Source organism: Botryllus schlosseri, chromosome 3, assembly GCF_051294905.1.
Source record: "Botryllus schlosseri isolate E-star chromosome 3, Bs_hap1, whole genome shotgun sequence".
NCBI lineage: Eukaryota > Metazoa > Chordata > Ascidiacea > Stolidobranchia > Styelidae > Botryllus > Botryllus schlosseri.
This window is the reverse complement of record NC_137238.1, coordinates 16,402,391-16,522,693: the sequence shown is the minus strand read 5'-3', so window position 1 is coordinate 16,522,693 and position 120,303 is coordinate 16,402,391. Positions and strand designations below refer to the sequence as shown.

General features: G+C 39.4%; 2 protein-coding genes and 1 long non-coding RNA gene across 5 annotated transcripts; 2 read left to right on the top strand and 1 right to left on the bottom strand.

The window, feature by feature from the left end:
• The first annotated feature begins 20,394 nt into the window (after positions 1 to 20,394).
• Positions 20,395 to 56,865, top strand: LOC145434944 (cyclin-dependent kinase 2-like). The gene is made up of 4 exons (XM_080312171.1): positions 20,395 to 20,507; positions 21,960 to 21,998; positions 52,862 to 53,701; positions 56,556 to 56,865. Exons 1-4 carry the CDS (start codon positions 20,411 to 20,413, stop codon positions 56,714 to 56,716), a joined length of 1,137 nt encoding a protein of 378 aa, XP_080168297.1. The 5' UTR covers positions 20,395 to 20,410; the 3' UTR covers positions 56,717 to 56,865.
• Positions 56,866 to 66,170: 9,305 nt separating this feature from the next.
• LOC145434968 (uncharacterized) lies at positions 66,171 to 78,689 on the bottom strand. Its single transcript, XR_013913651.1, has 3 exons — positions 72,278 to 78,689; positions 69,617 to 69,791; positions 66,171 to 66,530 (listed from the first exon to the last, which is right to left on the bottom strand). It is a non-coding gene; the product is annotated as an uncharacterized LOC145434968 (long non-coding RNA).
• A 249-nt stretch (positions 78,690 to 78,938) lies between these two features.
• On the top strand, positions 78,939 to 119,829 carry LOC145434954 (uncharacterized). Of its 3 annotated transcripts, none has more exons than XM_080312188.1 (4): positions 78,939 to 79,194; positions 80,687 to 80,728; positions 82,519 to 82,644; positions 117,552 to 119,829. In XM_080312188.1, exons 1-4 carry the CDS (start codon positions 79,077 to 79,079, stop codon positions 117,593 to 117,595), a joined length of 330 nt encoding a protein of 109 aa, XP_080168314.1. In that variant the 5' UTR covers positions 78,939 to 79,076; the 3' UTR covers positions 117,596 to 119,829. The 3 variants fall into 3 exon arrangements, with proteins under 3 accessions (XP_080168314.1, XP_080168313.1, XP_080168311.1); XM_080312185.1 differs by lacking the exon at positions 117,552 to 119,829 and adding an exon at positions 88,142 to 88,491 and having other exon boundaries at positions 78,940 to 79,194; XM_080312187.1 differs by lacking the exons at positions 80,687 to 80,728; positions 117,552 to 119,829 and adding an exon at positions 88,142 to 88,491.
• The last annotated feature ends 474 nt before the right edge of the window (positions 119,830 to 120,303 follow it).

Below are 120,303 nucleotides of genomic sequence, written 5' to 3'. Positions count from 1 at the left end.
CCACATTTTCTCACATTCCATTTTGAGTTCTGCGTATTTGGAGTATTTTTCTGATTCTTTTTGCAGTAGGTTGTGATCAGCTGGGACAGCCAGTTCAATGAATAAGCATTCTCTTTTCTTTTTTAGTTTGACGATTATATCCGGGTGGTTGCTCCTGATTTCGCGGTCAGTTATAACTGGTACATCCCACAGAATTTTTACTTGTTCGTTTTCTGTCACTGGTGCTGGGCTGTAATCATACCAATTTTTTGTCGAAGTGGTGATGTTAAAATGTTTGCATAATTCAAGATGAATGTAGTGACCAATCCTATTGTGTCTCCATGCGGTGTATTCGGTAGCTGCAAGTGCACCACAGCCGGACATGAGATGTGCTACAGTTTCATTTTGGTTGTGGCACATTCTGCATTTGCCGTCCGTGTTTTGCTTCAGAATTCTTTTGCGATAGTATTTTGTAGGAAGCGATTGGTCTTGTGCTGCGAAAATGAATCCTTCGCTTGCCGGTTCCAGGCCAGAGCTGGATAGCCAGGTCCATGAAAGCACGTCTACATGGGGCTGTGAAGTTAACTTCTTGTGCTGTCCATGAAGAGGCATCGATTCCCATATCGTTTCTCTCATTTTGAGCATTGCATTTTTGTACTTAACTCGTGCTGCTTTTGCTATTGTTGTGCGTTTGGCAACAGTGTTTTCAGCAGTGTACAGGTTAGCTGTTTCCATGTTGACTTCTCTGACGTACTTGTCGTGACGATAGCTCAGAGATTTTGTTTTGCGCTGTTTGTCTTCCTGTGCAATGAGTATGCAGTAAATGTTTTCGCTGTTGTTGATGTACTGTGACAAGCCGATGATTTCTGTTTTGAAAGTTTGTTCAATTTCTTGTAGTCCTCGACCACCTTTTTTTCTTGGGATGTACGGTCTTTGTGTATCAGATTTTGGGTGATGCATGTGGTGCATTGTCATCAATTTTCTCGTCTTTGTATCCAATCTTTTAATTTCATCTTTGCGCCAGTTCACCACACCAAAGCTATATCTCAAGACTGGCACTGCAAGACTGTTTATGGCATTGATTTTGCTTTTGGAATTGAGTTCAGTTTTGAGAATTGACTTGAGCCTGCTAATGTATTCCTTTTTCAGACTTGATTTCATTGCAGCATGTTTAATGTTGTCGCTTTCACAGATCCCTAGATATTTATAGTGATCTTCGGCATTCAATTCTGTTATGGTTTCACCCAGTTTGAAGCTCATGTCGCCAGTGCTGGTGACTCTTCGACGTCGTATGGTAAGTTTTGAGCATTTATCCAAGCCAAATTTCATTTTTATATCTTCCGAAAACTGATGAACAATTTTCATTTGGTTATTCAGGTCTGCATCGGATTTCGCGTACAGTTTCAGATCATCCATGAACAAAAGGTGATGAATCTTTTGACCTTCAGAGTTTGCTGCTTTTTTCATCACGTATCCTGTTTCATTTTTTCTCAGCAACTCACTGAGTGGAGCTAAACTGAGGCAGAATAGAAGTGGTGAGAATGAGTCGCCTTGAAAGATACCATTCCGTATCTGAATTGTACAGGTTTCTGTTTCGCCTTGGTCATGTTTGATCAACAGTTTGGTATGCCAATTTTTCATTGAATCTTCAATAAATCTGATGATGATCGGATTCATTTTGTACATACGCATTGTTTTCAGTATCCATGTGTGAGGGACTGAATCGAAAGCTTTTTTGTAGTCTATCCATGCCATGCTGAGGTTAGTGTGTCTCCTCTTGCAGTTTTCAAGAATGGTTTTGTCAAGGAGCAGGTGGTCCTTACAGCCAAGGGCACCTTCCTTGCATCCTTTCTGCTCAGGCGGAAGAAGGTTTTCTAGGTGTTTGTAGCTTCGTTTTGCCAGGATTTTGGTCAGTGTTTTGTACATGGTTGTCAGGCACGTTATCGGCCTGTAGTTCTTGAGGTCCCTGGTGTTTTCATTTTTTGGAATAAGATAGGTGATCCCTTGTGTGAACCAGGCTGGGATCTCGTGCGAGTTGGTTGAGGATAAAAGCTCATTGTAGATTATTATTATTATATTCTTTATTCACAGTAAAACTGGTAGATAAACACATAATCCGGGGAGCAACCTGCCCCCAAAGGAAAATGGCGAGATTGGAGTAATTTTTTAAAATTTCAGTAATACATTCAAATTGTTATTCCTATGCAATACACGGAGAAGTCAGATTACAGAATTGCAGCAGATGAAGAATTGGCAAGGGTTACAGAGCAGAGGTAGAGATGATTGAAGATGAAGAATCGAAATTACAGAAATTATGCTGTGATTCACAAGTGTAATTTTAGTCCAGTGGTGCATTCAAGGCCTTCCGAAGAATGTGCACAGTGCCCAATAATGTGATTTTCTGGATCATGTCGAATCGAACGTTACCCGGAATTTGTTGGATATGCCTCATGAGTTTTTTGCTCACGACCCCTGTAGCACCAATGACTATCGGTACAATGTTTATTTTGCATCGCCACATTTTCTCACATTCCATTTTGAGGTCTGCGTATTTGGAGTATTTTTCTGATTCTTTTTGCAGTAGGTTGTGATCAGCTGGGACAGCCAGTTCAATGAATAAGCATTCTCTTTTCTTTTTTAGTTTGACGATTATATCCGGGCGGTTGCTCCTGATTTCGCGGTCAGTTATAACTGGTACATCCCACAGAATTTTTACTTGTTCGTTTTCTGTCACTGGTGCTGGGCTGTAATCATACCAATTTTTTGTCGCAGTGTTGATGTTAAAATGTTTGCATAATTCAAGATGAATGTAGTGACCAATCCTATTGTGTCTCCATGTGTATTCGGTAGCTGCAAGTGCACCACAGCCGGACATGAGATGTGCTACAGTTTCATTTTGGTTGTGGCACATTCTGCATTTGCCGTCCGTGTTTTGCTTCAGAATTCTTTTGCGATAGTATTTTGTAGGAACCGATTGGTCTTGTGCTGCGAAAACGTATCCTTCGCTTGCCGGTTTCAGGCCAGAGCTGGATAGCCAGGTCCATGAAAGCTCGTCTACATGGGGCTGTGAAGTTAACTTCTTGTGCTGTCCATGAAGAGGCATCGATTCCCATATCGTTTCTCTCATTTTGAGCATTGCATTTTTGTACTGGACTCGTGCTGCTTTTGCTATTGTTGTGGGTTTGGCAACAGTGTTTTCAGCAGTGTACAGGTTAGCTGTTTCTGTTATGTTCTTGATCTTGTTTGAACAATAACTCAATGCGACGAGGTTGCAATAAGAAATCAGTATATTGTACAGCAGAATAACTTTAGGCAGCGACACGATCCAGAGTTCAGTTAAATGGCATCATCATCTAATTCTAGCTGAAAATAAGCATCGGCAAGATCAATTTTCGTAAAAATGCAACCACCCTGTAACTTGTGAAGAATTTCATCTAAAGAGGGCAGGGGATGTTGATCTATCTGAATTTGTTGATTCAATGCTTTGAAGTCACCACAAATGCGTACTGATCCATTTGATTTAGTGACGGCAACAATTGGTGCTGCCCAATCACTGTAATTGATTGGTTCGAGGATACCTTGATTGACTAATCTATCCAATTCGGTTTGAACAGCGATTTGCCTTGCGAACGGCAAAGGGCGTGGCTTGTTGAATACGGGCTTGGCATTAGGTTTCAAGTGAATTGTCACCTTTGTCTTGGTGCATCGTCCTAATACATTAGAGAAAACGGAGGGAAATGTGGCCTGAAAAGATACCAATTTGTCGTTCGAATCAGAAATGTCAATAGTATTACATGATTGCGATTTGACCATCTGCGAGGAAATTGCATCCAAAGCAGACGTTCCCTTAGCGGTCATGGAGAAAGCATCGCTCCAATCGAGACCAAAAATGTTTTGCCCACGGTGTTCGTCGAGAACTACCAATTTTAAGCCAACTCGAACTTCAGAACCCACCTGCACAGTTACAGTGCAAATACCTTTCACTTTCAGTGGCTTGTCGCCATACGCTACGAAAGAGCAATGGTATGCTGAGAGTTTCGGAGAGCCCAAAGTTTTGTACCCAGTCAAACCCACCATGGCGGAGGGTGCACCAGTGTCCCACTGTGTCGGCAACGGAATGCCGTTGATGCTGGAGTTGATCCAGAGCTGGTTTCCTACGCGTCGATATAGTTGATCGATGTCGAAGGAGAGGAGTGGCACTGAGCAGAAATTGACGGATGTGACCTGTTGCGTGATACTAGGTTTGGTAGACATGCACACAGGTTTGATATGACCTTTACGACCACATTTCTGACATACTGCATGTCGATATTGACAGTCTTTTCTCTGATGATCGATGAAACAGCGGCTGCAGGATTTCAGTCTTTCCAGGAAGTTGCCTTGGTTGGATTTGGAAGGTGTTTTTCCCTTCTGATAACTTCCCGTCATTTTGTTGACGACGGAAGTGTCTTTACCGCTACTCTCGCCTTGGATAACCCTATCAGTTTCCAGCGTTCTCACGTATATTGCGACTACTTTGAGAACGTCGTCAAGGGATGGATTGGTTTGTGTTAGACAATGCCGTCTCACATCCGCGTGCGGCGTTTCTTTAATGATGAGATCGCGCATTAGCTCATCAACGTAGCTTTGATCACAGCCATCTCTTGAGCATGTGAAGTTGCAATCCTTGGAGATTTCGCGTAGAGTTGCGATCCAATCGGCGTACGATTGTCCCGGCTGCATTTTGCAATTGTAAAATTCGTACCTGGCAGCTTGCACATGAATTGAATCCTTGAAGTGTGCAGACAACTTCTCAGTCAACGCGTCGACGGATTGCGCACTGACATCAGCGGCACCAAACAAATTACGTAGGAGTGAGTACGTTTCAGGTCCGACCCATGAGAGTAGACACGCTCTTTTCTTCTCCATGTTGGAAATGCCGTAAATTGCAAGGTGATGGTTGAATCGTTGCAGATATTGGTCCCACTTCTCCTTTGATTTTATGAACGAATCAAACTTCGGAGCGGTAGCTTCAGATGTTGACGTACCGGGACTCAACCTCTGCGCTAATTGCGCCATTTCTTCTTTATGCTGTGCGCGTTGTTGGTCCAGATCTTCTCTGTGCCGAGCATTTTGCTGCTCCAGCTGATCTTTTTGATTTGCCATTGTTTCATGTAGACTCGCCATCATTGCCTGCTGCTTCTCGAGCAGCTTCAATATACCTGAATCCATGCTTAATATTCGTCGCAGAAATAACTTTGAATCCGACTTCTGACACCAATTGTTATGTTCTTGATCTTGTTTGAACAATAACTCAATGCGACGAGGTTGCAATAAGAAATCAGTATATTGTACAGCAGAATAACTTTAGGCAGCGACACGATCCAGAGTTCAGTTAAATGAAAGACGACGAGACAACAGAACACAGGGCATAAATACAAGCATGACACACGAGGAAATAATGATTGGCTGAAATTACTAATCCTATAGAAAGAAAGAGTTCTACGACACCGAACGTAAATGCACGAACATAACAGTTTCCATGTTGACTTCTCTGACGTACTTGTCGTGACGATAGCTCAGAGATTTTGTTTTGCGCTGTTTGTCTTCCTGTGCAATGAGTATGCAGTAAATGTTTTCGCTGTTGTTGATGTACTGTGACAAGCCGATGATTTCTGTTTTGAAAGTTTGTTCAATTTCTTGTAGTCCTCGACCACCTTTTTTTCTGGGGATGTACAGTCTTTGTGTATCAGATTTTGGGTGATGCATGTGGTGCATTGTTATCAATTTTCTCGTCTTTGTATCCAATTTTTTAATTTCATCTTTGCGCCAGTTCACCACACCAAAGCTATATCTCAAGACAGGCACTGCAAGACTGTTTATGGCATTGATTTTGTTTTTGGAATTGAGTTCGGTTTTGAGAATTGACTTGAGCCTGCTAATGTATTCCTTTTTCAGACTTGATTTCATTGCAGCATTTTTAATGTTGTCGCTTTCACAGATCCCTAGATATTTATCGTGATCTTCGGCATTCAATTCTGTTATGGTTTCACCCAGTTTGAAGCTCATGTCGCCAGTGCTGGTGACTCTTCCACGTCGTATGGTAAGTTTTGAGCATATTATTATTAATACACATTTTACAGTGGCGCGTATCGCCTGTTTGAGGCCTTGTGCGCCACGACCGTACATTTCTTAAAGTTGGCGTTGGCAATGAGGACGACTTTTCACTTCCACGCGCACTCCCGAGCGAGATAGTGTAATGGTTATGCGTCCGGCTTCTCGAGCGGTAGGTCGTGGGTTCGATCCCCGGCCGAGTCATACCAAAGACTCAAAAATTGGTATCCGCAGCTATCCTGCTAGGCGCTCAGCAATCACGGATAGCATGGAGGAGAAAAAAAACGGGGGCGCAGACTAGATGACCTTATGGGGCCGTATCGCAACTCCGTCGTCAAAGCATCTCGATGGTGCAGGTGCAGACGATAAAGAATATCATCTCTCCCACTCTTCATTCTCTCTCGGTTTCGTGCGTCCTCTTTCAGGTCTCTGCTGCCGACTTTCGAGCGCGGCTCACTCTTCTTCTGGGCTTTTTCAAGACGCTGCTTTAACAGCGAGGTCGGCGATGAGGAGCCCAGATAAACCTCCGGCACATAGAAACATGGCAGAGCCGAGACTCGAACCAGCAACCATTGGTGTCGTGACTGCAGTGTTTAACCAACTGCGCCACTCGCTTTCCCCTGCTTTATAGTTAAAAGGTATTGGAGTCGCCCAACCGTAGCAGACTGAACTAAAAGAAAAACTTCTTTCGTGACACGCAAACCTAAATTGTCATATCCCCACGTGCGCATCATTTCTATTTCCTCACGCCAATTCAGTGCGGCTACGGATAATGGATATATTTAGACCAGTGGTTCCCAAACGGTGGGAATTCCCCACTGGTGGGGAATTCAATGGTTTCTGGTGGGGAATAGACGCATTTGTTCAAAATTATATACAGGACAGTCTACATATTCACGGAGACACATGCGCATTGCGCAATTACCGTTACCAGTTAACCGCTCTGGAATGTATGTATCGATAATTATATTGCGTGTTGCTAACAAAACCTCATTTTTGACCCTGGACGGCCAATGCTGGCGTCACAAACGCATCCAGCACGACTAGTTTGTCGTGAAATAACGCTTTCGCGAAATTTTGAGCGTTACTGGTATCGGTTCACAATACGTTTTATGTTGCAGTTATAGGCGATTGTCTTGCGTACTGGTGTGGTTGTGTGTCTTGTGTAGTCAAACCAGCAGCTAGCTGCTCAGTGATGACAAAAGTGCTGGGTAGTGGGGAACAACACCGTAACTGCCGCACCCAAATCCCCCAATTGGGGGGACCGAGCTCGAACGGGCCAAAAATTATCTCGTGAATTAACATAAATTACAGTATATTTTAAAAACTTTATGACACTTTTTCAAAAAAAATTCGCCGAAAATTATTGCCGAATATCTGATTATTGGGTTCCCTTGCCCTACGAAAATTCGTAGAATTTATAGAAATGGAGACTTCGGCGTCGGCGATTACTGTGACGCCATGTAACATGTAACTCCGAGAAGTGTGCCAGAACGATCAGCGGCGAGAAGACCTTGGCCGAGAAGGAATGCCCTTTTGGTGACCCAAAACTTCGATATATATACATTAGGGTTGTCCAAAATTTGGAAAATCTTTCAAACACACCGTGATTGTGTCTCATTCTATAGATTATTGATAAAAAACAACAATGAGCCTGAAAGAAGCTAACAGAAAAGCCGTTAAGATTTCACTCAAAGCGTTTGAAAGTAGCTGCCCGAGAATAGGCGTTCCACCGACCATATAATGGCGAGAAGACTAGTAATCACATAACAACGGCTCTTGATTGGCTATTCGGCTATGCTTCAATGATCACGATAGCAGCAGCTTGCTGGTTAGGTGTTCAAAGAGTCTGCTACCGGCGGGGATTCTGAAAGCGCATCGATGGTAGGTTGACAGATGATGATTTAAGAATAATTCGGGACATGTTGAGGTACGAACAAAGAACAAACAACAGCTGCTTCACAAAAACTTTTACAGCATGACTGGTCTATTGTGAAGGAAACGGCTGTAGCCTACATGCCGTGTTTTAATATAGGGAAAGCAAAGTCGCTTATGCAAGTGGTGAGTGAACGAGTTCCCCGTTTCAGACGGGATCCATCATCAGTGAATACAAATATAAAGCTTGACTATGACACCACCTTTTGTGATCTTATTGGACCTAAGCTGTAGTATATAGTTGTAGTTTCGAATGCTCTTGGGATCAACTGAATCAGCGCGTTATGCTTGTCAGTTATACTTACAGCAAATTGAATTCACTTGTAAGTGTTGTCAAAGTCCTTTATCATAACGCAGAAAATAGGTGTAAGGTAAGCAAAGACTGTGCTGGATACCCTATGCAGCATAGTATGGGCTTTTCTTTACACCACTTTGCTGCGGAATCAATAGGGGCTTTGACATACCGTATCAAGCATAGCCTGGGCGTACATTTACACCTCTTTCCTGCGTTATCATTAAGGACATTGACAGCACTGCCAGGTGATTCCAATTTGCTGTAAGCATCTGATAAGTGCCGAGCATAACACGCTGATTCAGTCGATCCCTAGAGCATTCAAAACGTCAACTATATAGGCTACTACAGCTTGAGCTCAATAAGATTACACAAAGTATAATGTCATTGTTAAGCTTTATATTTGTATTCACTGATGATGGATCCCTTCTGAAACGGGGAATTCGTTCACCAATTGCATAAGCGCATTTGCTTTCCCTCTATGAAAACACGGCATGTAGGCTACAGCCGTTTCCTTCACAATAAAGCAGTCATGCTGTAAAAGGTTTTTTTAAACAGCTGTTGTTTTTTCATCATGTATTTCGTACCTCAACAAGTCCCGAATTAATCCTACATTATCATCTGCCAACCTACCAACTATGCGCTTTCAGAATCCCAGCCGGTAGCACACTCCGTGAATACTTAATCAGTAAGCTGTTACTGTTGTCATCATTGAAGCATAGCCGAATAGCCAATCAGGAGCCGTGGTTATGTGATTACTAGTCTCCTCGCCGTTCTATGGTCGGTGGCACGCTCATTCTTGGGCAACTACTTTCAATCGCTTAGAGTGATATCTTATCGGCTTTCCTGTGACCTTTTTTCAGGCTCATTGTTGTTTTCTGTCAATAATCTACAGAATGAGACACAATCACAGAGTATTTTTGAGATTTTCCAAATTTTGGACAACCCTAATATACATATATGTTTAATTGGCTATATGGCTGGCGGCGAATGTTCCTGTTTTGGCGATCTGAACCCCTGAGGACAAATGCCATCCCGCAGGGAAAATTATTTGCCAGTAAAGCAATACGAATTTGAAATCGTGTGTGACTTCGGGTCCACCCGAAGATGTTCAATTCTTAGTTAGGGTTCATACCGTTTCCGACACACCTCACACAGCTCTACCGGTAAATCTGAATACGTGAGCAGAGAGGGATAAAAAATTGATAGCATAATATAAGCGATTCCCGATTATATTGGCCGATTCAAACACGAATTGTAAAAAATGTTCGCGCTTGGCGCGTTTAGTCGAAATAAGGCGACGCACTAAACAGTAGACCCAATGGAGCTGATAAGTTACGGGGAAAAAGCGTACAGGCTCAGAGCGGGTTCTGGGGGCCCAAGACCAACGTTTTTTTGGCGGGGATGATAAAGTGCTGTTACGGTCCTGGTGGGAAATGAAGGCTTGGAATAAATCTGAAGTGGGGAATGAAGACAAAAAGGTTGGGAACCACTGATTTAGACAGAAAGTTTCGGCCAGGGTCGTTAGGTGCGATAAATCGTCAGCTACAAAGTTGAGCAATGGTTATATTTTGACGTATCACACAATTGACGTCACAGTAAAAATATAATTGTTCTGTCATAAGGTCTTCTCATCTCTCTCGTTATATTGTCTTCGAATATGTGTTTAAAGATAGATTTTAATAAGAAAAATATATGTAATCGTAAGCAATCGTAATCGTAATCGACTACTTCCAGATTATGCTGTAATCGTAATCGCAATCGATCAGATTCATGAAGTAATCACCGCATGTCTGGTTATTGTGTGGCCGGAACGATTTTTGACACATCTACTTCGTACGTACTCCGTGCTGAAAGCTGAAATATGCCTCTTCATCGCTACTCTATTTACTATTTCTTGTTGATTTGGCACCGTGCATGCCTATTTTAAAAAATTTCTGTGTTGGTCTGCTTCCGATGACTTGTGATTTTCAAGTTCAGCTATAGTGTTAAAATGTGCCCTAGTCAACAAAATGGAAAGCGATCGCCCAACGTATTCTGCGCATTCGTTGTCAAAATTGTGGAGTATTGGCGTTGGTGTGCTAGTATGCGCATCAATCACTCGGTACTATGCATCTCTCCAGGGTAACTCTTTATTGTTAATGGCCGTAGCCTTACATAAATAAGTACCAAGTTTAAATGGTACACCAAATATCGCTACACTATAATATAATGCAGAAACATACAAATATTCAATCATTTACTAACTAAATAAAGGGCTCAATGCAACCAATTTAAGCCAAACAAATTACTGCACTAAACACGTCTTGCTAAGAACTTGAGGCCGAAGGAGATAAACCACTGAGCTATATAAACACTGGAGTGCGCTACTCGCGATATTTACGTTGTCACTAGAAACAGATGCATTGTGGGGAATAGGCTGGACGATTTAGTACAGGAGCTTATGAAAAAACGTCCAGTTTTAACATATATTTGATTCGTATTGGGTTTGTAGTATTTTATACGAATGGAGATTTGAATGAATAATCATCGTAACATTCAGGATTTGTTTCAGCCCAATATCTCGTGTTTATATCTGTGTTATCTGTGTATTTCGACATGTCGAAGATATAAGTGGTTTTGATTGTTCGTGGTAAAATAAGGTTGTCTATGTGTCATAGTATGTATTTTTTGTGGTTATATTCCTGATGTAGATTGCTTTACTCGTTGTATCCAGCATATTTTACGTGTACAGAAATACCCAAGCTGTCGAAAGATGTATAATGCCAGTTCAGTTATCTTTCAGATATGTATCTATAGGAAGTAAAAGCATCTACGATTGCCAGCTTGAAGTTATTATCAGAGCGTGCCTCAGAATTACCTATCCTGGATTCAAAATCTTCATACTGCAATGGAGCTGATGTGAATGCTGTAACTGCCAGCTACGTTGTGGCTGTGAATATTGCTGATGGAGAAAATTCAGCATCATGGGACATATCAAAAGGCACTGCTGAAATCAATTGAATGCCATTGTGGTTATTCTACGTATTTATTGTTTCAGCGTATTTAAATAAATCCACAAAAGAGAAAGTAAAGATATGTCTGCTATGTGTAGCGATGGGGTAGTGACTTCTGTAGAAGTGACTGAATGAGTTCATTGAATGAGAGAAACAAGAAATGCATGGGTCCTTATTCAGATGTAGCTAGAATTGCCCAATTCACAGTGAAATTGAGGCTATGTTGGTTACAGCAATCTGTGCACTGTGGGAGTTCATAATAAATATTAATTTTATTGAATCAATACGGCACAAGATACAATCTAAATGGCGTACATGTATTTGATCATAATTACACCTATAGCTACCCATATACGTGCGTAGCCTACATGAAGCTTGGCTCGTTTTGCACTTTCATGAAACCAGAAATTAGATTAGATTCAAAATCAACTGGACATGGGAACATTACAACACAGTTTTTCTGCCCACGATACTTGCCTACCCTACTAGATGAAGCACTCGAACCTGGCTTTAGTTCAACCATTTCTGTGGTCACACGCAATAACGCGCTGTACTGCCTCGTCACACGAAATACCGCGCTGTACTGTCTCGTACCAAAATGCTGAACTTTCGTTTTCAGAAACACCAGCTTCAGTTATGAGAAACAAATTTTTGAATTTTTCTAAACAAATTTTTAAATTTTTCTATTAAAATAGCAACATAAAAAAATAGAAACAAATAAATTAATTAACTGTGATCGACTTTACGTCGCCTTCGGCGTAATTAACGGTGATCTGAAAGTCAAATGTGGGATAAGTTAGGGCTTAATATCTGCGAACGAGGTATAATAAACGAACCGATTCTGATCTTAGTTCCAATTTAATGGAATTTCTTCTCTTCTTACGCAGCACGGGCACAGTAACATTGAAGGCCACCCCACATTTCATCTATCATTATGGAGCATATTACAGGATTTGCTGATGCCTCTACTTTTCCTCTGATAGCAGAAAAGGCAATACTAGTAAAGCCAGGCTCAGCGGGAAGTTTTCCATACCAGCGTCTTATCACACTTGGATGGGGAAGAGCAAGTTGAAAGTTCTGACGCACAAAATTGTATGCCTTAGTGGAATAATACTGAAGCGTTATTGCAAATGATTGCAGTTCCTTGGAGTATTTGACTCCTCTTCCACCAGCTTGTAGCTTCATACGTTGCAAGAGCTCACTTGGTAGACCACTGAATTTTTGTGACATTACCTCTACACACGAATCGCTTATCAAATTGTTCTTTTCAAGAGATGCAATGACCTCATCCAGAGTTTTCACTTTTTTTGCAGACGGTATGTTCTCATTCTGGCTGCAACCAACCTCTTTTTTAAATTTCTGCCACCCTACGGCGTTGCTGTTGAACGACTTTTCGAGGAGACGTGTGCGCACAGTAGCTGTGGTCGTGAAGAACTACTTCAGGTTCAGTGGTTTGTGCTTCATAATGCCGTTTCTTATCTGGAACTGCAGAAGGTCTCACTCGTCGGTTATTCGAAGCCTGAAATTTGTGAATTTTATGTTAACTAGGGCTAAAATAAAGGTATAGTAATTGGAACTCAAACTTCATAAATATATAGTCACTGTCTAGTGTCTACCGCACCTTTGGCCTCATATATTTTGGAAAATTCCGAAATCTTTTCGGCACCGCATTCGTCCTTGAACGAATTTCTCCCGCCAACACGGTAAATATCACTTTCTGAAAAATGATCAGAGCAGATGACCGACGATCTTGCTGGCTCCCAGTCTTTTCTTCTAATACATTCTATCCATCTGTCTTTCAGGGAATCATCGGTAGGAAAGCTGCGTTGTAGAGAACATTGTATCAGTTCACAAGTAATTCTATTATACGAAGCACACCAAATTGACCATTCTTTGTTATGAACGATGATAAAAGTAGCAGGAACATATGTGAAATTATCTTGTTTGATTTAAATATATCTGTTACTTTCTACCCCAGAAGGATAAACTATTAGGTAACCTTTTAAATCTAAAGCCAATAATAAACCTAAAAAAAACATCTTACGAGACAAATCGAACGTCTCGCACACACAAAGCTATAATGAGCTCGACCAGGGAATTAGCAATTTGCACTTCAGTGTGAGCATCTGGCACCAGAAATATAGAATTATTACTCAACTATATGCTGGACAAAACCGTGTGACCCTCAATTATACCTCTCCTTCTAGTCCTACCTCCAACCTTCACGACAATTTTAAGCAAGGATTGAGTACTAAGCTAGTTATTGGCTGAACTGCCCATTCAGAATACAAACAGTGACCTGGCTGGTCATGCTATTACAGGTATACTGATGAACTGACATGGTGCTGGGACTGCTGATATAGTCTGCTCTGATCATACCAACATCCATATACTTGTGACAAAATGTTCTGGTATAATTACACTTTAACATGGCCTATTCATTAATGCTGTGGCTTATTTGGACATTGATTGACTGTGATGGTCAGGAGATATTAAAAATAGAAACTGATGCTTCTTAGATAGTCTTGCTGCCCTGCATATTCTGCCATTCACTCACCGGTGAAATGTTCTTGGATGCCGACGTTTTACCAAAGACTCTTCATCGCTACTACCATCGCTATTACTTCTCATATATGACTGCGTGGATATCTTTTTCTGCCTTTTACTGCACCCATAGGCGCAACAAACACTACCACCAAAACGAGATGTCTTCGACATGTCGAAATACACAGATAACACAGATATAAACACGAGATATTGGGCTGAAACAACTCCTGAATGTTACGATGATTATTCATTCAAAGCTTCATTCGTATAAAATACTACAAACCCAATACGAATCAAATATATTTTAAAACTGGACGATTTTCCATAAGCGCCTGTATTAAGTCGTCCAGCCTATTCCCCACAATGCAACTGTAACATGGTGACAACGCAAATTTGCTTAGCCGGAGATGGCAGTAGTTCGGGGCTTGAGATAAACAGACAAGTAAGAGCACAGAAAATCACTCAAGCATGACACCCATTGTTACGTTTGCGCGTGGCTAACAAAATGATGCTTCAAAAGATACAATTTTCGCACTTCAGCTGCAGACTCATTAACACTTTTGTTACCGTCCATTAACCCTCTCTCTACTGCAGCTTACAACCGCTATTAGCCCAATCGCTACCTGAATCATTGTTGCTTTCTGGCAGACATACTGACCCTTATGTTGTAAGACAGCGGTTCTCAACCGGGGGTCCGCGAACCCCTGGGGGTCCGCGAAGCATTTCTAGGGGGTCCGCGAAGCCTCAAAATAGTTGATAGCCTAATTTTCCTTTTTTTAATTCGGAAAATCACAAGGCAGTTTCGCTTCATTACTAGTTAAACTCCAGAGCTCACATCAACAGAATGGCAGTCTCAGTTGAAATATCCTACGGTGCAGACTCATTTTATTCACTAAATTGTGAATAGCCTACTGATACAAACATTTTGCTATTTAGAGATGTTTTGTTGGGGATTGTGGAAAAAAAGTTGAATGAGTAAGGTCAATCTTCGAATCTTCAATCTTCGAAATGTTTACAAAAATCCATTTACATAACCATTTGTTTCATAATAACTTCAAGATAAGCTGCTATAGTGGTTCTTAACCTGGGGATAATTGTCCCCAAACGGGTAATTTACCAATTATCGGGGGGTAATTCAAATTGACGTTTTTGTATACTTATAACGCTGCACTGAAGTATTTTCAAACGTAAATATGAATGTATGCTAACATATATTTTTGCGCGTTTGTATATATTTCGTTTCACTTAACACGCCGTGCCTGCTGTGATATCATAGTAAGCATTATTGATTACGAATAACAGGGCCGAATGTAGTTAAGTATAGTGCTAGAAGTTATATTTATTTTGCAGTAATGCGGATCATGTAGTTGCGCATGCTGACATATTGAAAGACAACAAGAGGCGTCTAAGTTTAGCTTTACACCTATAATGCCGTAACAATATCGTAGAAATGTAGTTGTTAGTATTGAAAAGTGTAGTGGTGGTCTAGTCTAGTCAGTAAAATTAAGTCTGAAATCATCAAAATGCTTTCGAAGAAACGAGGGGAAGATTTTGGAACCTTTTGGTTTCGCCTACAAAATGAATAACCAATTTATGTCATAATGGCATTTACCTTTCTGATTGAATTTCCTTCAATTTATTGCTGCGAAGTAGGATTTTCTGCAATGGTATCTATCAAAGCGAAATAAGTTTGCGATTGACAATTGCATGAGAGATACTGTTTATTATCCTCCCCTCTGTCTAGATTTGACCACTGGATAACCCGAAAACAAAATCAGCCTTTCCATTGACTTGATATTTTATCAGTTATTTCAGTGTACATTATGACGTCATCTTTGTGCTGTTTTACAATTAATTGAGTGCAAGCTGTAATTTGCTATTTTTTTAAAGGGGTAATTGCGTCCCGGCATTTTCTTCTTGGGGGTAACGATATGAAAAAAGGTTAAGAACCACTGAGTTGATCGATAGGACCAGGCTTGACGTTCTATGTTCATTATAATTGAATTTTGGTGCCACATTTGTTGCGATCATACCCAAATGTGTCGTCGAAAGCGTTACGCGTTATTACTACATTCGCCACCACCTATATTTGTGGAAATGGATTTACGGCACTCGTTCATATCAAAGCGAAGGCGCGCATTTTCAAGACTAGTCGACCACGTATTGTAAGAAATGCAGTTAAAGAATTCGCTTCGAAATAATAGAAGGAAACCCAATATGGCTACATGAATATTAGATGAACTTATTTTCAAGAAAATTCATTTTGTTGCTGTTTATCGCTAAGCCTACAGTTATCATTCGCACAAGACAGATGACGATTGCGCGATAATTGAGCTAAATTTGAACTAGAACTTCGTGGGGGTCCGCGGGGTCCGTGACGGTCCGAAAGGGGTCCGCGAAGACAAAAAGGTTGAGAACCACTGTTGTAAGACATCACAATTTGACATGTTTTCATTATCGTGTTGGTTATAATAAAATCCACCACGGGTATACGTACAAAATACCGGTCAAATACAGACGGACAGTCATTTAAAATGCATATAACGACATATTGATTTCAGTCGAGATAAAGAGAGATCTTCTTTCCGGGTCAAGTTTGATACAACTATTCCTGTTCTTGAATTGAAATACAGACAAAATCTCGTTTATCAAACAAGTCTGTGCCTTGGCGGGAAGAATAGCATCAAGCAACACGGAGCTACTATCAGCAGCCTACTCACTGTGTGGTACGCTAACTTCATTCAGAGCCCAATTGTGAATGAATTCTCCGAAGTTTAGGCGTAGTTTCTGATATCTGGGTGATTCCATATTCGTACTGTCAGCCAGATATCTTTAGCAGTGATGATTGGCTGATAATGGACATTGTCGATGCTAAGGCTGATAAAAATCGAGTACCTGAGTGATAGGATTCTGAATCACGCATTACGCGTCGAGTCGAGTACACTCATTATGACGTCGTCATAACATAATGTACTATGTCAAAGTCCAAATATGCACCTTTTATGCCACCACAAAGAACATAATGCTTGTTATCCGTCACAAGATGCATTGGTAATTTTTCGACCATACAGATTTCATTACACTTCTTGACAATGTTGTGGGATGATCATGACTTCAAAATGTGTTATTTCCAGCAACGTTCGTAGCTTTGTACTATATCACGTACGTTGCGACAAGGCCAATCAAGGTTTCAAGGCTTCCTCATTGGAAAATAGTATCAAAACAACAATTTTCGTTAGTAAATTACCTTTCAGTTGCGAGAACCGTATCATTTCAGTACTCGAAAAAAATCGTATTTTTTACTACTCGACTCGAATCATTAAAATTAATACTCGACTTGAATCATTATGCCCAGCCCTAGTAACTGCAGGTTTAACCAATGCTTAAAGGACGATATTTTTGAACCGCTGCTTTCGCCAACGCTGCATTCTTTTCAATTCACCATCATAATTAAATACTGATGTTTGGGCATATCGCAATCACTTCATGGCTTCAGTCTCCTTCGTAAAATTAAGGCTAAATAAAGCAACAAAATAACAATAACAATAACAATATATATTTTGGCTGAACAGTTAAAATGCCAAACGTTGTAACGAACATCCATGATTGTAAATTCAGCCACAGATATTGCAGACAGAGAAAATAGATGGTTTGAGCATATCCCATGTTTCGTTAATATCCATACATTAATGAATGCACTGACAAATGAAGTAAAATCCATAACCACAACACGTCAAGATTCGGTAACGGGTACCGACACTCTTCTGCAGTTTAGCATTAAAATATCAACGAACCGGTAGTAGCCTACGCATTACGTTCAAAGCACTAATAACGTGACAAGTATCACGCTGTTCACTGCCGCCAGTCTGACATTTCAGGCCACTGCAAAGTCAAAGTGAGTATTTACATCAAGTCCTATTTTGCAAGCCTAACGCAAACAAGCAATTAACGTGACTGAGCTGCTATTCGAAACACCATTTGACTATCAATACATATCTAAGCACGCATGTGCAAAATTTCAATAATAGCCCGAAATATCTCTTGCTCAACTTATTCCAACGAAAAACTTAACGCTATAATCTCGGAATTACAATTCGCCGGCACGGACGGAATATAATTCAAAATTTAAGTGTGCATTAGGGTTGTCCAAAATTTGGAAAATCTTAAAAATACTCTGTGATTGTGTCTCATTCTATAGATTATTGATAAAAACGACAATGAGCCTGAAAGAAGCTTACAGGAAAGATTTCGGACAAAGCGTTTGAAAGTACCTGCTCAAGAATGGGCGTGCCGCCGACCATAGAGCGGCGAGAAGACTAGTAATCACATAAACACGGCTCTTCATTGGCTAATCGACTATGCTTCAATGATCACGACAGAAGCAGCTTGCTGCAATCCTAGTGATCAATCAATGACCTCACAAGAGCTTCAATGAATATTGAGAGTTGAAAATATGTGTTGTCTCAAGACCGGTCGCCAAAATAACCTAAATTTTGAAAGTATTCCGCGCAGCAAAATATTGCCGAACCGTGGACATAATCGTCTCGGCTTCATCCGGCGGCGTCAGTCGATATCCCGAATATACAGCTTTTTCATCATTGCGAATACAGTATCAAATCACTGAAAATTATGCGCATGTTCATTCATTTAAAAATAACAAAATCGCACCAAACACGTGGAAAGCCTAAATTTGCAACAATCTCTTCATCTCAGTAATTTACGACATGATTTTAAACACGGTCAAATCTACCCGGCCAACCACTACTGGAAGTTTTGGTATGCGGATTAATTTCAGCTATCAAATCGCGACTCAATAGCATTCATGTTTATTATTTACAAGAAGTAGGACTACCGAATTCAGGATTTGTCAACTGCAGATACATATTAAATTATAACCCGCGATTCCACCTCTCAAACAGAATTTTTGGTAATTTCTGGTAATGTCGCGACCAGATGCGTGTCTACTGAGATTCCAGCATCCGCACTGAATTTGAAGTAGAGCATGAGAAATATGTGATCAATGTAACGGTTAAAAGAATTTCGATCCTTTATTTGCACTTCTGCAGATCATGGCTATCGTTCAAAGCAGTTATCTGACTATTGACATAAGATATACGACTTGTCAGCGACAAAAATATACATGCAGTGTTTGTAAACTATAGGCTTTCCGAAGTACAGAACTTCAATATTCCTGCAATATTTGTAAACTCGTCGTATTAATTGTTTGCATTGCTTTGTATTGCAATGTCAATGATTTACTTAATAGTTATTCACTAAAATTCTACCATGCATTATGCCAGTGGTTCTCAACCTTTTTGGCTTCGCGGACCCCTTTTTAAGCGTGACGGACCTTCGCGGACCCCGTCAAGTTTTAGTTCAAATTTGGCTCAATTATGTTGCGATCGTCATCGGTCTTCTGCAAATATGAACTGTAGGCTTGTGATAAACGGCAACAAAATGACTTTTCTTGAAAATAACATCACACTATTTGTGTGCAAACTGGGTAGACTTTTATTTTTTCAAAGCCAATTTTGCAGCTGTATTTTCTAAAGTACTCGGTCCTGAAAGTCCGCGTCTTCGATTTGATATTAACTAGTGCCGAAAATCCATTTCCACAAAGATAGATCGAGGCCAATGTAGTATTAACGCGTGACGCTTCCGACGACACTTTTTGTGTGTTCGCAACATTCATGGCACCATAATAAAGAACCGTATTTTAAATTAACATAGATCGTCCAGCCTAGTCATTTTATCCATAGCATCTCATCTTACCAATAATATTCTTTCTACATAGCTCGCATCCCATGCAGCTATGCCAACGTTCGAAAAGATGTCAAGCAAACGTCAGAATAATCAGTGTGCGAAAACAATAATACTCATCCCACAATATTTGAACTTTATCGGCGTTTGTCGACTTGCTCTATCATATGATCATCTGGTATTTACTTGGTTCTGCACTGTGAAGCGAGAAAGCAATGAATGCTGCGATGCAATACATTTTATGCCACCATTCTTCGGTATATATGCTACCAAGGAAAGAGTTACAATTCCGTCGACTGACTCGGGATTTAAGGGCCAGCTAAATGACAAATACGTTCCATCAAATATCCGTACCTTTCATAGCAATTGCGCCAAGCAGAAAGGCAGAAATGAGGTGGTCGTAGTATCACGATTTTACATAGTTTGCAGCTTGTAGATTTGACCTTCTTCGCTGTAGTTATCTATTCCTGGCTAGGAATTAAATATGAGAGGCCATTGAAATATATTCGATGTATCCAACGTTGAAATAAATTAATATATTGCTAGATAGATGGATGATAGGAATGGTCCTAACGTTCTTTGTGTGTTCGTCCAGTTTCGCCGAAGTTTCATGGATCCGTATCCGCAAATCAACCTTAAAAGGTTACTCTGGTAGCCTAATGGGAACATTTTTATGAGGTAGCAGAGTTTTGCAGTAATGCAGTTATTAGTTCATCGACGCAAATTTCGTACGTATTTCATTTCTCTCACTTGATACAATTTTTACAAATTATTTTGTTTATTGCTGCTAATGTTCACTCGCCTTTAAATGATATTATTCTTTAGAATGCTTTTGGCATTAGTAGTAGGTGCGGCCTTCGGTGGTGCTGCTGTTGTAACGGGTGTGCTCGGAGCTTTTTTAGGAAGTAAGTAGACTCGAGTCACAAACGTTGTTCCAAGATCACTTGTACCGTCAATTTATAAATGAATGGAATATTATTTATTCAAATTATGTGAACACTTCATAAAACAAGAAGGTTCCACCACAATGCTTTTTGTCGGTGCGCACATATCTGCCAGGGAAGTGGTTCTCAACTTTATTGTCTTTGCAAACCCCCGTTGCGGACCCCCACAAATTTTAGTTAAATTTTGGCTGAATGATCGTGCAATCGTCACCATTACGGTGCAAATAAAAATTAACCGTGGACTACTGATAAACTGCAACAACGTCACTTTACTTCAGAATAACATACTATATGCATAAATTTGGTAGGCTATGATGATTTCAAAGCGAGCTCTGCAGATGCATTTCCTGAAAAACGTGGTCGTGACCAAAAAATCAATTTGATATTAAAAAGAGTGCCTAAAATCCATTTCCAAGAAGACGGGTGGTGGCGAATGCAATGTTACCGCGTGACGCATCCTACTGCACCGTTGGGTATGATCGAAACATAAATGGCAACAAAACACATTTATTGATGAACAGTGTACATATCAAGCCACGACTAGTCCTTTTAATATCCAGATCACCTTGAAGTTATTCTAAAATAGGGGTTATGTATATCACAGGAGAAATGTGATTCCCATGCTAGGTTTCAGTCCCATTAAATAGACGGATTGGAAACTATAATTCGAAAATTTATATTTCAGACGACTGTTGACTGATTAGCGGAGCCTGGCAACTTCAATCCAATATCTTTAACAAACATTTCGAAGTTACAGCCTGATTGACCATACTATCTCTAACTTTCTATTTTCCTTCAAACATAAACAAAACAACATCTGTTGACATCGATATGTATGTATCTGCAGGCAATAGAAAATTTGACAATTAAAACGAAATCATACAGTGGAATGTTTCATCGCAGGCGGCCATTCTTTTGATGATAGTCGTGAAGTTACAACAGTTATGAAGAAAAACTTGCACGTGATATCCGAATTAGAAAAAAAATACATGATATTAGGTTTTCTATGAGTTTGAAAATTCAGAGGTTTCGCGGACCCCCTAAAATACTTCGAGGACCACCGGTTGAGAACCACTGTGTTAGGGTAGGGCATGTTTCAATGATCAAAATATTCATCAGGACTAACGAAACTGACTCATTGATTGAAATGAATATTTTTGACGTAGAGTAATGACCGTGCGTTAAAAAACCTTAATCAGTAATTTATGATTGACATTTCGCGATAATTTGATGAAATTCTGAATGAAGTAATATATCCAACCAATCGCTATTGCAATTACGACAAATCATGACGATATAGGCCTAGTTTTACTTCTATACACCTCATCTTTCGCTAGATGTTGCCATGGACTTAAGGTGGGATTTCCTTGAATGAATTTTAATCATTATCATAATTTTCTGCATTTCTTTCAGAGATTTTAGGGGAAAGGGACACAACGCATGAAAATGGAAGTGAGCTGGCTTATTTTTTTTTATAAATAAGTTTGAATCGAGAAATCCAGGGATGCAAAACCATAAATTAATTTCAACCGAAGAATCGTAGCTCATTGTGTGAATTCAATGAAACATCTATAGCTTGTGGTGCGGGTTGGTATTCCACAACATGATAATAGAGAGGTCGATTATCGGAACGATGTCAGTAATGTTACGAAATTAGTTCACTGCATGGAATTCCTTCTAGGATGTAGTAAATATAGCTAATTGGAAGATCTCAAATCACAACTACAAAAAGCAATCGGTCCAAAGACAGGTATCTGCAGATGGAAAACTTGGAGCAACCATGAGAATTAACGTTCACTTCCTGTCAAGTCATCTACATATATTTCCTGAGCATCATGGTGATTAGAGTTACGAGCAGTAGGAAAGGTTCTACCACCAAGATATCAAAATAATAAAAGAAAGATATTAGAGTAGATGAGATGAACATACAATGAAAAACCATTGATGGAACCTTTCGAAAGACTGCAATAAATTCAATATAAGCGAGAATTGTACAAGAGAGAGACAATGTAGTTTTAAGATAGATTACATTGTGGAACACGATTTTTGTTGACTTTGATCAGACATTTGTTTTTGAATATATTTTGGGCACAGAATTAAAAAAATACCTTCCGTTTTTCTTTATCACGTCAAGTTTTCGGGTAAGGCACCCACCACATTGTCCATAGAAGTAGGCCTACCAGTTTTGAAATTTTGTGTGTGTGGTATAAAACGTTGCAAGAACCACCACTAAATGAAAGTAACTCTGCAGTCTATAAATAAACATTTCTACTGTTCTATTTGGTTGATTTCGAATTATATTGCATCTGCAAGACAACTAAAGTGCAAGTTTCAGGGTGCACATTTATCTAATAACTCTTAATTCTGTGGATTGTCTCGCTTGATACTCGAGAAATAGTCAGCTAACATATGTGAGCTCTAATCTACTCTGATATCTTTCCTCCTTCACCTTCAGATATTGGGAACACTTTCTCCTTGTTCATCGATGACTATGCCACTTCACAATCAATCCCGTGACTATATATCCAAATGATTACCACGTATTTAATCGAAGTCTGTAATTAGCTCAATGGTAAGCTTATCTTCGATTAGTTGCCTAATTTATGGACCAACAAATATAAAAGCCATGATTTGTGCTATTGGCAGTTCAGAAACGGTCAAAGTGGGGCTAAGAAATGACAGTTTCTTTCAGTTGACAATCCTTTAACGAATACTTTCGAAAGACCAGACTTATGCAGAGGCTGTGATAATTATCTATCTCTCAACAAGTGGCTCATGTAAGATATTGCTATCATTAGATTCAAGGTGAAATGTTGGGGCCAATCAGTTCCTCATCACCTACTGCTATTTAGGATGCCTGCTCTCCCACACACACATATAGCACTAATAGCATGTCACAAGTCACATGTGTATCATTGTTGCTTGACCACATAAAAACACATTATGTCGAAGTCGACACATATGATTCAATCGTGCTTTTGATATTGAAACAATTCAATGTTTCTCTATTAGAAGTTGCCATTTCAGAGAATGTCACACGTCCGGATCCTTTTTGACCATTCAACGGATACTTGCCGTTAACTTTGGTTGTAACCGAGCCATTTTTCATCTAGTGCATATAGCAAAAATATGAGAATTTAGTCAAATTAGCTCCATGGATAATCTCCATAGCCAGAGGGAATTTGAAAAAAACGAAAGTCATATTCGCAATCGATGCCCCTCAGAACCCCCAAAATCACTCTTACTTTGTCTGCCTAAAAATATTTGTTGACCAGTGTAATCAATATTAAATAATAGTCTATAGTCCGAAATGGATGCACTAGTGTATGCGGTAATGCGAGGAGAATTAAATATACTGGATAAGCAAGATCGAATATATATGACAAGAATATGTATATGTGCCTCGCCAAGGCGTCAATCCTATTTATTGCCTAGTACTTATCTTCAGCATGAATTGAGTCAAGACTTGGGTTACCATATTATTGTGATTCAAATTCTGGACACTATATTCTATAGCGACTATTATCGGGGATTAAAACAGGGTTTGGAGTCATTGTCTGTCAACATGACGTCACACTATCAAAGTTTTGCCTATCGACTGTATACAGGAGTGAAACATATGACCTGAATTGAGCAATTTCTAATGGGAGCTCTACTGATTGCTGTAGTGTATTCGAATCTGTTCTGTAGCAGATTTCTTCACGGGCCCTATGGAATCGTCTTGCAATTTGAACAGCAGAATTGTGAACATGTCAGGGAAATTCCAGACGTATGGCAACCCCAGCCTGCACCAAAGTACAATGGTGACCCGCATACTAAGCAAATACCCTGAAAACACATAAAAATCGAATGTACACGTGCAAGTCAAATATACTGGACCTGATGTGTGGAACAGTATCCGGCCGGCCATCCGACAGTCGACGATCATGTTCACATTCAAGTCAAAATACAAGCAATTACTACTAAAAGATTACTAGTCCATCCTCATGATTACCGGACCACGACTGACCTATCGATCTCGCCGCCCATGACATGCCACCCCATTTTTGTCGCTTGCATTTTTCTACACTATCTTCTTTACTTTTCATTCAGTGTGCATGCCTCCTCTTTACATCGCCTAGGCCATATTCCATATAGACTACCCCAAGCCGCTTCGACATTTTCCTGTCTTTTCATTGTATCGCATTTTGTGGTGTATTGAACTGATAAAATTGCTAATGAACTAATGATGATGATGATGAAGAAGTCGCACTGGTGTAGTGGCTTAGGTCCACTCTTACCCTTGAACGACTCATAACGAGGGCGTTTTTTTTATTCCTAAAAAGACGAAAATTTTGATCCATAAATCAAAATTATTACTTTGCTTGACCAATACAAACTGAATTTTGACCAAATTTCGACCTAACGTATGCAAATTAGTTGTTTACCCACATAATGGTGGATTTGTATCACTCATTTTCATTTCTGGTTGGAACTGAGTGTACAAACGAAGGAGTTTGGCTTAAAAAAAACGTTTTTGTCTTAGAAACAGGCAACTTTTTACACGAAAAAAAACCTATTTTAACGAAATCTGGCCCTATGAAGACTTCCAATGGTTACAATAAGTAATATGGTAGAAATAATTTAAAAAAAATGTAGTACAACGAGAGGTACTTTCCTACATTCTTGAGTAGAAAGTGCATGCCCTTACTAAGAAGCTGGCCAAGGACGTTCAACAGCAGCAGTTGTTGGCTGATAACACTCAAGTAGTGTGTACACTGCTGGTGACACACCGTGTTGCTTCATTCTAACAATGTTGTCTACATCACAATTTTTCATCATGCGCTCCTTATAAGAATGATGCAATGCCCAAGAGGTCTTTCTGTAGTTAGGATATTGCGGTACGTTGACCATAACACCATGTCTATGCCTATTTGTTTTATATGACCGTTTATGATTCACAATGAGCAGACAATTAGCCGTTTACAATGGTATAGGCCGGTGGTCGGGAACCTATGGCTCGCGAGCCATATATGGCTCTTTCGGGTATAAGATAATGGCTCTTTGCCAAATATTTATTTTTGTTCGGAATTGATCAATATTGCAGCGATTTGTTGGTAAATTTTCATCAGGGACAGAATAATTATTCTCGTGGCAGTATAAACATGTCTTCGGGAGTCAAAGACAATGCCTTCTTCAGGTTTAGGGGCTTGGACCCCCTCTTTTCAAAATCATCAAATTTAAGTTACTGTGACGTGGGTAGCCATTATCACTCGCGAATTCTATGTGTATCCAACTCGAAATCTTATATTGTGCGATACGTTGATTATTCGAAGGGCATATATAGCAGACATGGCGACGCCTATTTCCAAGCGCAGTTTTCAAATACGCATTGACTTCCTGAACTACGGCACGAAATGAACGGTTGTGGATGTGACAATAGGCCATTTGCAGGAATTCGATCACGTGACTAGATACGCATAGCAACCACAAATTGTTTAGCAAGCTACTTTCCCGCGCACCTGCTTCAGTGCTAAATATCGCATACTGTAGCCTACTGTTGATTTCTGGTTGTAAACGTTTCAAACATTTGTTGTGGAAGTCATCAGAGATTCACCTATGCTAGACGTCAGTCCTGTACAAAGCATTTCGAATGGCATCGTCAGAATTACGCAGAAATCCCTCGGTAACGTAGTCGTATTACGGTACTCAACTCTGATCATATGTACTTGAATTCTGGCATTTGAAGTAGAGCGATTGGTTTATATTCTGGTAAGAGTATTTGTTAGTTTAAGTAGTACTAGGCCTATTTGTCTGTTGTGGAGCCTAATTTTGCATGGAAGATATGACTGAAGCAGCTGAGACCCTTAAGGATCAGGATATACTGTGGGCTCTGCTGTCGTGCTGACATAAAACAATGTCGCTGAACACATCGGAAGTATCTTTTGGGAAAACCTGACATCAAGACCAAACAAAGCAGTGCACTTCATTGTTGCCTTAAAAAGGCTGATTTTATTAGCACTACTCGATTGACTACGTGATATTTAATGCAGCACTGCATAGCCTACTATAGTTGTATTGTATAGTGGTAGTTGGTAATCATTGCAGTATTTTGATGATTGTTATCGTTTGCAATATATATATAGGATACCGCTATTTTTAAGCCTGAAGAGATAATGACTGCCAGTACGTTGATGTGTTAGAAATTCATGCAACATGCTACGTACAATATATATATTAAACATGAAAACATCCTATGCTATTGTATGGCTTCTCAGTAAAAAATTCAAAATATTTAGACCTCTATACCTATATTACAAGTTATTTATCATTCTGTCACGCTACCAAGCGCCACTACCCGAAGAAAAATGATCATCAGCTCCAACCGATGATGCAACAAACTGTCTGGATTACTTGATTGATTCCCTCGATTGGATTACTTTACCGTTTGGAACATTGCAAATATCATGAGTTCCAAGACATGGTTTACCACATGTATACGAATTAATGATCTGATGGATTATCCAGTGTTGGGATCAAGTCACTACCTTCGAGTCACGAGTCATTTCGAGTCATTGCAGATTTTGACTCGAGTCAAGTCAAGTCAATCGATTTTCGAAGGTGACTCGAGTCAAATCAAGTCACTCGATTTTTGGAGGTGACTCGAGTCAAGTCGAGTCAAGTCAAGTCAAGTCACGAGTCAAGTCACAATTCAAGTCAAGTGGCCTTTTCGAAGTATTCTGCTAGATGTCTAAAACACAGATTAAGAGGTCATTGATTACGAACCGATGAACGAATATAGAGTTAAATATTCACGCAAGAACTCGCTGTATGGCTCACAAACACGTAGAAATGCTACAGTTACCAGCCGAAATAAAAAATAGAGAAACGAATTAATAAGATGCACTACATTACCCATTTACAAATTGATATGAAACAATTCGAGCCTGCGCCAATGGTCGAGGACTATATAAACTATATTCGAATTCAATTTCAATAAAACAAGAGGTTTGGTACAGATAACAAAAGTATACATTTTGCCACTAAATTACTCTTATACTATACTAGTTTGCGACAGCGTAAGCTGTATGCTCCGATCATTTCGTTTGCGGTCTATTTATTTGTGAGAGAACAATGGAGATTGAGTAAAACGCACGATCATTGAATGATTGGTCGCTTTCACGGGTTACACCAGCGTTTTGCGAACAATCCGACCATATGCAAGATAGAGTGATTTTATCGACATCGTTTGCTTGATGACTTGAAATTGACTCGTGAATTTTGCTTCGAGTCACGAGTCAATCCGCATTTCTGATACGCCGAGTCTAGTCAAGTCAAGTCAAGTCATTTTAGCAAAGTGACTCGAGTCAAGTCAAGTCATACGAAAAAGGTGACTAGAGTCTGACTCGAGTCAAGTCATGACTCGAGTCATCCCAACACTGGGATTATCTCAAGAGAGCCGAACATGGGCAACTAAGAAATCGATGATGCCCTCGTAAAAAATTCAGCCTGGAGCCAATTATGATCACCACATAAAATTTGGTCATGCGGTAAAAAGCAGTGTGGTTTCATGCCGACAGATATGTCAGCAGCTGATCTGACCACTGACTAACTGTCCTGAACTTTTTTCCCGATGCTGATGTTTGCTTTGAAAGTAATATTTCATTTGCGCACAGCAAGATAAGCACTCTTCCGTAGATGCTATGAATCTGTCTAGACAAGTGGCTATGGAGGCAGAGGAAAAGACATGGACATAAAGTGTCGGCAGTTATTGAACTTGATAAGGTTGACATGCATTCTTCAACTATTTTTTATGCTCTGGGTATCGAATGCAAAACAAAAATTAATAAATTGCACTTCTTTCCAAGTATATTTGTAAATTCAATGAATCAAAGAATATCATTTGTTCAGAATATTACGAAGTCAATGCAAAAGAAACAATGTTCGTCGTCTTTAGAGGATATTTCTGAGTTGGTTGAACCAATATACAGATGGGGTCAGCAGCGAAGTACTATTTTATCTGAGCACTCGCGTCATTATGAGTTAAGGCTACTCACACTTCTACTTGACACTTTTTAGGCAGTATCTTTTTGTCAAACTGGAGATCTTGTCAACTAGAAAGTAGCTTCGGCGCATGATTGCCTCCTCTTCAAGCGTGATGAGGTTGTCATAAAACCTGGGCATAATAGCCCCAGTACCACGGTAACTAAATCAATTTATGAAAATTGCACCTATTTGTAGTGCCATTATTCTTTTGCGTTGATCAAGAAGATGCACCGTGCAATGTTAACAGTTGTCACCTGGCATAAATTTCTAAAACTAAGGAACCCTCAACCTAATCTACTTTATGTAACGACTTTCTTGACTACTTTTCAGAAATTTATTTCTACTTCCACTCGAAGTACTTGTAACCTGTCTTGGAAGTAATTAGTTCTACTTGTACTGGAGTATAAATTACGGAGTTTTCTACTTCTACTCGGTTCCCAACAATGACTACGTTGACCACCTCTGGGTGTAGGATGACCGATCTTGTCACTGCGGTTCAGCTGCTCTAAGATTGATTTGATAGTTACTTCTCTTAGTTCCCTAAATAGCGCACATGTGACATCAACTATTTGTCAAAATCGAATGTGATTTTCCAAATCCACTTCCATCGCGTTGCGAAGTAGTGCTAATAAAATCAGCATTGTAAAAGGCAACAATCAAGTGCACTGCTTTGTTTAGTCTTGCTGTCAGGTTCTCCCAAAATATACTTCCGATGTGTTCAGCGACATTGTTTTATGTCAGCACGACAGCAGAGCAGACAGTATCCTGATCATTGCGGGTCCCAGCTGCTTCAGTCATATCTTCCATCCCATATCAGGCACCACAACAGACATATAGTAGCCTACTACTTGAACTAACAAATACTCTTACCAGAATATGAACCAATCGCTCTAATTACATATGATCAGAGTTGAGTACCGTACCGTAATACGACTACGTTACCGAGGGATTTCTGCGTAATTCTGACGATGTCATTCGAAATGCTTTGTACAGGACTGACGTCTAGCATAGGTGAATCTCTGATGACTTCCACAACAAATTTCTGAATCGTTTACAACCAGAAATCAACAGTACAGTATGCGATATTTAGCAATGAAGCAGGTGCGCGAGAAAGTAGCTTGCTAATCAATTTGTGGTTGCTATGCGTATCTAGTCACGTGATCGAAGTCCTGCAAATGGCCTATTACAAACTCGAATTACAAACAACATAATAGCTATCCACGTTTTTGATTGGTAAGTATAGCCCTGTGTCACCAGCGTATGGGAGAGGTATGCGACGGATGCGGCCGCATCCCCAAATGTTTGGAATTTTTTGCAAATTGATTATTTTAGTTTCACTATAACTTCAAAAGAATACTCTAATCTGCTTCCTTACTATATTACATTAGCATTCACAGAAAATTGTACAATATAAGTGGAGTAGGTATATATTTATAGTAACAGGTATATTTTTTCAAGGCAATACATTCATTGCAGTATATGTTATTAATTCGAGGACTCTTCATCTGCCCTTTATCGAGTTATACGCCAACGGCACCATGACAAGCGTATGAGCCGAGCATCAAAATTTCCATTATGACCATATCCGCTATGTAATTGATGGACATTGGGCAATCTTCCCCCAGATTAGCTTGGAACTCGCATAGTTGGCTTTCCCAGATCTTCAGAAATGGTTTCCACATATTTATGATCTTGGTTTCTGCATATTATGACCGTATCACTATCCGCTATGTCATCGATCGAGATTGGCCAATCTTCTGTCAAATTAGCCTGGAACGCGCATAGTTGGCCCTTCCTCTCTTTAGAAATGTTTTCCACATATTCATGATCCTGGTTTCTGCATAACGGATATTATGACCGTATCACTGTCCGATATGTCATCGGTGGACATTCGCCAATCTTCTGTCAAATAAGCCTGGAACATGCATGGTTGCATGTTGCATGCATGCCTTTCCTCTCTTTAGAATTGTTTTCTACATCTTTATGATTCTGGTTTCAGCATATTATGACCGTATCACTGTCCGCTATGTCACCGAACCGATGGACATTCGGCAAAGGCAATCCTCTATCAGATTAGCCCGGAACTCGAATGGATAGCGTTCCCCTCTTCAGATATCTTTTCCACTTAGGATGGCGTTTCCCTCTTCAGACATCTTTTCCACTTAGATCCTAGTTTCAGCATATTATGACCGTATCAAAGTCCGCTATGTCATCGATGGACCATCTGCACCAAATTCTCCATCTTCTTATGGCCGTAAAGTCAATATTTTCCGCTTCTTCTTCTATGGCATACCGTAAGATATTCATATTTCTAATTCATACAAACTGTTATGAGATAATAATGATTGACACCAATGATTGACACCAGACTTGCAATCTCGAATAGAATCAATTCTAGATTTGGTCAGCCCCACGTAGTAATAGAAAACGTTTCCGGTACCGTACGGTACGTGTACCTGCATTTTTCTTTGAAACAATCACTGTACCTACATTTTCTTGCAAAGCAATAAGTTTAAAAACGTAAAGGAAGTTTACTTCATGGATTTCCTAAGTATGCAGCTTTTAGGTTGCTAAAGTTCTTATTGCTCATCAAAGATTTTTGGTCATCGCCAAAAATAACACGACAACCTGAACGTAGTAGACTCGTCAGTTGTGGTCACTGGGTTGGAACAAAACATTTGAGGTCATAGGTGAACCAACATATTCAGTCTATCAATCCGGATATGAGATGAACACGACTGACAGAGATAATGGTCGCATAAAACAAGGGATAATTTCTGCATATAATAAAAATGATATCATATCGTTAAATCATATATTGGAAAAAGCAATCTAATATCACAGGCATTATTATTGCAGCTATGGTTCATCGCACACTAATCCAGCAGAATATATGTTTGGTTTGTTGGCTCCTGCCACTTTAGTCACGCCGAATTATTGCAATGAAAAATGTCATTGTGTTTTGTGTAAGCTGAGGGTGTGTTGGTTGAGGGAGAATAAGATGTGTCGCGCTGTCGGGAATTTGTTGGATTCGAAATTTACACAGAAATCAGGTGAGCTGTATATTTCTTTTGATTGGATTTTGCATGAAATTATGTTGGCTTTGATGATAAGCAGTATCCAAACTAGTTCTTGTAGTTTTCGTCTATCAGGTATACAGTTATTGTCTACCATGTAAGTTGCTCGTTAACTTGAGAAATAGCAAAAAATAGTGTAACTACTAAAAAGTCAGTAAAGTTTTTGAATTTTACCCAGGTAATCCAATGGATAAGCATCAAAAGAGAAAGTTTTCGGACATCAACCGGCATGCAAAAACTGCCGCCAATCCCTATCTGCATGCTGCATCCTACAAATGAGAGAATATAAAGTCTGCTAACTGTTCAATTGAATTTAGTGCTGAAGATCAGCTTGAACGAAGAATGTTAACATTTACACCCATTTGTCGGCCAATTAGAATGGAACATTAATAGCCGTCAGTACTGATGTACCAATTGACAGTGCACAAGCCCATGGAAACTCCTGCTCACGATATAACTACTGTTGCAGCGATTGTTGTGCAAGTGTCTCTTTCTTCAGTCAGTGCCAGAAACATGTGTGATAGCAAATCTTGAAACAATTACTATCAAATATTGATCCGGCAATGAGCAATGATTTCAAAACATCTGCTGGCGACAACATTGAGCCTCATCGACACATTTTACAATGCTACAATCCAAAGAAATAGCCCATGGCAATGAGAAACAAGAGATTTCAATCCAACTCCTCAAAACGAAATCTCAAGTCTTCAAAACTCATCTCTGGTTAACTTGTAACAAAAATGACAAGACTATGAAATGCTGTCTATGCCTGAAATTCAACAAATCAAATGATGGATTCAAGTATTCACAATGGAGAATGCCTCATAAATTTGTTAATCATGCAAAGTGCAAGACTCGATCATCTAGCGATGGAAAAATTCTGACCGCAGTTCAGAAAGTGCACTTTTGAAGTTGAAAAGACTAAAAAAGATATCTCAGATAGACTATGGGTCAGGCACGACTTACCAATATGGCGTTATTTTACCTATCGTCAATATTGAGCACATCATTGATGTAGACCTATTTGGTATGCATCATGGCAGAGACAAATACTTTTATTGAATTGGTGATACTGACTGCTCATAAATATCCGAGCCTTGAAATAATTTCGGATTTCGCTTCAGTGATGGGTTATCTTTGCTTTGACTGTTTTGCAGTTTGTCCTAAATATGGGTAAAGTTCTTCCTAGTGCGTCATTTACACTATTAGGTGCTTTATAACTACTTTTGTCGCTCACCGTCTATTTGGGCAAAAAAATTTCGCATCCCCAAAAGTTTTTCCTCCCATACACCTATGCCCTGTGTAGTACCGGCGATAAAATGTAGGCGTGTGGCGCAACGTTCTGTTACCGCCGAATACTTTGAGAATTGAGTTATCGGTAAGTATTTAGATTTTTGCAATCAGTGTGACAGTCACATTCGATTAATATCAGCTATAATAAATTATATGCTACTTACGATGAATTGCGTTATCAATGGTGAGACTTGGCCCGTCTGTGCCTTACCTCTCGTTTCGAGCTTTATTTTCGAACAAAAAATAGCAGTTTTACAGAGAAAATATCGCGCGTACGAGGAATCCCGTTAGTAAGGGCATTTTATGAAATATTTCACAAATCTGTGAACTATATTGTTACCAAACAATTTCTTCACCAATATGTCTGTCAAGGTCTCTTATAACACGTGTTAAAATGTTGAAGTTCAACTCTTGTGGGAAACCCAGAAAAAAAGTTGTTCAATTTGACAAATTTGAAAAAATAAAATAAAATAAAAAAATTGAAAAAAATATTTTTATCGGCTATAAGTAACTAAGGATGGATTTAATAATGGTTTTTCATGTTTCTCAATTGATTGTTAAAATTTACATTTTACTACCGGCTGTTTTGTGGAAATATATGTAAAAGTAATGACACTGATGGCATAGTTATCTAGTCATAAATACACCGTTCAGTAATTCAATACCGAACGATTCAACAAATTATGTATACTGTAATACTGGGTAACACACACATAGGCTTAAAACCAGTTCAGTAATTCCTTAAATACAGTTATAAGCCATGCAGCAAGGTCTAAAACGTTATTTTCTGTATCATTCCGTTCTGTAAGATGGACGCAAATGTACCAAAGTTAAAATGCGGCTATGAATCCAACACGGCCTTGTGTGTGTTCATTGTCAACTGTTACTGAATGGTTCGTCGCTGTTTCACCATAATTTCTGATCCTTGGCATATGGATCAGCTTGGATCAGACGCTCATCTATCCAGGTAACACACTATGAGCAGCGGTTTGGGTTAATAAAGCCAACGATCCTGAGTTTCAACATTCCAACTGGAATGGTTGGATGAAGACAATCAATGGCAATGATGCAAAACAGCTCGCACAGATCGAGTTCCTTCCAGTTATTGAAGGAGACACTAATGACCCAAAACCTTCTTCGCCCGTCTTAAAGAGTGCACACAGCGCGTTGGGGTAGCTGTAGTGACCGTCAATCTTCCGATTCGACTGAAGGCTATATATATAATGAAGCAGACAAATTCACCAGTCATTCCAAGGTTGAGTAGTTTTCACCATTGACCATTCACCATTTCATTCATTGAAATCTTATCTTGGACCAATTGGTGACAACATGGAATATTCTGGGCTACTAGATGTGATCCATTTGATCTATGCTGGAAGCACAACAACCATCCACATCATGGCTGGAGGATGTTTTGACAAGGCAATCCCTCCTCACCTCCTCGTCGATGCAGCTATCTATCAACATTCCGTGGAAATTGCCTTAACTGAGGATAAGCGTGGTGACATGAAGTCTTTCATGGAAAAGGTGACTGGCGGGGAAATGGGAGCCAGACACTGTGATCCAGTATTGCGAGTATTTGAGCGAAGGTTTGAAGAAACGTTCAATCGATTCGCAAAAGAGGAAGAACACCTGCACTCTGGGTGGAGTACCAATACATGTTAAATATGCCCAATGTCTTTATCAGAACCGAGTGACTCTCAGACCACAATGGGAATCTGTTCTGCATTGTTACCAAGATGCCTCACACCTGCAGGCTATAATCATCGGTTCTCAAACTTTTTTCGGCGCGCCCCTTGATAAAAAATTTCGCCCCCTCTTATCGTCATGTCGAAAAGTATTAAAAAGAGCAACCAATGTTTGCAACCCCAATGCATTGTTTGGTGGCACAAGAGGTATTATGGCTGTTGGGACACTTCTCAAATAGCCTATGTAGTTGCAGTTGAATAATTTATTAAACATAACCATGTCCAATGATAACATGTAGCACATAAATATTTTAGCGATTTTGGTGCCTAACCCCTTCTATTACACCACTTGATCTTGGCTCGAACGGACCTGACCACAACCTAAATCAAAAACCAATGGCAGCTACATGCATTTACCAGTTACACTTCATTCAGGGACATCTTCTGATTAGTGCAAGCACTCAAAATCTAGCATCAGTGTGTGGATGGTATGGAGGAATTATGACATTTCAAATCGAAAAGCCTAATTAGGATTATTTCCATTGTTGAAACTAAAGGTTTTGTGCTGAAACTAAAGGTTTCAGCACAAATTAAACTCATCCCGAGTTCAAGAAAATCATTTCTCTCAGGCGGCCTCGCGCCTCCCCTCAGATGCTTCCGCGACCCCCACCCCAGTTTGAGAACCACTGCATTAGAACGTTGCCGCCCACGGGAACCACGTTGGTGAACCCGCAGAGGAAGAATGAGCAACAGCTTTTCGGGCCACAGATGTTGGGTGCCCCCTCTCATTCATCTGTCAGATGTCAACCGGCGAATGGAGGATGACGTCAGTAGACGTGTACCCGTTCACAGAGAGCTCACCAAGACACAGATGAAGCGAAATGCAGGGGCCATTGAACCTGACCTAAAATGGCTCGAAGAAATGAAGCCATTCGTCAACGATGGATAAAAGGGGTTGCTCATGTATTTCTCAACTGGATTCACAAGTATACGGTCGATGACGTAGTCGAAATACTGAGGGAGCAGCTGAATTTAGGATGGCCATTGGCCATGGAGATCAGCCTGGATGGAAAGTCAGTGACGCTAACCATGGTTGTCATGTCAAAGGTGAAAGCAGGGTTTCAATGACTCGAGTCACGATTTTTTATGACTCGACTTGACTCGAGTCATTTTATAAAAATACTGATCTGTGCATTGACTCGACTTTTCGAGTCATTGCGCATGACTCGAACCAAGTCATATGACTCGAGACTCAGACGGCCAAGACCGACATTTCATGGTAATTTCGAAGAATAGTAAAGTAACCAAACTATTGGGATTTCGTCTGATAGTACTTGTACTTGAAAATGCGACTAGAAACTGCTGAAAGTGAGGAAACTAGTGTATTAGAAATGCGAACCATTCGATATCACCAAGCAGAAAGGGACTTTAACATGGCTTTAACTGGAAACTGAGCAGTATCAACACCAATGACTCGGACTTGAGTCATAATACCATGACTCGGACTCAACCCTCTGGTCGCTGACTTGGACTCGGACTTATGACTCGGTGGTGAATTGAAAGTGAATCGACTTGATTCGAGTCAAAACTATAAAATTGAGATTGGCTTGTGACTCGGAGCCTTATGAGTTGGTTACAACAACCCTGGGTAAAAGCCCTGTCATCGCAAAGAAAATGTCCTAAGGTTTACGAGTTAAAATATTCACATTGACTCATTGAAGTTGTTCAACCGACTGATCATTTTCACCCAGCGGGATATGGATGTTGCGACAAGCTTACAGTATAAGTTCACTCCTTTCCTGCTGTCCCCGTTCAGCAACAAAAATCAGAAGATGAACAAGGCTACCAAGGCAAAATGTTCGAGTACAACCTTGTAGGCCTTAACTGAACCACTTGATTTGACTAATCAACCATGCCGGACCCTCATAATTGATGGTGGATGGCTTCTGTACATGGTGAAGTGGGGTTAACGTCAGACATGACAGGGATTTGCCAACAATTACCCAAGCTACGTGCAGTATCTGGGCCGTTGCTTTCAGAATGTCCTTGTGGTCTTTGATGGTTACAGCAGTTCACCAAAACATACAACATGTTCTCTAGGAAAACAGCGACAGGAGTGATAAAACCAGAGACACTACCTCTAACAGAGGGTGCAGCTTCATAAAGTTCACTCAGCGAGTACCTGCAGACCCGGGATTTGATTCTTTTACAGAACTTGTCTCCGAACCCCAGCGATTACGGATGGACAATAGGCGTGCATAGATATGAGCCTGATGAGCTATTGCAGTTCAGAAGCTATAGTTGTCATAAAGATTGCAACAACCGAATATACAGCTGCAAGAAGAATGAGGTCACGTGCATTTCAGCCTGTGGGGTATGTAAAGACCCTATAATGCAATAATTGCATTTACGATGATGTTGAGTCCAAAGAAGGCATAGGCAATGCCTGTTGAAATGTCTGATATCGTGCATGTGAAATAGGCTACCCCTTCAGTGAACATAGCTATGCGAAATAAAGGCGATTTTGTGCATGAATATAAAAGTGGGTGTGGTGTTTTTCACAAAGCAGAGCCTGTAGTGAATTATAAGTGTTAACAATTAATTGAGAATCATGGAAAACCATTATTAAACACGTCCTAAGTTACTTATGGGCGATAAAGAATTTTTTATTTTATTTATTTATTTATTTTTTAATTCGTCAAATTCACAAAGCAGAGCCTGTAGTGAATTATAAGTGTTAACAATCAATTGAGAATCATGGAAAACAATTATTAAACACGTCCTAAGTTGCTTATGGGCGATATAGGTTTTTAAATTTTTTTTTAATTTTTTTTTAATTCGTCAAATTTAACAGCTTTTTTGGGGGGTTTCCCACAAGAGTTGAACTTCAACATTTTACCACTTGTTATTGCACACCTTAACAAACATATTGGCGAAGAAATTGTTTGGTAACAATATAGTTCACAGATTTTCATAAGTTTCCCTTACCACGTGTAGTGAGTTCGAATTAGTACTATCATGACGTCACGGCTTTTCAATTGTGACGTAACAGTTGATTGGAATGTATGGCTCTTTGGGAGTTGAGATGGAAAAATAGGGCCAATATGGCTCTTCGGATAAAAAAGGTTCCCGACCACTGGTATAGGCCGATAAAGTAGACTACAAGCTCTCAAATACCAAATGATAAGTTCACCGACAGTGCAAATCTACGATACAAATGAAATGCAGACGTCCATGACTTTATGAACAATTTTGACCTAACGCTACAATTTTGACAACATTTTGACAAATTTTGACATGTAAAAAGAGAACGCCCTACTCATAACAATAAAAGCGTCATGGTATTAAACTGATTAAAGAACATACAGTGGACTGGAGATGAACTGTTTAGGTCTTAGTAGTCATCACCACCATCACAGAAGTACAGTAACAGTCGTCTGCAGACAATATGAGACAACGGTATAAGAGTCCTATAGGCTATTCATGGCTTATTTGGGAAATATCACCACTTACACGACCCACAAGTTGAAAACCATTGTTCTACAGCAGGCCAAGGAAGGATAACTACGCTAACGGCTAACCCCATACAGGTTTCCCGATCATGTGCAACCGGTTATTTGCATAACATTATTGAAGTTACTAGTGATAGACCAGCAATCGGAAATACTGCTTCATTTGATTTGGTAAAGTACAATTTGTCGATTATTATAGTCCGTAAGTATGTTTCATCCATATACTGCCTCAACCTGGTCTTTACATAGGAGAATCTCACGACTCACTATACAGTCTGTGCGCAACATTTTCTACATCTCACCAAAGCCAATTCTAGCAAATATCGTTTTTTCATCATAATGCATAGTTATTTTGGGTAATATTCATTCATCTTAAAAATATTTTTCGCGCCTCTGAAGATATCATGTCGTCAAGAGATGACATTTAAATAAGAATATTCGTACCTCCAAGAACACAAAAGGCGATATCAATAGACATCCAGGCGATGTTTCGACCAATATGAGACACCGCAAAGTGTGCTGCCTAAGATCGGCCTTGACAACTGTATTAGCCAAAAACTTTTAGTTTGGTCTGATCATAGTGTCCTATATGGTGTGGACACCAGAGTTGGATCAATTACATTAATTCATTTCAATTACAATTACAATTACAATTACTACCTTGCATGTTTCAATTACATTACAATTACAATTACTCAAAGCTAAAAATATAAAATTACAATTACAATTAAAATTCCTGGTAAACATGTAATTATTTGCAATTACAATTACTCTTAAGCATGTAATTGATTCGGTAGAGAGGTGCTCTTTGACAATCGTAGCGCCGTAATTAGCAACAATCGCAAGCTATTCATGTTTCCTTCATGATACGTAGAAGGTAAAATACCCTTGATTTAAAAAACTCAAACGTATTCGAACTTTTCCTAATCATAAGTACTGAAAAATACGAACACAGAAAAAGTTTTTAAGCGACTATTAACAACGAAAAGTTTTAGCGACTGGCAACGTCAAACAGCGAATAGGGTACGAGGCAGTCATAGGAATGTTATCAAACGAATACTTAGACCAGAGTGAGGCTAATGAATTGTAATTGGTAAGGCGTCAGCGATAATGATTATCCCGATAGGTGATAAGTGTGTAAAATTGAGATAAATGCAAATGACAAAAAGCTACGAATTACAAAATTTCGGTTCGCCTTTATACATTTTCACTTGCTCGAAAACCGTTAGATTGCATTTGATAAACATTAGGTGCGGAAAGTTTCTGGCCCCAGTAAGTTTGGTCAAGATTGCAGGTAAGATTGGGATTACATCTCTACAAATGCGTGATCAAGTTTAATGAAGCCTTGGTTGAAAACTGGAAATTCTTTTTGCAATTGTTGCTGCAAGCCTCAGTACTCGTCAGATATTAAAAATAAAACTCTGACCGTGGTGTAGGAAATGGATCAGCACAGGTTTCAAATGAGTCTATTTGCTGTTCATTCAATTTTGAAATATTAAGATTTAGTTTAGCCCAGTGGTTCTCAGACTTTTCTAGACACGCCCCCCTTTATAACAGTGAAATATTTCGTGCCATCCTTATCGACATATCCAGGACTGTAATCGCCGCTCCCAAAACCCCCTAACTGTGGGGAGAGGGCGAGCTCACGAAGGGGGCCCCAAAATTATTTCGTGAATTAGCATAAATTATAGAGTATTTTTGAAAGTTTATGCAACTTTAAAAAAAAATGCGCCAGGGGCAATTTTAAGTTGCCAAATATCTTGATTATTGGGTACTCTCCCCCCAAAAACAATACGCAAGATATATAGAAATGGACAAATCAGCGTTGGCCATTACCGCGTCACGACAAACCAAGACTTATAAAGTTTTAGGCCATGCAACATGCGACTCAAAGAAATGTGTCAGAACGATCGGCAGCGAGAAAACATTAGCCGAAAATGACTGCTGACCGAAAACTTCGTTATATAGACAAGATAGGCTCACTGAACAGTACATCTAGTTTCGTGGCAAAAGCGAACAACGTGATAGAGGGTCGGTTAATCATCCTATGGGATCCCAAGGGGCCCGACGAAGTGCTGTTCCGTTCTTATCAACGGGTATACGTCCGAAGATGTTCAATTATTATTGAGGGGTCCTGTCTTTTGAAACACCTCACTCAGCTCCACCGGTAAATCTGATTACGGGAGCAGAGAGAGGGTAAAAATAGATAGCAATATATATGTAATTCCTGATCACATTTACCGATTTAATTAATAATTATAGAGATTTTTTCACGCTTTGCGCGTTTAGGCAAGAATAGCTAACTCACTAAACGGACACTCAATGTAAATGATGAGTATCGGTAAAGAGTGTAGAGTCGGAGTTGGGTCTGGGTGGCGGAGCCCCCCAGAAGATCGCTTTATCACCCCATGGAGGCACAAGACTAACGTTTTGGGGGGCTGACGAAGTGCTGCTACGGCCCTGGTCATATCACACACTGAAACCAGAATGTCAGCAATCCTAACAGATAGTTTGATGGTATGGAAGGTTATGAGTGTTGATGAGAGAATTCTCCAATATGAGATTTGGAATATACACAGATCAATAACTATGAGATGAAGGTAAATTGCGCTAAGCACGGAAAAATGATTCAGTTTACCGGAGCTTCGCGCCGCCCGTCAGATGCTTTCACGCCTCCCAATCAGACATGGGGTGATTACTTCATGAATGTAATCGATTGCGATTACGATTACTTCTGAATGACGCGATTACGATTACGATTACAACTAGATCAGGAAGTAGTCGATTACGATTACGATTACATTGGAAAAGTCATCACAATTACTCACGATTACATTTATTTTGCATCTTAGAAGTTATATTGGAAGACAATATATGGATTGCGCTGAAAAGACCTAATGAGAGGATAAACTCCCTTCATTTGCTTGTTACGTCATAATGTACCCATTGCCCACTTTAATAGAGGTCGATTTATTGCACCCAAAGATTTGCAGTCTTGCCAGGTCCGTATCTGCCACACGCCAAATTTCCCACTAGGGTGGGGAGCGAGATCGAAGGGACTCAAAACTATTTCGTAAACCAACATAAATAATGGAGTATTTTCGAGAGATTTAATTAACTTGAAAATTCTCACTAGATAGCTTGATTTTGAAATGCATATGTCTCCCCCTCAATAAAAAAACATACTATAATTTGAAGAAAGGTTGCATTTAACAAGGTCGCGGCCCGCGAACTGATATGTGATTTTGGAAGAACGTCATATAAGTAAAGCATTTTGTAATACTGAAATTGACTTCAGTTTAAAATATTGTTGTTGTTCCAAAATAAGCTACTAGCTGAAACGGCTTCGGTTATGGCAACATCATTCGATCGAGGGAGAATCAGCTGATATTAATATACATATTGCCTTGACGTGCAATTGCTCCGACACTGCCAAGACCGAGAAACTCAAAAAACGGCCTAATGCTTCCCCACAAGATCAAGCTTTATGATGAGTCAGCCAGTAACATGTATCGTTAGCCCCAATATCGATTCTTTATATTGTCAGGTATCGTGTCATAATATTTCTTTGTGCCATTTGTACTTCCTTGTAAAAATATTACTTATGCCCATCGCTCATGTCAAAGAACACATCGTTGTACTGACGTAAAGTTTTTAAAACGTGGTTCCCGAACTGTGTGGCCTATATGGTCACGATATCGCATTCTTGCGGCTCGCGGCCTCTATGAAATTTGAAAAGTGGCCCGCGACCCGTTTTCAGTTGGCCACCCCTGCTTTAAACAGTGTTTTAAACAAAGTTTTTTTTTTTTAATGTGTTTTTTGGGTTGTAAAATTATGCCATAATTGTGTCAACACATTCCAAAAAACATTTTCTATGATCATATGGACAATTACCACCCGATTTAGCTGACGTACATCTATATGGGATGGTTGGAACGCTCAAAATAGTCGGTTAAACAGTTATAGTACAGATATTTCTTCAAAGGCGCTATACTTAGCCTATATTGTAAATTGTCAATGTCAATCCACAATGACGTCACAATTGAATATTCATGACGTTATGGCTCAAAAGAAACACATTAAGTAACATGTTTTTACACAAGGGCCTTGTTTCGAACGTGTTTGTTTTAAATTGATTGATTGCAACCGTAATTTATAGTAATAGGCATTTAGGTGCCAGTCAATACCGTGCCACGACAAACCATAAGACATATGCAGTTTCGACCAACACACGACTTCACGAAGTGTGCTACTAAAGAAAGACCGTGGCCGTAACTTAGGGTAGTCCATTGTCAATAGCTGCACTGGGTGGGCATGGCTAATAGTCCGGTCCTTCCAACCTGAGCCCACAATGCAAATGCCACCCGGGCACCCACAGAGCATTAAAGACATGACAATTTGTGTGTGCGTCTCACGAAAGTTTTTCCTCAAGTCTGGTACGTTCGAGCCACTACAATATAGTTTGATTATATAACAGACCGGAGGCAACGAACTAACAACGTACACCAAAGTATTTATAACAAGATACCAGACGTTTTAATTATGAATTATGTGCCCCCAGCCCTACAGGTAAATCTGACAATCGGGTGCTTAGAGAGAATTACAATTTAATAGTATTACAATGCAATTACCAATATTATTGACGAAATTCAGTCTTCAACTTAAAAATGCCACCTCGACTGGGGGACGAATTTGTGTTTTGGTCCTGATTCTATAGCTACAACTCACGCTAACGTGGTATATAAGCCCATTTCCATGGCGGCACGTCCCAATGTTGAGTAAAGAATTGTGAAATAACGATTGGCGCCCGTTCCAAGTAGAATCATATAAGAATAAGATGAAATGAACATAAAATTCTGCCTTCAACTTAATAGAGATAATTTACTGCAAGTTGCCGTTACGAGAAACGGCAGGAACGGCTCGGTTATGATATATATCACCAGCTGTTGATTTTTACTGCTTCGTTGTGGAAACCGTAATGTTTTATTTGACGTGTACAAAATTTCAAATCTTTGTGCGGTGTACGTGCGTACTACATAGGCCTACTGCTCGCCAAGTAGCAACGGTCAAACTGCGTTTAACTAAGCATAACCAAACATCAATACCTAAGTTACTATCCTAAACTAGGCAGAGTGGGGATTAATTATCCTGCTGCGAGGTATAGTAGCGTGTGAAACGTGTTGATAACCTAGAATAGCCTACAGCACGGCAGGTGTTCTTACAATCACACTAATGTACGTACATCGAATATCTATCAAAATTAATTGTGGATACTTCTTACGCAATGACTAGCAAATCTAATAGGCTACTTCTGACGTAATAATGAGCAATGGCATTTGGAAATCAGCTATCACGAACCTGGTATAATATCTCTTCCTTGTTCACGAATGTTCGGCTTATGTCATAGTCCTTGTACAAATAAAAAGTACTGGAATCGTTCTTTCACAAAGAAATCGATTAGATATGGGAAGTAGTCGACTACGATTACGATTACTTCGGATTTTCTCGAATGTAATCGATTGCGATTACGATTACTTGAAAATGCTGTAATCGTCGTAATCGATTACGACTACTAATCGCAATGACCCCATGTCTGCTCCCAATGGTGGCGCGCGCCCCAGTTTGAGAACCACTGGTTTAGCCTATATTGTCATTCAATGTGTTTTCTGTTTCCACTGAAGTATGGGAAACAGTTTAGCATTGCTGAATTATCTAGTTAACGAGGCACGCATAGAACGCCCATCTAAATAGGCAAATTATTTTATGCCATGATTGTCAGGTTTCAACAACGATGCAATTGAAATTGTAATTGGGCAAAATTGTTATCAAATTATAATACAATTACAATTACACAAAATAGAAATGCTTCAATTACAATTACAATTACATGAAAAAATTTAATTAATTACATTCAGCTCAATTACAAATTACTATTGATCCAACTCTGGTGGACACAAGCAAATCTCACGGCTCAGTGAAATTGGTCTACGTCACACTTTCCATTTGGTCAAAGGCAACTTTATGGCCACTTTTGACCGGCTTGCCGAGCGCTAAATTCGAATAAACGACTATCAATGGAAAGCTGTTTCTGTACTGATTACGAAAATACAAATTTTATTCTGTTCATGGTCCTGGAACCCACTAAAGCCAGCCTCAAATTTTGCATTGTGATAAAGTTTTGACATTGTGACGCAACAATTCTGTCTGGCAAAACGAGAGTGAAGCTAAGAAGAAAGGGCCAGGCGGTGTTGTTACGTCAAATCTTCTTATAGATATAAATCAATATCAGGTTGTGCATTAATGAAGTTCTTAAATGCAGCTCTGATCGTTTATTCAAAATAGCTTGAAGTCATCTTCAGTAAAGTCCTCTTGTACGACTTGGATGGGGACAGATTCGCAATAGGCAGCTGGCACTAAGCATGCAGTCATAATGTGAGCATACCAACAATCTTGATATCTCTCTCCTATTTATTTGATTTATAAGATAAACCTTCCACCTCGTTCCTCACTCATAGTTCCCGGCTTTCGGAGAAACGATCATAATGAACTTTTATGCTCATGCTTATCCTTGATCCATCCAAGAACGTTCGTAAACATTAAAGCAGAGTCAATGTTTAGGAAGTGCTATGACTTCTTTTTTTTTTGTTTCAACCTTACATCTCATTCGTGTAAAATATCAATGATCATGGTGGCTCTTCGGCTCGCACAAAACTACGGGGAATACAAATCTCATCACTTAGACAAGGGGTTGGCAATGTTTCGTATGCAGCGTGTCAAAATGTCAAAAACTGTCAAAATATTCACAACCGGAGTTTCAAACATTCTTAATTTTGTCGAGTCATCCAACCAGTGCCAAAGACTCTATTTTATTTTGATTTTCGAAATAATTTGGGGTCGGCAACGAGCTTTTTACATTTCAAAAACTTATGTCTCACTTTTTGCAAAAACATGGTTATGATATGTCGTGTGTATCAAATCATATGGAGTGCCATGAAAAATCATCTGGCATGCCACAAACGGCACGCGTGTCGGGGGTTGCCGACCCCTTATTTAGACTTTACCTTAAGTATTCGCGAAGTTTCAGCCAAATGCTGGCGGACCGTTTGCGGTACCCGGCGTTTATCTTGATCTCCTCCAAACAACATACCAAACTACTCCTTGTAAATGAACTTGGTGACATTTCACATCGATAACATGAATCGCTTCATGCTGAGCGTGTTTTCGTAACATATGTAGCAAAACAAATATAGGTCATTACCACACATTCTCTGTCTAGTTCAGTGGTTCTCAACCTTTTTGTCTTCGCGGACCCCTTTCGGACCGTCACGGACCCCGCGGACCCCCACGAAGTTCTAGTTCAAATTTAGCTCAATTATCGCGCAATCGTCATCTGTCTTGTGCAAATGATAACTGTAGGCTTAGCGATAAACAGCAACAAAATGAATTTTCTTGAAAATAAGTTCATCTAATATTCATGTAGCCATATTGAGTTGCCTTCTATTATTTCGAAGCGAATTCTTTAACTGCATTTCTTACATTACGTGGTCGACTAGTCTTGAAAATGCGCGCCTTCGCTTTGATATGAACGAGTGCCGTAAATCCATTTCCACAAATATAGGTGGTGGCGAATGTAGTAATAACGCGTAACGCTTTCGACGACACATTTGGGTATGATCGCAACAAATGTGGCACCAAAATTCAATTATAATGAACATAGAACGTCAAGCCTGGTCCTGTCGATCAACTCAGTGGTTCTTAACCTTTTTTCATATCGTTACCCCCAAGAAGAAAATGACGGGACGCAATTACCCCTTTAAAAAAATAGCAAATTACAGCTTGCACTCAATTAATTGTAAAACAGCACAAAGATGACGTCATAATGTACACTGAAATAACTGATAAAATATCAAGTCAATGGAAAGGCTGATTTTGTTTTCGGGTTATCCGGTGGTCAAATCTAGACAGAGGGGAGGATAATAAACAGTATCTCTCATGCAATTGTCAATCGCAAACTTATTTCGCTTTGATAGATACCATTGCAGAAAATCCTACTTCGCAGCAATAAATTGAAGGAAATTCAATCAGAAAGGTAAATGCCATTATGACATAAATTGGTTATTCATTTTGTAGGCGAAACCAAAAGGTTCCAAAATCTTCCCCTCGTTTCTTCGAAAGCATTTTGATGATTTCAGACTTAATTTTACTGACTAGACTAGACCACCACTACACTTTTCAATACTAACAACTACATTTCTACGATATTGTTACGGCATAATAGGTGTAAAGCTAAACTTGGACGCCTCTTGTTGTCTTTCAATATGTCAGCATGCGCAACTACATGATCCGCATTACTGCAAAATAAATATAACTTCTAGCACTATACTTAACTACATTCGGCCCTGTTATTCGTAATCAATAATGCTTACTATGATATCACAGCAGGCACGGCGTGTTAAGTGAAACGAAATATATACAAACGCGCAAAAATATATGTTAGCATACATTCATATTTACGTTTGAAAATACTTCAGTGCAGCGTTATAAGTAAACAAAAACGTCAATTTGAATTACCCCCCGATAATTGGTAAATTACCCCTTTGGGGACAATTATCCCCAGGTTAAGAACCACTATAGCAGCTTATCTTGAAGTTATTATGAAACAAATGGTTATGTAAATGGATTTTTGTAAACATTTCGAAGATTGAAGATTCGAAGATTGACCTTACTCATCCAACTTTTTTTCCACAATCCCCAACAAAACATCTCTAAATAGCAAAATGTTTGTATCAGTAGGCTATTCACAATTTAGTGAATAAAATGAGTCTGCACCGTAGGATATTTCAACTGAGACTGCCATTCTGTTGATGTGAGCTCTGGAGTTTTACTAGTAATGAAGCGACACTGACTTGTGATTTTCCGAATTAAAAAAAGGAAAATTAGGTTATCAACTATTTTGAGGCTTCGCGGACCCCCGGTTGAGAACCGCTGGTCTAGTTACATCACTCAATGCAATGCAACCTGCAACCTAAATAATATTCCCTTTCGTGGAAACATATTTGTAACTCTATATCTACTTGATATGAAGCTCGACGGATATTTTGGGTTTGACTTAAATTTTCCTAAAATTGAAAGTTAAAACTCCGTGAAAACAGCCCGAGAATTCCCCAGTTTCTCTTTCTAGTTGGAGGGTTACACTACTTCTACTTGACAAACTGAAAATAGCGAGAAGTAAGTAAGTAGATCACAAAATAGAAGTAGAAGTAGCGAAGATTATATCTACTTGAGTAAGTACCAGAAGTAGAGGAAAACTACTTGAGGAAAACTTGAGGAAAACTACTTCTACTTCGAAAAAGTAGAAGTACTTCGTTACTGACCACCTCTGGAAACAACGAAGAATTCAATCTCTTGTCATATCCAACCATTTTCAGTCATAGTAAACCAGTTTATGACTCATATTTCGGCATAAACCTGAACTTGAACTTGACCATGTTCTTGAAAATCACCGACGCGTGACCACAATTAACAAACCCCCTCAGAAAACTCCCTAGAACAAGGTTTGATGTTCAAAACGACGAAAAGGTGCATGGAATACCGTACAACTTGACTTCTGATGTTCTGGCAGAATTTTCGACAAAATTTCCGACTCGGAAAATATCTGGAAATTTCAGGTGATAACCAATTTTTTCGGGTTTTCGTATTTTTTTTTTCGTTTTGAACTAAAATTTTTGAGTAAGGTATCAAATGAATCAGAAAATCTCAGCTTTCCGAAAGACCAAGTACCCGATGCCTACGGCGTGTCAACACCAGACATGGGGTGATTACTTCACGAATGTAATCGATTGCGATTACGATTACTTGTGAATCCCGCGATTACGATTACGATTACGATTACAGCAAAATCTGAAAGTAGTCGATTACGATTACGATTACATTTCAAAAGTAATCACGATTACTCACGATTACATTTGTTTTGCTTCTTAGAACTAATCTCAGAAGAGATATTGGAATACAATATAAGGCTTGCGATGAAAAGGTCTAATGAGATATCAACTTTCCTAATAAATCATACGTTATTTTCTTGTTACGTCATAATGCACCCATTGCCCAACTCTATACAGGACTATTCGTCGCACCCAACGATTTGCATTCTTGCCAGGTCCGTAACTTCCACACCCCAAACTCCCCAATAGGACCAGGAGCGAGCTCTAAGGGGACTCAAAAGTATTTCGTAAATCAACATAAATTATTATAGAGTACTTGAAAATTTTCGTCGAGCTTCGGGATTCAATGTCTCTAAATAGCTTGATTTGGAAATGCATAGCTCTCCCCCTCAAGAAAAAAAGCATGCATAATTTATAGGAATAGGCATTTCGTGGGCGGTCATTACCCCGCCACGATACACCAAAAGACGTATGCAATTTTGGCCAACATTCAACTCCACAAAGTGTGCTACCAAAGAATGACCTTGGTCAAAACTTTGGGTATGTGTCCATTGTCAGTATAGCCGCGCTCTGTGGGCGTGACGAATAGTCCGGTCCATCTAATCTGAGCCCCAACAATCCAAATGCCACCCGGCGCACTCACAGAGGAATGAAGACTGAATACATGACAATTTGTGTGTGCGTCTCACGAAAGATTTTCTTTTAGTCTGCTACGTTTGGGCGACTACAGTATCCTTTGATCATATAAAACACGGGAGGTCACGAATTAACAATATACAGTAAAGTAATTATAACAACATACCAGATGCTATAATTATGAATTACGTGCCCCCAGCTCTACCGTTAAATCTGAATGAATAGCAATATAATGCAATTATTAATATTATTGACGAAATTCAGTCATCAACTTGAAAACTGACCACCCTATGGGGCCCCAATACCCAGGGTTGTATTGACTCGAGTCATGACTGGACTCGAGTCGCAATTCTTTGATGACTAGACTTGACCTGAGTCATTTTTTCAAATGCGTAAATTGACTCGACTCGAGTCAATTTTTGTATTGAATCGACTTGTACTCGAGTCATTTTGCACGACTCGAACCAAGTCATATGACTTGAGACTAGAACGGCCAAGACAGACATTCCATGTAACTTCGAAGAATAGTAAAATTACCACATTATTTATATTTCGTCTATCAGTCCTGATACTTCGAAATAGGGCCGTAAACTGTGAAAACTGATGAAAATTACGATATTATGAATACGAGCCATTCTATATCACTCGAGCAGAGTTGAAAAATGTGGGTTGAAACTAGTCTGTGAACATAACGACTTGCACTCGTACTCGAGCCAAACACTATGACTCGGACTCGACCTTATACTAGCTGACTTGGACTCAGACTTGACTCGAGGGTGAATTGAAAATGACTCGACTTTACTCGAGTCAAAACTATAAAAGTGAGATTGACTTGTGACTGGGAACATTGTGACTTGGTTAGAACCCTACCAATACCAACGTTTGGAGTGGGGGACGAATTGCTGTTTTGGTCCTGATTGTACCTACAACCCACGCTAGCATGGTGTATAAGCGGATGGCTATGGCGACAGGTCTAAATGTCGAGTGAAGAATTGTGAAATAACGATTGGCGCCCGTTTCAAGTAGAGTCATATGAGAATAAAATAAAGTGAACTTAAAATTCTATACCTTTCATTTAATACATATACTGCAAGCTACGGCAAAGAACGGCTCGGTTATGATATATATCAGCAGCTGTTGAGTAATGTTTTATTTGACGAGTACAAAATTTCAAATCTTTGTGCGGTATACGTACAATGCATACGTATACTACATATAGATAGGCCTACTGCTCGCCAAGCAGCAACGGTCAAACTGCGTTTAACTGAGCATAACCAAACATCAATACATAAGTTACTATTTGAAACTAGGTAGAGTGGTGATTATTATCTTGCTGCGGAGGTAGTGGCGTCTGGAGTGTATTGATAACCTGATATACAGTATGGCTTACACTGTTCTAACAATCACACAACAATATACATCGAATATATATTTATTACGTGTGGATACTTCATACTTCGATACTACGCAAGGACGAGCAAAGCTAATACTTCTGACGTAATAATGAGCAGTGGCGTTCGAAAATTAACCGTTTGCGCTATCAATAACCTGTTATAATATCTCTTCCTTGTTCACGAATGTTCGGTTATGTCATATTCATTGTTCAAATAAAAAGTAATCGTTTTTTCACAGAGAAATCGATTAGATATGTGAAGTAGTCGATTACGATTACGATTACTTTGGATTTTTTTCGAATGTAATCGATTGCGATTACGATTACTTGAAAATGCTGTAATCGTCGTAATCGATTACGATTACTAATCGCGATTACCCCATGTCTGGTCAACACGGAGAAATCGGTCACAGAGACATGCCATATCAGATATGATACACCCCTTCAAAAGGGGTAAATGATAATTTTAAGGATAAAACTAACGATTGCGTCATCACTGCACTACAACGCACATGTTAGTACAACATGGGAGCTGATATGAACTAATCTACGCCCATATGAGCCTCCTCAAGCGCGAGTCAACCTATAATACCCCAAAACATACTAGTTTTTATGGCATATGTAGAAAGAGGAAAATTCTCAATAAATAGAGCCAATTCGGCAAAAGTAATGCCATTTTTGGAGTCAGAGCCCCTGATATACCCCTACCGCCTAGATCGATCTTACATATGATGAATTTTGAAGAAGATATTTTTGCTGGAAGAGCAATCGCATCGCGGAGAAATAATGCCAAATCTGTAGCGCGGCAATAACAGCGATATGGTTGTTTTGTTTCGAAGTGCTGTGTGTCGATGCTTTCTATCAGTTCTATATGATTGCTTTGGTTCAATAGCGATGGGGTGCAAACATTAGTAACTTTCCCTAACTTGTAAGATTAGGAGTTAGAACTTGATTTGCTGAATGGATTAAAACCCGAAGAATCACAATTCAATCTCCGTCTGCCCCGGTAACCTATTGACAACGTTCATTTTGTTTGCTATAAACACGTCAGATTGTGAAGTCGATTGGCTTGATCGGAAATTGTCACCAACTACCAATGATTGAAGGCGATGAAGCACCGTCAGATTGTTCCATGTTGTCAGCCAGATCTACGGCTACACCCCCGAACGGCGATGTTGCTATAACACGCTGACTGCCAGGAAAACTCACGGTATCTTTATCTCTCCATAAGCTCTTTACCAAATTTTCATTTTTGTGTCTAATTTATCGATATTGCAGCAACTTCCTGTTGAATTTTCAGCACGACCAGAATAATTGCTCTCGTGGCACTATAAATAAACATACATTTGAGAGGTCAATACAGTAGCGTAATCAGGGTTATGGGCCCGGACAAAATTTTAAAGGCCTCATATTTAAGTTGCTGTCGCCATGGCGACCAATATCTCTCCCGAATTCGATGCACCCGCCGCGAAATCTTGGATCGCATGATACGTTGATTCATTAAAGAGAGTAGCAGATACCGCTACACCTGTATCACAATGCAGTTTTCCTTGTCTACGGCGAGAAATGTACTACCGTGGAAGTGACATTACCGTTTTCAAATTGAAATTGGTAGCGACGCCATAGCTATCCACATTCTTGATTGGTAAGGCGAATGTAGGCGTCTATCGCAACGTTATGTTTTTGCCGAATACTTTGAGAATTGAGAAGTCGAATCGGAATCAGTGCGACAATTATATTCGATTATTATCAGTTATTATAACTTCTAGGATATTTACGATAATTGCGCTATCACAGGAAAGGCTTGGGCCGGCCGAGTCTCGCCTGTATACCCTACCTCTCTTTTCACGCTTTATTTTCGAACAATAAATATGCAAGTTGCGTGATTTTGGTAGTAGAAATGTTTAAAATCTGCCTCACTTGCTTACGCTGACCCCACGTCTCTGACTTATCAAACATTACAGTGTGTATGAAGCTTGCCCTCACCAAATAACTTGCAAAAGGTCTGCAACTCAAGTTTCGAACGCTCAAATAAGGCAACCAGCATGACTAGTAGAGTTTTTACATACGGTGCACACGATGAATCCCATCCCATATAGTTATTTCGAAGTTGCGCTACGATGACGTCCCGAATTTTCTATTGTGACGTAACAGTTATTGGACATGTGTGGCTCTTTGGAAATTAGAACGGAAAATATAGGGCCAATATGGCTCTTCGGACGAAATGAGTTCCCGACCTCTGATATAGACGCTGAACTGTTATAATTTGGATTCTTGATTTCAGGAAATCCTAGAACAAATGCCGGCTGGTATGTTAGTAGGAGAAGGTTCATTGCCAATTGACGCACCGCCGAATAATCAGTGGGTCTCCGCTACACGATTGCTCTTCCAGGAGACATCGCCCTTCCTCGTTAGTCTTTATAGTCACGGAGGCAGTGGTAATATACATGACAACGAGCAGAATAATTTTACTAGTTATTCTCAGTGCCGCAGTAACATTGGATTTATACCGATTTTATTTATCAAATAACGCTGTCAGGAAAAGCCAGCTCAAATATTCCTCGGATTACCTTTGGTGGGATGGAGAATAAATTTTTAGCCAAGCACAGTAAGCGGTACCATTTGATTCTGTATACACCAGTAAATTGAACTATTGTCTCATGTAATCTTAACCACAGTAATGGAATCGAATCACTTAAACTTATTTTCCTGTAAATTATGCATTCGAATGTCTAAAATTTGTTTCGCAGATGTTACATGGTTAAAGAAGAAAAAGTACATGTTGTATCTACAACAGGACAAGGCTTTGAATGAGCAATTAACTGTTCGAGAAGGACGAGAAATTCTGGCGGATGGCGAATATCGGAAAGTTGCTGTAAAAATCATCAGGAAATCCGCTCGAACACAACAGGAGCTTGCAATTTTAAAGAATTTGGATCATGGAAACATCGTAAAATTTATTGATTTTGACGAGATTGAGACACACGGATTGGGCCCGCATCTGTACATTGTTATGGAGCTGTGTGAATGCAATATGTCGGAGTTCATGGAGAAGCACCGGAACATATACATGTCAATCAAAACGTTCAATCTCGTATCTACTCAACTACTCGATGGACTTGAGTACATACATAAAAATAATTTAATTCACAGAGATATAAAACCGGATAACATTCTCGTAATTGAAGACAAAATATTCAAATATTGTGATTTCGGAATAACCAAAGAGATCTTCAGCGGATCAAAGGCGGTTACTCAGACGAGAGGTGGAGTAGGATCCGATGGATACCGCGCACCAGAAACGTATCACGGTGGTAGAATAAGTCAAGCAGCTGATATTTTTTCCTTGGCCATCGTCCTGGCCCAACTCACCAGCAAAGGCAAACATCCTTATAGTACCGATCCTCACTTTTGGAAATTCAATATCATGCGCGGTGAGAACCTCGACCTTTCAAATGTCGGTATTGGAATTCCTGAGAAAAAAGAGGAGCTGATTGATTTACTTACTCAGATGCTATCACCGGATCCTGGAGATCGACTATCAGTTGGGGAAATAAGAAATCATACATTTTTCCTCAATGAGACCCGTGGTAAGTAATGCTGATATCGATACGCCAGGTAGTAAGAAACAAGTTGTCAGCGGTATTTATATCAGTCGTTCTCACACTGGGGTGCGCGGTCGTTTTGGGGTCAACGAGACACTTTTTAAGGACCGAGAGTCACCTTTCAAAAAATTACGACGATCTAGAAATTTCTGGAATATTTTGGAATATAAATTTGGAATTTGGAATATATATTTTGGAATATATAAATATATTTCAGGATGTTATCGTAGCACTGTCGAAAACGCAACTAAACATAATCAAGCTGGTCGCAAAAATCAGCTACATCCGTTGCATCGGCACTATTGAACGTCTTGTTTACTGTTGATGTTGTGACGGACCAAGAGTCATTTAACAATTGATAAGGGACCGTTTCACGATATTTTTTAAAGTCCGATCTATATGGTTATAGCTATGATTGCATGTTTTATTTTAATAAGCAATTCACTTCTTTAGTCGAATAGAGCAGTGCTCTTCAACCTCTGCCGTCGTAGTACACCCTTTTAACGTTTACGAGAAACTCGTACACCCCTGACCAGACCACATAACACGCTGATTTCGTAGTAAGATTAATACTAGGGTATTCAACCATATTGCTATTCACGGTCGTATTTTGATTGAATATATAGTGATGCCGACTCTAATTTTTGCATGGGGTGGTCATAGGAAACGGGGGAGGGTTTGAATAAACATCGAGGGGTTCCTAATTCAAATTTACCAAGTTATCATCACTTTAAAACGGTTAATTAAAGCGTCAATGCCTATAATATGGATAGGACAAGCTTCGTCGTGTTGACGAATTTACGCATATATGTACGCTTAATCTTGCCAGCGAGTCCAGCGGTTAATTAATGATTTCGCGTTCTCGCTCCAATATCAACTGTTCACTATTCACCAACACTCGCGCGAACAATTGAATACGCAACCTCGGCGACGACGGACTATTTCACCATAGTGTCCCATGGCGCCCCGTTTCTGACATCGCGACAATTGTTTGCTCATTATAACGACGTTTGAGCTGCATCGCTGCATTTCCCGATAAAAGTTGGCAAAGCATTGTTAAATTAATGAATGGTCGCATTTTTTGCAGGAATGACTTTCAATTCACAAGCATACATTAATACACTGCCATATTTCGCGCTAGTCTAAAGAGACTATTACGAAACTATCTCAAGAATTATTTTGCAAACGAATATGGGCGCAAATACAATTTAATTAAGAGTTAAGTTCGCTCGTCTGGTCGAGAGAGGAGATGGTGTTCCTCAGTGCACGCATGTCTAAATCGCAGTAGTAAACGAGGTCGGTTCGATTGGCCGATTACGAGGGCAATTTTTTTTAATGTCAAGAAAAATCGAAATAGGTCAAAATTGTAGTGTTATGTCAAAAATGCCTAAATTGTAAACAAAGTCAACATTTTTTTACAACCCGCATTTCGTTTGTATCGTGGATTTTGCACTCTCGGAGGACTTATCATTTGATATTTTAAAGTTTATAACCTACTTTATAGGCTTATCGTTGTAGACGGCCCAGTCTGGTCATTTGGAATCCTAAACTTTCAAATAAAACGAATGGGTTGACATTGTGTTATGCTCAACGTACCGAAAAATCGCAACCGAAGCAACACTGCGTGGGCATTGCATGGTTCTTATATCAAGAAGCGCATCATGAAAAATTATGATGTAGACATCATTGTCAGAATTAAGCAACACGGTGTGTCACCAACTTCAGTGTTGGGAACCAACAACTATACTACTGTTGTTTCTCCATTCTTGGCAAGCTACTTAGGACAGACACTTTTTACCCGAGAATATAGGAAAGTATCTTTCGTTGTACTACAACATATTTTATTTATTTCTATCATATTACGTTATATAACTACTGGAATTCTTCATAGGGCCAGATTTCGTGGAGAAATTTGTCAGTTTTTGAGTCGAACTACTTCGTAAGGACAGACAGTTCGAACCAGAAATGAAAACAAGTAGTACAATTCTAACATTATGCGGGAAAGCACCTCATTTGCATACGTTAGATCAAAATTTGATCAAAGTTAAGTTTTTTAAAGTAAAAAATGTCTAAATCCTGATTTTTCAGGTCAAAATCTTCCGTGATTTATGTCAAAAAATTGCCCTACTGATTATTATTCACGGATTACAATTTCTGGGCGTTTCAAGCACCAGTTCGTCGTCGTCGACGAAGCTGCGTATTCAATTATTCGCGCGCGTATTGCTCAATAGGAAATAGTTGGCATTTACGCGATATCACGGACTCACTAATTGACAGCGCTGATATAGTCTTTTTGGGAAGATGTCGTATCGAACTGCCCAGACGATAGAAATATTCAAAAAATCGTAGTCGCAGACGGCGGGCGTTTAAACATTTGGTATAGGGTGACCGCCACCCCATAAATGTGTCATTCCGTAACCAGGCGCCTATTATTTTTCTCTGTGGGCCAATTGAGAAGCAGAATATACGTTGGCGGGCCGAGTCAAAAGATTTAGCTGTGTTCTCCAGCGCATTAATTTTATTTCTACACTGAAAGCAGTGAATTACACTGTTAATAAATGCTTAGTGGATGTGTTGACATTAGGGAATGAGAAAGCGACGGTTAATTACCAAAAATAATATTTATTTTCCGTGTTTTATCGAATCTAGCGCTTGGCAAGTCGGTCAAAAATGGCCGTTAAGTTGCCTGACCAAACAGAAAGTGTGACGTAGACCTATTTTACTGAGCCGTGAGATTTGCTTGTGTCCACACCATATAGGACACTATGATATAACCCACATGGTTAATGTTATCTATATACTTGACGTTTGTGACTAACATACATCAATTTACTTTCAGTTGTTTACGGAGAATGCATCATTTGCTACGAAAACTCAGCGACCACAGCTTTCATTCCTTGCGGTCATGTGCATGTTTGTCCCAATTGTGCTACACGTGTCGACGAATGTCCTACATGTCGCGTAAAGATCACACGCCCGATGAGAGTGTATCCGATCTGAGGGATAAATCATCTTCAGTCAGTGTCGCGTTCTCGATATAATCTCGTTCATTAATTATTAACTCCATGTCATTGTACTCATACATCGATGATTCATGTTAATATATACAGATAAGACTCTTTCATTAAATAAATCCTACTTGGGCTCTGTTTGTGTAGGATAAATATTTTTGAGTCACTCGTCTACCACCATCTAATGTCCTAGGCCATGTTATTCGGTTGGCGTTAGTGGAGATCGTGCGAACGTCCTGATCGCGTTTTCTGCACTTTCGCTCCGCGTTTTCTGCGCTTTTGCCTCGCGTTTTCTGCGCTATCGCCCCGCGTTTTCTGCGCTATCGCTCGGCTCACATCCAATCAGATAATCTTAGATAATCTACCAGTGAGGTAATAATAACATTGGGCAACAATTTTGAACGAAAAATTTGTTGATTTTGATTTTGCACTTGATTTGGGCTAATTTTGTCGTGCTGATTCCAGAAATGCCGTTGGCTTTCTTCCGTCACGTCAAGTTTTTGCTCTACGCCATTTGCCCCAAATATGCAAATTTTCACGAATTTAGCCATATTACTTTTCAATACCTTATAAAAATCGACACTTTTACGACATAACAAGTTATATAGCCAAGGGCTCAATTGAATTTAAGTGCTATCGTGACTGCGGTTACGTAGGAAGAACTTCGAAGCGTTCGCAGGAACGCATAAATCAGCATGTCCCTAGATTTATCAGAGTACATTCATCACGCTCAGTGAAAAGCTCTCCCTTGACTCACCCGCTTAAGCTTAACGCTGAGCTTTCATACGCCATAAATTTTGCCATTGGCAAACATATGTCTGTTAATGCCTTCTGTGCGTAAAATAATCGCGACGACAGACTTTGCATAATCGGGAAGGGCCGCTCACACTTTCATCTGTGTGCCTTGGAGTCGACCTTCATCAAAATAAATCAGCCAATGCTTTGTCAACAAAAGGAGTTCGTGTACGATCTTAAAATAGTACATTGAACATTCTCTTATGATCTCATTACATGTTGGTGACGTCATATTTCGAGATACTATTTTTGATGTGCAATGTTCTTTCCAATTCTCTACTAGGGATGAGCAAAATCGAGGGCGAGTGCCTGAATAATTCGATTATGAATCACGAGTGGAGTATTCGGGTACCAATCATTTTGACGTCATAGCAGAAAGTATTATGATTATATAACTTCTATGCCACCAAAAATTATAATGCCAGTTATCCATGACATTAAAGATAGTTTGTTATTTTTGGACCATACCGATTTTATTGCACTATGTGACAATGTTGTTGAATGATCAAGACTTCGTAAATGTGGTATTTCTTGTAAGAGTCTTAGCTTTTACTGTGTTTTGTATGCTGCGATGCTGCCAATCAAGGTTACAAGGCTACCAAAGTGGAAAATGCCATCGTGACTGTAATTTTCGTTGATAAATTAACACTTAGTGGCGAAGATCATAAAATTTCAGTGCTGGTAAATATCGTCTTTTACTACTCGACTCGAATCATTCAAATCTATACTCGATTCAGATTCGTTTGTTTGTTTTTTGGATTATTCATGGTGTTTGTCGACTGCTATGGTCATTTACACCAGGCCGATATTTTTCATAATTTTCCGTAACTGCCGACTTATAGCACAGCCCACCTCTAGGCTTTTGTAAGACACCGCTGACGCGAGTAGTTAGTATGATCGCTCTGGAGGTGCCTGGGGCTCTTATGGGTGCGGTCGCACGCGGCTGGGAAACTCGTGGTGGCACGGTAACCCTTTTGACCCCCCTCTCGGTCGCACGCGGCTATTGCGTCTTATTGCCCCTCTCGCACGGTAACCCTTTTCAGTATAGGGATCGCTCGCACGCGGTTTCGAAATCCCGTGTTCGCACGACCACCCTTTTTGACCTCCTCTCGGTCGCATGCAGCTATTGTGTCTTGTGGTCGCACGGTAACCCTTTTCAGTATAAGGGTCGCTCACACGCGGTTTCGTTGTTGATATGTCGAACTTCGTATGGTGTTGAATACGTATCAAGTAGACTGATCACGTGATTGGTCCTTAGGTAATGACCCGCGCGCGTGTCTTAGTATTAGGTGGTATAGGGTTAGGATGAATTAGGTTAAGGAGCGCGCGGGAATGTTTTTTATGCTTATACAACTCAAAGAATACCCATCGGCCTGCTTACTACATATTAAATATTCTCTCCACTATTGTGTATACAAGAATATACTTCTCTTAGTAAGCAATTTCTCGTGAATTCCCAAGCCCATGGACGTGTGTTAACTTCTGTATTAGGTGATAATATAATTTTAATGTCTGATAATGTTACTTGTCAAGGTGCTACAAACGTAAGCTCAAACTACTTTAAAAAATTTAAAGTCATACCAAATTTTATCTAAAACTGAAACTGTCAAGTAGCGATAAAGTTTTCTAAAACCTAGTCAGTTTTTACGAGTAGGGGGAACATAGCGAAGTACTTGTACATTTTGGAGTACTCAAGTATAGGTTTGGCCTGCTTGCGCTATCTTAATGAAGTGATTAACTATTTACACTGCATCTACTTCTATTTCAGGGTTTTTAGGTTTTGACCAAACTATACCTTCAATACTTACTTTTTAACTCACTCGGAAATCATTACTTCTTGTACTTAAGCAGGACTTTACTGCTACAATGTACTTTTTTCAGTGGACCAGTGGTCTTGGTGAGCGGTGTCAGTTTCATCTATATCCTACGAAAAGCTACTTGAGTACTTTATGGGTTCGTATCATCGCAAATAATATATTCTAAACATGTTAAGATAGCGAGGAGTTGTAATTATAGGTGAAAAGCGACAAATCTTATCTAAAACTGAAACTGTAAAGTACTGATAAAGTCGTCTAGAGTATTTTTTATGTTTATTCAGCTCAACGAATATCTTCATATTGGCCTGCTTACTACATTTTAAATATTTTCTACGCTAGAAAAATCGCTGTAACATGATAAGTATATTATAATTAATCTTATCAGCGCGGCATAGTACATTCGAGTAAATTCATTCAAGTAGCTTATGTTTATGAAATTATTTGGTTTCCGAATTCCATCTAAAACTGAAATTGACGAGTATCGGTAAAAGCAGTCTTAAACCGTAGTCACTTATTACGTGGAGTGAGTCGATAGCGAAGTACTCGTGCATTTTGTAGTACTCAAGTATAGGTTTTATCTGCTTGCACTATACTTAATCAAGTGATTAACTATTTACACTGCATACTTCTATTTCAGAGTATTCGGTTTTCACTTAAACTATACCTGCAATACTTACTTTTTAACTCACTCGGAAATCATCACGTCTTGTACTTTACTAGAAATTTACTGCTACTAAATGTTGAAATGTACTGTTTTCAGCGGTCTTGATTAGTGGTACTAGTTTCATCTATATCCTACGACGCATTTTCGCGCTGCAGAATCACTTATCGCAATAAAAATAACAAAAATACTTCGCGAATTAGCGAACTCTCACTGCGCTATATTTGAGTTTAACGAAGTAACCTTTAAAGTGAGCCTACATCTTGGATGTTATCCAAAACCACATACAATTTCGCTTCGAACGAGGTATCCTTTAAAATAAGGTAGAAGTAGTCATTTCCGAGTAAGTAAAACGTTAGTACTTTAGGTCTATTACTGTTTAATACTCTAGCTATCATGAAGTTGAGGTACTCCAATATCATAAGGACTTGAGAGTATGTGGTGCATGTAGGCAAAAAACCTACCTGGGTATTCTCAAGAAATACGAGTACTTCTATACTTAACAACTCTGAAAGTTAGCGCAGTTTGTGGCATTTGTATGCAATCGAAATTTGCGTGATTCTCACTTACCTTATGTTAATAGTTTTCCTTTTTTTATCTACTTTACAAGATTCAGTGTAAAAGTTCAGTGAAAATGTAAGAGTTTAGCAAAAGCAGTTTTTGATAATAGCACTTATCAAGGTGATACGAACGTAACCTCAAACTACTTTGAAATATAAAGTCCTAAAAGTAGGTAGTTTCTCCTGAAAAACCGGTAAGTAGAAGTGTAAATATCCTACAAACATAACCACCCATATCAGTTACTTTTCAATCCCTAATTGTACTTGTATTCCAGCAAAATTACGAATCGTTGAGTGTCGAGCGATAGCCTCTATCATACTTGCGGAAAATAGGGATTTGGTACACGAGTATCAGATTAAAGTAAATTGAGTAAACTTGAGAGGTTATTAGTGATTCTGCTGGAGTTTATATGAAGGGAAGTCCTGATAAAACCTTGATTATTTCAGAAAAGAATAGAGGGCTTCTCTCGATATTTTGATAGTCTCCGTCGTACTGTCGGGTCAAGGCTGGTACTCAATGGTTCTGTTAGTAATTATATGGATTGTGTGGGAATCGAATTGGAGCGTAAAGTATGCTCCTATTGCATAGAGCCCTACGAAATGAGTCCACATACCCCATAAAATTCCACTCCAAGCGCTGTGGCTTAGCTCAAGCGAACAAGTATTTCGTACTTTAGGTGTCAAATCATCTTTCTTATGATTAATAAGCATAGGGAGAATTATTCATAAAATTTTGTAGAGTACCGTAGGCATCGATTCATTGAGTGAAATGGGCTTCCTTATCTTAAATTGAAACGGACAGAATAAATCGAAACAATTTGCAGAGTCCCGTAGGCTTCAAGACATAGCTCAGGCTGAGATTACAGCCTAATAACGAGGGCATCGAGTGGGATGTTATAGGAAGCAAGACGAATCATTGTAAAAGTGTTGCAGCTTAATTAGGCCTATATATGTAATTCCATCACTAAAGTTGATCACGCATAGGTAGGCTACATGCTACGCTCCTGCAAACAGATTCACGCTAAGTTGGTATAGAACTGCGTTAGTTTTAAAGGTTTTCCATCATGAAATGCGTGATGAAATTTGATATGTTCCATTTACATAATGTCTTACACCTGTGAACCAATTTTCAAGTTGCGCATTCAATGTTTAGCTCGGTAATTCCGTTATTAAAGTTGAGTATGCATAGGTACGTGCTACGCTCCCGCAAAAGTCGGCATGGAACTGCGTTAGTTTAAAATTTGTTCAATCATAAAATGCGTAACAAAATTTCACATGGTGCATTGTCACAATGTCTTACAACTGCGTACCGAGTTTCAAGGTGGGGAGTCGAATATTAGCATGGTAATTCCGTTATTAAAATTGACTATGTATAGGTACGTGCTACGCTACGGAAAAACAGATTTGGCCAAAAGTCGGTATAGAACTTGGTTTTAAGGTTGTTACATCGTGAAATGTCTGACGAAATTTGGTATGGTGCATTGTTATTATGTCCTACAACTGCGTACCAACGTTCAAGTTGAGAATTTAATGTTTAGCATGCTAATTCTATTATTAAAATTGACTATGTACGGGTATATGCTATGTTCACGAAAAACAGATATGCGTAAAAGTCGGTATTCGACTGCGATAGTTTCAAAGGTGTTCCATCATTAGATGTGTGATGAAATTTAGCATGGTGCATTGCCATAATGCCCTACAACTACGTATCAAGTTTAGAGTTGGGATTCAATGTTAAGCATGGTAATTCCGTTATTAAAGTTGGCTATGTATGGGTACGTGCTATACGCTCCCGCAAAACAGATGTACGCAAAAAGTCGATGTAGAGCCGCGTTAGTTTTAAAGTTCTGAGAGGTCATATATTATCCGCGAAAATTCAAAGTCCTAAATACACATAATAGAATATTTGGCGAATATAGTCTTGTATAGACATCATAGTTTTCGAAATTTATGTATAATTTGAATGTTGTTTTTCTCTCGAAAGCATGTTAATCTTAAGTTTCGGAATTTAATCACTTTTACAAAATGTACCCTTAGGGTATGAAAAGGGGCGTGGTAATTAGGATGACGTGGCGCTCTCTGATTGGCCTGCGCCAAAGCCAGCTCATCCTACTGCTTACAAGGTAAGGCACAGCCTAATTTGCATCACCGATTCTTCGCTGAAAACATGACAATCGCAGCACAATATAACAATGCGCTATCAGGTATCTTTTTGGCCCCTCGGCGGTGAAGCAATAATTGGGAAGTTGCCACGGCCAACATGTATGGTGCAGAGCATATACCTTCTCTGTTAAGGTGGCTGTAAGGTTGCATTTTAAACGAAGGTAAACTTAAAACGAACATGTTTAACATGAATACACTGATTGGATGCAGCTACGTAAACGAAAAAGATTATCGTTCACTGTTTTAAAACGACCAAAGAATATCCTTGACCAAGACTATATCGTGATGGAGCATTTTATGGTCGGTGGTGAATGGTCATTTCATCAGAACATCCATGCCGTTCGAGTGATATATAGCCTGCTATAACTATTGATCCAATGACTATCCCAAGGGTTCCAGCCATTGCAAATCGTTTACGTCGATTTTCATTGTGCCGTGGTTACCAACCTTTTTTTCTGAATTCCCTACTTCAGATTTCATCCGGGTCTTCATTCCCCACTTTTAACATTTGTCATTACGGAGAAGCTATTTGCTTGTTTGAGTACCCAAGACACACCACCACACCAGTACGCAAGACGATAGACTATTACTGCGATATAAAACGTATTGTGACCGATAGCGGTAACCCTCAAAATTAAGCAAAAGCGTTATATCACGACATACTGGTCGTGCTGGACGCGTTTGTGACGTCATGATTGATTATGCAGAGTTTAAATGAGTTTATTGTGAGCAAGCAATAGAATTCTCGATACATACACCCTAGAGCAGGTGATTGGTAACGGTAATCGCGCATGTGTCTCCGTAAATATGTAGACTATAATGTTTAACAAATGTGTCTATTCCCCACAAGAATCCATTGAATTTCCCACCGGTTGGGAACCGCTGCTCTAGTGCAAGTCATCTAAAATCTCATGCTACATGAATTTTCGAAAACATGTACACGATTATGACATTTTTTATTGATATTTGTTTAAAACACTTTTTAAAACATGTATTACGCAACGTCTTTTAAAACACCTATTATTTCAAGTGCAGCCCTAGGTAGCTGTGATGTATGTAGCCGCAATAAATTACTACCAACGGCTACATGCATTTTACATCTGTACCGTCATTTGCCGATGACACAGCTAAGGAGAAAGTGATGGTTGCGCTACTGGTACTTTCTATAGGCGATATATAATAGCGTGCACACACTACCATATGTTCCTTTTAAGGGTAGGACTTGTTGCACGGAATGCATTAGAACCCAACTAATGATCGCGAATCGCCTACAGAAAGTATCGACAGCGCAACGCTTACTGCGACGTCATTTTACTCCGAACAACAAGCTCATTGCCTATGGCCGTGCCGCCGACTGGGCACCCTTACTCTCGCCGCGCAGCTGCTCACTTGCTCTTTCGGGGCTAACTGGGGAGAGGGGTTACGGGGCCATGAGCGGAATGAAATATATACTTTCGTAATCAGTACAGCGGAAGCTTTCGATTGATACGCATTTAACCAAATTTAGCGCACGACGAGACCGTCAAAAATTATTGTAAAATTACCTTCGCTAAAATGGAAAGTATGACCTAACCCAATCGCAGTGAGCCGTGGCATTTCGCAATGTCTACACTCTCCACCATTGGTTCTCAAACTGGGGGGCGTAAAGGCATCTTAAGCAGGCGCGAAGTCGCAGTTAACTGAAATTGTTTTTCGCACTTCACGTGATTTACCTCCATTTCATGCTTATTGCTCTTGTGTATTCTTCGAATATGATACTTAAAAATTCTCTCATCAAAAGATATAACGCTCCATGCCATCAAACAATCCCTTCAGTTTGCTAATATTATGATTGATTTTCTTTAACTCTTTAATATTTCGTGATGTCACGATAAGGGGTCCGATATTTTTCACTCAGAAAGTTTGAGGACCACTGCTATACACCATTGTAGGACACTATGATACAACAAATTAAATCGCTGCTATAAGTGGCAGTATATTGAGCATTGCTTCCAGGCCATTCTAAAGACCCAATCACGCCGTCACAATGGTTCATCTACGCACCAAAAGCATCGGGTATCCACATCCCGTATATACCATTGAAATATTACTCTTTGAAACATGTTGTGGACGGTGGGTAACGTATTTTGGTAGTCGGTAGTTTTATATATAGAGATACTTGATTAACCATCGATGCGCCTTGACGACGGAGATGCGAGAAGGTTGTCTAATCTGCATCACCATGATCTTTCTTTTGCGTACTATCCTTCAATGTTTAACGCGAAGTAGGTGAGACAAGGAGACCAGTTTTCAAGGGTTCGGTCTAACGCGTCAGGGGATTTAATCCATGATATCATGAAACCGGACACATGACCATTACACTATCTCGCTTGTTAGATATCTTTAATTCAATAATTTTCCATATCAGTTGAAGCAATTGCATTGACGATACTTGCCAATAAAAAATGTTGTCTACTGCAATCACAGCAGCTGTAAATGCAAAAGAATATTGTGGAGATTGTAATATGGCGAAATCGGTTTGGAGAAGTGACGTTGTATCGCAATATATCACATCACCGGTACAAAGTCCATCCAGATTGAACTTCTCTCCACCCAAGATCAATCAGCTAGTTGCCAAGGCTTATCATAAACCAACTCGTAGGTTGTATGCAATGGTTAAACAATCTCGTGAAGAAATTGCATGCCGAACGTTGCACACTTGCACATTGAACATCGCCGCTGAACTCAGTGCAGCCTACGCGCGAATCCACATTGTTCTTTTGCGTGTCTTAAAAATTACTTCCCGGAATGACCAGAACTGAGGTGTTGAGATAGCGTCGTGGTATAACCCACGGCTGCAACACCAATGGATTGTGGGTTCGAGTTCGACCGAGGCCGACTCCAGAATTCCTACCTAAGTGTTGGAGGTTTGTATACCCAGCAAACACTCGATGTCCAGTTGACTTCCGGTGGAATTGCCGGCAGGACGTCCGGTAACTTACGGCCGTCACCTCCCTGGAGTGAGTTTGTCGACAACTAGGGACGTCCTGTCTGCCCTCTGAGTACATCCGCAATGACGTGTTGTGGACATGAAGCGACTCCTCATGGACGCGGCTGACCTATCCTGGACGTCACATGGTTCCCTATGGACGCGTCTGACGTACTGTGGACGTCACGCCACTCCCTGTGGACGTCATGCCACTCCATATGGACGCGCCTCACGTACTGTGGACTTGACGCCACTCCCTGTGGACGTGACGCCACTCCCTGTGGACGTAACGTCACTCCCTGTGGACGTAACGCCACTCCCTATGGACGCCAGTCCACGTACTGCGGACGTGTTATTCGCCCCTGTTCAAGTCCTCAGGACTCCCTGTGGAATACTTGATGATCTCTATGATTACCTCCTCCACTTCGATACCTGCTCCCACTACATGGAATCCCAACTACATGGAATCCAACATCATATAAGCTCACAAACTGTTTATATTGGGTTACTGGAAAACGACAATTGCAAATTTAAAGTAAAACATTAATTAAAGAACTCTTATTATTTAATTTAACAAAGTTAAGGATTAAGTGAAAATTCGATCACAAAATTATAAATATATGAAATAAATGTGTCACATGAATTTTGGAAATATCAGCTAGTTTTAACTAACTAGCCATGACAAACATTCCAATTGAGGTGCATACGAGAAATTTGAAAGAAACGTGTCAAAGGAATTTGACAAAGGACAACCGCTAAGTTAAGACCGCGAGCGCGTATTCGTCTTTGGCAATAAACTTTGGTTGCAACAACAGGTTTCTTCTCAGTCCTTGTTTTGCCTGTAGCACATAAAAACAATGTCAGCAAATTGTATGTAGATACACTCTTCATAGCACATGAAATATGTATCAGAGCTTCACTATATATTTCCACTTGCATTAATTGTAATATGTCTTGTAAATCGCTACTTCTATTTGTACTTGAGTGAAAATTTATGACGATGCTATTTGAGTGTGGAGAGCTTCTGAACTAGCGATACAGAGTATGCGTCAGCCAATCAAATCAATTTGTGGAAACACCCAGGGCTGTAATTGCAATGAGTCGAGTTGCGATTTCTGGTGACTCGAGTCTTTTTCTCAAAATTCGGAAATGACTCGACTCGAGTCAATCTATGTAATGACTCGGACAAGTCATATGAATCGAGACTCGGACGGCCAAGACCGATAACACACTAGTGTAACCACACTATTGGTATTTCGTCTAATGGTAGCGGTACTTGAAAATGCGACCAGAAACTGTTAAAGGTGAGAAAAATCAGTAGCCTATATTATAAATGCGAACCGTTGATATCACCGAACAGAGTTATAAAAAGTGGATTAAACAAGAATTTAACTGGAAACTGTCAACAGTCAACGAAATGGTTGAACTTGAGTCATACCACCATGACTCGAACTCGACCCTATACTCGCTGATTTGGACTTGACTCGGTGGTGAATTGAAAATGACTCGACTTGACTCGAGTCAAAACTATATAAGTGAGATTGACTTGTGACTTGGCTACAACCCTGGAAACATCTAAAGTACATACTTGAGTACTTTTCAGAAATTATACTTTCACATAAATTAGTTTGGACAAGACTTGTAAATCACTGCTTGTAGCAGAGTGGAAATACATGGCCTTACTACTACTTCTACTCCATTGATGACACAACAATTACTTCTACTTGAGTGCTGAAAACAACTACGTTTTTGACCATCTCTGTTCAGAAGCATGCACCTACGACTCAGGGTTGTAACCAAGTCACAAGTCAATCTCAATTTTATAGTTTTGACTCGAGGCAATTCGAGTCATTTTCAATTCACCACCGAGTCAAGTCCGAGTCCAAGTCACTGTGTTGACCGCTCAGTTTCCAGTTAAAGCCTTGTTAACCCTCTTTTTATAAATGTGTTTGGTGATATGGAATGGTTCTCATTCAAAATATAGCATACTAATTTTCCTCACTTTTAGCAGTTTCTGGTCGCGTTTTCGAATACAAGTAGCAATAGACGAATTCCCAATAGTGTGGTCACTTTACTATACTTCGAAATTGCAATGAAATGTTGGTCTCTCGAGTCATATGACTTGGTTCGAGTCATGCGCAATGACTCGAGTCCAAGTCGAGTCAATATACAGATGACTCGAGTAGAGTCAAGTCATTTCCGAATTTTGCGAAAATGACTCAAGTCAAGTCCTCAGTCATGACTCGAGTCATTACAACCCTGCTACGACTACATGCAATAAGTCTCGACATTTCGACCTGTGTCCACTTTTTGAAACTACTCACCCCAGTAGCCTACTTTTCCGAACTTCACTTTCTACTTATACTTGAAAGGTAGTTAGATGTCTTGTAAATAGTTATTGATACTCAAGTACTGACCAGTGACCACGACTACTCCGACCATCTTTGTTTGGAAGTGACCACCTACAATAACTAGGACTGGCCACAATGATTCTAGTACTTGAATCTGAATTGAGTATTAATTCCAATGATTCGAGACGAGTAAGTGAAAGTAAGTTTCGAGTACGAATATAGAATCGAAATTCTAATTCTCAGTTACGTATTATATATTTTCAGTATTCGAAACTATATAATACTTTACCGAGAAACCGAATTTCGATTCTATATCACTGTGAGGCCTTGAAACGGTGATTGGTCGAATCGCGGAATACGAAACATGTAGGACATAGCTACGCACGTTCGTGTAAATGACACATGTGTTGTCACAAAGTGCAATGAGCTAGGTATGATCCAAAATTTACCAAACAATCTTCGATGGGATGTAGAACTGGAAATTTTGTCTTTGAAGTTGCATACAACTTGTCATCATTCGTACTGTTGTGATGTCATAATGAGATAATTGAATCGAAGCTAAATATTCGATTCAGCATCGAATCACCCGGGTACTCGATTTTGCCCAGCCCTAATAACAACGCGCTAAAAGTATGTAATACCTCCAATAAATATAGTTTTTGAAACTTGTGTACTTGATACTTGTGTAGGCCTACTTTTCATAACTTTCCTGTTTCTTTTTGAAGTGATTTTTACAGGCCTTGTGAATCGCTAATTATACTGGAGTAGATGTTAACAGCGTTGCTACTACTTCTACTCAAGTACAAACAATGATTACTTTGATCACCCCACCAACTATTGAGTATGCAACGGTCTGTGGACATACGGGCATGCGACGCATGGCCATGCGAGGTAAATTACGGGTTAGGGTTGAATTTAAGCTTGGGTTAGGGTAGGGCTTGGGGTCGGGATATATAACGGTTAATTTCAGTGTTATGTTTCGGGTTAGGGTTAGTTTTGGGGTTATGAAGTCACATACTGAAGTGACGCATGCTAAAGTGTTCCATGCTTAACTGTTGTTTTCCATTGTGTTGCATGCTCATATGTCGGGCAATCGTATGCAGAGGTGGTCAGTAACGAAGTACTTTTACTTTTTGAAGTACTTGAAGTAGATTTTGCCTACTCACACTACTTTTTAAGTAGATGTGATTTTAGACTACTTCTACTTGACAGTTTGCAGTTTTGTAGGCAAAAATGAGCGTAGAATACCAACTTACTTACTTGTGAACCACCATTACTACTCCTACTAGAGTAGAAATTCCGGTGCTACTTCTACTTCTACTTGAGTAGCGACGGTGACTACTTTGACCACCTCTGATCGTATGCAACACATAGACCAAATCTACTTTTTAAAAGTAATTACTAGAGCATATTTCAGAACTTCATTCTCGACTTCCATTTCAAATAGATTTGACACACCTTATAACTTGTTACATCTACGTGTGTATAAATTCATGACATTACTTCAACTTCAGTACAAAGGATGATTACTTTGACCACCTCTGGTTTCCATATAGTGTGTTCAACGTTTTTACCTTCGATTGCTTTCTGAGTTTTTCCCGAGCATGGCGCAGCACTAATTTTGTAGAGTAAAAGCAAAGCTTGTTCTAGGTGGCAGTAGTTCTTCCAAACGATGTCGGCCCCAGTCTAGAAGGCATTCTTTGTACAGCCTGCTTGACGTTGTTGACATCAATTGAAGACATTGTCGATCTAGAAAATTTGAATGATTAGAATAGGTTTAGTGAAGGCATTTGTCAAGAACTCAAGCCAGGTATCCATAACATCCCGTTCAAAAAACAAAATCAAATTGGTGTACAAGCTTGGCGATTCGCACATTCTACTCGCTAATCCAGAGGTCTCAAACACGCGGCCCGCAGAGCATTTTGTGCGGCCCGCGACGACGTTTTGGAATTTCAAGTATTCAACAATATATGCACGAGCCATATATCTGTTTAAATATAAGAACTTGAAGTTCACGCTAAAACTAATACAAAAATCACTGAAATCACAACATACTTCACCATAGCATCACTTTTAAAAGCTACCATGCGGTTGAAGATCAGCTATTACGTCACATTTGTAGTTTATGATGATAAAACACGACCCGTTGATGATTCGTGACTCAAAATTGTGATTCGGTTTGGTGCGACCTTCTCGTAAAATTACTCAATTTCGGATTGACTGGATGATTAAATAGAAATGACTCGAGTTGAGTCGGGTCAAACGTTAAAATCAGAGAAGGAATTGCGACTCAGAACGGTGACTTGGTAATCATACGGAAGCAACAATTAATGAAACTGCCATGGAGAATACAGAATAGTAATATATCAAAAGGTCGTAGCTTGCGTTGCATTGAGTAGGCCTGTATAGCTATCTAATCAGATCAGTATGGCAACTATTGGTATTCTGTGACCTCCGTGACGTATAGTTGGTTACATGCTGGGTGTTGTTTGTTCTCTTTATCCATGTTATTGTCGGTGGCGAGTAAGGTATAGTAGTACCTTCTACTGCTGTAACACCAATGAATTCTTCACCGATTGGACATTTCTATTCCAGGGGTTCTTAACCAGGGTCTGTAGACCCCATCGCGGTACGAAGCGCCATATCAGGGTGTACGAGTTGCATTGTGGAATTAGGCCTATATGCTGTTGAATATTTTTGGCCAATTTAATTAACTGGAAAATAGTCTAATATAGATACCACCAGAAATTGTGTTGAAAATGGACGAGCGATAGCGGTACGAGCACGAGCGGTACGATCGATAAAAAGGTTAAGAAGCAATGATATTACTATGGCTCAATAATGATTTTATTCAAGTTGTTATTGATATGTTCCAATAAATCGAAGGCAAAATCAAACGCTAATTTAATTTGACTTGGGCAATGACAGTAACAATAGCCGCTAGATCTACTCATCACGACTATATCAAAACCAGGATTAGGCTACACCGCTCAAATGCTCTGATATCAGATCAATCTTCAGTAGATTTTAAAATATTTTACATAGAATTGTGGCACGTCAAAGGTTCACTAGCTGCAATATTATAACCCGACAGTTTTACGATACATCCTCTCGCATGATGTCTATCACTCATTAATTGGAAAAAATTATGCCCGACACAAAAACAATTTTATTAAATTATTTCAAAATGTGATTTTTTCCGTGTCAAGCGTGAATAGTAGAGAATAGCAAATTACATTTTCACGATGTTTGTGGATTGCCTGTCTGCAAGGTCCCGTCAAATAAGGCCTACTAGAAATTATACATTGAATATCCCTATTATTGATGCTGCGGCCCGCGGCGTCATCAGAACTAGGAAATTGGCCCGCGAGCACATTTGAGTTTGAGACCTCTGCACTAATCAGTAGGGCTGGGCACATGAGAAATTGAGTACTCGAATCTAAATCGAGTATTAATTCGATTACCAGTGAACTCGGGCCATGGTTAATTCGGCCCATTGAACTCAGCCTACGGTAAACTCGGCCTTCGGTGAACTCGGCCTAAACCTAAGCCCCTCCAACCCTAATCTTGGGATACACCGAATTCACCATGTGCGATCTGATCCTTGACGTTCTGCACTCTTCGTCAGCATTATACAGCTCGGTACGCCTAATAGAACATTTTATACATCCGACATACGATACCTAAAGCTATTCACTTTAGTGGAAATGACATATCTGTGAAGTCATGATTAACCCAATGCATAGGCTAGTCACAAAGTGCAATGAAATAGGTATCGGTCGAAAATACACCAAATTATCTGTAATTTAGTCTGATGTAAAACTTGCATGGCATCATTGTATGTTCTTAGTGAAAACATAAAAGATATATTTTCAACCTTCCATAATACTCATACTTGACACTTAACACCAAATTCAGAATCAAGCACTCTTCACTCAGGTGCTCGATTTTGCCAAGCCCTACTAATCAGAACAGAAGTGATGCGGCCAACCTGAGATATCAATAGAAATCATGCATACCAGATCAGCGTCACTGTGAATTATGGCACACTTGGATTCAACGAACATCGACATAATATCAAAATATCATGCAGCAATTTTGAGCACCACTGGCAAAATCCTGATCGGGAACCACCGACACAGAGTCTATTTGCGCATCATTTATGACACTTTTTTCAGGCTAACAAATCGCTGATTAATGAACATGAACAATCATAAATCATCACTCCAACTTACATGATTCAACTTCTTAATCCATGGACAATGCACGACTGCGATGCGTTGCTCCAAAGTTGAAAAGTACTATATAACATTGCCTGTTCCATATTTAGACTCCTGCTAAAAATGAAGCAATGTTGTATACGCAGACCCAGGTATGCCCCAGCCTCATCCGCATGAAGAATCCATTGATAATAAGGGTCAATAGTGTGCTTTCTTATTCACGACAACATGACTATCAGCAAAGCAATCAGTCTTCCCTAGGGCCCATCTACTTTGTGAATGTCGCTGTAATGTAGGCAATGTTAATATATTTTGTGAATGTTGGCACAATGTCTCCGTGCAATATAGGCCTACTTACTGGAAGGTAATGGGCGAAATATCTAAAGATCAATGTCAACTCAAGGTCCAAGAAGAAGTGAAAATTCAAATGGAATAATTATCTATTTTCACCAATTTTAAACTTTCATAATATATGACGAGGAACGTGCAAGATATCCAATGAGCTAAATGCGACTACTATTTCTTACCAGGGATTTCAAGATATCGTATAGCTAAGTTACATGTATATAAATTATAAGTTATCGTTATATTGCAAGTTATAAGTAAGCATTTTAAGTATGTTGCACGGCAACATTGCCGACATTGCGACAACCCGTCTTCCCCATGAACATGTTAAAATCCATGTAGTTTATAATTGGTTTAGCGTTTGGGTATCATTAAATTAGCCCGAGGTTAAAGTTGGGTTAACTATAATGATTGTTCCTGGAATACCCTAACATTAAACTAATAATAAAGCCATACATTTTGACATGTTCACCGAAAGCCTCGCCTAGTATCAATTGTTTTAATGTTGTTGTGGACACAACACAAAATTACAACAAATACGATAATATAGCACATAATATATAAAGGCAGGGGAGATAGTGTAGTGGTTACGATAAGCGCCCAGCACGCAGGCGACCCGCGTTCGATTCCCGTCGGAGGTTTATCTGGGCTCCTCTTCCCCTGCCGTTGCCGTTCTTACGGCGACAAAAAAGCCCAGAAAAAGACCCTACGAAAGAAAGCACTCCCAAAGAGTGGAAAAGAACTAGTAGAAAGGGCCGCGGCTTCAATGAGATCAACATCGAAAAAAGAACTGTGACATCGGGCACTCTAGGCCGAGGTGGATGTTAGAGTAAAGGATCGCTACTGAAGCGTGTCGTTCTACATCCTCCTATTTGTTCATGACATCGCATTGTGTCTTATCGCATTGTACATTGTGTGTGACTTGTTCAGATAAAAATATAACCCAACCATGTTATGTTATGTTATGTTATAGCCTACAGTCCGGTCAATGGGATGCTACTATTCATTATCATAGGCGCAACTATAGTTTTCAGCCACAAATTCAGCAATCTCACATTCTGTAAAGGAACATCCTATAATACACTTTCAAATTATATAGCTATATAAACCTAACCACTGGCTATAATACATTCATCGATGCTGCATCTGGTTTGCTGCATGGATCTTGCAGTCTTTGGAAATTCATGTCAAACTTTTCATAGTATATACCGTACACATCAAACAGTAAGTTGGATATTACAACAACATGAAACCCACTGTGCTGCAAATCGAACTTCAATGATTACATTATAATTAAATATTATCATGATCATGCTCATCGCTATACTATATAAAGTATTACAAGTACTGCATAAGTTTACGATTAGCAGCGGGTCGATTAGTTTCGTTCGTACATGATAAACCGCGGCGCAGCCGCAGACGTGCCACTAGAATCATAGTGAAATTCATTACGGTTATCGCAGTTAATGATGACCGAGGCTGTTGCTGTTCAATAAATATAGCACTCAAATACCAAGCTTCCGTGATCTCTGCCTTTCCAGTACTCATGACAGCGACAATATCAATAATAATCAATTGCAGGCACAATCCATCCACGCCGTTAAGTATCCTATTCTAAACTAAACCATTCCTGTGGTAAATCCGTCACTCCGCCATTACTACAAAACCTGTTCTTTCAAATTCAAATCGAATCACGCGCGAATGCTCGCCAGACAGAAGAACGGAGTCATTTGGTTTTATGGTTGAATGAATTTCAAGCAACAGGCGTGCTCGGCTCGACACTCGAGATTCGACAGGTATCGGAATGCCTCATATGCATTATCGCTGGCCTCTTGCGCAGTGCGGCCTTAATTATCGATAATAGCCGGGCAGACTGAGTATAGTTCCCTGATTGGAATAGTCATCACCATGCCGTTATTACGGTTGTCAAGTTTTCATGTCGGAAGATTTCACATGCATTGGGTATACGGTATATTTGAAATAATGTATTTTGCCTTGATGTGGACATTTCGATCCAGTAATGTCACAATAAAATAGCTGTATCTCTCTACATCGTAGGCTACATATGTGCGACCGCGATCATCGATAGCCGGGCTTCCGAAGTTCCGCGCGATAGAAAGTCATCGCCATATCATCAATCAACATTCTCGTATTCACTCCGATAGATTACAAATGGTGAAATGTATCATGACATTCATGAGTGTATTCAGAAAACTATTTTGCAATGATTGCACAATGCACACTTGAATTCATAGAAACGATTTCCAAGTAGGGACATTCTGACGAACTCCTGTGTAGGTGGCATCCAGGCATAATACCATTATGACATCCACTGGAATGGTCATTGGTGACTGGTACAGGAGCATTCTAAAATTCACTTCCTCTGGTAGCCACCTGGAGTTACATAAATTGACGTCCAATCTTGGGCATACTGAGCAAGTCCTCCGTAACTGCGGGTGGGAGGTGGGACGAGTGGGAACAATTGTGGACATACCAGTAACTCCACGGGATATCGAGTGTTTGCTGGGTAGGTTCAGCCTCGCCATCTCATCCGTATGAGCCGTGTATTATAGAAAGCCTGGAAGTGGGCTGTACTACATGTCGGCAGCTACGGAATAAAACTGAAGAATATTGGCCTGGTGACAAATTCCATGAATACAACAAACAAACTAGAACTGATTATGTTATCGGGAACCAGTGTCTGGAAGAAGTAACTCTCTTTGAGTCACCAGTCTCATCAAGTAATTACATATTTTCACTCTAGTCAAGTCTGGCACTAGATTCATTGAATGGGAAATTTCCATTCACCATACACTCTGAATTTGAGGAGCAACGGGTAAAGGGTTTCTTCAAAAATAGTTGATCATAGGCCCGCTTCACGTTCTGAAGGCGGCGCATGTACAGTACATGTGCACTGTAAACTGTGTACAGCCAACATCTCAGTGCCCGATAACCTTAAACTAGATCCTGGGCCAATCTCCTGATCATAATTGAGGCGACATGACGTTTAAAACTACCTCATTATTAAAAGGCTTTATCAGAAAAGTCTCGTTCAGGCAAGTACATAACTAAAACAAGCAATATGTACTGTCCCACTCGTAGTGTCATTCACGAACGATAAACATTTTCATAGTGTACTGGTGATGTGGTATACCAATGCTATATGTATTCTAAAGAAAATGATATTAACTAGTGATGGTGTGAACCTCTGAAAGGTTCAGGTTCATGTGAGCGCTAACCTTTTACAAAGGTTCTGTGTAAACGCAAACGTGAACCTCATGAAGTCACGTGACGTCATATTGCTAATAACAACCCTACATTTCAGTCATATATTAATGTACACAATTCCTAGCGATGACTCAAGCCATATTATGCCACAATGCTGAAATACTTACATACTGACTTTTTAAACGTCGCCAAATGTATCATCTGGGGCAATCAAATGATGTATTAATCACATAAAATCAAAATCTTCAGTCGCTTTGCCAACAATTTCCACGAGGACTTGCAGGAGAATATAAGCTTACGCCTTAACGGTCTATGTCAGACCGGACAATGTATTCGGCGTCTGACTATTACTACGTTACTACTTTACTACGTATTGTTACGTTGATATTGATCAGAGTGTAAAAACGGGTTCACCACCAAGGTTCGTTTGTGAACGTGAACGTCCAAATTTCCGAGGTTCACACACATAACGCGAACGTGAACTTCACGTTCACACCATCCCTGATATTAACCGCCGTATGTACAGAAAATGGGGCGCGAGAATGTGCTGTTTCAAGAGCGTTATTAATTGTTTCCACCTTATCTAGCACACAAGTCGCTCTCATGAATGGATAAACCCATTTTGAATTAATGCCATACCATATATTGCAAAGCTGTTCAGTATCCAATTGTTTGTGAAACATAGACGTCTGATAAAATAATAGTCCGGTTTCTGTTGAGCTTGAGCACAGTACTGGTTGAGATTGAAACTTCTATTTGAACCAATTGGTGCACTACGTGCTCAAAGAAACACACAGTCTTTTTTTTCAAGGCTATGTTGGAAATGTATGTTTGGACTACATGACATTTACGATACCACTTATTAGTGTCACTTTAATGAAAACTGATATTTTACAATTTTTTAAATGCCTGTATTATGGTGTCGTAACAAAATGTTTCTATTGAAATCTCCACGTTGAAAAAGGCTATTAGGAAAAGAATAAGTTCATTGTTGATCGTGAAAATGACGCGTAAATATCTATTGGTCGATGTGACTGCAGCAACTATTTACATTGTAGAGTTCAATCTGGCTCGACTATCTCTGTTGGTTTTATTGAGTAAATTGTACTGTCAGAGGGAGCAGGATCATGATCTATGAAAAGCATACACCGTTTCTCGGGAATCATCGGATACATAATTGGAACTACAATTACTTTCCTAGTTATTTGCATCATTTATAAAAATATGCCGTTTCAGTCAGTCGTTCAATTTGATTGACTGTGTGTTCTTACTTAGCATGCTATCAAATATTACTGATGAATTATTTCCGTCCGTCATATAAATATGCCTCTATACTAAGATGAGATTTGCAGATTACGTTACTGTACGCCAAATCATAATTACGAAATGTCACCTTATAATTTACAGCGATCTTGAGTTGACAAATGACGCATTATTACAGCGACAAACCACCAAGATTGTGCAATGTACAGTACATTCAGCAGAACAATAAACAAAATAAATGTTGACTTGTTTCGTAATAACATATAGCAGTTGACAAATGACACAACATCCCTATCACCACCTTCCTTCCAGCTCTGCTTTATCAAAGTTCAAAGATCGAGTGTTAATGAGATAATTATGTAAACATTGAACGTAATTGAGCTGATGCAACTTTTCGTCATCTGTACAAATATTCCTCATCACATACGAAACAACTGCTCTATAGTGTCGCTTGCTATTTTGTCGCATGTTAATATGTCCACGGACCATCGTCAACACCTATTATAATACTCAGTGTATGTATTCATAGTATTTAACGTTTTCCAGTTTTCGAGAGTTTTATAATGTACACAGCGTAATAAAATATATCGCACTTACATTTTTTTGGGTTATGATCACCATTTTATTGGTGGCTCAAATTGTACGTCAACCATTTTGCAAAAATCAATTACTTCAATCATACCCCGTTCATTTTGAAAATTCGACAAGACTTTAAGACTTTACTCGTGGATTGACTCGACTTGACTTCACTTGACTGCAGTCAACATTACGCACTACCAGTCATTCCTAAACTTTTTGACCGCGCCCTAAATCTGAGGTTTGTCAGCTTCTGGGGACCGAAGCCTTATCTATCGATATTATTCCATTTTTCTAATTTTAGAATGCTCGGTTTCCTCGGGCACGTATGAAATAGAGTAGGTCCTCACAACTAGTTGCACGCAATGGTGTTCTATGAAACAAGTGTCGAGCACTTGATGTCGGATGGGAGTGGATTAATTTTCTACCCGGTAACATTTTATTGCGGGGCTCAGATTTCAAGACTGGGACTATTTGGTGCAGAACATTTCGACGAACAGACATATTGATGTCAAAGTTTTTCTCAAACAAGAAAAGGTCAGGAATATCGCTATTTCACTATTGTGAATGTAACTAGATATATTTCTGTATATTATGCGTATTTGCGCATTCGAAAAAGACATTGTCTGTGGATGTTACGACACCCTTCCTCACCTCTTCTTACCCTGCCCGAGAATTATTCGCCCAATTTGGGCCTTTCCGGAGGGACCAATGTCTCGCAAATGTTATCATGACATCAAACGAATTCTTGCGATACAAAGGTCGGCTATAGCCCTATTGTCACTACCACGTAACCACGCAGATCATGTTGAAGCAGAAGTGGATATAAATTCCAACGTATACAGTGAAATTGATCGAGTGGCATAACCAGAAGCATAATTGCCAATACAAGAACTTTGTGGGTCATTTGCTAACCCGCTTAGCTTATCATGGTTTTCTTGACCGCCCAGAAGGAAATATGATTTTCAAATATGGCGAGCAAAATTGTTTGTGAACCCCTGATCCAGTGTATAACTATATCCTATACTATACCCGGAATGCAATATTTACCCTACTGCACACGGCTCAAGTCACGCGACAGATTGGTGTTTACAAGACCCGTACCGCGCACATCGACTATATACGCTACCGCCATTAGGCATTAAGCATTGTACTGTACACTCAAACCTAACCAAACATGGTATAGCGCCGATAACGTGACTTCGGAAGCATTTTGCATTTCGTGATCTTTAAATAGGGTTAGAGTTAAAACCAGTGTGATGTCACCTGCAGAGTTAAAACCAGTGTGATATCACCTGCAATAATCAACTCATGCAGCCAGATTTCGTGGTGTCGCACTGCGATCAGTAAATGCTGCGACGATTTGATCATTTAGAGTTTACCCAGAACATAGTGTATTAGCATGCATGGACCAGCCGCTGCGGTGGCGATTGTTGTTGCTAAGGTGTATGGGACTGCTATAGTAGTTGCAGCCGTTGCAGGCGTTGCAGCTGGGTTGATAAGCAGCGTTGAGGAATCAGGTAAGTTGAGTCGAATATCCGCGTACATCGTAATATTACATGCAAATCCTTTCAAGGGAATATTATATTCTGGCACTTTAACACACATTTCACAAAAGTCGTTGTGTTCCATCATCTTGGCCAATCCCATTTATAGAATTCTATCTTAGACCTCGCAGTTTTTTTATTCGCACTGACTAATCGTATTCGCATTCAATGCAAACATTTCTGGTCAAAGTCCCACTTTAAAGGTTCAAGTGTATGGTATAGCAGTGAGGGGAAAGTGTTGGGGAAATGCGAGAAAATTTACATCAATACAATGTCAACCGAACAGCTACCGATTATATTCTAAAACATGTATGCTGAATTCATGAATCTGACGAAACAAGTTTTACTGACTCTGTGATTATACTAACGAAATGAATTTCAACCAACCAAGTTATCATTTAACAATCCAAGATTATGCCTTTCCTTTACTATGCACATGAAAATTTATGTAATCTTTTATTAGTAAAAGTTTCGTAAATTTGCTTTTGAAGAGCGTCATGGATGTACATTGTACAGTACTTTTTGCGTTGCATTTGCATGTGCAGTTGTGCACTCATAGGCACTCTCGTGCACAGAGCGTTGATGATATGTTCGGGTGACAAACTGAGTTTAGAGTTTGATAACATACGCTGAATCTTACTTGAAAACGGTTACCTCGAACCCGTCATCAGCCACTGCATCGAGAGGAAAGTAACGCAATTCGATGCAAATAAGTCAACAGAGCTTACCGAACGAACAACCAAAGATGCTTATCCATCCACCATGGATTGGTCCTATTTCCACCCGCTTTTGAAAACTATCGTTTCTGCGGTCAGTATGTGTCACGACACAGTGAAGACCAGCGTATTTTTACGGCAACCAAACTGCTTCCTGCAACACGCAATGACGTTCTTACTGCACTTCAACAAGGCAATGCAGTTTATGAATTTAAGTGCCACTGTGATTGTGGTTACGTGAAAAAAAAGAAGCAACGTTTGCATGAACGCATAAAACACCATGTCTATTGATTCATTAGAACACGCGCATCTCGTTAAGGGAAAGGGCCCACCCGCGAGTCATCCCTTGAAGCTTGATTCTGAACAGACAAAGGCCATAAATTCTGCCACTGGCAAACATTTGTTGGGTTATCCTGTTTGCGCAAAAAAATTATCGGGTCAACAGACTCCGTGTTGTCGGGAGAGGTCGTTCACACTTTCGTTCGGGTGCCCTTGAGCCGATGCCAAGCCTATGCCAACAGAACGTGTTTGTGTACCATCTAACAATAGTACATTGAGTTTATGCCCTGTCTCCGACACGATTATTCGAAATTTCATGCCGATGGCGTCATATTTCGTGTTACGGTTATTGATATACAATGTTCCTACCAATTCTCTACGAGTTGCTGACGATTATCCCTTACGAGTGTCAGCCTCAAATATTCGGGTTCATGAATTTACTACACAATTGTAATTTTGCTTTCATTCAGCGAAAGACAAGGAAGAGAGCGAGAAACAACCAGAAAAAATGGGTAGGAAACAATGCAACATTCTTGTACCACCTGTTGCTCAAATTGAAAAAAACAACTATATTATATTCATCATAATTAAATATCATTTTGATCATAATGTACAATGTGTTGAAACAAACCATTTGGAGAACTGAACTTCGGAATTATAGGCGAAACAAAAATCTTCATATTGTTAATTTATTCAAATTAGCAGTAGACACTACCGTATCATGCCTGTCTAGTGGCTACTATTTGTTTATTCCTGTTATAATTACGCGATAAAGGCAAAATATTTCCTGCCTTACGAATTTGAATCGACCTATTATACTTACGTTTGCTACTGATGAATATATTACCAATATGAAGTTGTTGTTTCGCATAATATTCAATGTAGGCAACAAGTGTCCTAGCTGGCTAAAATTCACTGTGATTCACGATCCAGTGAAATCTCGTTTTTACAATGTTACTGTTGTTACAAATTATACTCTAGGTCAGAGGTCTCAAACCCAAATGTGCTTTGGGGCCAATTTCGTAGTTTTTGATGACGTCGCGGGTCGCGGCATCAATAATAGCGATATTCAATGCATAATATCCGAGTAGACTTTTTTGACGGGCGCTTGCAGACAGGCATTCCACAAACATCGTGGAAATGGTATATACTATTGTACTATTCACGCTTGACACGGAAAACAAATTACATTTTCAAATATTTGAATAAAATTGGTTTTTGTGTCGGGCATAATTTGTTAAAACTATGAGTTATAAATATCATGCAAGAGGATGCATCATGACATCGTCTGCCGGGTTATAATATTGCAGCTGGTGAACCTTTGACGTGCCGCAATTTTATGCAGAATATTTTAAAATCTGCTGAAGGTTGTAATGATATCAGAACATTGGATGGGTGTAGTCTAATCTGGGCTTTGATATAGTGGTGATAAGTAGACTGATACAGAAAAACTCATCCTTGGCGACTTTGACAAAATGTATAGCCTGAATAGGGTGACCTAGCGAAAATGTAATTTTCGGCGATCTCGTCTGGGCGTTCGTGAAATGGGAAAATATCTCAAATTTAAACGACAAAATCAATAAAGCGACCTATTTACATATATTGTTTGTACACGGTCGAGCTTGACATGGGTAGATAAACTTCTTGCTTATCATAGATAACACAGTGAGATCGAGCTAACCCATCATATATCTCTTTGTTACGCAAATCAAAGAGAATAGAACCATACTAGAAATGGTTTATAGCATGATTTTAATTCACTCCTTTAAATTTGGATGTAATATTTGATAAAAGTTGCAGTAAAAGCTGGTATGAAAAATGGAGAAAAGTTGCAGAAAATTGTACTATAAAATCCCTCCATCAGCATAAAACATCATAGTACAGAGATTCTGAGTATCTGGGAAGCTGTTAAAAAATTGCAAAGGTTGCAAAAACTTGCCCTAGTCATTACTCATTCAAAATACGAAACTCCAATTAAAGGGGAATTGGAAAAAACATCGTAACGCCTAGCGTGATCTACGCGCCAACACACTGAAAACAATTGATGGTTGCCATGATAAAGAAATCATATCATCAATAAGAAAAGGAGGTTATAGATAGTTCTACATACGATTGTAATCGACGGAGAAACAACAAATGCCGTGGTTTGCGTCCATGTGTTCAATATTCATAATGGTGTATATTATGTTACAAGCTGAACAATTACCAATTTTGTCGAATTACTAACTAAAACCTCTTGATTGCGATGGTGCTAAATCAAATTATCATGCAAATCCAATGTCAAAGTTGCTGTTTATTTTAGGATCGGCGGCATTGGCCGAAGGGGATAACGTCAATCAGGAGTTCAAAAACAGCACGGTAAACGTTGTCGCTGGAGACCATCATACCACGAATATCACGGTTATCGCACAGCCGGGTCTAAACAGAGGTGAACTATCATTGTCGTCGACTTAACGGTGCTCTACTGCGCTCGGCGTAATTATATCTCAGTTTGATAGCAAATAAACAGTAGCCTAACAAGGTAGAGCGAAATTGTTGACCATTTTTGCATACTTGCACGTTACTAATCTGTATCCGGATCGTCAGCAGCAGGATAGTGGATCGAGAGAAACTACTATTATACTATTGTAATTATTGTCAACTCGCGACAGCATTGTCCTTATGAGTGAATTATTCGTTGCCTCGACTTGACTTGACTTATTAAACAAGGAACTGAATCGACTCGACTCGAGTCACTTTGTGAATTGACCCGTCGTGCACTCGAGTAATGATGACTAAAAAAGACCATCAACCGGCGTCATGTCACTGTTCAGCATCCGGTTACGATGAGGTGACTACGAAAACATTTCAAGCCACACCTCAACATCACGGTCCAATTGGCCTAGTAATTACCTTTTGCTTAGTTGTCACCGTCCAAATGCTGTCATATGTGGGCAAATTAGCGTATCATCATCATTAACGGCGGAGGCCCCAGCTTGATTCACAGCTGTAACAAATGGAGAAGCGTCGGAGGTTAATCTGAGATTCTCCTCCCCAAACGTCGCTGTGCTTGCAGCCTATTTCTAATAAAAAAGCCCAATCAAGACCCAATTTTAGAAAGAGGATGGGAAGAGCGAGGGAGATCGAATCCAGACATTATTAGGCTGATGGGATTCCAGATTGAAAGACTGTAACTGGTCGTTTCGAGATCCTTGTATCTGTTCATTGCATTGCATTGACATCGTGTGTCGTGAGTAGGTGAAAATAAATATTGCATCGTTGCGTTATAATGGAAACACCGATTGTGCGACACTCACAAAGTGGATTCCTCTATTTTTGATACAGGGCTACGTCGACTTGTTTTACTACATTTGTTCGCAGCATACCCCTGGTCAGTTCAATTGACACACTAGTGTGCAGCAGCACACCAGTTGAGAATCAGTGCCAGTTCATACTTAGTTGCCATTGTTGTATTACGAACTACACGGTATGTCCTATGACTTGTTACGTCATTTGATTACAAATACCAATATATAATCGACTCAATCAGTGCACGTGATCAGTGGTTACCGTTATCCATACCATCTCTTGTCAACAAAAAGAAAAGCGCATGCTGAAGGTCCAGATTTCAAGAATATTATTGGACCACTTGATATTGTTCACTGAATTCACGAGTTACCCTGTCATTTTAGTTTGAAGTCTGGTGGACGGATTTATGGAGTATAATATGACTGGACATTATGAGCAATTTCGAAAGACCTGTTCGTATAAAGTTAGCAAATCAACAAGATTAATATACCAAGTTACAATCAGTCCGGGATGCATCGACCAATATCACTTGTGTAATTTTCGAAGCACATATTGGTTTCTTGATAGAAAAAAGCGACTAGAGCAGTGGTTCTCAAACCTTTTATTTATACATGCCTCCGTTATGATCGTGATGAACACTTTCGCGCCACCTTACCGTCATATCAACAAAAACAGAATGCTAGCAATACCAGCTGAAAGTTTGATGGTTTATTACTGTTGATGAGTTATTTCTCGAATATGAAATTCGGACTATACAGAGAGCAAAAACTATGAATTAGAGGTAAATGGCGTAAAGCGCGAAAAATATTTTCAGTTGACCGCAGTTTCGCGCCATCCATCAAATGTTGGGATAAAATCAAGTTTTTATTTCCTACGAAACTTACAAAATTAATGTCACATACATATTACCGGAAAATCGACATTTTGAATTTTAAATACCTCGTAATAGCGATGAAACACAACAGGTAACTATGATTTACAGCAGAGGTCACCAACACGCGGCCCGCGAGGTCATATTGTGCGGCCCGCGACTTGATTTGATATTTCGGAAAAAAGCTAAGAAAACCATTTTCAAATGATGAAATTGACTACCATTCAACATATTGTTGTTCCCAAATAAGCTATTCTCCGTTGCCCAACATCACTATCCGTCACTATAGCTGAAATGGCTGTGGCAATGGCAACAGCATTCCATCGAGGGAGAATCAGCTGATATGAATGCGCTATTGCCTTGACGTGCAATGGCCCAAACACTGACAAGACCCAGACGCTTAGAAAACGGCTTAAGGCAGTGGTTCTTAAGCTAGGGGCGCATTTCCCTTGTAAGAGCGTGAAAGCCTCTGACGGAGCCACGAAGCTGCGCCCAGCTGAATTGTTTTCGCGCTTCGCGCGATTCACCTAATTTTCGTAGTTGTTGCTCTGTCTATAGTCCGGAATTCATATTATAGAACTCTCATCAACAGTCCCTTCCGCGCCGTCAAACTATTCGTTGGGATTGCTAGCATTCCGGTTGCATTTTGTGATATGACGACAAGGGGGTGCGAATTTTTTCAGTATCACAAATGGGGGCTGTCTAAAAAAGTTTGAGAGCCACTGGCTTAGGGCTTCCCCACAATTTCAAGCTTTATGTGGAGATGTTCTTTCAGCAAGTAACGTATCTTGCTGACCCCAATATCGATTCCTCAGTTGCTGAAAAGTGTTTCCAGGTATGCTGCACAGCTCAGAGTTCAAAATAAAATAAAATTGATGGTAATGATTTTTTGTTATATTTGTATCCCTTCAATAAAATATTACTTCTTTAGGGTCACTATGCTGTTGTTAGGTAGCACATAGTTGTGCTGAAGTAGAGTTTTAGAGCGTGGTTGCCTATTTATATCGATATCGAGTTTGTGCGGCCCGCGGCCGCTACGAAATTTGAAAAGTGGCCCGCGACCCGTTTTGAGTTGGCGACCCCTGATTTACAGCCTCCATATATGCAGGCGTATTTCGGTTATTAAGTGATTAGTTGGTCCAACTATTTTGCTTGATTTGGCTATGGTACCATAGGTCCCCCAACCGATAAATATTGTAATTGAATTTAAAATAGTCCACTCGTAGCCGAAGGTGGTATTGAATAAAAAAATATGTGCCATTATATACCCTGATAAAAGCCCTATACTTCACATCAAAAAGGTATTGCGGATTTGTTAGTATGAAAGGTGGTATAGAAAAATGTATATGTCGGTCCAAATTTATTTTGCACCCCCTAAAACGTAAATCATTAGTCACAGACTCCATAGCTCACGCGTGTTGAAGTTTTTTTGCATGTGAGGTAAGATTCTGCGAGCATGTCATTGTAGACAAAGTCGCGAACTGTAATCATGGGATTATCACAGATAACTTTTCAAGTATTTTCGGTCCCCAGTGTCTCATCGGTACCACATATCCCCTTATCTTGTGCAATGGTTCTCAAGGGGGTGACGTGGCAAACTGCGGTGACGATTGCATTGCTCATAGGTGCCGCAGAAAATTTGTTAAACAGGCTACTCATTGATTAGGTTTACAACATGTCCTGGGGAAATCGAAAATGTCACCGGAGGACGCCTCTATAGTCTCCTTTTTGAAAATTCGTCCACCTTTACATCTTTGTCAGGTAGGCTAATGGACGGGGTCAAATGAAAAACGTCATAAATTTCCAGAAATATGTAATGCGGACGCCGGACGTACGAGCGGTTCATTCGGCAGTCCAGTCAGAATGATGACCTTTTTTTAGTAAACATAACATTTCCAGTAAAAAATGAAATCATCAGTTTTCAATTCCCGTAATCTAACTTTTATGATTTGAAAAAAGATCCTTTCCCGAATCAAAAAATGGTAACTCTGACGTTACCATAAAACAACAATTAGAGACATCCATATTCTGAGTATCATTTCGGAAGCTGATGACTAAATTGAAATAATCAGTTGACGCCATCATATCAGCGTTTATTCAGAGATGTGTCGACTGTAAAAAAATACGTCACCCGCGCTTGGATGGCTTTGGTCGATTTGTTATTATTAGTCCAAATTTTTATTGCACTTAACTAATGGGAAAGTGTCACCTAATTTAAATAAAAGTTGCAGTAAAAGTGGCATTAATCAATTTCAAGAAATATTATGCTATATTATGATCAAAAGGTTTAGGATTTGTTTCTTTCCTCGGTGTTCAATCGATCATACATGCATTTTCATGTTCGTTAGGTTTGTAGCCTACATAACAGCATTTCGCTGTCAGCTCTAGCAGAGCCGTCAAATTTGGTATTCTCCCATTTCCCGGACGGCCTGAAAAAATGACAAGTTTGCCGTCAAGCTAGGCAGCAAGAAGATAACGCAATGTAGAAATATTTTTTCCGCATGAAGCCAAAAAGCAAGGCAATAATCCTCGCAACAATTCAAATTACACACCTCAAACCCCTAAGGTCTTCACACTTGACAAAAGGCATTGCAGCAAAACTCATTGTTGGCGGCCTTAGCACAGTCAATAGTCTGAAAAGGTGACCCAGAGAAGATGAAGTTATCAGTTGTCAGGCCTGGTCGTCCATCAAATGGAAAAGGACCTCCAATTAAACGACAGTGATCAAGCGATCTCTTTATACATAGTTGAGGCACCGTCATGCTTGGCTGTGGCTTAGGAACCTCTAGATTGTAAGCTATTGCGTCATAGATAACAGTTCCTGCATTAGGTTGCACTATAAAACTCTTCATACAGCTTAAAACAACGTAACACGTTAATTCTGAACATTTGGGAAGCTCCCCGAGCTGCAAAAAAGTTGCAAAAGTAGCAAAAACTTGCCCTAGTTATTGTAGATCCATCTGAAGCAATGATTTAACAGTAAATGATCACTTGAAATTAACCTTGTTTGAATAACGACTTTTGCTTAACCTACTGCTGATTTACTGTATCTCAGTCCAATTTTGCCCTATATTTAACCAAAATTCCAAAAAAAGAGGACAAAATGTAAAAAAAAGGACATTTTGGCGTCCTCCGTGGACACTTTCAAAAAAGTCAAAAAATAGGACAAGTTCCATTTAAAGAGGATGCATGGTAACTCTACTGTTAGATAAAGATCATCGAAATTTTGTTCCCGATCTCACTAATGAGCACCGTCCAAATCAAAGTATAACAATGCCGACATTTGCGTAAAATCTTTTATACGTTAGATTAAATGTCATATTCTCACTAGACCTCACTAAAAACATTTTTATCCTAGTCATTGTGTGTTAACCTTGAAACTTGTGGTGAGTGGTGACTTTGGTCACAACTATAACAATCCTGGACTGAACAGTGATATAGCGTACGTTCAGGAGTTATTTTATATTTAATGATATTCTAAATCTTGCTTTTAGAGGTTACCGCGAGGTCTAACCCATTGGTGTTGCAGTTGTGGATCGTGACACTACAAAGTTGGGTTATGTCGCGGTATCCAGTTAACATTTTCGTCGAAAAGGAACCATATAGTGATATAGAGACCCATGCAGAAATAGATATAAGGAAACAACAATCGAGAACCTTAGAATAGCTCCACGAGCCTAGAAAAGTGGCAGAGCAATTGCAGAAACCTAAAAACATTTATGCGTATGTTGTGAGAATATTATTTTATTCGTTCATTTACTTCTAGATACAGAGCAGCACAGGACGAAGTGCGGGCACTGCTTATCACTCCCAGCAAACACGACTTTATGTCCTTGCGATCATCAGCAATATTGTTCAGCTTGTGCTGAAAAGTTCGAAACGTGCCCTACCTGTCGCAAACCAATAGAGTATCCTCGTGTGTTAAAATCAGAGATATATATAAGTTCTATATATCCCCAGTTAAATTGACTGATTTCTTTTTCTTAGATTACAATTGGACTTGCCAGAGGTTCTTGAACTGTAATTATTGATACCATGCCGCTGTACTCATCTTAGATTTCCTGTTACTATGAAATTGCTGTGATAATAATTGATCAATAAACAAACATGATGATATATTTGTTGATATGTATGAAAACGAGGGTTGTAACGAATCACAAGGCTCCGAGTCACAAGACAATCCCACTTTTATAGTTTTGACTCGAGTCAAGTCAAGTCATTTTCAATTCACCATCTAGTCAAGTCCAAGTCCAAGTCGGCGAGCAGAGGTTCGAGTCTGAGTCATGGTATTATGACTCGAGTCCGAGTCCAAGTGATTGTGTTGACTACTCAGTTTCCAGTTAAAGTCTTGTAAACCCACTTTTTATAACTCTACTTGGTGATATCCAATGGTTGGCATTTATAATATATTAATTTCCCCAAATATCAGTTTTTGGTCGCATTTTCAATACCAGTACCGAGCAGTACCGATAGACGAAATCCAAATAGCGTGGTTACTATACTATTCTTCAAAATTGCTATGGAAAGTCGGTTTGGGCCGTCTGAGTCTCGAGTCATATGACTTGGTCCAAGTCGAGTCAGTACACAAATTGACTCGAGTCGAGTCATTGCCGTATTTTTCTGATGACTCGAGTCAAGACGAGTCATCAGAAAATCGTGACTCGAGTCAGCTCGACTCGAGTCATGACTCGAATCATTACCACCCTGATGGAAACGACTAAAATTTGAAATATCTAAGCTGATTGCCGTCATTTTTTTTGAAGCTTGAATGATGTATTCGGAAAATATGGGGAAGTGCATCGAACGGCACATCATTCATTGACAAAATTTGATTTCCCCTCGAAATCTTCAATTCGAGATTTTTTGCGGAACAAGCATTGGGTGAATGGACGGATGTATTTTCGATCGATGTTTCGGTCATTAAACGTCAGACTAATTATAGTGAATGATAATAATGGCAGTCTAAGAGTATTTGAACTTTCCGTAGCGATGCTCAAATTAAATATGATATTTGAACTGGCATACCGTATTTTTGTCTCGTTCAATTGGTCTGATTTTGATGGTGCTTAGGTCAATGGTACATCAAAACAGCAATCATAGTATCAGTGTTGGGTCGACACGAGTAAACTTTTCGTAAGAGTTCGCTTGACTCGATTCACTTTGGAAAAATGACTCTACTTGACTTGACTCGACGTTTCAGAAATGCGGATTGACTCGTGAGTCGAGGCAAAAGTTACGAATCAATTTCCAGTCATCAGATAATCAGAGTCGACCAAATCGCAGTATTTTGCCTAAGTGCGGACTATATTAACGACTCGCCGGTGGGACCTCAGAACACAACCAATCACTCAATGATTGTGCGTTTTATCGTATCATCTATTGTTATATCACAAATAAAATTTTCGCCAACGCAGTGATCAGAACTTACAGCTTAGGTCGCAAACTATAAGTAAAGTAATCTAATAGCAATGTATCTCTCTTCTAAAAACTGTTCACAGTGCCCAGTGGTCATATAATCTACTCTATTGTATGATTTAAAATAAATCGACCGAATATCGTTTCCACGTTTATGTTACTCGTCAACAATTGAAGCAGGCTTAACACTATACATTAATGTGTATGTAGTAGGAGGAGTAAGGGTGGAATCGTTTGTTACCGCCCCTCAGGCTATCTAGAATGTAAACACTCTCATAATATAATTAACGTCGGATTATGGGCGGTCCATGCTTCCGAGAGATAAATAACATTCATTATACGTTAGATGATACTTTTCCTTGATATTCTATTATGTGTATTTAGGACTAATGCGACAACGGTAGACTATCGCCGTGTGTATTTATGAGCATCTCTCGCCGCTACACTCTCGAAACTTTCCTCCGACAGTCTATTATGTGTATTTAGGACTAATGCGACATCTATTGCGTAGAATATGCGTACTGAGCTGTTTTTGAGAATATGAATTCTCGCATAATACACTTAACGTTGAACTAGATTTCATGACATCATCACAGAGGAATTAGGCGACTATCTAGGTTGTAGGTTCGATTCTTGTAGTCACCACATTTCATACGATTCAGTCATTTTCATGTCACTAGAATAAGGGTAATTAAATCAACGGATGTTCGCGAGATATTCTATGTGTATTTAGGACGACTTGATAAGTGGCTATATTCGCCAGATAATATTATTATGTGTATTTTTACTTTGTATTTTAGCGGATAACATGACCTCTAGGATAATACTCATCAACGTTGAACTATATAGTCGCAGTTTTATGATGATTACGTTAGATGATTAAATTCCGAAACTTCATATTAACTTGCTTTCATGGATATAAATTCAGATTATACACATGAATTTCGAAAACTATGATGTCAATGCAAGACTCCACCACCGCGAACCACAATTCCAGCATCGGTATTGGCAATAAAGCCTAAGATTTAGAGTCGCACCTTAACGCAAATTATGCAGGTATTCTAGCAGACTTGTCACATTTTCTGTATCTGAAGTCGAATTTCAGCATCGTTATTCACTATAAGCCGAGAAATGTACCTTCGCGCAATCTATACAGACAGACGCATACACTTTGCTGCATCTGAAGTAGAATTTCAGCGTCGGTATTTGTTATAAGCCGAGAAATGTACCTTCGCGCAATTTTTACAAGTAGTCGCACATACTTTGCTGCATCTGAAGTGGAATTCCACCGTCGTTGTTTGCTATAAGCCAGGAAATTAGAGTCGACGCTTCGCGCAATTTTGACAGGTAGTCTCACACACTTTGCTGCATCTGGGCTTCATACTATAATACATGCATGATTTTGGCATGTCGAGAATACGGGTAATTATAATTAAATCATCAATAAACGCCGGAGGCGAGTCATTTAAACCTTGTTGGTAGATAATAGCGCTTTCGACTACAACAAAGTTGCCCTGCCACAAAAAATAGAAGCCTTAATGATCATACAGAGGAAAGTTCAATTTTACATCGAATTATTCGAATCGACTACGTACATTGTATAGGTATGAGGTGAAATAAAACGGATTTACGCAAAAGTTCGACACTAAAACGCCGGCGGTGTCTTATAAAGTAATAATGTAAGCTGCGATGGATGCTGCTATATAATGCTAGTAGCGAATATAGTAGAAAGTCCGCGTCTGGATGAATGTAAGCAGGTGCGCTTAGTAACGTAGTAAATCGCATAACAGAATTTACATAAATAGCTACTTCTACCTTAATTTAATGGATTTATCTGAGATCATTGCTTTACTTAATCTCTCCAAAATGTGCATTATACAAGTACGTCACCATCGAAACCATCTGCCTATAACTAGCTGGCAGTATAATTGCAGCAAATACTCGGGTACTAATTTTAAAGTAACCTAGATATCTAAATGAGCTCTGAGTCGCTGTTATCTCGCATCTTGTACTTGTATTCGTACTTTACCTTTACACGTCGTTTTTGTATAATGGATACTAATTTTAATAAAAATACACAAAAACTGTCTACACGCACCAACTACTCAAGTGTTTATGACACAGGAATGATACATTAAGTATAGCGCAAGCAGGCCAAACCTATACTTGAGTCCTCCAAAATGTACAAGTACTTCGCTATGTACTCCCTCCACGTAAAAAGTGACTAGGTTTTAGACTACTTTATCGATCTTCGATGTTGCGCAAATACCACAAGCTTTGCTTGCTTTCAGAGCTGGCAACTAAATGCAAGACATACTTTACGCAAAAGTCTTTATTCTGAAAATTTTATCAAGTTAATACTTTAAAAAGTTTTACTTGAGCACTACGGAATGTACAAGTACTTTACCTTTACAGGACGTGTTTTGTAAAATGAATACTAATTTTATTGAAAAAATAAAAAATAAAAAAGGGCGAAAAATTACATTTTATCCCGGAACGCAACAAGATAAATCGTATGAATTTGTAAACTACTTATTCACGACATAATAATAATTCTACTTGTATACTTTTTCATATTTTGTAACAATTTTAGTATTACTTAAATAAAATACGGAAAATATACTAATCGAAAAATTCGGTAACCAATTTCGCAATGATGATACTTTTCCTTGATATTCTATTATGTGTATTTAGGGCTAATGCGTCATCACTATGTTGGCGACAGGCCTGATTTGAACACACTAATTTTGCGAATTAAACTTATCGCCCAACACGGACACTCAATGAAGAGCACCCTGGAGACCCACATAAATGCTCCACAATTCTTGACATATAATATACTGAGCATATAATAAGCTGACAAAACCTATAGTTGAGTACTCCGAAATGTACAAGTACTTTACCTTTGCACGACGTTTTTGTAAAATGAATACTAATTTTATTGAAAAATAAAAATTATGTACTCAAGTAGGTTTTTGTCTACACACACCAACTACTCAAGTGTTTATGACACAAGAATGATTCATTAAGTATAGCGAGAGCAGGCCAAACGTATACTTGAGTACTCCAAAATGTACAAGTACTTCGCTATGTACTCCCTCCACGTACAAATTGACTAGGTTTTAGACTACTTTATCGATTTTCGATGTTGCGCAAATACCACAAAGTTTGCTTGCTTTCGGGGCTGGCAACTAAATGCAAGACAGACTTTACGCAAAAGTCTCTACTCTGAAAATTTTTATCAAGGTAATAGTTTAAAAACTTATACCTGAGCACTACGAAATGTACAAGTACTTTACCTTTACACGACGTTTTTTGTAAAATGAATACTAATTTTATTGAAACAATAAAACATAAAAAAGAGCGAAAAATTACATTTTATCCCGGAACGCAACAAGAAAAATCGTATGAATTCGTAAACTACTTATTCATGACATAATAATAATTATACTTGTACACTTTTTCACATTTTATAACACTTTAAGTAGTACTTAACAGTTTCAGTTTTAAATAAAATACGGAATATAAATATAATCAAAAAATTCGGTAACCAATTTCGCGTAGACTATGCATACAAATGAGGAAAGTTACATCAACGCGTGTTAACTAGTTGTATCGAGTTATCGAATGATTTTTTCCTTACATCAAAACAACTAGAATGTGTAACTACATTAAAAACGTATCTAAATGAGCTCCGGGGCATTGTGATTATGCAACATATCAAATTTCATCACACATTTCATGATGGAACAACTTTAAAACTAACGCAGTTCTATAGCAACTTTTGCCTAAATTTGTTTTCGGTAGCGTGTACATATACATAGTCTGCTTTAATAACAGAATTACCATGCTAATATGTGACTCCTCACCTTGAAACTTGGTACGTAGTTGTAGGACATTTTGATTATGCAGCATACCAAATTTCCTCGCGCATTTCATAATGAAGCAACTTTAAAACTAACGCGGCTGTACATCGACTTTTTGCGTACATCTGTTTTGCGGGAGCGTATAGCACGTACCTATCTATAGTCAACTTTAATAACGGAATTACCATGCTTAACATTGAATCCCAACTCTAAACTTTATACGTAGATGTAGGACATTATGGCAATGCACCATGCTAAATTTCATCACACATCTAATGATGGAACACCTTTAAAACTAACGCAGTCGACTAGCGACCTTTACGCATATCTGTTTTGCGTGAACATAGCATATACCTATACATAGTCAATTTTAATAACAGATTTACCGTGTTAAACATTGAATTCCCACCTTTATAGCTGGTACGCGGTTATAGGACATACCAAATCCAAATCCACCATACCACATCCCATCACACATTTCATGATGGAACAACTTTAAAACGAACGCGGCTCTACATCGACTTTTTGCGTACATCTGTTTTTCGGGAGCGTATAGCACGTACCCATACATAGCCAATTTTAATAACGGAATTACCATGCTTAACATTGAATCCCAACTCTAAACTTGATACGTAGTTGTAGGACATTATGGTAATGCACCATGCTAAATTTCATCATACATCTAATGATGGAACACCTTTGAAACTATCGCAGTCGAATACCGACTTTTACGCGTATCTGTTTTTCGTGAACATAGCATATACCCATACATAGTCAATTTTACTAACAGAATTAGCATGCTAAACATTAAATTCTCACCTTGAACGTTGGTACGCAGTTGTAGGACATAATAACAATGGACCATACCAAATTTCGTCAGATATTTCATGATGTAACACCTTTAAAACCAACGCAGTTCTATACAGACTTTTGGCTAAATCTGTTTTTCCGTAGCGTAGCACGTACCTATACATAGTGAACTTAAATAACGGAATTACCATGTTAATAATCGACTCCCCACCTTGAAATTCGCTACGCAGTTGTAAGACATTATGACAATGCACCATGTCAAATTTTGTTACGCATTTCATGATTGAACAACTTTAAAACTAACGCAGTTCCATGCCGACTTTCGCAGGAGCGTAGCACGTACCTATGCATACTCAACTTTAATAACGGAATTACCGAGCTAAACATTGAATGCGCAACTTGAAGATTGGTTCACGGGTGTAAGACATTATGACAATGGAACATATCAAATTTCATCACGCATTTCATGATGAAACACCTTTAAAACTAACGCAGTTCTATACCAACTTCGCGTGAATCTGTTTGCGGGAGTGTAGCACGTACCTATGCGTGATCAAGTTTAGTGATGGAATTACAGATGTAATTAAGTTTCAACACTTTTACAATGATTCGTCTTGCTTCCTATAACATTCCACTCGATGCCCTCGTTATTAGGCTGCAATCTCAGGCTGGGCTATGTCTTGAAGCCTACGGGACTCTGCAAATTGTTTCGATTTATTCTGTCCGTTTCAATTTAAGATAAGGAAGCCCATTTCACTCAATGTATCGATGCCTACGGTACTCTACAAAATTTTCTGATTAATTCTCCCTATGCTTATTTATCACAAGAAAGATGATTTGACACCTAAGGTACGAAATACTTGATCGCTTGAGTTAAGCCGCAGCGCTTGGAGTGGAATTTTACGGGGTATGTAGACTCATTTCGTAGGGCTCTATGCCATAGGAGCATAGTTTACGCTCCAATTCGATTCCCACACATTCCATATAATTACTAACAGAACCATTGAGTACCAGCCTTGACATTTTCCGTAGTACTAGATGGCATGTATACAATTTCATGACATCCGACAGTACGACGGAGACTATAAAAATATCGAAAGAAGCCCTCTATTCATTTCTGAAATAATCAAGGTTTTATCAGGACTTCCCTTCATATAAACTCCTGCAGAATCACTAATAACCTCTCAAGTTTACTCAATTTACTTTAATTTGATACTCGTGTACCAAATCCCTATTTTCCGCAAGTATGATAGAGGCTATCGCTCGATACTACACGATTCGTAATTTTGCTGGAATACAAGTACAATTAGGGATTGAAAAGTAACTGATATAGGTGGTTATGTTTGTAGGATATTTACACTTCTACTTACTGGTTTTTCAGGAGAAACTACCTACTTTTAGGACTTTATATTTTAAAGTAGTTTGAGGTTACGTTTGTATCACCTTGACAAGTGCTATTATCAAAAACTGCTTTTGCCAAACTCTTATACTTTCACTAAACTTCTACACTGAATCTTGTAAAGTAGATAGAAAAGGAAAACTATTAACATAAGGTAAGTGAGAAGCACACAAATTTCGATTGCATACAAATGCCACAAACTACGCTAACTTTCAGAGTTGTTGAGTACAGTACTCGTACTTCTTGAGAATACCCAAGTAGGTTTTTTCCCTACATGCACCAAACACTCTCAAGTCCTTATGATATTGGACTACATCAACTCCATGATAGCTAGAATATTAAATAGAAATAGACCTAGAGTAGCCTACTAACGTTTTACTTACTCGGAAATGACTACTACCTTATTTTAAAGGATACCTCGTTCGAAGCGAAATTTTATGTGGTTTTTGATAATATCCAAGATGTAGGCTCACTTTGAAGGGTACTTCGTAAAACTCAAATATTGCACGGTGAGATTTCGCAAATTCTCGAAGTATTTTTGTTAATTTTATTGCGATAAGTCATTCTGCAGCGCGAAAATGCGTCGTAGGATATAGATGAAACTAGCACCACTCATCAAGACCGCTGAAAACAGTACATCTCAACATTTAGTAGCAGTAAATTTCTAGTAAAGTACAAGAAGTGATGATTTCCGAGTGAGTTAAAAAATAAGTATTGCAGGTATAGTTTACCTGAAAATAGAAGTAGATGCAGTGTAGATAGTTAATCACTTGATTAAGTTTAGTGCAAGCAGATAAAACCTATACTTTAGTACTACAAAATGCACGAGTACTTCGCTATCGCCTCCCTCTACGTAATGAGTGACTACGGTTCGAGACTGCTTTTACCGATACTCGTCGGTTTCGGTTTTAGATAGAATTCGGAAACCAAATAATTTCATAAACATAAGCTAATTAAATGAATTTACTCGAATGTACTATGCCACGCTGATAAGATTAATTATAATGTACTTATCATGTTACAGCGATTTTTCTAGCGTGGAAAATCTTTAAAATGTAGTAAGCAGGCCAATATGAAGATATTCGTTGAGCTGAATAAACATAAAAAATACTCTAGACTACTTTATCGGTACTTCACAGTTTCAGTTTTGGATAAAATTTGTCCCTTTCACCTATAATTACAACCCCTCGCTATCTAAACATGTTTAGAATATATTCTTTGCGATGATACGAACCCGTAAAGTACTCAAGTAGATTTTCGTAGGATATAGATGAAACTGACACCACTCACCAAGACCACTGGTCCACTGAAAAAAGTACATTGTAGCAGTAAAGTCCTACTAAAGTACAAGAAGTAATGATTTCCGATTGAGTTAAAAAGTAAGTATTGAAGGTATAGTTTGGTCGAAAAAGCGAAAAACTCTGAAATGGAAGTAGATGCAGTGTAAATAGTTAATCACCTCATTAAGTATAGCGCAAGCAGGCCAAACCTATACTTGAGTACTCCAAAATGTACAAGTACTTCGCTATGTTCTCCCTCCACGTAAAAAGTGACTAGGTTTTAGACTACTTTATCGGTACTCGACAGTTTCAGTTTTAGATAAAATTTGGTAAGACTTTAAATTTTGAAGTAGTTTGAGCTTACGTTTGTATCACCTTGACAAGTAACATTATCAGACATGAAAATGATACTATCACCTAATATAGAAGTTAACACACGTCAATGGGCTTCGGAATTCACGAGAAACAATAGTGGAGAGAATATTTAAAATGTAGTAAGCAGGCCGATGGGTATTTGTTGAGTTGTATAAGCATAAAAAACATTCCCGCGCGCTCCTTAACCTAACTCTTTCTAACCCTACCACCTAATACTAAGACACGCGCGCGGGAATGAGTCTACATACCCCGTAAAATTCCACTCCAAGCGCTGCGGCTTAGCTCAAGCGATCAAGTATTTCGTACCTTAGGTGTCAAATCATCTTTCTTGTGATAAATAAGCATAGGGAGAATTAATCAGAAAATTTTGTAGAGTACCGTAGGCATCGATACATTGAGTGAAATGGGCTTCCTTATCTTAAATTGAAACGGACAGAATAAATCGAAACAATTTGCAGAGTCCCGTAGGCTTCAAGACATAGCCCAGCCTGAGATTGCAGCCTAATAACGAGGGCATCGAGTGGAATGTTATAGGAAGCAAGACGAATCATTGTAAAAGTGTTGAAACTTAATTACATCTGTAATTCCATCACTAAACTTGATCACGCATAGGTACGTGCTACACTCCCGCAAACAGATTCACGCGAAGTTGGTATAGAACTGCGTTAGTTTTAAAGGTGTTTCATCATGAAATGCGTGATGAAATTTGATATGTTCCATTGTCATAATGTCTTACACCCGTGAACCAATCTTCAAGTTGCGCATTCAATGTTTAGCTCGGTAATTCCGTTATTAAAGTTGAGTATGCATAGGTACGTGCTACGCTCCTGCGAAAGTCGGCATGGAACTGCGTTAGTTTTAAAGTTGTTCAATCATGAAATGCGTAACAAAATTTGACATGGTGCATTGTCATAATGTCTTACAACTGCGTAGCGAATTTCAAGGTGGGGAGTCGATTATTAACATGGTAATTCCGTTATTTAAGTTCACTATGTATAGGTACGTGCTACGCTACGGAAAAACAGATTTAGCCAAAAGTCTGTATAGAACTGCGTTGGTTTTAAAGGTGTTACATCATGAAATATCTGACGAAATTTGGTATGGTCCATTGTTATTATGTCCTACAACTGCGTACCAACGTTCAAGGTGAGAATTTAATGTTTAGCATGCTAATTCTGTTAGTAAAATTGACTATGTATGGGTATATGCTATGTTCACGAAAAACAGATACGCGTAAAAGTCGGTATTCGACTGCGATAGTTTCAAAGGTGTTCCATCATTAGATGTATGATGAAATTTAGCATGGTGCATTACCATAATGTCCTACAACTACGTATCAAGTTTAGAGTTGGGATTCAATGTTAAGCATGGTAATTCCGTTATTAAAATTGGCTATGTATGGGTACGTGCTATACGCTCCCGAAAAACAGATGTACGCAAAAAGTCGATGTAGAGCCGCGTTCGTTTTAAAGTTGTTCCATCATGAAATGTGTGATGGGATGTGGTATGGTGGATTTGGATTTGGTATGTCCTATAACCGCGTACCAGCTATAAAGGTGGGAATTCAATGTTTAACACGGTAAATCTGTTATTAAAATTGACTATGTATAGGTATATGCTATGTTCACGCAAAACAGATATGCGTAAAGGTCGCTAGTCGACTGCGTTAGTTTTAAAGGTGTTCCATCATTAGATGTGTGATGAAATTTAGCATGGTGCATTGCCATAATGTCCTACATCTACGTATAAAGTTTAGAGTTGGGATTCAATGTTAAGCATGGTAATTCCGTTATTAAAGTTGACTATAGATAGGTACGTGCTATACGCTCCCGCAAAACAGATGTACGCAAAAAGTCGATGTAGAGCCGCGTTAGTTTTAAAGTTGCTTCATTATGAAATGCGCGAGGAAATTTGGTATGCTGCATAATCAAAATGTCCTACAACTACGTACCAAGTTTCAAGGTGAGGAGTCACATATTAGCATGGTAATTCTGTTATTAAAGCAGACTATGTATATGTACACGCTACCGAAAACAAATTTAGGCAAAAGTTGCTATAGAACTGCGTTAGTTTTAAAGTTGTTCCATCATGAAATGTGTGATGAAATTTGATATGTTGCATAATCACAATGCCCCGGAGCTCATTTAGATACGTTTTTAATGTAGTTACACATTCTAGTTGTTTTGATGTAAGGAAAAAATCATTCGATAACTCGATACAACTAGTTAACACGCGTTGATGTAACTTTCCTCATTTGTATGCATAGTCTACGCGAAATTGGTTACCGAATTTTTTGATTATATTTATATTCCGTATTTTATTTAAAACTGAAACTGTTAAGTACTACTTAAAGTGTTATAAAATGTGAAAAAGTGTACAAGTATAATTATTATTATGTCATGAATAAGTAGTTTACGAATTCATACGATTTTTCTTGTTGCGTTCCGGGATAAAATGTAATTTTTCGCTCTTTTTTATGTTTTATTGTTTCAATAAAATTAGTATTCATTTTACAAAAAACGTCGTGTAAAGGTAAAGTACTTGTACATTTCGTAGTGCTCAGGTATAAGTTTTTAAACTATTACCTTGATAAAAATTTTCAGAGTAGAGACTTTTGCGTAAAGTCTGTCTTGCATTTAGTTGCCAGCCCCGAAAGCAAGCAAACTTTGTGGTATTTGCGCAACATCGAAAATCGATAAAGTAGTCTAAAACCTAGTCAATTTGTACGTGGAGGGAGTACATAGCGAAGTACTTGTACATTTTGGAGTACTCAAGTATACGTTTGGCCTGCTCTCGCTATACTTAATGAATCATTCTTGTGTCATAAACACTTGAGTAGTTGGTGTGTGTAGACAAAAACCTACTTGAGTACATAATTTTTATTTTTCAATAAAATTAGTATTCATTTTACAAAAACGTCGTGCAAAGGTAAAGTACTTGTACATTTCGGAGTACTCAACTATAGGTTTTGTCAGCTTATTATATGCTCAGTATATTATATGTCAAGAATTGTGGAGCATTTATGTGGGTCTCCAGGGTGCTCTTCATTGAGTGTCCGTGTTGGGCGATAAGTTTAATTCGCAAAATTAGTGTGTTCAAATCAGGCCTGTCGCCAACATAGTGATGACGCATTAGCCCTAAATACACATAATAGAATATCAAGGAAAAGTATCATCATTGCGAAATTGGTTACCGAATTTTTCGATTAGTATATTTTCCGTATTTTATTTAAGTAATACTAAAATTGTTACAAAATATGAAAAAGTATACAAGTAGAATTATTATTATGTCGTGAATAAGTAGTTTACAAATTCATACGATTTATCTTGTTGCGTTCCGGGATAAAATGTAATTTTTCGCCCTTTTTTATTTTTTATTTTTTCAATAAAATTAGTATTCATTTTACAAAACACGTCCTGTAAAGGTAAAGTACTTGTACATTCCGTAGTGCTCAAGTAAAACTTTTTAAAGTATTAACTTGATAAAATTTTCAGAATAAAGACTTTTGCGTAAAGTATGTCTTGCATTTAGTTGCCAGCTCTGAAAGCAAGCAAAGCTTGTGGTATTTGCGCAACATCGAAGATCGATAAAGTAGTCTAAAACCTAGTCACTTTTTACGTGGAGGGAGTACATAGCGAAGTACTTGTACATTTTGGAGGACTCAAGTATAGGTTTGGCCTGCTTGCGCTATACTTAATGTATCATTCCTGTGTCATAAACACTTGAGTAGTTGGTGCGTGTAGACAGTTTTTGTGTATTTTTATTAAAATTAGTATCCATTATACAAAAACGACGTGTAAAGGTAAAGTACGAATACAAGTACAAGATGCGAGATAACAGCGACTCAGAGCTCATTTAGATATCTAGGTTACTTTAAAATTAGTACCCGAGTATTTGCTGCAATTATACTGCCAGCTAGTTATAGGCAGATGGTTTCGATGGTGACGTACTTGTATAATGCACATTTTGGAGAGATTAAGTAAAGCAATGATCTCAGATAAATCCATTAAATTAAGGTAGAAGTAGCTATTTATGTAAATTCTGTTATGCGATTTACTACGTTACTAAGCGCACCTGCTTACATTCATCCAGACGCGGACTTTCTACTATATTCGCTACTAGCATTATATAGCAGCATCCATCGCAGCTTACATTATTACTTTATAAGACACCGCCGGCGTTTTAGTGTCGAACTTTTGCGTAAATCCGTTTTATTTCACCTCATACCTATACAATGTACGTAGTCGATTCGAATAATTCGATGTAAAATTGAACTTTCCTCTGTATGATCATTAAGGCTTCTATTTTTTGTGGCAGGGCAACTTTGTTGTAGTCGAAAGCGCTATTATCTACCAACAAGGTTTAAATGACTCGCCTCCGGCGTTTATTGATGATTTAATTATAATTACCCGTATTCTCGACATGCCAAAATCATGCATGTATTATAGTATGAAGCCCAGATGCAGCAAAGTGTGTGAGACTACCTGTCAAAATTGCGCGAAGCGTCGACTCTAATTTCCTGGCTTATAGCAAACAACGACGGTGGAATTCCACTTCAGATGCAGCAAAGTATGTGCGACTACTTGTAAAAATTGCGCGAAGGTACATTTCTCGGCTTATAACAAATACCGACGCTGAAATTCTACTTCAGATGCAGCAAAGTGTATGCGTCTGTCTGTATAGATTGCGCGAAGGTACATTTCTCGGCTTATAGTGAATAACGATGCTGAAATTCGACTTCAGATACAGAAAATGTGACAAGTCTGCTAGAATACCTGCATAATTTGCGTTAAGGTGCGACTCTAAATCTTAGGCTTTATTGCCAATACCGATGCTGGAATTGTGGTTCGCGGTGGTGGAGTCTTGCATTGACATCATAGTTTTCGAAATTCATGTGTATAATCTGAATTTATATCCATGAAAGCAAGTTAATATGAAGTTTCGGAATTTAATCATCTAACGTAATCATCATAAAACTGCGACTATATAGTTCAACGTTGATGAGTATTATCCTAGAGGTCATGTTATCCGCTAAAATACAAAGTAAAAATACACATAATAATATTATCTGGCGAATATAGCCACTTATCAAGTCGTCCTAAATACACATAGAATATCTCGCGAACATCCGTTGATTTAATTACCCTTATTCTAGTGACATGAAAATGACTGAATCGTATGAAATGTGGTGACTACAAGAATCGAACCTACAACCTAGATAGTCGCCTAATTCCTCTGTGATGATGTCATGAAATCTAGTTCAACGTTAAGTGTATTATGCGAGAATTCATATTCTCAAAAACAGCTCAGTACGCATATTCTACGCAATAGATGTCGCATTAGTCCTAAATACACATAATAGACTGTCGGAGGAAAGTTTCGAGAGTGTAGCGGCGAGAGATGCTCATAAATACACACGGCGATAGTCTACCGTTGTCGCATTAGTCCTAAATACACATAATAGAATATCAAGGAAAAGTATCATCTAACGTATAATGAATGTTATTTATCTCTCGGAAGCATGGACCGCCCATAATCCGACGTTAATTATATTATGAGAGTGTTTACATTCTAGATAGCCTGAGGGGCGGTAACAAACGATTCCACCCTTACTACTAGTAGGGATGGTTCGAGCCCCTTGAAGGTTTAGATTCGTGTGGAACTACGCCGAAATACCCCTCTAAGTCAGAAAATCGGCAAGCGGCAACTCAATGACCATAACAATGAAAAATTGCGTCGATCGATTGTTCCGAATAGTACCAATTTCCTGGCTTTGAGGCGCGGATCAATTGCCCTGAGAAGATTTTAATTTCTAGTTTCACATTATCCGCACTAGCTTTCGATTAAGAAATGTTTTATTAAATTTTAGCGCTCGGGTCATCAGCTATAGGACTCTCAATTATGATGCTGTTAGCCTGTTCGGCAGTATGCCTTTCTATGGGTATTCCAGCGCAGCGACATGAGTTATGCATTTATCCGTAGATTGGTTATCTATAGCAGTGGTTCTCAACCGCCGGTCCGCAACGACTTTTCTGCCGGTCCGCGAGGTATATTAAGACTTAATCCCTTAATTTCAGGATGCAAGATGTTGATGGTTTGTCCATCGATAAAATATGTAAAACTTCAAATTTTAAACTGATGCAGACGTGAGATAGGATTAGGCCCGGAAACATGTTCGATTTTACTGAAAGTACAAGCTGTCTCCGCGTAGAAGACATGCGAGAGACACGCTAAGTACGAGCCGAGTCGCTAAACCGCGCAATTCGTATACGGTCATTCGTTTTCGATTCATTAATTTTTTGGATGGCCAGGTATAGCTGTTGTCAGGAGTTTTCGTGCGCCGCATTGTACTCGTAGTAGGCTACGTCTGGAAGTCGCGGAAATGAGCAATATACCTAGATAAGGTTCTCGGTCGTGCTCAAAAACGCTTTCTCTCTAGTGTCGAAGAGAAGAATATTATCCGAGTTGGCGCGGTCGGTTCATCCACGACCTTCGGCGCGAAATTCGCCTATGTTTATCTGGGCATGTCAATCTGATCTCGACTCAGCACTCAGCATACATTACCGTGAAATCACGTGAATACCATCATAAACATATTTAATTACGAACAAAACCATCAAAATGTCACTCTCTAGAACAGAGGTGACCAGCCGGCGGCCGTATAAAGAAATTTGTGCGGCCGAGGCCACGTAATTCAATTATTAGCCTATGTGCTAGCTGCCGTCAATATGAAAATTGAATTTATGAATTGACTTCCGACATTAGAGATATTTTATATGAACTTGCAATTTTCTTCGCGCTGGTCGCGGTCAATGCGACATCATTTTTTCGATTTTAATATAGTCGTAGCGCCATTTGCAATCGGAACCCCATAGTACAGATAGATACGAACAGCCGAGGAAAATGATGCACCCCATGTAGAAATACCAACTTGGAATCGTACGCTCCTCACGAAAGAAATTTATTTCTGGTATGTTTGGAAGATTCCAATATATTTCCAATATACCGACAATCCTGATGGGAGGTCAAGAAATAACATCACGCAACAAAGTGACAACAATAACAATTGACTCGTCCGAAGATGTATCATCATTTATAATTTGCCCTAAATTTTCGAAAACACTCCCTCTGTCAACTCTACCGACGAATCTGATCACTGTGGCTAAAAAAGGATAAATATTTGTTAGTAATATTTGAAACTAGGAAAATTAATGACGAAATTAATTCGTGAATCTGACAAAATCTTCGCGCCTCGCGCGAAGATGACCGATCTCACTGACAATTCATAACATGAGCCCTGTATAGTGATTTCGCTGCGTATAGTAAAACGATATCAAAAAGTATATTAGACCGGAGTTCACCAGTAATGGACATTGTCAGTTTAACATGGGTATTTCTCATCCATGCAGTTAGTATGAGTAATCGAAATGTGGCGGTGAATAGCAAAAAGGTTGACCACCTCTGCTCTAGTACCAAACCGGCAGAAAAAAGGCTACATACGTTACATTTGGGGTAGATTGCAATTTTTAAGTCCACCGGTCCGCCACATACATTTTGAAATTTTGCCGGTCCGCGAGGTGAAAAAGGTTGAGAACCACTGATCTATAGATCAGGGGCGGGCAATTATTTTCGCCGCAGCCCCAACGAGTAGCTGAAAATACGCTGGAGGGCTGCGTCACAAATTTCAGCTGTATTCTCATGTGTAATAATTTTATTTCTAAATTGAAAGCACTGAATTATACTCTTTCAATCAGGGCATAGTATGCTATCGTATGGAACGAGAATTTTCCATACTCCATACTTGCCTTACTCTCTCCATACCATACTTGCAATTTTCCATACCATACCAACATTGTTCCATACCATACTTGATACATATTCCATACTTTCAAATACTTCAATATCACAAGTATAGTGCCTTTTCTGGCACCTATATTCTTCATATTTCGGATGTTGTTATTGCTTAAACTTAGCCATGATGCGAATCTAACTCCTGGTAATAGTTTTACAGAGTCTGTTTTGGTTAGGTTTAGTTCACAGTGGTGAGGTGCCTTGTACCTCTACTAGACAGCTTCCGCGAGCAGAATGGGATAGTCAGCAGATTGTTATCTAGGAATGTCCACAAAATGCAATGGCAACATACGGCCCACAACGAGATTTTGTCCGCCCCGCGGACAGTTTCCCGAAGGGTTGTAACCAAGTCACAAGGCTCCGAGTCACATGTCAATCTCACTTTTATATTTTTGACTCGAGTCAAGTCGAGTCATTTTCAATTCCCACCGAGTCAAGTCCGAGTCCAAGTCAGTGAACAGAGGATCGAGTCCGAGTCATGGTATTATGACTCGAGTCCGAGTCCAAGTCATTGTGTTGACTGCTCAGTTTCCAGTTAAAGTCTTTCTAAACCCACTTTTATAACTCTGTATGGTGATATTGAATGGTTCGCATTTATAATATATCAATTTTCCTCACTTTTCGCAGTTTCTGGTCGCATTTTCAATCACCAGTACCAACAAACGAAATCCCAATGGTGTGTTGGCTTCGAAGTTACAATGAAATGTCGGTCTTGGCCGTCTGAATCTCGAGTCAATGACTTGCTTCGAGTCATGCGCAATGACTCGAGTCCAAGTCGAGTCAATACACAGATTGACTCGAGTCGAGTCGAGTCATTTCCGTATTTTGAGAAAATGACTCGAGTCGAGTCGAGTCATCGGAAAATCGTGACTCGAGTCTGACTCGAGTCGAGTCATGACTCAGTCATTACAACCCTGGTTTCCCGTCTTACATGATCATGTGGCCCGCAGCCCCAATCTGCCGAGATTCCCGACTACTTGCCTAAACATCAAATTTTAGTGACTGCATGTTATTATATAGGTCTGCGCACTGCGCGAGAGTGGAGCTTAGGGGTAAGTCCTTCGAAGTGAGAAGACTTGCATTATCGGCATTTACGATGTACTCAACCCTAATGAATTGATATCTTGGTACATTTTGGGTAAAGGGGCTTATCAAACGCTTTGAAATCTTAATTGAGGATTGCACTGTGAGTTAGTTGATTAGAGAGAAGCGGACATGGCGGCGCCTGTATGACAATGCTGTTCTCAAATCCACATTGTATTTTCATTATTGGCGAGAAATGGCTTTGCTGTGACATTTCTGTCGATAAATTACAATCAATAAATACGATTTATTCCTGTATATATGGGCGAATAATTTATCCATTCAGCAATCCGACCCGCCAGGTACTTAATTTTCATATATCCGGCCCGCCGACTAGAGAAGTTGCATGCCAATACTGCAGCGATCTGCGTGATTATTAGTACAGTATTTGGTTGGGGTTAGTGTGGCGAGAATTTCAAACTAGATCTACCCCACTCCCTGATCTATGATCCCAATGCGAGAGCGTTTGAGATATGACCAATAAGATAGCTCGGTATGTAAATAGTATAAATGTGCGGATAATGTTCAGAAGAAATTTAATTACATATCAATCGCATTGAGCATTAAGTAGCCTACGTTGCATCATGATTGCTTGTAAGCTCTCGTCACGCAAGGAATGAGGTAGTTGGAGTAGCCAACATTACCAATTATTGCGTCACATGATAGACTATGCTCGGAGACGTCGTGTCTAGACTCAATAGAATATCGGATCAATATGACTGTTGTCATTATTACATCACAAAGTCATGTCATTCCAAGTGCTCGTAAAACCGGTGCACAAGCGTGTATCAGTGTTGCCAATTGGCCCATTTGGGAGCCAAATTTCCGAAATTTGGCTCTTTTAAAGGTCGGTTGGCAACAAAAAATTACGTTTGGCGCGATGGCTCCAATTTGGCGCATTTTACTATAAAATTACTTAGTTCAAGTACAAGTTTATTCATAAAATTTCATCACATCAAAACATCACAAGACTGCAATACAATGAATGATAGAAGATGCCGAAACGACTAGGAGTAGTCATGAGATCAGACACCCACCTAGGCCTAGGCGATGTAAAGAAGAGGAATGCACACTGAATAAAAGTAAAATAAGTTAATAGAAAGTGGCAACTGACGGAAGGCGAGATCGATATGTCAGGTTGTGGTCCGGTAAATGGTGAGGGCTGACCAGTATTCACTCAGCAGAAATTGATTGTATTTCGACTTGAATATGGACACAGGACATGCTCGACAACTGTCGGATAGCCGGCGGGATACTGTTCCACACTTCAGGTCCGGCATATTTGATAGGGCGATGATCTTTTTTGTCAACCATATGATAGTTGGACGACGTTGACGCGCGTGTGTCGTACTTATGCACTTTTGATACAACTGAAACTGTTGTAAAGTCGAATCGTTCTTCTTTAGTTCTCGTTCTAACCTTGGATATTAGGATTTGCAGGCCTATGTCATCATTGAGCGGCTTATTGTCATCAAAGTGCTTCTATCGTGCTCCATATTCTAGATAAGGGGTCACCAACGCGTGCCCTAGGTAGCCCGCAAGGACCTGATGACTCGTCTGTGGGCCTGCTCTAAAAATAGATGGAGTAACAGCTCTTACCAGTGAGCTTTTATATAATGAGATTGATTGATTTAGCTGTGTTTGTGTAAATCACACGAACATGTGCAATGTGCTTGCATATTTTCTGTACCACCATCATTGTCGTCTGCTTTTTATGTATTTTGGTGGAAGATGACTCTTTTTTGGCTGTTACTCGTTTTGTATTCACGATAGAGAAAAGTTTCTTCTTAAGACGGATAACATGATCTTTTGGCAGCTTTTGAGCTACATATTATGACTCTACGAGCAGTGTTTGTCGAGTTGCGCAATTTTACCTCTCGTGCGCAGAAATTCGGGGGTTGCCTGCTGGAAAATAGGGATTAATTCACTGAAGTCAATTTTTATTGAAGTTTCAGCTGGTCATTTGTCGGGATTTAAGAACACACTTTTTCGTTAAAAAAAGTTATTTTCACTCCATCCAATTGTAAAAGCGCACAGGCTATTGACAGCGTATCACTTTTGTGTTTTAGGTGTAATTTATAAGCATACTGGTTGATATCGAAAATAGTTGGCTCCTTGAAGGGCCATTTGGCACATTTTGGAGAGCAATTTGGCTCTTTTGGACCACCAGCAGTTGGCAACCCTGGCGTGTATTTGATCCTACACAGCGTTCAATAGTTCACGTTCACACATAACAAAAGCGATCATATTCCGTGAACAGCGGACAACGTAGGCTACGCTTCTTGAAGCTTGCACGATAAAATGTATAAACCACCTAAGTATGGAAGTATGGATATGTCGTTCCATACCATAGATTAAAATCTTCAATTCCATACCATATACTTGCATTGTTCCATATTCCATACCAAAATATAGATCCATACCATACCATACTTCCATACCATACCATACCATACCATGCCCTGCTTTCAATAAATACTGCTAAGTTGATGTGTTGATATTAGGGAATGAGAAACTGACTGTTAATCACCAAAATATATATTTGCCGTCATATTCCGAAACAATGTGAAACGTGATAAAATTTGAACTCTCTAGAACGGACATCCTCATCGGTGTAATCGACTTCCCTTTATTTGGTAGAGATATTGTCACAGATTATGAAAATATATATATCTTCGTGTCAGAAGATGCATAGTTTCAAGATATCGGGCGTAAAACAGCGGCCCCCGCTGAAACGACTCGAAATCGCTCGACCGTCTGACGCCAGAGGTTTTACTGTCTAGTCTGTTTTGATTTTATTGCTCACTAGTACCGTACGCGCGTGATTGGTGATCTGTTAGCTTGTTTATACTTCTGTTGAAGTGATTGCTGACTTTGCGTGGATCAAGGAATATCGACGGAGTAGATAATATACTATCGAAGATGTGATGAAAAAACGCAAACGGTGCGTGGCGTTCGGGTGCTCGAATGACGCCTATACAGAACCTAAAATTTCGTTGCACACGTTTCCCAGGAAAGAGTCTGAAGTCCTAACCCATGGGACACGAGGCATGTGTTGCTGTTGATGCTGTTAGGAGCAGGGCTTTGGAGCAGCCGTAAATTTACATCGCTCCGGCTCCGGTTCCGGAGCTTTCTTCTATCATACATTAGCTCCGGCTCTAGCTCCGGAGCCACATTATTACCACTACTCCAACTCCAGCTCTGGCTCCGCCTCTGAAAACTATCGAAGGAGTCTGTCTATATTAGGGGTGGGCAACCCGTGACCTGCGGGCCATATGCCACATTTTATCCTAACAGCCTATATTAAATGTTTTAGTAGGCCAGTCTATACTGAAACCACCTAAATGTGAGAATTGCAAAACGCAAATAACAAAACTGTGCTGCATAAATCTATTTTTCCATATATTCAACACAAAAATACTCCATTTATACGTATCTTCTTATGATTCTCCCAATATATGGTAATTTGTGACAATAAGCTTTCCATACCGATCAGTGTGCTTGAAGTGAACAACAAATAGCAGTAACAAACCAAGTATGCCTGGACCTACAAAAAGACGACAATTTGTAAATACAGACGAAGTAGGCTATACAAGCAAGTAATATTTTTCTTTACCAATGAGTATTCAAATCTTCTCGTAGAAATAAATCAATATCGGGATGTTGATTAGTGAAGTTCTTAGATTCAACTCCTGTTACTAACTCAAATTAGCTTGAAGTCATCTGCAGGAAAGTCCTCTTTTATGATTTTGATCGGGGCAGATTCGCAATAAGCAGCTGGCAGTAATAAACAGCTGGCAGCTCATACTGTGAGCATCACAACTATCTCGATATTTCTCTTGCAGTTATTTGATTTATAGGAGAAGCCTTCCTTCTCGTCCCTCACTCATATATCCCGGGTATTTGGGGAAGCGATGATGCTGAACTTTTATGCTCATGCTTATCCTTGATACAAGAACGTTCGTGAACAACAGCTCTACGTTGAGTTTCTTTTTTTTTGTCGTGTCAACACAAGTCAGGGCCTTGGTTGTTTAGCTGATTTAGGGTTAAAGGCGTTGGCTCATTTTGCAAATCTGTATTCGTATTAATGTTGAGGAGTCGGTGTTAATGGAGTTTCTACATCAAATACTATTGCCATCTACATCTTAAACTGCATCCTATACCGTGGGATCATTTCAAATCAGATCTGGCAGGGACGCAAAGCTGCAACTGGAATTTCAGGGAAGTGGGTAATTGACTGTAAAGCAGGGTCAATTTTGAGGAAGTGCTCTGACTTCTTGTTTTTATTCCAACTTTACATCTCATTCATGTAAAAATATCAATCATCATGGTGGCTCTTTGGCTCGCACAAAACTACGAGGATTACAAATTGCATCATTTCGACTTTACCTTTCGATCCATGAGCGCGAGGTTTTAGCCTAATGCTGTCGGGGCGTTTACGAAGCCTTGCGTTGATCTTGATCTCTCAACGTCATACCAAAGTACTCATTGATTGTACGTGGACTTGGTGACATTTCACATATTGAATCGCTTCATGTTCAACGTGTTCTCGTAGGATATGTAGCAAAATAAATCTAGGTCATTACAACACTTTTTCTGTCTAGCTATCACTAGATTTTTTATATACTTAATAAAACACCCATGAATTGAAATTTCTGAAAATGATAGATTTGGACCGTATCTTTTATTAAAAAGCGTTGGAAAACGTGTTAAATTGAGGCCAGTAATCATCAGTGATGAGATAAGTATCAATTTAGTCTTTCTGTAGCTTAAATGAGGGGGGTGTTAATTGACGTAATCTGTCGGAAAATAGTCCCTGAATCAGCGGTTCTCAGCCTTTTTGGACATGCGCCCCCTTGAAGATGGTCAAAAAAATTGCGCCACCTGACTTCCCTGCACTTTTCGTCATAGCAAAAAGAGCACATCATCTAATACAGAGGTAGGCAACCTTTTTGCTAATAATGGCCGTATTTCTATTATTATGTAGCCTAAGGCCGCTTTCCAGGACATAGCCGTAATGAACTAACTGGACGCAAAAAAACTTTTTAATCTGTCCAGTCCGTATCCATTCCTGGTGAACTCGGGACTATTCTATACGCCTACTGTACCTATCAAAATCGCGAGTATCAATGTTATTAATAGTTGTTGGGAGCAAATTCGTAATATCAATTTGCGTGTCGACTGCCGCAAAAATATACTAATTGAATTAGGTTTCGAAGGCCGCACAAATTCCCTTCTACCGCCACAGGTTGCCCATCCCTGATCTAATAGTATACATGTGGTATGTGGTACGTCAAGTGTGAATCCGTATTCCAGTTGTTGAGTCTTGAACATTACTGTCAAGTTTCCGCAAACTTGTTTGAAAATAGCAAAAAAAAATCGAACAGAACATCAATTTATTTCATGGTAGTTTGCACTGAGACTAATCCTAATGCTTGCAGTGACGATAGAGAGCACGGCGTCGTTCTGTACTGCTAAATTTGATCAGTTTTGTAATTGAATTAAATTGTGTTGATTTAGGGCAGCCTAATTGAGGGCGAAATCGTCAACCGATATTGCATCTAAGTCTCTCTTAGGCAGTGCAGTTCGCCATCTATTAACGACAAATACCCAGCGCACCCGGCTTCAGGCTACTGCAAAAGCTTTGAAGTAATGAATGACTTACATATGGACATTGCTCTAAATCTTCAAAAAATAATAAAAAATCTGCTCAAATGAAGTTAATACCAGCCTATACTCCACTGAACGCTACTGCTGGAGTTTGAATTTGGCGAGCTTTCTTGAATACGAAAGTTTCATCTTCGACAATCGTATTCTCATAATGGTTTTGAAACACATGTTTAGTCAGAATTCATACAGACTTTCTCAATTTCTTGCGCCCCCCAGGTTGAGAATCCCTGCCCTAAATGATAATTTTCAGGATAAAATTAACTATTGCTCTATCAGTGCACTACAACGCATATGTTAGTACTACATGGGAGCTGATATAAACTAATCTAAGCCCATATTCACCTCCTCAAGCGCGAGTTAACCTATATTACCCACAAACATACTACTTTTCATGACATATGTAGGAAGAGGCAATATCTCAAAAAGTAGAGCCAACTCGGCAAAAGTAGTGCCATTTCCGGACTCAGCGCCTCTAAATCGATCTCACATAACTTTATTTTTGAAAAAAATGATTTTGTGTTGCCTTGTGTTATAGAAAAACGGTATATTCCTATAGAGTCGGTTAAGGCCGTTTAGATGCTTTAATCAAATAAAGTGGCTCTAAACCTGTGGGTCGTTTGCTGTAATATAGGATTAGCGAAAATCTTGAAAGTATAATCAACTTCCAAAATATGCCGTGAGTTTGTTTGGGCAAAGGTGATGACTGTTTTTAAGTAATCAGCTTATCAAATTTTGAGCTGGGCTACAAAACATCTTCAAATTAGACATGGAGTCGCGACCATGAAAGGTAGAAAACCACCGGATGTGCAGCCTGCTGGTGCGGAACGGCATTTAGGTTCAAAAATAGTCATATCCGTGTGACATGACTTCACGATGTACAATTACGTTCCCTGCATTTCCGAAGTCATAATCCGCACCAGCGCTACCGCTAACTATGATCATGTGGGCGGAGTGAGGATCAAAATTTTATAGTAATATATGGAAGAAACAAAATTATACACAGATTTCATTCACAAAATTTAACGATCAGATACATATAGAAACAGATGACGGGGAATCGATGAAGTGGGCGGGCAAAGAGAAGCCATTAATCCTGATTGGTTGGAGCCGGTAATAATAAGCTAATGATTGGCTGAAAGACCGACTTTGTGAACACTGCTGGTAACGATTTTTGCGTGCCGTTGTGCAGACGTTTCTGTTGGTGGCATTACAGACATGATATATTGCCTATGCTAATGTTGTCATCAAGAGTCCATAGTACAACATTGCAACCGCCTAAGTTAATATCTATCTTCAGAATGTGTATAAGTGCTATGTATTGCACAGGTGCTCTCGCTAGTTGAGATACGAATAAACTAGATGCATGCATCTTGCGACCTTCAACCTTTCCAAAAGTTACTGACAGTGAGTGAAACTCAAAAATTTACCACCAGGAGTCAACATCTCAGTAGTACTTGTAATGACTAGTCGACGTCTCACCCATAAACGAACGCATATTACACTTTTTATTCACAATTGAATGAAGGCGAAAAGCACTATTTACAAAAGACAATAAAAAAGTACGTTGCAGATCAGTGTTGCATTGTTAGGCACAAGTTGCAGATTACAGGATTTTGATTAGAGTTGACTTGCTGCTGTCTCCAACTGTCTTCCTATGCTGTTCCACAGCTTGAAGCAGACTGTCTCTTTGTTGTTCATTGTCAGTCAAGATTGCAGCATAGTGTGTGCTTAGCTTTACACCTCGTTGTGCAACATCATTAACGACTTTGACAGAACTGATGTAGGAGCTCATTTTGGTGTAGGAGTCTGATAAGTGCCAAACATCAACCGGTTGAGCTAGCGACGCCCCAGAGCATTCAAAAACATCAAAATGTACCACGACTGTGGCCCAATAAAATGAGACAAAGTAGTGTCCTTGTTGATGTGTAAAGTTGCAATCAACGACGGCGGGCCTCTCCTGAAACTTGAAGTTCGCTCTACCTGCAGGAGCGTCTTTGCCATATTTTCTCGGGTTTCATTGCCTTCACTCGGCGAAAACAAGGCATATACAGCGGTTTCCTCCACGATATACCAGTCATGCTTTAAAAGCTTTTGTGAAGCAGCTTTGGAAATTTGTTCATCATGTTCCTTGTAACTCAACATGTCCTGGATGAATCTCAAGTCATTACCGGCTGCATCACGACCGATACTGGAAGCAACCCAGGCAGGGATATAAAAGAGAACTAAAAATAAATTGAAGCGATGGAGCAGTTCCACTTCTTCAGATTTGTAATGTAACTGATCAGCCCACATGAACATCTTCTGAGCATACAGAATTATGCCCATCCACCTTGCATGGTGTGTTGCACCAGGTTTGTGATGATGTATATCTCCATCTGCACCGAGAAGAGAGCAAGAGCATTAGTCACACATTGTTTGTAGTCATCCCGCGTGAAGAAATCTTTTCTGGCGAGTAGTAACTTGAAGTTCTCAACTGTCATTGCTGCTCGTTCTTTAAAGCATATAGGAATAGTCAGAGTCTTGAATTGCTGTTTTCTGTCAAGACTGCTCTAGCTCTTCTTAAGGTGGGCAAACCATGTGTTCTCTGGTCCGGTTGTTGCTTTTCCAAATAAACATTTCCAGACGTCTTTGACTACTAGCTCATACACATGGTGCCGACACGCATGGTAAAAAACCTTCTTCCTAGAAGGTCCTCAAGGATCTTCGCTGCACCCTTCTTCCAGCCGCTGTTGCTTTTGCTGTGGTGTCAAAAACCAAAGCTGTTACAGCATCTTGTATATCTCACTTTTTAATTATGTCGAAAGTAGTTTTCCTTCCGAGTATTGAGGTTGACAAGATAGAACAATTGACAAAGCTTCATATCGATTTCCTAATCTATCCTCTGTGAGCTTTCCATCCCAATGAATGGCAACATGCTGTGGTCTATTTTCGACAAATTTTTCCAAAATGTCCTGAGACATTTCCAGGCGATTTGTTTCCCTGGCTCTGTTCGTTGAAGATCTTGACAGGGAGAACATGACTATATCTCCTCCACAAGCCGTAATAAATGCTCCCATCAGCATCGTTGTCAGTTACTTGCAATCGATCCAGATCTTGGAACACATGCGTATTTTTCATAATATTTTTAGCTGCCATCAGTTTAATGGATTGGGTCGAGGTGCCAAGTCCAACATCAGCATCATAGTCAGAACTTGAACTCAAACTGTCACCCTCTTTTGAAGATGACGAAGATGCTAAAACAACATAGTCACAACTTGAGTCGTGTGAAACGTTTTCAACAGTTTGATCTGCAATGGCTGCTGTTTTCTTTTTGAGGTGTTTAGCCAGAATTTTGTCTTTTCCCAACATTATTGACTGGCGAGATTGCCGTTGATCTTCATAAAATGCAATGTCTTCAAGCTTTCTTTCATGTGATAGATAAATGTCATTTTCTATTGTTGTTATGGCATCTCTACTTCCAATATCCCACAGCTTGTCCAAATTATCAGTGAATTTTCTCCTCTTACCCTTGGGATCACTTTCCTGTTTCGGATTCTTTTTCAGATCACGCCATCTTTCGTGCAGGTTTTGAAGTGATCGCACCACATGTGATTTCTGCATTGTCGCAATTCTCGCCATTTTCCACACTGTCATTACATCATCCCCCACCACAGTACATAGTTCATGAGTAGGGGTTGAATGAGGACAATGCTCTTTCAGATGCAGCAAGTAACTTATTACTTCTCGTATAGTAGGTAATCTCGAGCCACAGATGTAATTGCAAGTTTATCCGACCAAGTACTGCTCAGATTTGGATCTTGTTCTTCGCTGCGGCACGTGTGCAATCTTTCGCCGTTTTGCCTCTGCCATGACTGCACTATTGTTGCTCCAAATCATAAACTACTGCTATCGACTCTGAAGCATTCAAAGAACACGTGTTACAGTACTACTAATGACTCATCAACCCACAACGCGCTTGTACAGAACCACAACCGCTACTAACAGACTCTACCTCAGCAAAACAGACTTTCAATTTAGTAAAGCCAAGCTCCCGAATCCGAGTCAGCTGTTGCAGTAATCAGTGAAGCTTAGCCGATTACCCAATCAAGAACCGTTGTTTCGTGATTGCCCGCCTCTGCTGTCGGTTGCCCGCCCACTCTTCAACAACGACTTTCAAACGCATTTAGACAAATGTTAGCGGCTTTCCTGCGAGCTTCTTTCAAGCCCATTATTGTTTTTTACCAATAATCTACAGAATAAGCGATGGACACGCATAATTTCAAACATTTTCCAAATTTTGAACAACCCTAATGTATATAGTAGGCACCCCAGGAGTCGCATCGATTATCCTCAAGATCAGTGTTTATATGGGAGGCAGGGTGCTTAAAAATGTTGTTTCGGTCCTGGTTGCGACACACAACCACATAAATGCACCGACCGAACATTATTGCGGCTGATGATCCGGATCCTGACCACCTCTGGTCGATATGCTAATATTTGCTAGTGTGACATCATATTGACAAACGATGTGTCATAGCTCATTTTAAAATCCGCTAATGGGCGCTAAAGAGTGCCCGGAATTTGCTCCACAAAAATATGTTCACCCTAAGCTAGCGGCACTCCATTTGGATGAGACCATATTGAGGAAGCATCGGATAAGTATAGATCAGGGGAGTCAAACTCAAATTGCGTCGCGGGCCGGATTCAAGCCTTCAAATCGCCCGCGGGCCGGATCAGTCAACTGATTCCCAAGTGCTACCCCGTGTCCTTGTTTTTCACTTGAATGCTTCATTACCAAGCATATATAGATAATACACGCAAGGGGTTCTTATACAGCAAGTCGCAACACTTTTATTCGCGCACAAATGTATTGACAAAAATACGATTATTGTCCGGTTGAATACAGTTATACTTGTTGACAGCTGTTGTATGGAGTAATTATATGGTGTGGAAAATATATAGTTAAATTCTTTCGACTGGACGAGATGTGATGTTTATGAGTTTGACTATTCCTCTTAAATATATCGCTATTATCGAGCTGGGAAAGCCTCGGAAGTAGAGCTCTGAATGTCTAACTTCTAAGTGAAGAAATTCAACCGAGCACGGATAAACGGCGGGAGTAGACGATTGCATTAATCAGTACCAAAGAAGTATAGATTGGTGATCCCTGGTCTATAATAAAGTAACGTAGTGTAGTGAAGTGCCAATCCGGACTATATTGTCGCCAATTTCGATGCAGGGGGGTCAAACACTCAAACGTAATTTGAATGTTGGTCATAGGCCTACCAGAACTTACGACAGTATGGTCCGACAAAAATGAAAGACAAATGTATTAGCCAATGAAAGATCAATAGCAGCCTCGAAATTGAACTCTTCGAGCTTTTGCCGAAACAAAATCAGCGATAATATCTCCAAAATAAAGTTTTCGAACGTAATCTGTTTCTACAGAAATATCCAATGGTGCTGAAAGACGATCATCATTCATGGTATAACGTAAGTATATGACTTTATCACTTTGAACTTCGAGAAGCTCCTATCACAACTCAAAATCAAAACACCAAGTGTGAGATAAAGTTTCAGACAGTAGCATAAATATGGTGTTGGATCAAGTAGAAGTGATTTAGCACAGTGGTTCTCAACATTTTTCAGCTCGCAGACCGGTAAAATTTCAAATTGTCATTTTCCTCAGTTTCAACAGTTTTTGACCCTATTTTCGAAGTATCAGGACTGATAGACTATGGTTGCCATATGTCCGGAATTTCCCGGGTCACGGAAGGGACACGGAACATTTTGAAAATTGCAAATGGAGTCGCGACCATAAAAGGTTGGAAATCACCAGAAGTGTGGTGTTTATATAGCTCTCCGTGGTGCGCACCGGCATTATGCTGATAAATAATCTTATCGGTTGGACCTAGACATGACGCTCCTGGCATTTTCGAAGTCATCATCCTCCACTAGTTCCATCGTTCACTCTGATCATGTTGGCGGAGAGAGGATCAAAACTATATAGTAATATATGATAGAACTATTATTATTTACAGAATTCATTAAATAAATTTAGCGACCAGATGGATATAGCAAGCGCACTAGAAGCTGCGTCGACTACCCGATGGCGGGCTTAAGACCAGTGTTTATTTGGGCGGGAGGGGCTGAAAAATATGGTTTCGGTCTTCGTTAGAGGGTACAACTTACCACACACTACCACATATTCCTGAACGGGATCATGACCGCCTCTCGTTGATAGGCAAAGCTTTGCTAGTGTGACGTCATAATGAGAGATAATGTGCTCGTACCTTATTTTGGAATCCGCTAGTGTGTGCTAACGAGAGCTCGGAATTAGAGCCACAAAAATACGGTATCCTATGATAAACGAAATAGCAATTATGTGGTGACTCAATGCACAATGACTCGAGCACTAGTCGACTGGAGTCGCGTCATTTCACGAATTTGTAAAAATGACTTGAGTCAAGTCAAATTGCCAAAATTCGTGACTCGAGTCATTACAACCCTGAGGCACATTATTTGAAATAGGCTAATTATTAAAAGATTGCGTGAACATGAAACTATTTCAAAACATGCTGCAGTCTACTGAGGGCAGCATTGTCAACGGATTTGAGGGGTGACAGCATATTTTCTTGCGCCACTGATCAGGGTCAACTGCAGCGTCTCAGTTTTCGCATAGTATATGTATATTGTCCAAAAATATTTTGTTATCATTGTTACATTAGGAATTACATGGTCTATCTATGATCCTTATTTTCGCGGCATAATCTACTTCATTTTGACACATTCATCTTTTATCTTGAAAATGAATACTTATTACGTGGGCTATACGTACACACAATTTATAAATGACCGGTAGGCTTAAAAGTAGATTCGTTTTAGGTTGGGATGGTACAACCTATTTTTTAGTCCGCGCACCGACATTAAATTGCAGATTTAGTTTCCTGAATTCCAAGCAACTTCTTACAGGCTATTAAGAGTGGAGTCCCTTGCCGTATTAGACCCGCCGGATGTAGCCTACAATGCTCAAGTCTGGTATATGCTAAATGCTATGGTATCGATGGTAATAAAGAAAAAGGTAGGAATTAAAGGATCTCAGGCCAAATTGTGTTATAATATCTGATTATTAGAATTGATCCTAATGCATGGGATTGAACCCAAACATTGACCAGCACTCTCTGATGAACGTTTGTTCTGAACATGGCAATTCATTGTAGGATTTGATAATACCAAATTCAATATCACACACCTCCGCGTGAGTGATATGTGTTGTTTCGAAACTTGTTACGTAAATACATTTCCTGATAATAAACACAAAGTATTGACTTACTCTACTTTTCATCACATTTGCAAACGATAATGTATCGATCTAGACCAGGGGTTGGCAAACTACGTCCCGCGGGCCGCATGCGGCCCGCAACACCGTTCTGTGCGGCCGGCGAGAGTCTAAAGAAACTTATTAAAAGTATTGATAAAATGCGAACTAAAATTCGAATAGATGCAGGAACTTTATTAAACCTTTTCTTAGTATATTTCACCACGATAGTTCTGAGGCAGTGGTTCTCAAACTGGGGAGCACGCCCACCTTGGTGGCCCAAAGGCATCTGAAGGAGGCGCGAAGCTGAGCTCAACTGACTTTTTTTCGTCTTCGTACGATTTCCAACAGTTCATATTTGTTGCTCTGTATTTAGTGGGAATCCATACCCTTCCATGCCATTATACTATCCGTAAAGTTTGCTAGCTAAAGGCGGGGGGGGGGGTCAAATCTTTCACCGTCATAGGGGGGGGGGGCGTGTCTTTAAAAGTTTGAGAACCACTGTTCTAAGGTAAATACTTCCTAAATTATTTTTATGTTTCATATCTGGCGCGGCAGCCCGATCTCAAGACCCACGCCAGTTTAAACATCACAGAAATCCAAAACGACATTGACATATTTCGGATCATGAGTGTGATTCTAGATTGACCACTCCAGTTGTAATTATTTCAGTAAAACGAATCGCGCGTGTCTTCGGTAAATTCGTTCTCTGTATGCGTAGAATTAGGGTATTTATATTTTATCTACACATTGTGGAAGCGAGTTTGAAGCTAATACGGCAATGATGCTGTCAGCATTGTGTGTCCTGGAACTGGACCAAAATTGAATCAGTATATCTATGAACAGATCGCTGCTCACAGATTTAAATTTCAATCCTGTTCT

What these genes read in the sequence shown, in the direction of transcription:
- LOC145434944 (XM_080312171.1), top strand. Translation starts at nt 20,411, where the DNA reads ATGATATTATTCTTTAGAATGCTTTTGGCATTAGTAGTAGGTGCGGCC. An exon ending in CACAACGCATGAAAATGGAA is followed by an intron (nt 21,999 to 52,861) that starts GTGAGCTGGCTT and finishes TTTGTTTCGCAG; the next exon opens with ATGTTACATGGTTAAAGAAG. An exon ending in TTTCCTCAATGAGACCCGTG is followed by an intron (nt 53,702 to 56,555) that starts GTAAGTAATGCT and finishes ATTTACTTTCAG; the next exon opens with TTGTTTACGGAGAATGCATC.
- LOC145434954 (XM_080312185.1), top strand. Translation starts at nt 79,077, where the DNA reads ATGCATGGACCAGCCGCTGCGGTGGCGATTGTTGTTGCTAAGGTGTAT. An exon ending in GAAACAACCAGAAAAAATGG is followed by an intron (nt 80,729 to 82,518) that starts GTAGGAAACAAT and finishes TGTTTATTTTAG; the next exon opens with GATCGGCGGCATTGGCCGAA. An exon ending in ACAGCCGGGTCTAAACAGAG is followed by an intron (nt 82,645 to 88,141) that starts GTGAACTATCAT and finishes ATTTACTTCTAG; the next exon opens with ATACAGAGCAGCACAGGACG.